Below are 144,179 nucleotides of genomic sequence, written 5' to 3'. Positions count from 1 at the left end.
GTTGCTCCTGGATTTAGATGTCTGTTTCCTTCCCCAGATTAGAAAAGTTTTCAGCTTTAACTTCCTCAAATAAACATTCTGCCCCTTTTCTCTCTCTTCTTCTAGGACTCCTGTGATTTTGATGAAGTCACTAAGTTCCCTAAGTCTACTTTCATGATTAAAATTTTTCTTTCTTGGGAACCTGGGTGGCTCAGTCAGTTGAGCATCTACCTTTGGCTCAGGTCATGATCCCAGGGTGCTGGGATCAATCCCGCATTGGGCTCCCTGCTCAGTGGGGAGTCTGCTTTACCCTCTCTCTCTCTGCCCTTCCCCCCGGGTCATACTCTCTCACTCACTCTCTCTCTCTCAAATAAATGAATAAAATCTTTTTAAAAAATAAAATAAAATTTTTCTTTCCTTTTTTTGTTCAGCTTCATTATTTTCATAATTCTATCTTCTATATCACTTATACATTCTTCTAATTCTTCCATTCTTGTGGTCATCACATCCAGTCAGTTTTTGTATCTTGGCTATTGTAGTTTTCATTTCAGCCTGATTGGTTTTTTAGCTCTTTTATCTCTGTGGTAAGGGTGTCCCTGATGTCTTCCATGCTTTCCTTAGGCTCAGCTAGTATCCTTATGATTGCTCCTTTAAATTCTGGGTCAGGCATATTATTTATATCTGATTTGATTAGATCCCTTGTCATGACCTTTTCTTCTTCTTTCTTTTGGAATGAATTCCTCCATCTCGGCATTTTGTCTAAGGTCTCTGTCTTCTTCTCTGTGTTAGGAAAGCCTGTTGTGTTTCCTGTTCCTGAGATAATGGCTTTATGAAGAAGAGGTCATATGATGTCCAGGGCCTGGTACTTCAGGAAGTGTCTCTGGTGTATGCTGTGTGCACTCTGCTGCTCTATTTTGGCTGCTCTATCCCTCAAGTCAGTTATCTGCAGAATTTCTCCTTACCTGCAGTGGGGAGTGTTTGGCCATTGGCCAGAGTGTGGCGAGTTTTAACTCGGTGTGCTCTGGTCTGCTTGCTAAGAGACCTGGTGCTATTTCTACTAGAACTAAAGTCTTGCAGAACTCTCTGGTCAGGAGATACGGTGTGGGCAGGGGTTTTTGTGGGTCTTCTGGGGAAGGGGCCCACTGTACGGGCAGTGAGGCAAACTTGACTGAGAAGGGCAGTACAGGCAGAGTGCCGCAGTGTGGAACTTTGTGTAAATAGGTTCAGCAGCCAGTGGAGGTGCTGTGCTGTTTCCTTCAGGTGGCTCTGTGTTTATGCTGAGAGGCAGGGAAGGGAAATTGTGCTGCTCCTTTGTTCCCAGAGAGAGGAGCCTGTGCTAGCTGCTCTCAGGGAAGCACTTTCAGAAGAGGAGTGAATAATTTCCCCTCATGAATCGCAGGTATCTTTTAGATCGCTGACTTCACACTGTCTGTCTCTGAGTCCCTTGCCTGCCTGGAGCAGCTCAGTGCACCCTGGGCTCTACCCTAGCCAGGCCAGCTGAATTTTAAAATTCCAAACTTCCGGGGCCTGGTGTGGTGGGGACCTGTGCTGGTCTTCTGGGAAAGGGTTTCTCTGCACTGGGACTAATGCAAGTTTGACCCAGAAGTTCAGTCACACCAGAATGCAGGGGCGTGGGATTTGGAGCAAGCAGACTAAACAGCCAGTGTCCTGGTTAGCTCCTCTCAGCAGGTGTCTCTGTGCCTATGCTGAGGGGAGGGGAAGGGAAATAGTCTCTGCTGGTTCTTTTGTCCCCAGAGAGGCAGTGCCACTTCTCACTTCTCACAGATGTGAAGAAAAGTAAAAAAGTCTCTCCCTGGGCTCTTTAAGCAATCCTCAGATGGTGCAGTCTGCCCCAGGGTTGTTTCCCTATGTTCTCTCCAAGAGTAGAGCAGTGCCCTCAGGGCTCTACCCCAGCCAGCCTTGGGGACCTCTAAAACTCTAATCTTTGAGATCCACTGGTTGCAAAAACTCATGAAATTCAGCCCCACCTCTTGCTTTCCCGGTCAGTGGCTTTGGGGAAGTGTTCTTGTGCATATTGCTGTGTGTTTCACTCTCCTTCCTTTCTTCATGAGCAGGGATCCCTCCCCTCTGCAGCACCCATGATCCATTTCTCCCCCAAACCGTGTCTCCACAGTTCCTACCTTCCTCAAAGTGGCCTCTTCTCTCTGTCTAGTTGTACCCTTTGTTCTATCAGTCCTCAGGTTGATTTCTTGAGTATTCAGGATAATTTGATAATTATCTAGCTGTGTTTGGGAGACAAGGCAAACCTTGGGTTCTCCTACTATGTAGCCATCTTAGTTACTCCTGTGTTGATTTTATTCTTGAGAATTTTATCTTCTTTGTTGCTATTTTAAATGTGTTCCTCTTCTTTGATATACTCTAATCAGTTATAGTTTGTATATATGAACACTTGATTTTTGTATATTTAATTTTATATCCTGATACTCTGAGGGTTTTTTTTTTTTTTTTTTGCTTGAGTTTGTTTTATCATCATTTGTCTAGGGTTTTCTAGGTACACTGTCATATTATCAACAAACATTGATAGTTTTACATCATCTCCCCCAATTCTTATGTCTAATTGTTTTCTCTTTCTACTTGCATTGGCTAAAGCCTCCATGACAATATTAAATAGTAGAGAAGGCATGAGGTTTTGTTTTTCCTTTGTTCTTGATCTTAGTAGAAATTACTTCAGTGTTTTCTCTTTTAGTAAAAACACTTGCTGTAGGAATGAGGGGTGTATACACACACACACACACATATATATAATTGAAGTGTACTTGACATATAATATTAGCTTTAGGTGTACAACATAGTGATTTGACAATTATATACGTTATAAAATACCACAATAAATGTATTTACCATCTATCATGATGGTTTCTTTTGTTTATTTCTTTAGATTCCATATATAAGTGAAATCATAGGATATTTCTCTTTCTCTGATTTATTTCACTTAGCAAAATACCTTCTGGGTTCATCCATGTTGTCATAAGTGGAAAGATTTCATTCTTTTTTTATAGCTCAGTAATATCCCATTGTGTATATATGCCACATCTTGATTATCCATTCAGCTATCAGTGAACACTTAGGTTGCTTCCATAGCTTGGCTATTGTAAATAATGCTGCAATAAATGTAAGAGTGCATGTATTTTTTAAATTAGGGTTTTTGTTTTCTTAGGGTAAATATCCAAAATTGAATTTGCTGGATCATATGGTAATTCTATTTGTGATATTTTTTTCTTTTTGAGGAAACTCTATACTGTTTTTCATAGTGGCTGTACCAACTCATATTCCCACCAACAATGCTCAAGAGTTCCCTTTTCTCACACACTCAACACTCTTTATCTCTTGTCTTTCTGATACTAGCCATTCTGTCTGGTATAACTTGATATCTCATTGTCTTGATTTGCATTTCTCTGATGATTATTGAAATTTAGCATCTTTTCATGTGTCTGTTGGCCATCTCTATGTCTTCTTGGAAACCTTTCTATTCAAATCCTCTGCCCATTTTTAATGAGATTATTTGAGTGTTTGTTTGTTTGTTTTGGTGTTGAGTTATAGAAGATTTTTTTTATACATTTTGGATATTAGCTCCTTATCAGATATATCATTTGCAAATACCTTCTTTCATTCTGTAAGTTTCCTTTTTGTTTTGTTGATAGTTTTCTTTGATGAACGAAAGCTTTTTAGCTTGATGTATTCCCAATAGTTTATCTTGGCTTTTGTTTCCTTTGCTAAGGGAGGCATATCCAGAAAAAATATTGGTAATGCTTATGACTACGAGTTTATTGCCTATATTTTGTTTGTTTTTTCTGCCTACATTTTATTTTAGGAGTTTTATGGGTTCTGGCTTTATAATTAAGCCTTTAATTCATTTTGAGTTTATTTTTATATGTGGTGTAAGGAAGTGACCCAGTTTCATTTTTTTGCATGTAGCTGTCCAGTATTCTCTGACACTATTTATTGAAGAGATGTTCTTTGCCTTATTGCACATTCTTACCTCCTGTGTTGTAGATTAATTGGCCATATAAGTGTGGGTTGATTTCTGGGATCTCTATTCTGTTCCATCAATCTATGTATCTATTTTTGTGCCAGTACCATACTGTTTTGATTATGATAGTTTTGTAGTATAGCATGGAATCTAGGACTTTGAAACCTTCACTTTGTTCTTTCTGAAGATAGCTTTGATTATTCCACCTCATTTGTGGCTCCATACAAATTTTAGAATTTTTTGTTCTAGTTCTGTGAAAAATACTATTGGTATTTTGATGGGGATTGCATTGGATCTGTAGATTGCTTTGGGCAATGTGGGGATTTTAACAATATTCTTCCAATCCAGGATGCCTGGGTGGCTCAGTCCATTAAACATCTGCCTTTGGCTCAGGTCATGATCCTAGGCATCCTAGGGTCCTGGGATCGAGTCCTGCATCGGGCTCTTTGCTCAACAGGGAGGCTGCTTCTCCCTCTGCCTGCCACTCCTCCTGTTCATGTTCTCTCCCTCTCTCATGTTCTCTCTCTCTTTAAATAAATCTTTAAAAAAATATTCTTCCAATCCATGAGCATGGTATGTCTTTCCATTTATCTGTGTCATCTTCAATTTCTTTCATCAATATCTTATAGTTTTCAGAGTAAGAGTCTTTTATCTCCTTGGATAAATTTATTCTTTGATATTTTATTCTTTTTGACACATTTATAAATGGGATTTAAAAAAATTTTCTATATCTGCCATTCATTATTAGTGCATAGAAATGAAATAGATTTCTGTATATTAACTTCATATCCTACAACTTTGCTGAATTTATTTATTAGTTCTAATAGTTTTGTTTGTTTGTTTGTTTGTTTTTGGTGGAGTAGTTAGGGCTTTCTATGTATAGTATCATGTTACCTGCAGATACTGAGTTTTATTACTTCCATACCAATTTGGGTGCCTTTTATTTCTTTCCTTGTCTGATTGTTATGGCTAGGACTTTCAGTACTGTGTTGAATAAAAGAGGTGAGAGTGGACATCCTTGTTTTGTTCCTGATGTTACAGAAAAAGCTTTAGGCTTTTCACGATTGAGCATGATGTTAGCTTTGGTTACATCATATATAGACTTTATTATGTTGATGTATGGTCCCTCTAAACCCACTCTGAGTTTTTATCGTGACTGGATGTTGAATTTTGTTAAATGTTTTTCTTTTTTTTTTAAATTTTCTGTTTGAGTATAGTTGACATACAATGTTACATTACTTTCAGGTATACAGCATAGTGATTCCACAACTCTATATATGCTATGCTCACCATGGTGTATCTATTATCTGTCACCATACAATACTGTTGTATGTATTGTATGTGTTCATACTATACCATTGACTATATTCTCTATGCTATATCTTTTATTTCCATGACTTATTCATTTCATAACTGGAAGCCTGTATCTCCCACTCCCCTTCACCCATTTTGCTCTTCTTTCCCCCATCTTAGCCCCTTCCCTCAGGCAGCTATCAATTTATTCTCTCCATTTATAGGTCTTATTCTACTTTTTGTTTATTCATTTGTTTTGTTTTTTAGATTCCACATATAAGTGAAATCACCAGGTATTTGTCTTGTCTTTCTGACTTATTTCACTTAACATAATACCCTCTAGGTCCATCCATGCTGTTGGAAATGGCAGGACTCCTCCCTTTTTATAGCTGTGTAATAATTATATATATGTACCAATTCTTCTTTATCTACTCATATATCAATAGTTGTTTCCTGTCTTGGTTATTGTAAATAATGCTACAGTAAAAATAAGGGTATATCTTTTCAAATTAGTGTTTGTTTTTTTTATTATTATGTTATGTTAATCACCATACATTACATTAGTTTTTGATGTCATGTTCCATGATTCATTGTTTGCATATAACACCCAGTGCTCCACGCAGAACGTGCCCTCTTTAATACCCATCACCCGGCTAACCCATTCTCCCGCCCCCCTCCCCTCTAGAACCCTCAGTTTGTTTTTCAGAGTCCATAGTCTCTCATGGTTTGTCTCCTCCTCTGATTCCCCCCCTTCATTTTTCCCTTCCTACTATCTTCTTTTTTTTTTTTTTAATATATACTGTATTATTTGTTTCAGAGGTACAGGCCTGTGATTCAACAGTCTTACACAATTCATAGTGCTCACCACAGCATGTACCCTCCCCAGTGTCTATCACCCAGTCATCCCATCCCTCCCACCCCCCACCACTCCAGCAACCCTCAGTTTGTTTCCTGAGATTAAAAATTCCTCGTATCAGTGAGATCATATGATACATGTCTTCTCTGATTGACTTATTTCGCTCAGCATAATACCCTCCAGTTCCATCCACGTCGTTGCAAATGGCAAGTTTTCATTCCTTTTGATGGCTGCATAGTATTCCATTGTGTGTGTGTGTGTATATATATATATATATATATATATACACTATATATATATATAGACTTTATTATGTTGATGTATGGTCCCTCTCTCTATATATATATATATACCACATCTTCTTTATCCATTCATCTGTCGATGGACATCTTGGCTCTTTCCACAGTTTGGTTATTGTGGACATTGCTGCTATAAACATCGGGGTGCACATACCCCTTCGGATCCCTACATTTGTATCTTTGGGGTAAATACCCAATAGTGCCATTGCTGGATTGTATGGTAGCTCTATTTTCAACTTTTTGAGGAACCTCCATACTGTTATCCAGAGTGGCTGCACCAGCTTGCATTCCCACCAACAGTGTAGGAGGGTTCCCCTTTCTCCACATCCCCGCCAACATCTGTTGTTTCCTGACTTGTTCATTTTAGCCATTCTGACTGGTGTCAGGTGATATCTCATTGAGGTTTTGATTTGGATTTCCCTGATGCCGAGCAATGTTGAGCACTTTTTCATGTGTCTGTTGGCCATTTGGAGGTCTTCCTTGGAGAAATGTCTGTTCATGTCTTCTGCCCACTTCTTGACTGGATTATTTGATTTTTGGTGTTGAGTTTGAGAAGTTCTTTATAGATCTTGGGTACGAGCACTTTATCTGATATGTCATTTGCAAGTATCTTCTCCCATTCCGTAGGTTGCCTTTTAGTTTTGTTGACTGTTTATATTGTTTCTTTTGTTATGCAGAAGTTTTTTATCTTGATGAAGTCCCAATAGTTCATTTTTGCTTTTGTTTTCCTTGCCTTTGGAGATGTGTCCAGAAGTTGCTGGGACCGAGGTTGGAGAGGTTGCTGTCTGTGTTCTCCTCTAGGATTTTGATGGATTCCTGTCTCATATTGAGGTCTTTCATCAATTTTGAGCTTATCTTTGTGTATGGTATAAGAAAATGGTCCAGTTTCATTCTTCTACATGTGGCTGTCCAATTTTCCCAACACCATTTGTTGAAGAGACTGACTTATTTCCATTGGATATTCTTCCCTGTTTTGTTGAAGATTCGTTGACCATAGAGTTGAGAGTCAATTTCCGGGTTCTCTGTTCTGTTCCATTGATCTCTGTGTCTGTTTTTTTTTGCCAGTACCATACTGTTTTGATGATTACAGCTTTGTGATAGAGCTTGAAGTCCAGCATTGTGATGCCACCAGCTTTGGTTTTCTTTTTCAACATTCCTTTAGCTATTCGGAGTCTTTTCTGGCTCCATACAAATTTTAGGATTATTTGTTCGAGCTCTGTGAAAAATGTTGAAGGTATTTTGATAGGGATTGCATTGAATGTGTAGATGCTCTAGGTAGCATAGATATTTTAACAATATTTATTCTTCTAATCCACGAGGATGGAATATTGATCCATTTCTTTGTGTCTTCTTCAGTTTCTTTCTTAAGTGTTCTATAGCTTTTGGAGTACAGATCCTTTACTTCTTTGGCTAGGTTTTTTCCCAGCTATCTTATGGTTTTGGGTGCAGTTGTAAATGGGATCAGTTCCTTGATTTCTCTTTCTTCTGTCTCATTGTTAGTATATAGAAATGCAACTGATTTCTGTGCATTGATTTTGTATCCTGCCACATTGCTGAATTCCTGTTTGAGTTCTAGCAATTTTGGGGTGGAGTCTTTTGGGTTTTCCACATAGGGTATCATGTCATCTGCAAAGAGTGAGAGTTTGACTACTTCCTTGCCAATTTGGAAGCCTTTTATTTCTTTTTGTTGTCTGCTGTGGCTAGGACTTCTAGTACTATGTTGAACAACAGTCGTGAGAGTGGGCATCTCTGTCGTGTTCCCGATCTTCGGGGGAAAGTTCTCCGTTTTTCCCCATTGAGAATGATATTTGCTATGGGCTTTTCATAGATGGCTTTTATGATATTGAGGTATGTGCCCTCTATCCTTGTACTCTGAAGAGTTTTGATCAAGAAAGGATGCTTTCTTGTCAAATGCTTTTTCTGCATCTACTGAGAGGATCATATGGTTCTTGTCCTTTCTTATATTAATATTATGTATCACATTGATTGATTTGCTAATGCTGAACCACCCTTGCAGCCCAGGAATAAATCTCACTTGGTCGTGGTGAATAATCCTGGTAATAATTTAATGTACTGTTGGATCCTACTGGCTAGTATCTTGGTGAGAATTTTTGCATCCATGTTCATAGGTGATATTGGTCTGTAATTCTCCTTTTTGGTGAGGTCTCTGTCTGGTGTAGGGGTCAAGGTAATGCTGGCCTCATAGAATGAGTTCGGAAGTTTTCCTTCCATTTCTATTTTCTGAAACAGCTTCAGAAGAATAGGTATTAGTTCTTCTTTAAATGTTTGGTAGAATTCTCCTGGGAAGCCATCTAGCCCTGGACTTTTGTGTGTTGAGAGCTTTTTATTATGGCTTCAATTTCCTTGCTGGTTATGGATCTGTTCAGATTTTCTATTTCTTCCTGTTTCAGTTTTGGTAGTTTATATGTTTCTAGGAATTTAGCCATTTCTTCCAGACTGCCTAATTTGTTGACATATACTTGCTCATAATATGTTTTAAAGTTGTTTATATTTCCTTGGTGTTGGTCATGATCTCTCCCTTTCATCATGATTTTGTTTATTTGAGTCATTTCTCTTTTCTTTTTGATAAGTCTGTATTACCTGTCAATCAATCTTATTAATTCTTTCAAAGAACCAGCTTCTGGTTTCATTGATCTGTTCTGTTCTTTTGGTTTGTATTTCATTGATTCTGCTCTAATCTTTATTATTTCTCTTCTCCTGCTGGTTTTGGGCTTTATTTGCTGTTCTTTCTCCAGCTCCTTTAGGTGTAAGGTTCAGTTGTGTATTTGGGACCTTTCTTGTTTCTTGAGAAAGCCTTGTATTGCTATATACTTCCCTCTTAGGACTGCCCTTTCTGCATGCCAAAGGGTCTGAACAGTTGTGTTTTCATTTTCATTTGTTTCCATGAATTTTTTAAATTCTTCTTTAATTTCCTGGTTGACCCATTCATTCTTTAGTAGGATGCTCTTTAACCTCTAAGTATTTGTGTTCCTTCCAAATTTCCTCTTTTGTGATTGAGTTCAGGTTTTAAAGCACTGTGGTCTGAAAATATGCAGGAAATGATCCCAATCTCTTGGTACCGATTGAGACCTGATTTGTGACCCAGTATGGGATCTATTCTAGGGAAAGTTCCTTGTGCACTCAAGATGAATGTGTATTCTGTTGCTTTAGGATGGAATGCTCTGTGAAGTTCAACTTGTCCAGTGTGTTATTCAAAGCCCTCATTTCCTTGTTGATCTCCTGCTTAGATGATCTGTCCATTGCTGTGAGTAGGGTGTTAAAGTCCCCTACTATTATTGTATTATCATCAATATGTTTCTTTAATTTTGTTATTAATTGGTTTATAAATTGGCTGCTCCCATGTTAGGAGAATATTTATAATTGTTAGATCTTGTTGGATAGACCCTTTTAGTATGATATAGTGTCCCTCTTCATCACTTACTACAGACTTTGGTTTGAAATCTAACTTGTCTCATATAAGGATTGTCACCCTAGCCTTCTTTTGATGTCCGTTAGCATGATAAATGGTTCTCCACCCCCTCACTTTCAATCTGGTGGTGTCCTTGAGTCTAATATGAGTCTCTTGTAGACAGCATATGGATGGGTCTTGCTTTTTTTTTTTTTTTTAATCTAATCTGATCCCTGTATCTTTTGATTGGAGCATTTAGCCCATTTATATACAGAGTAGCTATTGAAAGATATTATTTACTGTCATTGTATTACCTGTCAAGTCCATGTTTCTGTATATTGTCTGTTTCTTTCTGGTCTGTGTTACTTTTGGGCTCTCTCTTTGCTTAGAGGATCCCCTTTAATATTTCTTGCAGGGCTGGTTTAGTGATCACAAATTCTTTTAGTTTCTGTTTGTCCTGCAAGTTCTTTATCTCTCCTTCCATTCTGAATGACATCCTTGCTGGATAAAGTGTTCTAGGCTGCATGTTTTTCTCATTTAATACCCTGAATATATCATGCCAGCCCCTTCTGACTTGCCAGGTCTCTGTGGATAGGTCTGCTGCCAGTCTAATGTTCCTACCCTTGTACATTAAGGACTTCTTGTCTTGAGCTGCTTTCAGGTTTTTCTCTTTCTCAGAAATTTGCAAACTTCACCATTATATGTCAGGGTGTCGATCTCTTTTTATTGATTTTGAGGGGGGGTTCCCTGTACCTCCTGGACTTGAATGCCTGTTTCCTTCCCCAGATTAGGGAAGTTCTCAGGTATGATTTGTTCAAATATACCTTCTGTCCTTCTATTTCTTTCTTCTTCTTCTGGGACCCCAATAACATGAATATTTTTTCTCTTTATGGTATTGCTGATTTCTCAAAGCCTCCCCTCATGGACCATGGTTTTTCTCTCTTTACGTCAGCTGCCTTCCTTTGCATCATTTTGCCTTCTATGTCACTGACTCTCTCTTCTGCCTCATTTACTCTAGCTGTTAAAGCATCCATTTTAGACTGCATCTCAGTTAAAGCATTTTTAATTTCGGCCTGACTAGATTTTATTTCTGCACTCAGAGATTCTCTGGGGTCTATTATGCTTTTTTCAAGCCCAACTAGTAACTTTATAATCATTATTCTCAATTCTAGTTCTGACATTTTACTTACATCCATATCAATTAGATCTATGGCAGAGCATATTACCTTTGGTTCTTTCTTTTGCTGTGAATTTCTCCTTCTAGTGAATTTCTCTTTTTTCTTTTGCTGTGAATTTCTCCTTCTTTGTCCAGAGGAGAATAGAGAATGAGAGAACAAAATCAAAAATATCAACCATGACCCAGCGAAAAAACACACTAGACAAATCTGAAGAGGTCAGAAACCAAAAAAGAAAAGAAAAAGAGAGAGAGAGAGAGAGAGAGAGAGAGAACAGTTGAAAAGAGAAAAGAAAGAAAAAAAAATTTAAACTGAAAGTCTAAAGACTCATGAGAAAAAAACCCTTGAATTCTATATACTGTTTTCCCCTAACACAGGAGTTTTTCAGTTTTGAGTGTACCATAAACTTGGTATTTGACTGATGTTTCTGCTGGTCTTCTGGGGCAGGGGCCTGTTGCACTGATTCTCAGGTGTATTTGCCTGGGTGGAGTTGCACCACCACTTGCCAGGGGGCAAGGCTCAGTGTAAGCAGCATCAGGTTGCTCTATGGGGCATTTGTTCCCTGAAGGCTTTTTGTGTTGCTTTAGAGGATGGAAAAAAAAAAAGTAAAAATGGTGGTGCCCCAACCTCCAGCCCTAGAGCTAAACAAATGCTGCTCCCACTCTTCAGTGCACCCTCAGGGAGAAGTAGTCAATCCCTTTTGTGTATGCACAGACTCCAGTGCACACCCCTACCAATGGGAGGGGGTGGTCTCACCACGGGCCTGTGGCTCTCTGGGCCCCTGCTCAGGGAGTGGTTGCCTGATGGTTCAAACACCCATACCACTCCTCCCAGGGAAAAGAGCAGGGTCTCCCAGCAGTTGTCACTTGCTGGGCCCCTGCTTGGAGAGCAGTCACCCGATAATGCTGCTGCAGTTCGTGGTTTATGGCAACAGCTAGCTGAGAGGCCATTCTGGGGCTTGCTAATTATAGCCGGCCTTTCCAATCCAATGCTTGGGAACTCTGCTGTACTCAAGCACCCCCATTCTTTCTGTGACCCTGGGGATCCTGAGTCCACACTGTCCCACCTAAGATTCTGCCCCTTTTCACCACCTGACACCTTTCAGGCAGGGATGTCCCTCACAGGAGCAGACTTCTAAAAGTTCCTATTTTGCACTCTACTGCTATATCACTTTTGGATAGCCAGCTTACCGAGACTCCCTCCCCCCAGTTTATCTTCTGATATATCCCCTCAAATTCACATCTCTGCACCTCCTAACTTGCAAAAAGTGGTGGCTTTTCTATTTGTAGAATTGCAGCCATTCTTTTCTTAGATCTGAGGTTGAATTCACAGGGGTTCGGAATGATTTTATAGGTAACTAACTGAATTCAAGGGACCAGATGAAACATGGGTCTGCTATTCTTTCACCATCTTCCCTCCAATCCCAATTTCTGGGTATTTTGTATTCTATGCAACTTTACTGAATTTATTTATTAATCTTGTAGATTTTTAGTTGAGTCTTAAGGGTTTTCTATGTATAGTATCATGTCATCTGCAAATAGTAACGGTTCAACTTCCTTACTGATATGAATGCCTCTTATTTCTTTTTCTTGTCTGATTGCTATGGCTAGGACTTGCAGTACTATGTTGAATAAGTGGCAAGAGTGGACATCCTTTTCTTGTTCCTAATCTTAGAGGAAAAGATCTCAGTTTTTCACCATTGAGTATGACATTAGCTGTGGATTTGTCATATATGGCCTTTATTATGTTATGTTTCCTCTAAACCCACTTTGTTGAGTTTTTATCATAAATAAATGTTGAATTTTATCAATGCATTTTTTCCATATATTGAGACAATCATAGTTTTTATCCTTTATTTTTGTTAATGTGGTCTAACAATTTGATAGATCTGTGGGTACTGAACCATTCTTGCATCCCTTGAATAAATCCCAGTTGATCATGGTGAATGACCCTTTTAGGGTATGGTGGAATTTGGTTTGCTAATATTTTGTTAGGCATTTTTGCATCTATGTTCATCAGGGATATTAGGCTATAATTTTCTTGTGTGGTATGTTTGTTTGGTTTTGATATCAGCATAATACTGGTCTTGTAGAATGACTTTGGAAGTTTTCTTTCTCTTCTTCTTCTTTTTTTTTTTTTTTTTTTTTGGAATAGTTTGAGAGGACTAGTATGAACTCTTTTTTAAATGTTTGCTTAAATTCACCTATGAGACCATGTGGTCTTGGACTATTTTTTGTTGTGAGGTTTTGTTTTTTTTTTAAATCACTGATTCAATTTTATTACTTGTAATAGTCTGTTCAGATTTTTTATTTCTCCTTGATTCAGTCTTGGAAGATTTATGTTTTAGGAATTTATTCATTTTCTCTAAGTTATCCAATTTTTTTGGCCTATAGTTTTTCACTGTCATCTCATAATTCTTTTTATTTGTTGTATCAATTGTAACTTCTTTCATTTCTTATTTGAATTATTTTTCTCTTGATGCATTGGCTGAAGGTTTATCAATTTTGTCTACCTTTCCAAAGAACTAGCTCTTAGTTTTTATTTTTAATCTCTATTTCATTTATTTCCACTCTGATTTTTATTTCCTTTCTCCTCCTAACTTCTCCAGTGGTGGCGGTGGTGCAGTGGCAGCAGCTGCTGCTGCTTATTTCTTCTTTCTTCCTTTCTTCCCTCTTTCTTTCTTCTTCTTAACTTTGTCCTTTTTAAAATGCCTTTGGGGGGGCGGAGCAAGATGGCGGAGGAGTAGGAGACCTAGATTTTGTCTGGTCTCAGGAATTCAGCTGAATAGGGATCAAACCATTCTGAACACCTACGAACTCAACAGGAGATCAAAGAGGAGAGTAGCAACAACTATCTGAACAGAGAAGCGACCACTTACTGGAAGGTAGGACGTGCGGAGAAGTGAATCAGAGGCGATATTCGGGAGGATAGACGGCGGGGGAGGGGCCTCCGCTGGCCGCTTCTGGCAAGTGATAGAGCCGCGGAGCACAAAATCAGAACTGTTAGAAGTCGGCTCCGCTGAGGGATGTCGCTGCAGTGGCTAAGCAGGCGGTGGAATCCTCCCGGGACAGTGTGGTCTCAGGACCCTCGGGGTCACAGAAAGACCGGGGGTGCCTGAGTGCGCCAGAGCTCCCGGGTATCGGAGCAGGGAAGCCGGCTGCAGAGACGGAGCCGAGGCGCAGGCTCTCAGCTCGGGGTTGCCATAAACTGTGATCCGCGGCCCAGTCGGGCCACTGCTCCTCCAGCAGGGACGCAACAGGCGGCAGATCCAGGGAGACTCCCCTTCCTTCCCGGGGAGGAGCGGCGCGGGAACGCACCGCAGGGATCTGCTGGCTTTGGAGACTCCACACGGGGTCGGGTGCCACAGATAGCAACGCTCGTTTACAGGCCGGGTGAGCACGGAGAGCGGCCAGAGACCGGGGACAAGGGAGTGACTGCTTTTCTCTGTGGGCACACTGAGGAGCCGGGCCCCGAGTTCTCAGCTCCTCCGGGTGGAGATTGGGAGGCCACCATTTTTGCCCTGGTCCTCCAAGGCTGTACGGAGAGCTTGCAGGGAACAAAAGCTCCTGAGATCAAACCCGAGCAGCTTGCTTAGCCAGGACCGACAAGGGCGGGGCAATTCAGCCTCCGGCAAAGACATTTGGAAACCACAGCAACAGGCCCCTCCCCCAGAAGATCAGCCCGAACAGCCAGCAAGCCAAGACCAAGTTTACCAATCAAGGAGAATGGGAGAACTCCAGCGCTAGGGGAATACTGCACATAGAATTCATGGTTTTTTTTTTTTACCATGATTCATTAGTTCATCAAAGTTAATTTTTGTTAACTGTTTTTTTTTTCTTTTTCCCTTTTTCAACCAACATCTTATCAATCTCTTTAAAAAAAAAACAATTTTTATTTTTCATTTTTAGAGTCATATTTTATCCCTTCATATTAGTTACCCTTATTTTTGGCATATATATATAAGTTGTTCTCTCTTTAAAATTTTGAGATACAGTTTCTTCTAACAGATCAAAATATACCCTAAATCACTAGTGTATGGCTCTGTTCTAGTCTCCTGCCTGATCACATTCTCTCCCTTTTTTCTTTTTTTTTTTTTAAATCTTCTTTCTTTTTTCAAACAACTTCTTATCTTATCAAGTCCTTTTATAAAATCTTTTATAATTTTCATCTTTACAGTCATCTTCTATCCCTTCATTGTATCAACCCTTATTTTGTACATATATGTCTTTCTTCCTTTAAAATTTTAGGAGGCACTTTTTTCTAATAGACCAAAATACGCCCAAAATCTAGTGTGTGGCACTGATCTATGCACTAGCCTGATCATATTTGATCACATTCTGCTTTTTTTGTATTGTTCTGTTTTTGTTTTTATCTTTTTTTTTTTTTTTTCTTTTTCTCTTTCTTTTTTCTTTCTTTCCCTTTCTTTTCCCCTGGTTTCAGGTCTTTTCTGATTTGTATACAGTATATTTGCTGGGGATGTTGTAAACCTGTTAGCATTTTGTTCTCTCATTCATCTATTCTCCTCTGGACAAAATGACAAGACGAAAAAAATCACCTCAGCAAAAAGAACAAGAGGTAGTACCGTCAGCCAGGGACCTACTCAATACGGACATTAGTACGATGTCGGACCTAGAGTTCAGAATCATGACTTTAAAGATACTAGCTGGGCTTGAAAAAAGCGTGGAAGTTATTAGAGAAACCCTTTCTGGAGAAATAAAAGAACTAAAATCTAACCAAGTCGAAATCAAAAAGGCTATTGATGAGGTGCAATCAAAAATGGGGGCACTAACTGCTAGGATAAATGAGGCAGAAGAGAGAATCAGCGATATAGAAGACCAAATGATGGAAAATAAAGAGGCTGAGGAAAAGAGGGAGAAACAACTACAGGATCACGAGGGCAGAATTCGAGAGATAAGTGAAACGATAAGACGAAACAACATTAGAATAATTGGGATCCCAGAAGAAGAAGAAAGAGAGAGAGGGGCAGAAGGTATATTGGAGCAAATTATAGCAGAAAACTTCCCTAATGTGAGGAAGGAAACAGGCATCAAAATCCAGGAGGCACAGAGAACCCCTCTCAAAATCAATAATAATAGGTCAACACCCCGACATCTAGTAGTAAAACTTACGAGTCTCAGAGACAAAGAGAAAATCCTGAAAGCAGCTCGGGAGAAGAGATATGTAACCTACAATGGTAAAAATATTAGATTGGCAACAGACCTATCCACAGAGACCTGGCAGGCCAGAAAGGACTGGCAAGATATCTTCAGAGCACTAAACAAGAAAAATATGCAGCCAAGAATACTATATCCAGCTAGGCTGTCATTGAAAATAGAAGGAGAGATAAAAAGCTTCCAGAACAAACAAACACTAAAGGAATTTGCAAACACGAAACCAGCCCTCCAAGAAATATTGAAAGGGGTCCTCTAAGCAAAGAGAGAGCCTAAAAGAAGCAAAGATCAGAAAGGAACACAGACAACATACAGTAACAGTCACCTTACAGGCAATACAATGGCACTAAATTCCTACCTTTCAATAGTTACCCTGAATGTAAATGGGCTAAATGCCCCAATCAAAAGACACAGGCTATCAGATTGGATTAAAAAACAAGACCCATCAATATGCTGTCTGCAAGAGACTCATTTTAGACCCAAAGACACCCCCAGATTGAAAGTGAGGGGGTGGAAAACCATTTACCATGCTAATGGACACCAAAAGAAAGCTGGGGTGGCAATCCTTATATCAGACAAACTAGATTTTAAAACAAAGACTGTAATAAGAGATGAGGAAGGACACTATATCTATTCCTAGAGATGTATCAACTACCAAAACTGAACCAGAAAGAAATAGAAAACCTGAACAGACCTATAATCACTAAGGAAATTGAAGCAGTCATCAAAAATCTCCCAAGAAACAAAAGCCCAGGGCCAGATGGCTTCCCAGGGGAATTCTATCAGACTTTTAAAGAAGAATTAATACCTATTCTCCTGAAACTGTTCCAAAAAATAGAAATGGAAGGAAAACTTCCAAATTCATTTTATGAGGCCACCATTACCTTGATCCCAAAACCAGACAAAGACCCCATCAAAAAGGAGAAATTACAGACCAATATCCTTGATGAACATGGGTGCAAAAATTCTCACCAAAATACTAGCCAATAGGATCCAACAGTACATTAAAAGGATTATTCACCACGACCAAGTGGGATTTATCCCTGGGCTGCAAGGCTGGTTCAACATCCGCAAATCAATCAACGTGATATAATACATTAACGAAAGAAAGAACAAGAATCATATGATCCTCTCAATAGAAGCAGAAAAAGCATTTGACAAAGTACAGCATCCTTTCTTGATCAAAACTCTTCAGAGTATAGGGATAGAGGGTACATACCTCAATATCATAAAAGCCATCTACGAAAAACCTACAGCGAGTATCATTCTCAATGGGGAAAAGCTGATAGCTTTTCCCCTAAGGTCAGGAACGCGGCAGGGATGTCCACTCTCACCACTGCTATTCAACATAGTATTGGAAGTCCTAGCCACAGCAATCAGACAACAAAAAGAAATCAAAGGCATCCAAATCGGCAAAGAGGAAGTCAAACTCTCACTCTTTGCAGATGATATGATACTGTATGTGGAAAACCCAAAAGACTCCACCCCAAAACTGCTAGAACTCATACAGAAATTCAGTCAAGTAGCAGGCTATAAAATCAATGCACAGAAATCAGTGGCATTCCTATACACCAACAACAAGACAGAAGAGAGACAAATCAGGGAGTCGATCCCATTCACAATTGCACCCAAAACCATAAGATACCTAGGAATAAATTTAACCAAAGAGGCAAAGGATCTGTACTCAGAAAACTATAAAATACTCAGAAAAGAAATTGAAGAAGACACAAAGAAATGGAAAAACGTTCCATGCTCATGGATTGGAAGAACAAACATTGTGAAGATGTCAATGCTACCAAGAGCAATCTACACATTCAATGCAATCCCCATCAAAATACCATCCACTTTTTTCAAAGAAATGGAACAAATAATCCTAAAATGTGTATGGAACCAGAAGAGACCCCGAATAGCCAGAGGAATATTGAAAAAGAAAAGCAAAGCTGGCGGCATCACAATTCCGGACTTCCAGCTCTATTACAAAGCTGTCATCATCAAGACAGTATGGTACTGGCACAAAAACAGACACATAGATCAATGGAACAGAATCGAGAGCCCAGAAATGGACCCTCAACTCTATGGTCAACTTATCTTTGACAAAGCAGGAAAGAATGTCCAATGGAAAAAAGACAGTCTCTTTAACAAATGGTGTTGGGAAAATTGGACAGCCACATGCAGAAGAATGAAACTGGACCATTTCCTTACACCACACACAAAAATAGACTCCAAATGGTTGAAAGACCTAAACGTGAGACAGGAGTCCAACAAAATCCTAAAGGAGAACACAGGTAGCAACCTCTTCGACCTCAGCCGCAGCAACTTCTTCCTAGAAACATCACCAAAGGCACGGGAAGCCAGGGCAAAAATGAACTATTGGGATTTCATCAAGATAAAAAGCTTTTGCACAGCAAAAGAAACAGTCCACAAAACCAAAAGACAACCGACAGAATGGGAGAAAATATTTGCCAATGACATATCAGATAAAGGGCTAGTATCCAAAATCTATAAAGAACTTATCAAACTCAACACCCAAAGAACATATAATCCAATCAAGAAATGGGCAGAAGACATGAACAGACATTTTTCAAAGAAGACATCCAAATGGCCAAGAGGCACATGAAAAAGTGCTCAACATCGCTCGGCATCAGGGAAATCCAAATCAAAACCTCAATGAGATAGCACCTCACACCCGTCAGAATGGCTAAAATGAACAAGTCAGGGAACGACAGATGTTGGCGGGGATGTGGAGAAAGGGGAACCCTCCTACACTGTTGGTGGGAGTGCAAGCTGGTGCAACCCCTCTGGAAAACAGTATGGAGGTTCCTCAACCAGTTGAAATTAGAGCTACCATTCAATCCAGCCATTGCACTACTGGGTATTTACCACAAAGATACAAATGTAGGGACCCGAAGGGGTACGTGCACCCTAATGTTTATAGCAGCAATGTCCACAATAGCCAAACTGTGGAAAGAGCCAAGATGTCCATCGACAGATGAATGGATAAAGAAGAAGTGGTATATATACACAATGGAATATTATGCAGCCATCAAAAGGAATGAGATCTTGCCATTTGCAATGACGTGGATGGAACTGGAGGGTGTTATGCTGAGTGAAATAAGTCAATCAGAGAAAGACATGTATCATATGACCTCACTGATATGAGGAATTCTTAATCTCAGGAACAAACTGAGTGTTACTGGAGTGGTGGGGGGTGGGAGGGATGGGGTGGCTGGGTGATAGACATTGGGGAGGGTATGTGCTACGGTGAGCGCTGTGAATTGTGCAAGACTGTTGAATCACAGATCTGTACTTCTGAAACAAATAACGGAACATATGTTAAGAAAAAAGAAAAAGAAGAAGATAGCAGGAGAGGAAGAATGAAGGGGAGTAAGTCAGAGGGGGAGACGAACCAGGAGAGATGACGGACTCTGAAAAACAAATTGAGGGTTCTAGAGGGGAGGAGCGTAGGGGGATGGGGTAGCCTAGTGATGGGTATTAAAGAGGGCACATTCTGCATGGAGCACTGGGTGTTATGAACAAACAATGAATCATGGAACACTACACCAAAACAAATGATGTAATACATGGTGATTAACATAACAATAAAAAATTTTAAAAAAAATGCCTTTAGGTAGAAAGTTAGTTCAAGATTTTTCTTTTTTCTCGAAGTAGGCTTGTATCCCTATACTTCCCTCCCTTAAGACTGCTTTTGCTGTGTCTCAAAGATTTTAAACCATCGTATTTCCATTTTCATTGGTCTCCAGTTATCTTTTGATTTTTCTCTTTCATTTTTTTATGTTGATCCATTGGTTGTTTAGTAGCACGTTTTTTAGCTTTTGGGTTTGTGTTTTTTTCCAATTTTTCTTCTTGTAATTGCTTTCTAGTTTCACACAGTTGTCACTGAAAAAGATGTTTGAGATGACTTCAGCCTTAAAATTTATTGAGACTAATTTTGTGTCCTAACATGTGATCTGTCCTGGAGAATTCTTTCCATGTGCACTTAAAAAGAATGTGTATTCTGTGGTTTTTGAATGGACTGTTCTGTATATATCTGGTCTAATGTGTCATTCAAAGCCACTGTTCCCTGATTGATTTTCTGTCTGAATGATTTACCCATTGATATAAGTGGGGTGTTAAAGTTCCCTACATTTTTATTTTACTGTCAATTTCTCCCTTTATCCTTTATGTCTATAAATATTAGCTTTGTATATTTAGGTACTCCTAAATTGGGTGAATAGATATTGACAATTCTTGTATCTTCTTGTTGGACTGACCCCTTTACCATTATGTAGTGCCCTTCCTTGTTTCTTGTTACAGTCTTTGTTTAAAGTGTATTTTGTCTGATATAAGTATTGCTACCCCAGCTTTTTCACTTCCATTTGTAGGGAATATCACTTTTCATCCCTTTACTTTTAGTCTTTAGACTTTGGTCTGAACTGAGTCTCTTATAGGCAGATATAGATGGGTCTTGTTTGGGGAGTTTTTGTTTTGGTTTGGTTTGTTTTTTTAGTCCATTTAGTCACCCTGTGTCTTCTGATTGAAGCATTTAGTTTATTTACATTTAAAGTGATTATTGATATGTATGTACTTGTTGCCATTTTTACTAATTGTTTTCTGGTTGTTACTGTAGTTCTTCTGTTCCTTTTTCTCTTGCTTTCTTCCATTGTAATTTGATGACTTTCTTTAGTGTTGTGCTTGGATTCCTTTCTCTTTGCTTTTTGTGTATCTATTACAGGTCTTTGGTTTGTGGTTACCAAGAGGTTCAGCTATAACATCCTATGTATATAGCACTTTATATTAAGTTCATGGTCACATGTACTAAAAACACTACATTTTTTTCTCATTATGTTTTATATATGAGGTATTGTATTTTACATCATTTTATTTTTTGTATCCTCTGACTGGCTTTTGTTGGTATAATTGATTTTACTACTTTTGTGTTCTAACTGCTTTACCCCCTTTATAAGTGGTTGATCTCCTATTTTTACTATGTGTTTGCTTTTACCAGTGAAAATTTTTCCTTTCATAATTTTCTTCTAGTTGTGGCCTTTTCTTTTTCACTTGAAGAAGTCCCTTTCATGTTTCTTGTAAGGCCAATTCAGTGGTGATGAACAACTTTAATTTTTGTTTATCTTCAAAACTTTATTTCTCCAATTCTGAATGGTAATCTTGCCAGGTAAAGTATTCTTGTAGGTTTTTTCCTTTCAGCACTAGGGATGCTATACCACTCCCTTCTGGCCTGCTGAAAAATCACCTGATAGCCTAATGGGGTTACTTTTCTCTTGCTACTGTTTGCTTTTCTCTTGCTGCTTTTAAGACTCTGTCTTTATCTTTAATTTTTGCCATTTTATTTATTATGTGTCTTCGTGTGGACATCCTTGGGTTCATCTTGTTTGGGATTCTCGGAGCTTCCTGGATCTGGATGTTTGTTTCCCTCTCCAGGTTAAGGAAATTTTCAGTTATTACTTCTTCAAGTAAATTTTCTGCCCCTTTCTATCTTCTTCTTCTGGAATGTTTATAATGTGAATGTTAGTACACTTGATGTTATCAAGAGGTCTCTTAACCTAGTCTCATTTAAAACTTTTGTTTTTGTTTTTCAGCCTGGTTGTTTTCTACAACCCTGTCTTCCAGATTGCTGATCTATTCTTTTGCATCCTCTAATCTGCTGATTCCATATAGTGTATTTTTCATTTGCATTATTGTATTCTTCAGTTCTAATTTATTCTTTTTTATATTTTCTATCTGTTTGTTGATGTTTTCCCTGAGTTCATTGATTCTTTTTTTAAAGCCTGATGAGTATCTTTACGACCATTACTTTGAACTCCTTACCTATGTCTCCTCATTTTGTCATGCTCTCTGTTTGTTACTATGTTTTTGGTAGGTAAGTTATGTCTCCCGGTCTTGAAAGTGGTGGCCTTATATAGTGTGGTGCCCAGTAGCACAATATGCCCAGGTTAACAAAACCAGGTGCTCCAGGGATGTCCCCTGAGTAGCCTTGTGCAATTTTTGTTGTGTCTGGGCCATGAGCACTGCTGGCATGCTGATGGGTGGGGTAGCTCCTAATGTACCTAAGTTAGAGACTCAACTGTAGCTACTACCAGCACACTGGCGGGTGAAGCTCTTTCCCCCACTCCCAGGGCAACAGTTCTTCTGGGGAGAATACTGTTCCTGACTGAGGCTGCCCACTGGGTGTGGTAGGGTGGGAGTTGCTTTGGAGGGTTACCTGCTTGTGTAGATGGGTTAGGTGGGTAGGGTCTGCAGGGGGAACACCAGGCAGGGCAAGCAGTGTAGCAAGGTAGATGGAGAGTGTCAGAACTGGCTCTCACATGCCTCCAGCCCACTAGGCTGAAGGAAGGCAGAAAAATGGTGCCCACCAGCCTTTCCATTCCTGGAGAAAGCTCCTGAAGGTTCCTGCCTCTCAAGCACACACCCTAAAATTAGTAAGTCTTCTTCATGTATACCCCAGGCAATTTTTAAGCTGCTTCTGTGTGGTGTCTCATGCTGAATGATACAGTTCACTGGCCCTTTTAGAGTGAAGACTCAGTTTCCTACAGCCCTACACCTCTCCCAGAGCTAAGTCCCACCAGCTTCCAAATTCAGATATTATGGTTGTCTTCCGCATGAAGGTCACCAGAGCTGGGGATGCCCAGTGTGGGGCATGATCCCTTCACTCCTCCATTCGTGTGATGTCCCTCCCACTTGTGGGTCATTGCTCTAGGGATTTGGTTTCTGACCATGTCGCTGCCCTTCCTATCCTTCTCAGTGCTGCCTTCTCTTTATTTCTTTAGCACTGAAAGATCTGTTCTTCCAGTCTACAGGTTGTTTTTAGAGTGAGTTGTGTAACATATAGTTGTTGCCTTGGTATGTCTGTGGGAGAAGATGAACTCAGGATCTTCCTATTCTACCATCTTCCCCGGCTCTTATATTTTATCATGCTTAGGCTGTTTCCATCAATTCCCATTTGAGTATTTTTTTAAAATCACAATGATTATTGAAGTTAAAGGCTTTTTCAGCATCTGTGGTGATAAGCTTATAATTTCCCCCTTAGATATGTTAGAGAAAATTCCCTCAATTTCTCTCTCTCTCTCTCATACACACACACACACACACACACACACACACACACACACACACACACACATCAAGATCTATTGTAGGTATAAAAAAGTTGATAGTTATATTTCTCTTATACATTTTATCCATGTAAGGTATATTTCTTTGGTCCTTTGTTTTGAATTATATTTTGACTAAAATTAACATTTGCTAATCCCAATTTCTTGCTGTTAGCATTTCCTTGGCATATATTATTTTATTATAATAAAGTAATATCCCATCTAATACATTGTACAATTCTTTGGTAGCAACCCAAATATTAGTTGACTTCCTTCCAAGTATGTGTAAACTATATTATGCTTCTGGGATCAAATTTATGGGAGGGTCAGAAATTCCATTATTATACCTAGTATCTGCAAGTGTTAAAGTGAATTGGCTGTTTTCTTATTGTATTAGTAAGCTTTTACTGCATAACAAACAAACACAAAAATCTAAGTGGTATACAGCAATAAGCATTTATTTCTTCTACAAGCCTTCTGCTTTAAGGCTGAGGGAGACATGCCTCTCACTACAGTTCTGCTGGTCAGCTGGGGATAGCTCTGCTTTACATGTGTTGCTCTAAGGTATAGGCTAATGGGACAGCAGCTAATCAGTAGAACATCACACGGTGACTACATAGGGAAAGAGAGCAGCTATAGACAATTGAGGCCTGGGTGGCTCAGTTGTTAAGCATCTACCTTCCACTCAGGTCATGATTGCAGGGTCCTGGGATCAAGCCCCACATCGGGCTCCCTGCTCAGTGGGGAGCCTGCTTCTCCCTCTCCCTCTGCCTGCTGCTCCCCCTGCTTGTGCTCTCTTTCTGTCAAATAAATAAATAAAATCTTAAAAAAAAAAAACAAAAAACAAAAATTGAGGCCTTAAGATTGAAGGTTAGAATTGCAGACTATCACTTTAACCCACATTACATTGATCAGAGCAGGTCACATAGCCACCCAAAGTCCAGGAGTGTTGATGTGTATTCTCCCCATGATGAGGCCAGAGATAAGACGTGGATGCAGGGAAGGGTAAGAGTTGATGACAATTTAACCACTATAGTGACCTTGTACTTATGGTTTTGTTTTTTGTCAAGGATATTTTTTTCTTTGTTAAATCCACTTATCTCCATATGTCATTACAAAAATAAATTTTATATTCTGTTTAACTCTCTATGACCCATCTGTAGAGATAGCTGATCTATTTAATCTCCTCCCAGGTGATTTTTTTCCATTTCTTTAAAAAAAATTTTTTTTATATTTTTTTAACAGAATATTTTTTAATTTAGATTCAATTAACATATAATGTATTATTAGTTTCAGATGTAGAGTTCAGTGATTCATCAGTCTTATATAACACCCAGTGCTCATTACATCATGTGCCCTCCTTAATGTCCATCACCCAGTTACCCCATCTCCCCACCCCCGCCACTCCAGCAATCCTGTTTTTATCCTATGGTTAAGTTTGATTTGCTCTTGAATTCAGTTTGGTAATATCTTATTGAGGATTTTTTTTTCATCTGCATTCACTGGGGGGATATTGGCCTGTAATGTTCTTGTTCTTTTCTTGTCTGGTTTTGGTATCAGGGTAATACTGACCTTATAAAGATGAGTTTGGAAGTATTACGTTCCTCTTTTATTTTTCAATTAAAAAAAAAAAAAAAAAGCCTGACACAGGACTTGATCCCAGGACCTCGAAATCATGACCTAAGCTGAAGGCAGATGCTTAACTGACTGAACTACCCAGGTGCCCCAGATTGGTATTAATTCTTTTAAAATGTTTGGTAGAATTTATCAGTAAGACCATCAAGTCCTGGACTTATTTATTAGGAAGTTTTTGATCACTGATTCAATCTCCTTACTAGTAATTTGTCTATTCGAAATTTCTATTTTTTTATGATTCAGTTTATTTTTTTATGATTCTGTTTATTTCTTCATGATTCAGAAGTGCAACTGCTGGATCATAGGGTAGTTATTATTATTAATTATTAGAGACAGAAATGGGGGGGGCAGACGGAGAGAGAAAAATCTTAAGCAGGCTCTACATCCACTGAGGAGCCCAATGTGGGACTTGATCCCATGACCCTGAGATCACGATCTGAGCCAAAATCAAGAGTTGGACGACGCTTAACCAACTTAGCCATCCCGGCACCCCTAGTTTTAATTTTTCGAGGAACCTCCATACTGTCTTCCACAGTGCCTGCACCAGTTGGCCTTCCCACCAACAGTGCAGGAGGGCTCCTTTTTCTACATATCCTCACCAACATTTGTTTCTTGCGTTTCTCATTTAGCCATTCTGACAGGTGTGAGGTGATATCTCATTGTGGTTTAGATTTGCATTTCCCTGATGATGAGTGATGTTGAGCATCTTTTCATGTGTAGGTCTTCTTTGGAAAAATGTCTGTACATGTCTCCTGCCCATTTTTTAACTGGTTTTTTTGCCGGTGGTGGTGTTGTATACTTTCTTATATATATTTTGGATACTAACCCTTTATTAGATATGTCATTTGCAGTATCTTCCCCCATTCAGTAGGTTGTCTTTTAGTTTTGTTGGTTGTTTCCTTTGCTGTACAGAAGCTCTTTATTTTGATGAAGTTCCAATAGTTTATTTTTGCTTTTGTTTCCCTTGCCTCAGGAGACCTATCTAGAAAATGTTGTTATGGAGAAGCTTAGTCTCTTAATTGGCTACTTACTGTATTTGCATTTACTGATTAACTACATACTGATTTCCTTCTACCGGTTTACTTTTTTTATGTCAATCTGCCAGGGTTTTGTTGTGTTTTGTTTTGTTTTGAACGGAGTTGTTAAATTGGTATTTATATCTTCCCTCTAAATGAAGAGACCACTTCTTGGTTTTATCCCCAACATATCCTCCAATTCTCATCTGCAACAGCATATGCAAAAATACAACGAGGTACTATTTTTAAAGTACTAAAAGAAAGAACTTTGAAACAGATTTCATATCTAGCCCAAAAGTCATCCAAATGTGTATGAATAATAAAAAGATCCTCAGACAATCTTGCCATTTGCAACGACGTGGATGGAACTGGAGGGTGTTATGCTGAGTGAAACAAGTCAATCAGAGAAAAGACATGTATCCTATGACCTCACTGATATGAGGAATTCTTAATCTCAGGAAACAAACTGAGGGTTGCTGGAGTGGTGGGGGTGGGAGGGATGGGGTGGCTGGGTGATAGACATTGGGGAGGGTATGTGCTACGGTGAGCGCTGTGAATTGTGCAAGACTGTTGAATCACAGATCTGTACTTCTGAAACAAATAATGCAACATATGTTAAGAAAAAAAAAAAGAAGAAGATAGCAGGAGGGGAAGAATGAAGGGGAGTAAGTCAGAGGGGGAGATGAACCATGAGAGACGATGGACTCTGAAAAACAAACTGAGGGTTCTAGAGGGGAGGAGGGTGGGGGGATGGGTTAGCCTGGTGATGGGTATTAAGGAGGGCACATTCTGCATGGAGCACTGGGTGTTATGCACAAACAATGAACACTACATCAAAAACTAATGATGTAATATATGATGATTAACATAACAATAAAAAACCAAAAAAACAAAACAAAACAAACAAACAAAAAAATCCCCAGACATATTAAGTTCTTCAAGTGGAATGAGGGAAACATCTTAGCAAGGTAGTACATTGGCGAAGGCAGCCTCCGCTGGTTTTATTCCTCTTATTTGAATAATTCTGCCAAAAGTGTTCTTAAAATGGTTTTTGTGGTAAACTTTGAGGTTTTTGACATTATACTATAATGTGTCTAGCTGTTGGGGGGGGTTCTCATCTCATCTAAGGTGTTCTTATTGCTTTTGTTTTCTATGAACACTATCAATCTCAAGTAATTCATCTTTAATTATGAGAAATTTGTCATACACATATGTATGTGTATATATAATGTACTTTTACTTTTCTATTTATTCTTCCATTTCCTTTTGGAAAGTACTCAATCTTATTAATTTTTAACTCTAATTCATTCTTCTGAGAGATCTATTTATTCCGTTATTTACCCAATCTTTTGAATTTTTTCATGTTTTTCATATGTAATATTTCCATTTGATTCTTTTTTATAATTTTAATTTCATGTTGCTGGTATCTTCCTTTAGGTCTTTCAATACAGTTATTTTACATATTGGAAATTCTTAGTTTCTCTGTTCTAATTTTTTTTTTTTTTAATGTTAGCTTTTTCTTTTGAGACAATTTGAACCCTCAGGTATCTTCTTATATCACCCTGGGAATGTCTGACTAATCTATCTTTTAATGTGCATTGGAGAAGGGTAGACGTGTCCAGATTCAGCCCAGACATTCAGATCTCAGCCCTGGTGAGCTTTAGAACAGTGGAGGGGAATGAGCCCTTGGGCAGGGAGACTCAGGCACCACAGATCCACTGTCATTCATTTTGTTTCTCTATCTAGCAGTTCCTTAGATCTGAACTTCACCTTTGAACTCTCAAATGGAAAAACAATACTGGGGAGCGGGGCACTCCATAGATTGTTATCTACCAGCTCTGGGGATTTGAAAAGGGTGGAGGAGTAGGTGCTTGAGTCTGTTCATTCCCAATCTATTGGCCCCAAGGGTTTTTTCCTGCCCTGATTTTACCCTTGTGGGTACCTGGGCTCCTCTTGAATTTATCTACGGAGGTGGCAGGCAACAATGGATCCAAGGGAAAGTCGGGGTGGGGTGGTGGTGGCATGATCAGAACAGCTTTTCTTGAACAGCCTCCCAGAGCCACACCAGTCACCAACTATCCCTATAAACCAGTTTAAGTGTCCATCCACCCTGGGATTTTTTATGTTTGTATTATTTCTTAGATTCCACGCTGAGCCCAGGTTAATATGACATTCTGGTAGGAACTAGAATGTCCTCTCTCCAAACTGTTTAGAATATGCAGTCGATGGATGCAGAAAATAAGTCATACTAAGGATTTTTGTTTTCACCCTAAGAACAATGAGAAGCCACTGAAGGTTTTAAGATGAGTGATGACAGGATCTGACTTTATTATGAGAAGACGACTCTGGCTGCAATTTGGCAATCAGATTGGAAGGGAGCGAGAGTCAATATAGAGTTAGAAGGGCTTGCAGTTGTCCTGGTGAGATAATAATGATGATCAACACTAAGGTGATGGTGGGGATGAAGAAAAGTGAAAGAATTCAAGAGATACTTATGAAGCTAAATTGCTAGATCTTGATTATAGATTGAGTTTAAGGGAGACGAGAGATACATGAAAGATAACTTTTACACAGTGGACTTGCATAACTGAATGGATGTATTTGGGAGAACTGAAAGGGACTGAGTTAACTCAATTTTGGGTATGTAAATTTATGATCCCTTTAAAATATTCATTAGACATGTCAGGTAGGCAGCTGAGTATACAGGCTTGGAGTTCAGAAGAGACAGCTGAGCTAGCTATGAGATGACTCACACATTTATAAATGGATGAAATAACCTTGAGTTCAGGATGGAAGGAGAAAGGGACCTAGAAATGAACCTTCAGGAACTCCAACATTTAATGGCTAGGTGTTACTGGTTGAATTGTCCTCCAAAATTTGTATTTGAAGGCCTAGTACCTCAGATTGTGGACTGTATTTGCAGACACTGCCTTTAAAGAGGCAATTAAGTTAAAATAAGAATGGTAGGGTGGGGCCTAATCCAACCTGACTGGTGTCTCATAAGAAATTTGGACATACAGAGAAACACCAGGAGGGAGAGTACACAGAAGTAAAACCATGTGAGGACATAACAAGGAGGCAGCCATCTGCAAACCAAGGAGAGAGGCCTCAGGAGAAACTAAATCTGCTGACATCTTGATTTTTGTGCTTCAAAGCCACAAGAACTAAGAGAAAATTAATTCCCATTGTTCAATAGCCACCAAGACTGTGGTTTTGTTATGGCAGCTCTAGCAAAATAATACACTAGATTAAAAAAAAAAAAAAGTTGTGGGGGGAATATTGTACAAAGATGACAGAAGATAATTCCTGGAGATTACTTTGTCATAATAGAGTATTTTGTCACCAAAGTCAAGGCAAGAGTGTTTCAAGTGTGGGAAGCAGTCAACAGTGTTAAGCTTGGCTGACAGGTCAAGATGAAAACTAAAAATTGTTCTCTGGATTTAGTGAGTTGGAGTTTGATGGTATTCTTTGAGAGAGAGCACAAGCAGGCAGAGGGAAAAGGAGAAGCAGACTCCCCCCTGAGCAGGGAGCCTGACATGGGGCTTGATCCCAGGACCCTGAATCATGACCTGAGCAAAAGGCAGACACTTAACCGACTGAGCCATGCATGAGCCCTGAGTTTGATGATATTCTTAACACAGACTCTTGGTGGTGTAAAGTGCAGAAAGACAGAATGGTATGGGTTAAAGAGTGAGGTCAGGGAAGTGAAGAAATGACAGAAGATTATGGACAACTCTTGAGGTTTGATAGGGGAAGGGAATAGGGAATGAAGTTCTTTTTATTTTTTTTTTAAGATTTTATTTATTTATTTGAGAGAGAATGAAAGATAGAGAGCACGAGAGGGAAGAGGGTCAGAGGGAGCAGCAGACTCCCCGCCGAGCAGGGAGCCCAATGCGGGACTCGATCCCGGGACTCCAGGATCATGACCTGAGCCGAAAGCAGCCGCCCAACCAACTGAGCCACCCAGGCGCCCTGAAGTTGTTTTTAAATGGGAGAGACTTAACCTTTTTTCTCAATGAAGTTTTCAGTTTAAAGAAGAAATTGAATGTATAAACAAAGGAATTGGTAGAATAGCATTCTTGAGAACGGTGGAGGGGACAGTTTACAGCTGAGATGGGCTGACAAAGGCCATCAAAGGCCGTCAAAGACGGCCCTTTGTTAACAGGGAAAGAAGGGCTGGGAGCAGATGTGGACACCTTCAGAGTAACTCAGGGTATAAAGGGATGGTTGCTTATTTTCTGGTTGGTGAAGGTCCTTGGTTTTTAAGCCATCTTTAATTCCTAAAATGAAATCTCAGTTCAACTTTGCCCTTATAACTAGTGTCACTTCCTCTCATATTCTGGCATTTGATTGGTTGGTTGTCTATTTTCAGTGTGGTTGTGTCTTCACCTTAATGCCACTGGTATTTTAGTGAGAAGTTTTGAGAAGCTTCAAAGGGCAGTTGCTAGTTAGACACCATAAAGATGACAAGTTTCTGTCTTCTTGAGTTTTATGTTTAAATACTTAAGCCAGGGGCGCCTGGGTGGCTCAGTTGGTTAAGTGGCTGCCTTCGGCTCAGGTCATGATCCCAGGGTCCTGGGATTGAGCCCCACATCGGGCTCCTTGCTCCGCAGGAAGCCTGCTTCTCCCTCTCCCACTCTCCCTGCTTGTGTTCCCTCTCTCGCTGTGTCTCTGTCAAATAGATAAATAAAATCTTTAAAAAAGTTTTGAAAAAAAATACTTAAGCCATCTGGAATTTATAATATATGGGGGACGTCTGATACTTTTCCCAAATTGCTAGCCAGTTATCTCAATACCATTTCAACAAATATATGAGTGCCTACCAACCACTTTGTACAATATGAGAAATCATCTTTCTTAAAGACCTTAGTATTTCACCAAGCGTTAAGAGACCAATAAATATGAGCTACAACAAAGAAAGTGCTATAACATAATTATCATTAGCAGTTCATACACAGAGAGATTAAATTTTTATACAATTACAGGAAATGCCTTTTTCTAGATTCTTATAGAAAACCAGACCTGATAGGGGACAGTGGAGAGTTGGAGACAGGGGAAGGGGTTTACAGGAGTAAGGAAGTCCAGGGAGAGGAACTAGCATGATGAGCAAAAGCTGAAGTGAGAAACTGCAGGATGTCTTTGGGAAATAAGGTTAGATTATGGTGGAAGGTAAGCAGTGCTAAAGTTTATACTGTAGTTAGTAGACAGCAAAAAAACCCCACTGGCCTAGAGATGGTCTGGGGCTATAAAATGCTTTGAAGCTATACTTGAAGGTTAATTAACTTAGTACACACTTTAGATTGATTGGGGAAAAAAAAATTAAATCACAGGCTTGTTACAAAATGTAAAGGCAGTTTATTAAAAATCAAGAAAATATATCAGGTTGTACATATGGAAGAAGTTCAACAGACTTAAGATCCTCGTTATCTCAATAAGCAGGGTTTTCATACTTATGTAGAGGTACAAACTTTTCCACAGAAGCTCATCGGTGAATAAAACCTCGTATTGTCCTCATACCCCTGTCTTAGCCTCCTCAAGGGGTCAGGCTAGAGGGCATCAAGGATAAGTATAGAGGCTACTTTAAGGCAAACAGGCTTGAGTGATATAATATAGAAAGGGCTTTCAGTGACCCCCTGGCTGAATACAGACAGGCCCATCAGGCAACCCACCTGAAAATATCCATAGGCCCTAACTGACCAATGGGCTTACAACCAGGCACAGTTACCAAAAAAGGGAAAATTCCGTATGTTGCCATACCTCCTCACCTTCCCTCTTTGAAAACAGCCCCCACACGGTGCAAGGGTGGCTCAGTCCATTAAGCATCAGACTCTTGATTTCAGCTCAGGTCATAATCAAAGGGTCATGAGATTGAGTCCCATGTTGGGCTCCATGCTGGGCATGGAGAGAGAGAGAATCTCTCTCTCCCTCTGCCCCCACCTCCCCCTCTAAAAACAACAACCGAAAAAACAGCCACCACCACTGCCTCCTTACACCTCCAATCTCCAGGTGAATTCTTTTCACTGCCCGTGCTACCCACCAGCTTCCACCGAATCATTGCCCATTTGGGGCCCCCATCCAATCGAGAGAGACCCTACAATAAGCTGTGGAAGAAAGAGAATAAAACCCTTGGAATGAACAGAGTAGGTAGTTTTTCTCTTTCCCAGAGAATGACAGCCCTTTGGGAAAAGGGGAGGGATTATAAAAGCTAGGAAGGACTTATGGAGACATAAGGCAGTGTTGATGACTCTGAATTGCAGAGGTAGACAAGCAAAGCAGGGGACTGCCACTAACAAGTGACCCTGTGTAAGGGAGAATGTGCTATGTTGAGTTTTCTAAATCTTCTGTGTTATTTTGCCCAACTTATCATGAGACAGAGGTTCATGGCCCAGGACCTCCAACCAGAGGAAAAAGTTCACATGGCTGGAGCATGGGGGACAGAGTGCTGGGTGAAAACAAAGAACCTCTACACCCAGAACAACTGTGCCCCTGAAAGGTCAGCTGTGTTCTCTTTGAGAGTGAGTTCCCTGCTCTGATGCTTCTCTCAGATGTTCAGAAACATCCCGAGTTGGCCCTGTGCACGCTACCCTCAGAAGTGATCACAGCTTTCCAGGAGCGCATACAGCTTCTGCAAATCAAGTTTTCTTTGATTTTGCTAATACCTCACCAATTTGTACCGAGGCTGCTTCTGAAGGTCTGACAATTTACCTGTGCATTAGGTTAAGTTTCACTATCCTCCCTTTAAAGAGTTCCAATTCTGTGTTTAGTTACAGGAGAGACAAGATGCCAGTCAAGAGGTTAAAGTTATGATAATAACCTGTACGTCAAGGCCTAGCAGTAAGAGTAGGAGTTAAGAGGCAGCAAAAATGAAAGAAGTTTGGGCACCTGGGTGGCTCAGTCAGTTGAACTTCTGACTCTTGATTTTGGCTCAGGTTGTGATCTCAGGGTTGAAAACGAGCCCAGTATGGAGCCTGCTTTAGATTCTAAAAAAGGAAAGAAGTTTTAGGAGGAAAAAAAAAATGAAGGAATCATGAATTTAGGGTCTAAAAGGTCTTCGACACAGATGCTGAATTGTCGAGGGGTGAAAGTGCCAGGGAGGGAGTCAAACAGAAAAGCACAACCCAGGTGCTACAGACACCACCTTCCTTAGAAGGTCCTGGTCCTGGCTGGCTGCTCTGCCAGCCAGGGTTCCTTGAAATCAAGGGCCCAGGGCTGGGGCTTCTGAAGAGGTGTCTGCAGGACTCAGGGTGTTGAGGTCCTAAAAGCGGCAGAAGTCAGGCTGGTTGAGGACAGTCAGCCTCTTAAGACTGAGGCTTTATATACTAAAGTAGGAAAAGCCACAGTTTATACAGTGCCTCCCCCCAAGACTCATTCCCTTGGAGTTCTCAGCCCTGCCCTCCCTAATAACACTAGTCATCATTCTGTGCTTTGTGCCATTCCCACAATTCCCTTATTTCTTTAAGCTGAATTCAATTTGGTGGGAAGGGGAAAAGGTGATCCTCTGGTTTCTCTAAAGTCACATTTGACAGGCCTCTAGGCCAATGTTTTGTCTTCTAGAGCTTGATGCTGAGCAGTATGAAAAGAAGGGCAGGAAGGGCTCCACTCATCTGGATCAGGAATCTCACTTCTCAGTATCTGCCCTGCAGAGTCCTGTCTTCCCAAGGCATAAATGGGCTGAAGGTGCTTCCTTCTCCCACAGCAACCGGTTTCATTTCTCCTTAATCCACAGCCTAGTCCTCTGTAAAGAAATCAGACTGATGGAGGGGAAGAAAACTGGATTGAGGAGAAAGAAAGCAATGAAACCATTAGAGATAGAAAATTTATTATGCAAATAACTATGCAAACTGGAGCCCTGGCAAAGTGCCAGAGGACTTTCCCAATTAAGGTGCGCATCCCTGTATTTAGGTATCAAATCAGAGTAACACATCCTGGAGAACAAAATGAGAATTCAGAAAACACAGTTTCTCAGAGGCCCACCAGATCTGGACTCCTTTTTGAAACACTCTAATTCAGCAGCTCTGGGCAAATATTAACTGCTTGCTGAATGCTGACTGTGACACTGGCCAACTGTTAAGGCACCAGCTGTCCCGAGGAAGAAGAGGACTATGGATGAAGAAGAGCTGCCTGGCTTCTAGGAAAGTAATAGCTGATAAGGAGAGTCAAGGAAGATCTACTTCATCACTTTAAAATCAACTTTACTAGAACTGCTACTTCTCTAGTTTAGTAGTTATTGAAATATTCACTCTGAAAGTAGCATGCCTTAATTCCCTTTCACTGTATCATAAATTCTTCCAATACTGTTAGTACTCACTACTGCTATTGTTATCTCATTATTAAACTCTTTTGATACTGCTTGAATTGTACAAGCATACAAAACAGGACTTTTCTGCTAAGTTTTTACAGTATTTACATGTCTTGAAAAACAACACTGTATCAAAGTATCTAAGTAAAAAGATGGAGTTTCTATATGATTATAGCACTTGGGGGGGCAGTTCACCTTCTAGTTGATTTTTTTAGACTCAGTGTAATAGTTCAAACAATGCTAACTGATACAGTAAGGAGATCATTAGAAGAAAATACTAGTCTAGCAGTACTAGATTATATCCTAGTGGTCAAAAAGAATTTTACACTGCACCCTAAGAATACATTGAATGGGTTCAAAAGTAAAATAGTTCTCTCGTTTGTTTGTTTAATTGTTTACTTTAGTGAACAGAGCCTTGTCTACAGGCCTGAAGGATCTCTAGAGATCTAATGTGAAAAGAGTCAATGTTATCAAATGACAATTATTCAATGAACTCCCCCATATACAAATGACAATTATTCAGTGAACTCCCCCCCCATATACTCCTAGCTGCTGGAACCCAGAAATGCTTGGGTGTATTCCTCTCCTTGGATATGTACAAGTTACAAAGTACTTCTTTGTTTTTGTCTCACTGGTGAGGGGCAAAGTAAAAAATGTGGCAGAAGAAGGCTTGGCCTTGATTAGTGATACCAGAAAATCCAAGACCTTTTCTCTGAGCTGAGAGAACACACTAGTAAGATCACAAAAGGATACATGTAAGTTGGGATGCCTTTTGCAGCCAAGTGTTTCCGAATCAGTCGCTCAGTACCATACCAGTTAAAACCTTTTGTGGCATGTCCAATGCGTGGTAGATGAACACTTGCTGTTAAAGAGGAAACAAATAGATTATGATGTCTTCATTCATCAAAAACTTGATTCAGTATAAAATATACATAAAACTATACTCTTAGTCACTTTGTGGTTTCCAACAGACAAAATGTACATAATCATGGGGTATCCCACACAAAGCATAAAATTACAATGTTAAAAATATTCTGGGGTAGGACTATAATAGGAAAAATTAAGTAATTCTATTAAACACAAAGACCTACAGGCTCTGGAAATAAGCAGGTACAATGAAAATAGAATATGATCAATGTTGGAGATAAAAAAACCTTTTTTTTTTTTTTTTTTTAAGAGAGAGGGAGGAGGGAAGGGGAAGAGAGATAATCTGAAGGAGGCTCCATGCTCAGTGCAGAGCCGGAGGCGGGGCTCGATCTCACAACCCTGAGCTCATGACCTATGCTGAAATTAAGAGTCAGGCACTTAAAACTGACTGACCCACCCAGGCGCCCCAAAATAAACAGATTCTTTAACAAGTCAATCAGTTCAACAAATTCTGAGTTTTATTTGGAAATAAAACTTTTGGCAGAGAACTGTGGCTTGGGTGCGGCTATCCAAGAGGGGAAGGGTTAGGATAAACAGCATTCCCCAATTGCATCTGACCAGATTACTACATCTCTGGTCTTCTGCTTCCTCATCTGTAAAATCATGACACAAATACCCCAGTGCAGGGAGATGGTCCACAGAGATAATGAAAGTGATCTGGAAAGAAAAACAGGCTGATCAAGATGGTGTGGTCCACTTGTGTGGTCTCTCATATGGGGCCTTACCTTTACCATATATATTAACATTTCTCACCATCATGGAACACTACATCAAAAACTAATGATGTAATGTATGGTGATTAACATAACATTAAAAAAAAAACCCTATCACATGCCTGGAAACAGAAAGTCATCTCCTGAAAAGCTTACCTTTCTTTCTCTTTGCTGCTAAATAGATCTTCTTCAGGCCCTCTTCTAGGGCTGCCATCTTAATGCCAGACAGGACATTGGAGCGATCACGGTGCTGAGCCACAATCAAGGCCAACTAGGAGGAACAGCCATCACATGGTTGACATGACCTGAGAAGGCTGCACTGTCAACTAAGTGACCTGCCCACGGAGGGGCTTCGTCTCCATCTTCTTTGGAGGCTCTGCCTGGACCACGTCCTACCAAATTCATGACTTAATCTTCTATTGTAATTGTTTTATTTTGTGGTAACTTTATACACAAGCATTTCTTCTTCATTTTAAGGTATGTTAAAACCAGCGTCCAAAACATGCTGTCTTTCCTAAGTGCGCTCAATGGTAAAGAAAGCATTTTTCAGTCTTAGGAGCAGAAAGGACTTTACAGGTTCCTGTATCCCGCCCTCTGGCTGATGCTTGAGTCAGCTCCCAACCCCCATCCCATCTCTGTCCTAACCTAAGTAGGGGAGACTGGAGAGAGTGTCAAGGGAGCGTCTGGGACTGACATCCCTACCACCATATGGTAACCAGTTGTAAACAGTTTTCTTGAGTCACTGGATTCTGAGCATCTGTGCCATAACCACTGTGTTGTTTACATTTTTTAGCATTTTAGAAATGACTGAAAAAATGAGCAGGCAGAAGCCACTTTGCTGTCAGCCACACAGACTACCAACCTCAAGAAAATATGTCCCTTTCAGCCCAGTTTCTAAATTTCTAAGTCAGTAAGATTTGGCTCTAAATTGAATATGAATTCAGGCCCTTCAGAAAGTCAGGTTAAGTGTGGTTAATAAAACATCTTAGAGGAATTCTAGAGGACTGGTAAGTTAAGAGACACTTCAGATGCAAAAGGAGAATTTTTTTTTTTTTGAAAGAGAAAGCCTGAGTGGGGGGTGGGGCAGAGGGAGAGAATCTTAAGCAGGCTCCACGCTCAGCACAGAGCCCATTGCAGGGCTCAATCTCAGGACTCTTGAGATCATGACCTGAGCGGAAATCAAGCGTCGGATGCTTAACTGACTGAGCCACGCAGGTGCCCCAAAGGAGAACTTTATACAGGCAGAGGAACTATGGATCGGCTCCTTTCCTCTGCTTATGGCTGGCTACTAAACACAATCTTTTACACAACTTTTCACATAGTAAATGATGAAATGCTTGGAGTTCTGAGTAATGTTTTCTTATTCAGTGTTTCCTGAGCATTTTCTATAAGCTGGTACTGTGTGAGGTATTGAGGATAAAATGACAGGATGGAGGAGCCTGCCTAAGGTCTGTGCAGACAACAAGCAAGTTAGAGGACAGTGTTCCAGGGGCTGTGATGGACAGAAGCAAGGAGGATGGAGGGAGTGTGGTGGAGTGTGAGGCCCAACCTGCTTGTTATGGGTTGAATTGGGTCCTCTCAAATTCCTATGTTGAAGCCCTAACCCTCAGTACTTTAGAATGTGACTGTGTGTGCAGACAGGCCTTTTAAAGAAGAAAATAAATTAAAATGAGGCCATTAGGGTGGTGCCTGATCCAGTCTGACTTCTGTGCTTACAGGAAGAAATATGGACATAGACTGAGACACCAGTGATGCACACAGAGAGGAAAGACCGTGTGAGGAAACGTACAGGTGGCCACCCCTAAGCCAAGGAGAGAGGCTTCAGAGGAAATCAACCCTGCCGGCACCTTAATCTTGGACCAGTAGCTTCCAGAACTGTGAAGAAATTCATCTGTTTTCTAAGCCACCTAGTTGGTGGTGTTTTATAACCAACTATAGAAATGATCTCTGAAAGTATAGTGTTGGTGGTGTTTTATTATGACAGCCCAAGCAACTAGAGGCCAGCAGGAACAGGAGAGGTTTTAGGAGGAGGTGATGTGAGCCAAAATTTAGGTCTGATAAGAGGTGTTTTTTTACTTACCAAATCTTGCCCTTTGTTTCTTGACTCTTTATCGTCAATAGGAAATAAAAGGACGCCTCCCAAATTCAAGTCTGAGGTAAAATAAAAGAGCAACAGACAGAAGGTGAGGTTCACTCTGGACTGAGACCCCGAAGAGGGACTCTTGTGAATGCCCAATCCTTTCCTTTTTGGCCAATCAGGTTGCAATCTCATTTTTTTTCACTTAGCTTCAGTCACTGCCTTTGCCAGGCACTCACATGATCCACTCCTGAGGGGGTGATTTTGGCTCAAAAACTTTCATTTTTTTAATGTTTTATTGTGGTAAAATATACCTAACATAAAATTTACCATTGTAACCATTTTTAAGCTCACAGCTCAGTAGCATCAAGTACCATCACACTGCTATGCAATCAATCTCCACAACTCTCTTCACCTTGCAAAACTGACACTCCATACTCATTAAACATCTTCTCCCCATCTCCCTACAACCACCACTCTTACTTTCTACCTCTGTGAATCTACTGGAGTTACTTCGTCTAAGTGGGTTCACACAATACTTGTTTTTTTTTTTTTTTTGGTGACTGGCTTATTTTACTTGGCATAATGTCCCCAGGATTCATCCATGTTGTAGCATGTGTCAGAATTTCCTGGTTTCCAAAGCTGAATAATAGCTCACTGTGTACCGCACTGCTTATCTATCCATCCATCAGACACTGGGGTAGCTCCCACCTTTAGGCCATTGTGAATAATGCAGGATGGGTATACAAATATCTGTTTGAGTCCCTGCCTACAGTTCTTACAAGAGGGATTGATGGATTATGGTAACTTTTTCTTAATTTTTTCAGGAAACACCATACTGTTTTCCATAGCAGCTCCATCATTTTACATTCACACCATCATCACAAGTGTTCTAATTTCTCCACATCCTCACAAACATTTGTTATTGTCTATTTTTTTATTGAGGTTAACTGACATAACACTGTGTAAGTTTAAGGTGTACAGCACATTGATTTTCACATTTATACTGCAACACAGTCAACTCTGTAGCATGAGCTAACATCGCAATCACATCCCATAACTGTCACTCCTTCTAGTGCTGGGAACAATTAACGACCTAGTCTCTTAGCAATTTTAAGGTTTACAATAAAGTTCTGTTGTCTGTAGTCCCTGCACTGTGTACAGACCTCTAGGACTTATTTATCTCCTAAGTGCAATTATGTACCCTTAAACATTATCTCTACCATTTCTGCCACCCCAGCCCCTGGTAACCACCATTTCATTCTCGTTTTTTTTTTTTTTTTTTTTTTTAGTTTCAGATTCCACATTAAGGGACGTGTGTGTGTGTGTGTGTACACATCTTCTTCATCCATTCATTTGTTGACAGACACTTGTTTCTATATCTTGGCTCTTGTGAATAATGCAGAAATCAACAAGGGAGTGCAGATATCTCTTTGATAACCTGTTTTCATTTCCTTTGAATATATACCAAAAATGGGATTACTGGATCATATGATAGCTCTAATTGTAATTTTTTGAGGACCTCTATACTGTTTTCCATAGTGACTGCACTAGTTTGCATTCCCACCAACTGTGTATCACAGTTCTTCTCTCTACATCCTCATCAATACTTATTATCTCTTTTCTTCTTGATGATAATAACCATCCTGACAGGTGTGAGGTCATATTTCATTGTAGTTTTGATTGGCATTTCCTGATGATTACTGATGTTGAGCATCTTTTCATGTCCCAGTTGGCCATCTGTACATCTTCTTTGGAAGAATTAATCGGACTTTTTTTTCTGTTGAGTTGTCCAAGTTCTTTATAAATGTTGAACAGTAACCTCTTATCCAATATATGGTTTTCAAATATTCTCTTCCTTTCTGTAGGTTGCCTTTCCATTTTGTTTTTTCTTTTGAAGTGCAGAAGCTTTTAAGTTTGATGCTGTCCCACTTACTGATTTTTGTCCTTTACTTTTTTTTGGGGGGGGGGCTTCAGATTTATTTATTTTTATTATGCTATGTTAATCACCATACATTACATCATTAGTTTTTGATGTAGTGTTCCATGATTCACTGTTTGCGTATAACACCCAATGCTTCATTCAGTATGTGCCCTCTTTAATACCCATCACCAGGCTAACCCATCTCTCCACACTTCTCCTCTAGAACCCTCAGTTTGTTTCTCAGAGTCCATAGTCTCTCATGGTTCGTCTCCTCCTCCGATTTCCCCCCTTCATTTTTCCCTTCCTCCTATCTTCTTCTTTTTTTAACATATAATGTATTGTTTCAGGGGTACAGGTCTGTGACTCATCAGTCTTACACAATTCACAGTGCTCAGCATAGCACATACCCTACCCAATGTCTATCACCCAGCCACCCATCCCTCCCACCCCCCACCACTCCAGCAACCCTCAGTTTGTTTCCTGAGATTAAGAATTCTCATATCAGTGAGGTCATAGGATACATGTCTTTCTTGGTTTCTCTTCAGATCGCATAAATCTTTCACTTTTTTTCCTTTACTTTTGTTCTTTTGGTGTCCTCCCCAAAAAATTACCCCCAAAGCCAATCTCAAGGAATTTCTTCCCTCGTTTTCTTCTAGGAGTTTTATGGCATCAGGTCTTATGTTTAAGTCTTTGATCCACTTTGAGGTAATTTTTGTGAGTGGAGTAAGGTAGGGGTCCCAATTTCATTTTCCTGCATGTGGCTATCCAGTTTTCCCAACATCATTTGCCGAAAAGACTACATTTTCCCTATTGGGTGTTCCTGGCTCCTTTATCAAATATCAGTTGGCAATGTATGTAGAGGTTTAATTCTGGGGTCTTGTATTCTGTTCCACTGATCTACATGTTTTTTTTATGCTGGTACCATACAGTTTTAATTATTATCACTTTGTAGGATAGTTTGAAATCAGGAAGTGTGATGCCTCCTGCTTTGTTCTTCTTTCTAATGATTGCTTTGGCTATTCAAGGTCTTTTTTGGTTTCATTCAAATTTTAGGATTTATTCTATTGCTGTAGAAAATGCTACTGGACTTTTGATAGGGATTGCATTAAATCCAGAGATGGCTTTGTGGAGCATGACCATTTTAATGATATTTCACAATCACTGATCAGAAAAGTTAATATCTTTTCAATTGTTTATGTCTTCCTCAATTTCTTTAAACAAAGTCTTGTAATTTTGATTGTCTAAATCTTTTACTTCCTTGGTTAAACTAATTCTTAGATATTTTATTTGTGTTTGATGTTACAGTGAATGGATAGTTTTCTTCATTTCTTTTTCAGATGTTTCACTGCTAGTGCATAGAGAAGGAGGAACTGATTTCTGTATGTTGGTTTTAGATCCTGCAACTTTACTGAATTCATTGATTACATCCAATAGTTCTTTTTCCAATTGATTAAATCTGATATATTGAGAATTTGGGATTTTCAATATACAAGATCACATCATCTGCAAATAATGACAATTTTACTTTTTCCTCTCTGATTTGGATACCTTTTAATTTGTCTTGCCTGACTGCTCTAGCTAGGACTGCCGGTATTATGTTAAATAAGAAGGAGGAGAATAGGCAGGCACCCCTGTCTTGTTCCTGATTTTAGAGGAAAAGCTTTGATTTTTCTCTGTTGAATACAGTATTAACCATGGGTAACATATATGGCTTTTATTATGTTGATGTTATGTCCCTCCTACACTTATTCTATTGAGGGTTTTTATCATGAAAGGATGTTGTATTTTGTCAATGCTTTTACTTCATCTGTTGAGAAGTTTAATGATTTTTGTCTTTCATTCTATCACATTTGATTTGCAATGATGAACTATCCCTGCACCCCAGGGAGAAATCCCACTTGGTCATGGTGTGTAATCTTTTAATGAGTTCTTAGGTTTGGTTTGCTAATATTTTTTTGAGAATTTTTGCTTCTATATTCATCAGGATACTGGTCTACAGTTTTCTTTTAATATCCTTACCTGGCTTTGGTATCAGGGTAATACTGGCCTCACAGAATGAGTTTGAAAGTGTTCCCTCCCTTCAATTTTTCTGGAGGAGTTTGAGAAGGGTTGGCATTAATTCTTCTTAAAATGTTTGGTAAAACTCGTCCATGAAGCGATCTGGTCCTGGAAGGTTTTTAAAACTGAGTCAATCTCCTAACTCATAATCAGTCTGTTCAAACTTTTATATCTTCCTGGTTCAGTCTTTAGTAGGTTGTAGGACTATGAAATTTATCCATTTTTTTCCAGATTATCTAATTGTTGGTGTAAAATTGTTCATAGTGACTTATGATCTTAATGTTTTTCTGCAGTGACAGCTGTAATTTCTCCTCTTTCATTTCTAACTTTGAGTCTTTTTTTTCTTAGTCTTGTGAAAGGTTTGTCAATTTTATCTTTTCAAAAAACCAGTTTGTAAGAGTCACTGATCTCTATTGATTTATTTATTTCAGATCTCTTATTTATTTTAGATCTCATCTTTATTTCCTTCCTTCTGCTAACTTTGGGCTTACTTTGCTCTTCTTTTTTTAGTTTCTGTGGTATAAAGTTAGGCTGTTTATTTGAAATATCCTTTCTTAACATAAGCATTTATTGCTATCAACTTCCCTGTTGGAAATGCTTTTGCAGCATCCATCAGTGTTTTGGTATGTTGTGTTCCCATGTGTTTTGAGATATTCTTTGGTCTGCCTTTTGACTTCTTGACTCACTGGTTGTTCAGGAGTGTGCTGTTTAGTTTCCACATATTTGGAGATTTTCTAACTTTCCTCATTAAAAATTTCTACTTTCATACCACTGTGGTTGGAAAGGATACTTGGTATTATTTCAGTCTTATTTTGCTATGACCTGTTTTGTGTTTTATTCTTGAAAACGTTCGTGTACTTGAGAAAAATGTGTATTCTTCTGCTGTTGGATGAAATTTTCTATAGACGTCTATTAGGTCAATTTGATGTACTATTTGGTCCAAGTCTATCTCCTTGTTGCTTCTCTCTCTGCATGATCTGTGCATTGCTGAAAGTGATATATCAAAGTCCCTTACTATTATTGCATTGTTGTCTATTTCTCCCTTCATATCTATTTGTTTTAATATATTTAGGTGCTCTGATGTTGGGTGAATATATACTGTTGTTATACCTTCTTGATGCATTGATCCCTTTATCATTATATAATGACTTTGTCTCTTGCTACCGTTTAGGTTTAAAGTCTACTTTGTCTGATGCAAGGACAGCCACCCCCTCCCTTTCTTTAGTTCCCACCTGCATAGATTATCTTTCTTCATCCCTTCACTTTGAATCTATATGTGTTTTTAAGGCTCAAGTTGGTCTCTCAGAGGCAGCAAATAGCTGTGTCCTTTTTGTTTTTTCCATCAGCCACTGTGCTTTTTGCTTGGTGAATTCAGGCAAATTCCAATGTATTTCCATTGTTTCTTTTTCCCTCTGTTTCTGTCTACCTTCATAAACTGGTTATTTTCTGTGGTGGTATGCTCCATTTCCTCTGTCTCTTGTGGATCCACTCTAGGTTTTTGTTATGTTGTTACCATAAAACACCTTACAGATAAAACAGTCCATCTTAAGCTGACAGCAACTTGTGTTCAATCACCTATTAAGAGGCTCTCCCTTTTATTCCTTTTTACCTCTTTTTATGTTGTGTATTCATTAATGGTTCTTTTTACTGTTCTTTTCCTTTAACCGTCATACTGGAGTTGAGTGGTTAATGCACCATCCTAATATAGACTAGTTACCTAACTCTATCTTTCACCTTTACTAGTGTGTTGTGTACTTCCATGTTTTCATGATACCGATCAGTACCTTTTCATTTCGGCTTGAAGAACTCCTTTCAGCGTCTTGCAAGGCAGGTCTAGTGGTAGTGAAGTCCCTCAGCTTTTGTCTGGGGTATCTTATCTGCAAGATAACTTGGCCAGATACAGTATCCTCAGTTGGCAGTCCTTATCTTTCCCGACACCGAATACGTCGTTCCACTCTCTCCTGGCCTGTAGTTTCTGCTGAGAAGTCTGCTGTCAGCCTAATGAGGGTCCTTTCCAGGTTATGTTCTTTTCCTCCCTGGCTTCTTTTTCACTGATTTTTCAGTTTTATTATCATGTGCCTTGGGAAGGCCTTTCTCCATTGAGATAATGGGGTGATCTATTAGCTTTGTGGACTTACGTGTTCCAGTCTTTCCCCAGGTTTCGGCCATTCTCAGCTATCATTTCTTTAAATGAACTCTGCCCTCTTCTCCCTCTCTTTCTTTTCTAGAAGCCTACTTATTCTGATATTTGTCTTACTCTGATAGTTGTCTTTCTGATCCAATCCCACAGCTCTTCCTTAATCTCTATTCTTTCATCTCTTCTGTGTTATTTCAAAACTCTCATCCTCCAAGTCATTTATTCTTTCTTCCATATGGTCTGCCCTGCTACAGCTGCTCTCTATTGTAGTCTCCACCTCATTCATCAAATTCTTCAGCTCCAGAATTTGTTTGGTTCTCTTCTACAGAACAGAACTCATTCTGTTCATGTTTTACTCCTGATTTCAATGAAATTGCCTTTTAATAAAAGTTTTCCTGCAACTCATTGGGTTTATTCATAACTGCTATTCTGAATTCTTTATCAGATTGCAATATTCTGTGCCTCTGAGCTCGGTTGCTGGAGAACTGTCATTTTCTTTCTGTGATGCCATATGTCCTTGATTATTCACATTCCTCATAGTCATGCCCTGATGCTTTTGCATTTGAAGTAGGAGATACCTCCTTAGCTCTGTGCTCACTGCTTTCAGCAGACGGTTTTATGTTCTGTGGTACTGTCACTGAGTTATTCCTTGTGTTTTTGAGGTATACCTGCTCCACGCTTCTTGCTCTCTTGGGGCCAAATTTTTAAGCCTTTGTGTCATCTCTGGATGTTATAATTCACCAGGCTGCCTCTTGGAAACAGCATTCTAGAAGAGCTATATATAGCTCAGGTTTGTGGTTTTTTCCTTGACCGATGACCAAGGCCTGTTCTGAGTGTGCTCCCTGTCTACCAGAGCTCGCTCTCACACACACATTTGGGAGCCTGCACAAACAGGTGGCAGCAGAATCAGAGGATGTGGGGGTTTAGCACCAAGGGTTTTGTGGGAGCCTGTGGACCCAGTAGGGAGATCCTGGGTGTGGTACTCCCAGAGACTGTGGCTGAGCTTCCTGTTGAGCACAAACCCTCTGACACCATATGAAATTCGGATCTACCTCCTCCCAGTCACAGAACTCCCACCTTAGTACTGTGGGTGCTGGCAGAGGAAAATGGGTTTCTCCAGCTGTGTTCCATCTGCCTGGGACAGCCAGGAGTTTACTCACCACTTTCCTTTCCCCCCACAGGAGAGATCACCTCCACCAACTACATCAGTCCATTCAGTGTTTCCCTGGGGGAGAGGCAGCAGCAGGAGAGTTTCTCTTACCACCTCCACTGCGACCAACTCCTATTTTTGTTTTTCTCATCTTTCTTCTCCAGTGGTATCCTGAAGTCTTCCCGCAGGAAGGCTGGATTTCTGAGTTCTGTCTCATGCATGAGTACCTGCCTGGTGAGCACTCATCCGATTTTTCCCTGACAGTGGCAAGAGGGGGTCTAGGCAGTTGTGCTGGCTCCGTAGCCTGCATGGAGGTCTGTCTGTCTCTTATGGGTGGCAGTGGTGGGCAAGCCTCCTCTCAGGTCCTTTGGAGTAGGTGCTAGGTCCCAAAAGACCCACCAACATGCCTTTGTTTGTGTATGGATGTCTAATTCGATCAAAAGGGGGGGATAAAAAGGCAGAATGTCTTATACCACCAATGTTGCTGATGTCATCCTCTTCACTTCTGAAGTTTTATGATCTCCCAGTTCAATGTCCCTTACATATTACCTACAAAGTACTCCTGCAGGTACTAGAGAGTGAATGCAAACCCAGATCATCTGGGGATGGGAAGGGGAGGGCATTATGAACTTAAAATTCCTTCAGAAGTCTTAAGTTTGTTTTAAACCATTCAAACACTGCACTCTATCTGCATCTATTCGTACATTTTTCTAACTCATCCAAGTCAAACCAAACTAATGCTCTAGAAAAATGTGCTAAAATAATTATATGGCTTTACACACTTCAGTTTGAACCTTTTATTCCTCAGTCCATCCTACACACACCAATCTTTTAAGTCATTCTAAAATACTGGCTCTGTTAGGCCATTCTTCTATTCAAACTCCCAAATGACTAGCCATTACCCACTGGATAAGGTCCTGCTTAGAATGGCATCTCCCTGGACAAGCCACGTACAGTCTTCTATACCGTGGTCCATATCCCTCTCTTTAAAATCAAACTTTCCTCTATTCCTCAGCCTCAACCCTGTACTCTGGCCTGCCTGGCCTACACATCATTCCCTAAATACATTCCCTGTATGACTGCCTAGGTCATTCAACACCCTGTACTGGGAATGACAGAAGTTGAGGGAATACCAAAAAGCACGAGAGACAGTCATGGATCGTCTTCCATTTCTCACCACTCACTTAAATTCAACCCATCTTTCCAGGCCCAAGAGTACTTTCCCCGCCTCCATGAAGCCCTCCCTGGTAATTTCTAGCCCACACTTTCATCTATCCAGCTCTACCCTATTTCAGTTCTTCTTCAGAAGACTGCACACTCTCAGCCCTGTTTCCTTACTGACTACTCATAAGCCTTAACTAAGGTTTAGTCTTCACACTCTCCTCAAAGTACTCTAAAGTCATGCAAATCCAATGACCTTTTCCCAGTTCTCATCCTCACTTTGGTGCCTGACAATGCAGACCACTTCTTGACACCTTTTCCTCCTTTATACTTCAAAATATTATATTCTCAAGGTCCTCTTAGCTGACAATTCCTTGTCTACCCTTCTTGCTGCTGTTCCTAAGTGGAGGTGTTTTCCATGTTCTGTTTTCTGCCCTCTCATTTCCCCATCCTGCCTCCCTCACATTTTCAAACAAGGATCCAAACAGGCATTCCTCGGTCTTCATTTCTAGTTCTGACCTCTCCTGAATTCTCTGCTTTTCCAACCGCCCAATCAATAGCTAGATCTCAGTTATTTTAACCTGTTAAACCTTTCTGTCATTGATCTATCTTAGTAGAAAGAGTATTCCTTCTAAGTCCTTATATCCCTTTCCACCCTAGAGAACTAGGCAGAAGAGTTAGGGAAAAACCAATCTCTGAGGAATCTGAAGGGCCCTTCTCTATTGAACAAGGTCCCTTGGCCTCTCAAGTCCCCAGAAAATAATGACAATAATAATTTTACTCCTCTTGTTACTTTGTGATTTCTGCACGTAAAAGAAGGTGCCCTTTCTCCTTCTCCATGCCAAGGGAGGATACTTTCAGACTTCCAAGCTCCTTTGGCCCCAAGCACCTTTACTTCTGCCTCCAGGGAGTGCTGTATCTCAGCCTATGCTAACCTCATAAAAACAATCTCTTCCTCTTCAACACCCAACCTCAGCTCTTGTTAGCACTTTAATGGCAGGTCTGATTTCTCTCCCACAGGTCTCTGACATTTTCGAGAAATATTCCCTCATGAAGATGGGGTGAGTTGGTCGCGGTGGAGGTAAACAATGAAACGCTCTTCATGCCAATACTTAAACATGCACAGAGGGATTGACATTTATCAGAATACTTGCATTTCCACTATCCTCATTAGAGTCCCATGAGGTAGGTGGAATAAGTATTATTCACAAATTACAGATGAGAAAATAGGCACTGGGAGGGTAAGGGACTGCCTCAAAGTCACGTAACTAATTAAATGATGACAAAACTAGCTAATGAGACCCCCAACTAGCTCTAACTCCTTAATTAGTGCTTCATAACCCACGTGATACCTGTCCTAAGTGTCCTCTCCTCTTGTACTCCATCCTCACCCTTTTTCTCTGCTTTGCTTCTTACCTTTCATTTTCCCAGCCAGCTCATATATTTTTCTTGGCTCAGCAGATCGTGTTTCCAAAGCTGTGAATAAACCACCTCTGCCCCAGCGACCAGAGTCATCTGAGAGAAGAAAAAATTTTCATTTATAGGAGGCAAAGTCCAGCCCACAATTCGAAAACACAAAGGTATGCCAACTAGATTTGTAGAGGATGAATTTTCAAAGGGAAGAAACACCTATGTAGCCTCCCAGGAATATCATAGGTTGGACTTCTCAAAAATGTTTATGTTTTATGGAATATACATCGCTAACCTAATAGGAAAGGTGGAGAGTAGACATAACGTAACAAATAGCTCAAGCATATTAAAGAGGGCACATTCTGCATGGAGCACTGGGTGTTATACGCAAACAATGAATCATGGAACACTACATCAAAACTAATGATGTAATGTCTGGTGACTAATGTAACAATAAAAAAACAAAAAAACAAACAGCTCAAGCACTGGTAATACAACAGCATACAACTCCCATTTTACAGGTAAGGAAGAAAAAGGTTAAATGACTTATTTGAGCTGCTACTAACACGGCTGGTTAGTACCTTCTATTGACAGTCATGCACTCATTCTACAAATATTTGTTAGATGTATTACACGTCAGACACTGCTCTAGGCACCAGAGTCATAGCAGTGGACAACAACAAGAAATGGCTCCCATGAAGTTTATGAGACAATCACATAAACAAATACATACATAATACGTCAGGGTGGTGATACATGTAATAAAGTAAACTCAGGTAGGAAAAGGAGGAGAGAATAATAGAGGCATGGGGGTGGGGTCTGTTTTACATGAGGCACTCAGGGGAGACCTCTCTGAGATGCAGACACCTGAACAATGCTTAATGTGGCCATCTGTGGAAAGAGGGTTCCAGGCAGAGGAAGTAAAAAGTACGAAGATCGTGGAAGCAGGAGAGAACATGCTGGCAGTTTTGCTTTTTCTAAAAGCTTTGTCTTATATATGTTGCCTCCTTTCACCCTCTTAAAAAAACTTGTGCAGAGAATAGGGAATTACCCAATTATACACAAGCAGGTAAATGAGAGCACCAAGAGTCAAATCTGTATCTCTGGATTCTCAAATTTGCCTTTTTTTGACCACAGGACCGCGCTGGCTCATCAGTCATCCCTGGGTCAGACTTCTGCCTCCTCCCTAGTTCTTGGCATCATAAAGGACAAGGCACCCACCCTGGGCCAGTACCACTCCTCCTACCTACGCAGTGCACGATGACAGCATCCTCTGCCCCAGCCTGTGGGTGGGTGACATCACCGCTAACATACTTGATGGCACTTGAATCTGAATCTTCATAATCCAGCTGGGCAGAGCTCTCCTCTTCCCTGTCCTCTAGGTCCTCCGGTTCGCTCTCCTCAGAAGGCAGGCAGAAGGACTGGTAATTGTTGGACTCCCACCAGGCCATCCTTCAACAGGCCAGAGAGAACAGGAAATTAACCTGGCCTATCACAATTTCTCTTGGCGCGCACTTCATCCTGCTATTCACAAATAGCAAGTGCCCAGTGGAAGTGCAATTAGACACTCACCCTGATTGCAGTTTTCTGCCTATTTGTAAATCAACAAGAAGTCTTACTGATGAGTCTAGCTGCCTCCTGACTCTACTTTAATAATGAGCAGCCATCGGATGTCCCTGTTTTTAAGAACAAGATTAAGGTACTGTTCAAGTGAACTAACTCTGTCAGGCAGCGACAATAAAACCTTAACATTTTCCTGCTTCAGCTGAATGAGTCTCTCTACCTTAGGCATTCAGGACTTTTTACAAAAGTACGCTGTTAGGGTTAAAGCTCAATCTTTAAAAAAAAACATTCTCTTACCAGAAGGAGCTACCAGTTTTATAGAAGTTTTCTGCAATTTTAAAGCGTTCAACTGTGGACGCAGTATACAATAGTGATTCCTTTAAACGTGACCCTCATCAGCTTTATAATAATACAATCAACTAAGACACACATACTTTTTCTCGTGTTCTGCTTCTTCGTTTTTCCTCTTCTTCTCCTCCATTAGTCTCTTTCTCTTGGCTGCTGCTTCTTGTCTCTTCTTCCTTCTGTCCTCCAGTTCCTCTGGGCTCAGAATCCACTTCCTCTTGGTAGACCCTTCCGCAAGGCCTGGGAGGAGAACCTTTAGGAAGAACAAGATCTATAACCACGAAGGTTGGGGGCTGCCTGTCCCTTCATGAGTTTCATTCATCCTTAAAACACATTCTGTGTGGGGCACCTGGGTGGCTCAGTCGTTAAGCGTCTGCCTTCGGCTCAGGTCATGGTCTCAGGGTCCTGGGATGGAGGCCTGCATCGGGCTCCCTGCTCGGCGGGAAGCCTGCTTCTCCCTCTCCCACTCCCCCTGCTGGTGTTCCCTCTCTCGCTGTGTCTGTCAAATAAGTCAATAAAATCTTTAAAAACAAAACAAAACAAAACACATTCTGTGTGAAAGCAACACACTTAATATTTCACAAAACTGCATCTCCCTGCCCCCTTGTGTGGTGGGAAGTGGTGGCAAGACACTTCAATTTACTGTTCACATTACACATCGTCACTGGCCTGGTGATCAGGATATTGTGTGTGCTCTAAGCTCAACCAAACTCAACTCATGGCTGGTAGAGCAGTACATCATCTGATTAATTTCAATAGGATCAGATACTTCAGAAAAGTAATTTTTTTTAAGAGAAAGCATACCCTCCAAGAGCCCATTTTAGGTTTAACCATTTTTATTTTTTATTTTTTTAAAAGATTTTATTTATTTATTTGTCAGAGTGAGAGAGAGAGAGAGAGCACAAGCAGGGGGAGAGGCAGAGGCAGAGAGAGAAGCAGACTCCCCGCTGAGCAGGCAGCCCGATGCAGGACTCGATCCCAAGACCCTGGGATCATGATGTGAGCCAAAGGCAGATGCTTACCTGACTGAGCCACGCAGGGGCCCCAGTTTAACCATTTTTAAAGCAAATCCTCCTACAATGTATTATATAATTCCTTCTCAAACAGAGTATTTCACCATCATGATTATCTTAACAATAGCTAGCATTTAACGAGCACATACTAAGTGCCAAATACCAAGAACATTATATACATCGTTCATGACTGCCACCCTCTGTTAGTGACACAGGGTCAAATTACCAGGAGCAGGGTGTGGTATTTTGGTGATCCCTTCTGGGATGGCTAAGATGGACAGGGCTGCTTTCACCTGCATTTAGTGGTAAAATACACTCTTCCTGTTAATGTTATTTATGCCAACTTTTACACAGATTTCATACTAGAGTACAGTTAATTTACTTATATTTCAACAAATGTCTACATACTTATTTCTCAATAAATCACTCCCAGCATCATTTTTTGTTCTCTTAGGATGCAAATTTGGGAGAATTTATTCTCTTACACAAATTAATAGTCCTTACACTGCTTTTATTTCGGAGTAACCGGCCCTCTTGCGTAGTTTTCTCCAAAAGGGTTTTCTGAAGGTTCACCAGTTGCTCAAAGGATTTTCTATCTTCTTTACTAGGCTCCTTGGAATAATCTTTACCCTCAAATAAGTACATATGGTTTTCTAAAAACATAAAACACAAAAGAGAAATGTCAGATACTAGAGAAAAATGGATTAATTCTATTCAAAGCGATAAGGGCAAAGAGAACAGTTTATATTCCAAATGGGCTAAGGCTAGCTTGTGATGAAGGTACTGATTCTGGATTCCACGAACACTGATAGGTGGGAATCTCACACATTTACTGTTTAAAGGAGAGGGCGTGGCTAATGCCCTCTGGTCCACCTCTAGCTGGTCTGCAAGTCTCGGCTGGATACCTCCACCCTGTTGAATCTTGGGATCACTCATCACCGATTCCACACTACTAGTCTCACTGATATTAAGATCACTTAATAAAAGATACCTGAGAACATAATTTTTTTATTCTGCACATACTTAATACTCAACTCTCACCCCCCTTTTCTGTAATATATATTAAAGGAACAAGGGGCGCCTGGGTGGCTCAGATGGTTGGGCGTCTGCCTTCGGCTCAGGTCATGATCCCGGGGTCCTGGGATCGAGTCCCGCATCGGGCTCCCTGCTCCTTGGGAGCCTGCTTCTCCCTCTGCTTCTCTCTCTCCCTCTCTTTCTCTCCTCCTCTGTCTCTCATGAATGGATGAATAAAATCTTTAAAAAAAAAAAAAAAAAGGAACAAGTGGCAAATCTATGAGAAAATGGAGAATCACAAAAATAATTCCTGTGATTTATAATATTCTTTTCAGATCTCATGAAGTATCTTTATGAGCCTCCCCACAATCCTGGTATAACTAACCCCACTGAAGAAAGGGAGAAATGAGGCTCAGACAGGGGATTAAGGGACTCCCCAGTTCTCACTGCTAATAAATGAAGGCAGGATTTTGACTCAAAAGCCTGCATGCTCTTTTCAGAGCATTCCTGTGTCTGTAGAAGGATGGAGAGTGAACAGACCAGCACATACTAATTATGGTAATAATAATAATGATAATAATGTAATCTTGATAGTATTTTATGCTATCGGAACACTTTCACATCTATTATCACATTTAATTTTTCAACTATTTAAAAGAGTAAAGCAGACATTAACAGCACGATTTTATAGATGAGGACACAAAGGCTGAAAGGTTGGGTGATGTGCCAAGATCATGAATCAGTGGTAAAGAGAAGTCATGACAAGCCAAGATCAACAACCACAGAGAGGTGACATAATGATTCTAAAGTGAAGCGTATTTAATAGCACACACTACCAAAGAATGTATTTTCACAGCATTATGAAATCAGCTTTAAGTATGTTTTCTCTAGAGAGTATGAAAGCAAAACATTTTCATTCTCAAGAGATCAATTGCTTCACACTTGTACCCAAATCCAGCCAGCTGTAATTCTAATTGGCATTTGCTAATTAAATCAGCAGGGGCTTTCAATGAGGTGCTCTATCAACAAGTGGAAAAAAAAATAAAGAGCTGAGAAGTGTCAAATATGATCAACATATGTAGCTTCATATTGCATGCAATTCTCAACTTACAAACACGCTTTTTAAAAAAACCCTGACGTTCCAGATAAAGCAACCCTGTTTTTTATTTGTTTTGATCAAAATTGCTTTAACTACTGGTCTTTCATATTCATTTATATTACTTTTAATCATGCTCCCTGTCCTCACTCTGCAGCCAAGAGGAGGCTGGAGACCACAGGCCTAGACCCTCATCTATGTCCTGCTAGTAGAACCATCTACCACAGAGTGAACATGTACTCATTGATCCAAGACAAGATTCCAAATTTTTTTTTAAAGATTTTAAAGTTTATTTATTTGAGAGAGAGAGATGAGAGAGAGAGTACATGAGAGGGGGGAGGGTCAGAGGGAGAAGCAGACTCCCTGCTGAGGAGGTAGCCCGATGCGGGACTCGATCCTAGGACTCTAGGATCATGACCTGAGCCGAAGGCAGTTGCTTAACCAACTGAGCCACCCAGGCACCCAAGATTCCAAATTTTAATACAAGTAGGAAATCTTTTCTGGCAGCACTGACTGAGGAATATAATTATCTTTCTAGAAAACAGCAAAATCTTATTTTGTTCTAATAACATTAGGAAAATAAGCTGAAATTAATCTAGATGAGTGCAGAAATGGGTGCAAGCTTTAGTATTTCATATCCAAGTATAACTTCAAAATAGGGTCACATGCATCCATTTCTTCTCCCACCTAAAACCACTAAATGGCAGTAAAGGGATTTTGAAAAGATATGAGACAATAGTGGATGGAAAGTTTAATAACTCTTGGAAAACATAAAGTGGCTGAAACAATGAGAACAGATTAAGAAAAACCAAAGAGGCCAAACACAGGAGCCTAGTCAAGGGGTGATTTTGAGAATAGAGACCCTTTCAATCCTTCAAAGGATGGACAAGGACAAGGTGCTGGAGAGTGGGGGATCTGTGAGAAATTGTGTACACCCAATAACAGGAGCACCATGAATCCTTGTCATCCACTGTCTCTTCAATTTGAGCAAACAGGTTTATTCAAACCCAAGAAAGATACTAAAGGATTCATCTCTGGAGAAACTAAGTTGCCCAAAGAAAAGACTTCAAATATAGACATCTGGGAAAGCCTCCTCAATGCAGAAGCCGGCTCCCCAACCAGTAATGCTGGAATAAAGACTAAAGACTAAGACTCCACATACCTGCTCGGCTTTGGGCTGCCTATCAGCTTGGGCACTTCACTGGTACATTTCAGTGAACACTGTTTTCAGACAGCCAGAGAAGACCAGTTATTTCAAGAAAACTCAAGACAAAAACAAGAGGTTCTAAAGCAAATTTTGAAAAAGCAGCAAAAGCAGCAATCGGAGGAAAGACAAAAAATGCAGGGGGCCAAAGAATACTTTTTAAAAAGCTATATAATAGGGGCACCTGGGTGGCTCAGTTGGCTAAGCATCTGCCTTTGGCTCAGGTCATGATCCTGGGGTCCTGGGATCGAGTCCCACATTGGGCTCCCTGCTCAGCGGGGAGCCTGCTTCTCCTTCTCCCTCTGCCTCTCCCCCTGCTCGTGCTTTCTCTGTCTCTCTAATAAATAAAATCTAAAAAAATAAAATAAAATAAAAGCTATAATAAATGTCTCAAGGGAGGACATTATTATCTGTAAAACGAAAACAGGATGAGATTAAAACCGAGAACAAGAATACTTGAGGAATAAAGATGGGATACTAATATTAATAAACTTAAAAGATAAAAACATGAGAAAAGTCAAAGAGCTGTGTCCTATAGAACAATACTAGCTGCCTAAATTCCAATCTCTCCATATACCCTATAAAACCACCCCTAATCCATGTGTACTATAAAACGAGGAGTCAGAGAACATTACAAACTTCCATTTGCAGGTAAGTAGAGAAATAAACATCCAAACGCCAACAGAGCCCACTCCCAAGTCCACACTAGAGAGTGAGGCAGAGAATGGCAGTGTTGGACACAGCCCCTCAAAGAGTGCCACACCCTACATGTGAAAATAATAAGGACAAGTCTCTGACTCGGTAGATCAGAGCACGGGCTACTAAGGAATTTAAAGGACGGGACCAGAAAGTGCATGCAGCCAGGAGTTTGGGAAGGCACTGCTTCTGGAGAAAGAGACATCCTTTGGCAGTTTTGTGGCAAAAAAAGGAAGCAAGTGATGGAAATTGGGAATCCTACAGAAACAAAGAAAATCACAAAACCAGAAGTCATGCCAACCCCACTCCCCACCAAAAAAGAAGGCATCATCTAGTAAAAAAGCTACATGTCTGCATATCTGTGGAATAAGGTACTCTTGAATTAAGAAGTCTAGAGTAAGACCCTCAAACCTCACCCCATATCCACACTGAATCCCTGCTGCCACTGATGCATGACAAAAATAAGTATAAGACAGCAGGGAAAATCCTTACAAAGCTCTATGTAAAAAACACTTCAAGTCAGAAATTCAAATACTCAGAACTGAAAAAAAAAGACAAATGCTGACCAAATTCAGAAAAGACAAAATCCTCTCATAATTTACATGTATTGTTTCACTAAAAAATTAGCAGTACCTACACCTTTATGGAGCACGTGAAGATTAAATGAAAAAACGGGTATAAAGTACATGATGCAGTACACACTTTTGTTCAAGCACAAAGTAAACGTTCAACCAATGTAAAAAAACAAATCATTCTACTATTCAGAAAAGGAAAATGTGGAGGGTGCCATACTAAGGACAGTGGGCTTCACTAACAAAGGAGAAGATGCTTGCAATCAAGGCAGAAATGGTACAAATTAAAATCTTTAAGATATACTACAAGCATTGATATCATTGAGTGGGTTCAAAGTTCAGCTACAAAGGAATAGTCAGACAATTTCCAGTCAGTCTAGGAAGAGTTCTTGGAGCAAAGAAGTCTTAAACAGTGTGCCCAAGATAAGAATAGGGCTGGGTAGGAAAAGATGCCCCAGGGAGCACTCACTATCCAGGACTTTCTATGAGGACCAATCTCACTCATGTCTAACTTGGGCGGCTGTGCCATTTGCTCTACTCTCAACCCCAACTTACTGCCTTCCTCCTGCTCGCTGACTCCTCCTTCTGTTTTAGGCAAGGCATCAGAGATCCACTGGCCCTCTTCTGTTTCTCCCAGGATCGTCTCCAGCTCTATTTCATCCACGGTGCTCCCTCAGATGAAAGCAATTTATCCAAACCGAATTTGAGTATCTCACTCAACTTGGAGAAAATGAAAAAGTCCAGTTAGTTCTCATGAAAATAAGCATTGGGATGTCAGTGATGTGCTACATGGCTTAATGACACAAGGTGAATCCCTTCCCTGTTGGTCAGCCATTCTTCTCTCCCCATGAGGATGACACCAACAGGGCCATTTAATAGGTGGATGGACGACAGCCAAGCAGAGAGGCAATGAATACTGATCAGTGATGTTGACTTTGACAATTCTCCACCACCACAAGAAAAATTAGCCAATATTTTCCTAAAGAACAGTAATATCCTGCATTATCTATAGCACTTCTCAGAGTCCTTCTCACGGGCACTTCCAGCAGCCACATGAGAAATCAGAGACCCAGTCAGTCTCTCTCCCACTGACAAATTTCAAAGAAGGCTACACTGGGTACTTTCCCTCTACCATTAACTAACTGACTTCTTTCCTTCGGCAATCTGGTTTCCTACCACAGCGCCCTATGGAAACATCTTCGCAAAGACCAGTAATAACTGATAGCCAGACCTGAAGGCCATTTCTCAATTCTAATCTTCCTGGATATTTCTCTGGCACTGCACTATCCTGCCTCTCTTCCCTTATCTTAAAGGGCACCCTTAGCCTATTCCGTAGGGATACAGGAACCACCCAAACAGTTCAAATAATTTCCCTGGCTTTAGCTTCCTACTTCCACTTTGCAACTCCTTAAGCATTAACTCTCTGAGGTTCCAAATCAAGGCAGACTCACATCGTGGCTTCTAGTTCATATCTTACCCTTTTAGACTGGGTCAGTTATCTCTAGATGGTCTAGTATTTGTAAGCCAAATACTGATGGGAACGTAAACTGTTCCCAACACCAGCTGTTTGAGAGGGCTCCGTCGGACTTCTTGCCCAGCTCAAGGACACCAGAAGGTTACGTTCCGGCTCTGAAGTCTGCTTTTGGGGCGCCTGGGTGGCTCAGTCATTAAGTGTCTGCCTTCGGCTCAGGTCATGATCCCAGGGTCCTGGGATCAAGCCCCGCATCGGGCTCCCTGCTCAGCGGGAGGCCTGCTTCTCCCTCTCCCACTCCCCTGCTTGTGTTCCCTCTCTTGCTGTCTATCAAACAAATAAATAAATCTTTAAAAAAAAAAAGTCTGCTTTCTCCCTCCCCTCCAGACTACACTAGTTATCTCTTTGGTTGCCAAAAAAAGGTGACAACCCAATGACCTTGTCTCAGATGAAAGCAGTTTGTTCATTGTTTTAAAATAATCCAGTAATAAAACATGGGGTTGTGGTTTATTAAATCTAAGAGATACAGCATTCTCAAGTCCTGGGAGGGAAGCAGGTCATTACCCTACAAAGAGGCAGATGTAGTGAACATTTATTGAATGCTTACTGTGGGCTAAGTATCATCTGAAGTGCTTCTGTTTCAGTGAACATGATCCTGGGCCAAAATGGAAGAACCTACGATATATTATAATATGGGTTCTAATTTTAACCCAGGGGCTACTACAGAATAACTCAAAGCCCTCTTCCAGAAGAGAAAATCTTCAAGTCAGCATTTGTTTCCTATCCAATATTCCCATCTTCAAGCAATTTATTCTTTCATCCATTTCTCCGGAAGTCTAATTTTGAATTCCTGATCTCATCTACCCTCCTCTGACTATGAAGGTCACTCACTGATCAAAGGGTCTGGGGTGAAGATGAGGTATGGGATTAATTATCATTTATTAAGCGGAGTTCTTTATCTAATTTTTTTAACAGTCCTCGGAGGTAACTTGCAGTATTCTCATTTTCTGAAATGCAAACAGAGCACATCTGAGAGGTGAAGATACCTGCTCAAAGCTACATAAGCCATAAGGGACAAGGCTTAGATCTGAATCCAAGTGAGGGGGGTCTAAAGCCCATTCCTGTTATTCCATATTCCACTACATTTATATATCATTTTCATTTCTAGTCCTTGCTTGCATGCAGGAGATACCATGGCAGGTATGTCTGGCCAGGGAACAAATGGGTAGTTGGGGAGAGTGAGTATTAATACCAGTTCTTTGTGTTAACTTTCTCACCCACAAGAAAGTACTGACAGGGGCGCCTGGGTGGCTCAGTCATTAAGCGTCTGCCTTCGGCTCGGGTCATGGTCCCAGGGTCCTGGGATCGAGCCCCGCATCGAGCTCCTGCTCAGAGGGGAGCCTGCTTCTCCCTCTCCCACTCCCCTGCTTGTGTTCCCTCTCTCGCTGTGTCTCTCTCTGTCAAATAAATAAATAAAAATCTAAACAAAAAAGTACTGACAATATGACACTTTTTTTTTTTGGTTTTTAGTTTTATTTACAAAAATTCAGCTAAGTAAAGGCACAGTAAGTGTGGTCAACTAATTACTAGCAGTTCGTAGAAAATTCAGTGTTTCTTTTGATTCAAATATTTGGAAAGCTTTAACAGATGTAAATTATTTTTGTTTTATATAGTCAATGTTAATTAAGCATGCTAATATCTTTTCTTCTTAATCATTTTGGAATATATAATTGGCTAATTATTTTTATTAAAGAGATAGCTTTATAATATTTGCTATGATAAAGCCATCATTAAGTAGACACCACCATCTTTCCTTTGCAGATGGCCTTAGTTTTACAATCTCCTCAAATAGCGTCACCTCACTAATTTTGATGCCAGCCTGGCCAGTATGAAGCCATTCAGGATTTTTTTTTTTAATTATATTTTATCATGTTATGTTAATCACCATACAGTACATTAGTTTTTGATGTAGTTCGTGATTCACTGTTCGCGTATAACACCCAGTGCTCCGTTCAGTACGTGCCCTCTTTAATACACATCACCAGGCTAACCCCACCCACACCCTCTCCCTCTAGAACCTATGGACTCTGAGAAATATGACACATTCTTAAGGGAAGAACAAACATATGATACCTGGAGGTCAGCATCCGCTGCAGGTTTCTGGGCCCCAGAGTAAATGGCCCCCCTCTATGATAGTGTTGGTAAGCTGCAGTTTGGAGGCTGCTTTCCTACAGACTATTTCCTCCACAGTGTCTCGGCCAATCAGCCGAATAACTTTAACAGACCTGTACAGAGTCAAAGGAGAGGGTGTGCTGCAGAGATGAACACAGGCATACAAGGTTGATATACCTAAAGGAAACAAACCCAAAATGCTACGTTCAGGGTACAACTAAAGGGAGACTGGACTATGCGGATCTGAGCAATTGTTAGAGAGATCTGGCCCACAGAAGCTTTCCAAGAGAGTCAAGGAAGGGATAAGAGAGGGTCATAAATTAGGGTTTCTGATGGGAACAGGAGGAAAACCTCTGGTAGATCTCAATTATCCTCTGGTCAAAGGGTAAGGCCCATCTCCTTAGCTTTTTAATAACACAAGTCTGGAATGAGAATGAGTGCTGGCCAGCAGCAAGCTGGGCTAAAACCAGAGCTCTCTGGCCTCCAGTTGGGACGCCACAGGACCAGTTTTCCTTCCTTCCCCACGCAACTGCTGAGGAGCCCCAGATGTGGAAGAACGTGGTGCTGAACTCTCTCACTTGTTCTGGCCAAGCGATGAGCCCTGGCAGCTGCCTGCAAGTCATTCTGCGGATTGAATCACTGTCGACAAAAATAACGGTATCTGCAGCCGTTAAGTTCATGCCAACTCTCCTGAAAACAATGCAAAAGGAACGTGATCAGCAGCACTCGGTAGGGCTAGACGAGAAAGACACAAGGCTACAGCAGTGTGACTGGTAAATTGATCAGTCAAAACAGTTGGCCTCACCCTTCAAACTGACACTCCATCCCAACCCCAGGACTTGGAGTGGTTACAGTGTACCTGGGCTCATATTGCCTGACTTGGGAAAATTTAACGACCAAAAGTAACAGAATGAGAGAAGCAAGGGCAAGGAGCAAAGTGCAAGCTGAAGTTAGTGCAGGAAGCATTTTAAATGGTTTTGATTGGTTTGTTTAGAATGCTCTAAGAGCATGCATGCTCTTTCAAAAGAAAACAGTCTTAAATATGCAAGAGGCCTTCTGCTGTGGGCGCTGTTAAGAGAGGAGTTAACATCCACTGCAGGTTACAACTAAGGCAAGGTCCCTGATAGAGGCTAATGTGAACAGAGGATGACATTTATTTATTACACTCTAGCAGAGCAGGAAACTACCTCCCTCTGACAGGAGAAAACTTAGAAAGCCTTTTCTGTATTTGTTTCCACATGAATCAAGAGAAGCTAACGAAACCAACCATAGGACAAGAACACTCCATGGGACAACTTTCTGATCTTCTTCAGTGTAGCAGAAGGGCTGAGGAGGCTCTTTGGATGATGAGAATTAATTAAGAGAACCATGAAAGCAAATTACAGCCTTGTCTTTGATTAATGTGGAAACAAGTACAAAAGGGACTTCCTCTTGCCAGGGTCGTTACAGCTCATTGCTGAGACAAGCGAGCTTGAAAGGGCTTGTTTCAAGAGCCTGAATTAAGGACTAACTTTTGAGATGGGCTACTGACTCTAAGCTGGCTCTCAAGAAAAGTCAGGCAGGAATATTCTAATTAAAGACTTCATATAAAATTAAAGTTGGAATAAAGAGACAATAAAGACTGATCACTGAGAGGTGCTAAATTATACCTGACAATAATGCTGTGCTGTGTTACTCCGTGCAGGCACTGTTCTACACATTTCACATATATCGACCCTTGAATCTACAACAACCGTTATGAGTAGTTTGTTATTATTATTTGCATTTTATAGATAGAAGAACAGAGAAGCCAAAGGATTATTAGAGATCACACAGCTAGAAAGTGAAAGAGCAGGAGTCAGTCCCACATTGTCTGGCTCAGAGACTCTGCTTTTACCCACTACGCCATAATTACTCCAGGTATTATTTCATTAAAGTGTGCTCCATAAAAATTATCATCTTCTTCTTGGGTTAATGTCTCAGTTCAGCTCTTCTTCATTAAGGGGTGATGTTTACAAATAAGCTATTCTCCTGTCTTGTTTGGGAAATATCGTGAGCTATCACTGCCACCTGGTGGCAATATGCTTCAATCACAGAAATACTTGAAAGTTGGAGGGAAACCTGTTAAATGAAATGATAGTACTACTAATTTACAGCTAAAAAGTAAGGCAAACATGACATTAGTGTTTGGAAAAGGCTCATGTCCAGGACTGCTTCAGTTCTCAAAAGATTACCCTGTGCTGATTCTGCTTCTGAGTACTCCAAGGGGCTAACTCTTTCTTCTGATTTTAGACCTTTCAAAATCACGCTACTCTTGAAGATGATGAAATCAGTAACGCATAAATAGAGCTGTTTTCCAACACCGAAGATGCATTTGCCTGATCCTTCCAGTGTCTCCTAAAACCATCGAGACAAGAAAGAACGTGAATAAATGGCTGATTCAGGGTTGCAGTCTATGATAATGGAAGCAAGTGAAGCCAAATCAATTGGATTATACCTTTGTAATATGGAGATGAGACATAACAGGTGAAACAATTCCCTATGGTCAAGGATTCTACCTACACATCTTTTATGTACCCTTACAGTATGGGACACTTAATAAATGCTTTCTAAGATGGAACTTTCTCTTTATACAAATATTGATCTCTCCAATAGAGGATACAAATTTAGTGTTTGCTCTATTGCATCAAAATTAGGTCTACAGGGCACCTGGGTGGCTCAATCAGTTAAGTGTCTGCCTTGGCTCAAGTCATGATCTCAGGGTCTGGGATGGAGCCGTATCGGGCTCCCTGTCAGCAGGGAGTCTGCTTCTCCTTCTCCTCTGCCTCCCCCTGTTTGTGCTCTCTCTTGCTCACACTCTGTCTCAAATAAATAAAAATCTTAAAAAAAAAAAAAAGATTAGGTCTACAAAAAGTAAGATAATGAAACTAAGATTCTAGAAGTCCAAAACTAATTTAAGGTCAGCTTGCTCCATGATAAGAATAATTTCATCTCTGAGAACTGATTTCAAATGACTAAAGCGTCTATAAAAGCAGTCTTTGGTAAAGCATTATAAATATCACAGAAATATTTAGGACTTAACTCATCAAGATAATGTTAAAAATAATTCTAAAGAGCTGGCAATTTCATTATAATCGCAACTTTTTAAAAAGAGATTTTTATTAAGCATTTACAGCACTATTCCAGAGCTACTTGTGGAGGAGAGCTAAGTAGCAGACAGGTTGTTATCTTACTTCCCAAATTCACGGCTGGGAAGGAGAGTGTTCTCTACTGAATGTGAGTAAAACTTTCCATGAGATTACAAACATCTTCCGGGACAAGCCCAGGTCAGTGGTCAAAGCAGAATCAAATTCCCTTCCCACAGCCCTGCTTTCAGCCTTCCTTCTCTGAGCTGGCAGCTTAGATAACGTGGGTGGGGAACAACCCCATGCTAGGAGTCCAATACTTCGATTAACTTACGGCAACTTCTCAATTGCCCTTTTTTAATGTTCCTTGGTAATGACCTCACCTTTCAGAGAATTAGGGGAAAGCATACTAGTGGGGGATGTAAAAGTACTGTATCCCCCTTATTTGTCTGCTTTGGCCAATGCCTATGTGGCCTACCTGCCTGGTACTCAGGAGAAAAATAAAAACGGGCTGCTGTCCGAAGTTCTTAATGGCAGGTGTCTCTCCTCTCCTCTCACAGACCCATCACACGCTCGTAGCTGTACCTTCACACGGACAAAGAAAACACAGAGAAACGTTTTCACATACGCTTCGGGGGAATAAAACTCTGTCGGCTCAAAACCAAATGTTAATTTTGTCCCTTTTTGTACACAGGTATGCCTCTACTTGAAGCAAATCCCGTGGGAAAAATCTAAATTTAGGTGACATTTCATTGTTACACAAGCACTCAACGTAATATACCTCTCTGGGATTTTTAAATATGTGCAGTTGACGTATTTGGCGTTTGAGGAGTTAACAGTCAATTCTGACTATTCCAGAAAGCACACTGTGAACACACTGTGTGGTAGTTTCCAATTCTGCCACGACAGAATTCTTACTAATGCAAGCAATAAGACAAGCACCGAGGAGCTGGTGAGTGAGCCTGCCCAATGGCCCAGCAGCTGCCTTTCAATGAAGCTTCAGGTTCACCCATCACCTCAGACCCTGCTGGGAAAGGGAATTATATGCTCAAGGCCTGTTTGTGAATCTGGGGATCCCCCAACATGCCAATGGCATTTCCTACGAGTGTCCAATGGACCAGGTACTGTACTGTAGTACTTAGGGGCCATCAAGTGGCTCTGAGAGACCTACTCTGAATTCATATTTTAAGGTCTGAAGCTGATGCTCCTCACCACTGATTTCAAGATCAGTCAGTGTTACAGCCTTTTCCCATCATCCCACATACATTTTATTATATTTAAACAGAATCCCCTGGTAATAACTTACATTCCCTATTGTTTATAAAGAAAAAAAAATTCCTTTCCCTTGGTTGATACATGGGATCTCTATAATTTCATCTTTTCTACTGATCCTGAGTAAGTGCTTGCTCAACAGTAGAACTGAATGTTGCAAGACACCGGAAGCTCTGTTTTTAGCAAACATTTTCAAAAACACTCAACATTTCTGCAACTCGGATTTTTTTTTCCAGTATCCACAATTTTAAATCACATCACCAGTGGGAATATGTGTGTTTATTTCTGCCCAAGTGTCTCCACCCGGCTGTCAATCCTTGTGTAACACACCTCTCTCCTTACTTTCAATCTTCCTTTGGTTCAGAATAATGTTCTTTCACTGCTTTCCTCTGTAACACCCCCACCCCCAGATTACTCTTCATGGACCTACTAGACTCTTAAGTCTAAAAAAAGGCTCAGGCAACATAGTGGCCAAGGAACATCACCTCTATAGTCCATGTAGTCTTGGAGAATATCCAACATCTGGGTCATCTGGGAGAAAAGTAAAACTCGATGGCCCCTGGCAAGAAAGAGAAAAGGAAAGGCTACCAACTCTTAAGTTTCCCTGAGGGAAACTTACCAAAGAATACAAGTTTATAAATAAATGAAATACTGAAGCAGAAATATAAATACTATCATAATCATTTACAGAGACTTCCTCAGAAATGCTAAACGTTCCACATGAATCACCCCACATGTAGCCGTATTCTGCAGAGCCGAAGTTCTCAAACTACAGATACTCCCAGGAGCAAATGCACCAGGGGGTACAGAAAGCCCCAGGATAACCAAAGCATGTCTTTCTGGAATGTCAATTTACATTCCAATTTAATGGAAAGAAATATACGCTTTCATTCGAACGGCTAAATAAATAAAGGTATGTGAAGAATAAAATGTAAAAGTCAAACGCACAAAACCCAACTGGAAATCCTGAAGAATTTGTGATCAGCCACCTGTAGCCATTCTCTGCTTGCAGGTGTCAAACCACTATCCTCTCATCTACAGCTGTTATTGGTGGAAAAGTCTGACAAGTATCACTTTAGAGAAGGGGCAGGTGGCATCTCATATCCCATAGAACACATTAAAAAACTTATGTATAGCAAGAGGAAGGGAAAGGAGGAGGCAAAATGAATTAAGTCAAGAATGAAGATGAGCCTACAGTCCCATGTTATCAGTATTATTTTAAGTTTTCACAAAGAAAAATATGACACTGTCAAAACAAGAGTCTCGTTAGGAAAACTAATTTAGGGCGCCTGGGTGGCTCAGTTGGTTGAGCAACTGCCTTCGGCTTGGGTCATGATCCCGGAGTCCCAGGACAGAGTCCCACATCAGGATCCCTGCTCAGTGGGGAGTCTGCTTCTCCCTCTGACCCTCTCTCCTCTCATGCTCTCTCTCACTCTCTCTCTTAAATAAAAAAAAAATTAAAAAAAAATCTTTAAAAAAAAAAAAGGAAAACTAATTTAATCTGAGCTTGCGATGTGTGTAAAGAAACAATTATGAAGAACTCCTTCAAGACTAGTCCCAAACGTGTGGAAAAGGCATTGACCTTGAGGACCTCAATTCTAATCCCATCTCTGTCATTTGCTGGCTGTGTGACTTTAGACAGGTCACATGACCACTCTGGGCCTGTTTCATCACCTGTGAAATGAAAATGTTGGACAGAAGATGTTTAGGGGTCCTCCTCCATCTCTAACACACTTATACTAGATATATCAGAGCCAATAAAATACATGAAGACATGCAATTATTTGGTTTGCACATTCCTAATGTTGGGTGGTTTGCCAAACCTGAGGTTTTATGGTTAGTTCAGGCTCACTTGGGACAGCTGTCCCAAAGGGACAACTCTGAAACTCTTAGAAAGCTGGGTTTTTTCTAGACTTCTCTGTCCCTCTGGGGTCCAGGAGGATCAGGTAGAGGCTGGATACCAGGCCACTGAACACTTAGCTGAACCTTTTTAAGGCTCCAAGAGTGACTTGGTCTTCAGCTACGCAGCCCATGTCTCCGGGAAAGAGTCCTGCAAGTTCTCTCTGAACCAAACCCTACAGGGGTTAACAAAGGTGCATATTTACTAAGCCCTCATTAGGTGCCAATTCTCAAGGTACAGCAGGCAATAAAAAAGAAATGTTTGATGAGATCTCTGTGAAACTAAATACAGCTGGAGTAGTAAGATTACTGCACATCAATTAAACAGAGCAGATTAAGGCAGTGCATTGCCAAGTGCTGGATTAGGATCCTAGGTGCTGTAGGAATTCGGGAAAAGGAAGGATGATTATGGAGGGGATGGGGTGGGATGTGATGCAGTGTAGGTGTAGTTGCAGAGAAACTGGAACCAGAATCAGGGTCTTGAACAAAAAAAAAATTGGAATTAGTCTCAAGAAATCAGTGAATTGGGGCGCCTGTGTGACTCAGTCGGTTAAGCATCTGCCTTTGGCTCAGGTCATGATCCTGGAGTCCTGGGATCGAGCCCCGCATTGGGCTCCCTGCTCAGGGAGGAACCTGCTTCTCCCTCTCCCCAACCCCCACCCCCACCCGCTCGTGCTCTCTGTCTCAAATAAATAAATAAAATCTTAAAAAAAGAAAGAAAGAAAGAAATCAGTGAATCATCTGGTTTTAAAAATTACCAACTCAGAGCAGAAAATGTGAACTGACCACCTACCTGGAATACAGGAATGCAAGCAGCTTATCCAGTAGATGAAGTTTCCCACTGGCCTCAATCAGGTGGTCTCCAATTTCAAAAGGCTCTGGTTCCACACCTGAAAAAAAAGGAACCTATTCCCAATGAAGTGTCCCCTGGTCATGGCAGACTTCTTAAGTAGAGAAGCTGATAGTGAGGCTACAGCAAGAGGCCAAGCTCCTTCTAACTGAAAATGGGCCCAAGTCTCATCTCTCTTTGAGACATTTTATAATTGTTTGTATGATAATCTTGGTGCTGCTTAACATCAATCACAGAGCCTAACACCCCCAACATGCTTAATAAATGTCCATCCAAGGAACAAGCCCACTCTTTAGGAAAGGGAGGCACAAGGACATGCTAAAGGCCAGAGAATTGAAAATTTGAGACTCTCACTCAGGAAAACAAATCAAGAAATAACGCTTAGATGTATAAACGAGTAATTCTCAAGGGGGGAATGGCAGTCAGAATAACCTAGAGGGCTTCTTTCAAAATCTCCATGTTCCTAATGCCCCCTGCATTAACAAAAGATTCTGAAATGTATCTGATTAATATTCTGTGACACTTAAAACAATTCATAGTGCTACTTGCAAATACTCCCTTAAAATGACTCCAGCAAACCCTCCACACTGATCCTACCCATTCCAGTGCCCCCATGGCCACATAAGTCCTAGAAGTGTCCCAAAGGCTACCTATCAGAGTGAATCAAAAAAGCCCTTGTTTGAATTAAAATGAAAATAGTGCATACTGAAATGTGCGGTATTTAGCTAAAGCAGCACTTAGAGGGAAATTTGCAGACATCCCTAAGATGGAGGGGAAGCGGCAAAGGAAGCTGAGAAAGAGCAGAGGTAGGGAAATGGGAGATGCAAGAGAAAGCGCTGTTCCAGAAGCCAAAGGAAGAAAGTGTTTCAAGAAAGACGTGATCAACTGTGTCAAAGGTTTTGAGAGGTTAATTAAAATGTGAACTGACAACCACTGGAGATCACTGGTAAACTTGCAAAGTTAAAGGGTGGTAATGAAAGGCCAACAGCGGAATGGGCTTAAGACAATGGGACATCTAGGATGGCTCAGTCAAGGTTGAGCATCTGACTCTTGATCTCAGCTCAGGTCTTGATCTCAGGGTCGTGAGTTCAAGCCCTACCTCTGGGCTCCATACCCAGCCCAGCGTGGAGCCCACTTAAAAAAAAAAAAAAAAAAGACAATGGGACATCTAATCACAAAGAAATGATCCCTAAATCCACATTATGAGACAACCCATAAAACAACCAGCCCTGAGATTCTTCAAAACTGTAATTTCAGGCAAGACCAAAAAAAAAAAACAACAAAAAAGCTGAGGAATGTTTCTGGATTATAGGAGAACAAAGAGACAGACAAATATAATTCAGATCTATGACTCGATTTTGAATTTTAAAGAAGAAAGTCAAAGCCATAAGGGACATTAAGGGGACAACTGAAAAAAGCTGAATATGAACAATATATTAGATTATATCAACAGGAAAAATAACAAGAGAAATGGAAGAAAAACTAGACAGTGAATACAGGCAATTCTTTTGAAGAATTTTGCAATGATGTTGGCCACAGAAATGTTCATGAAAAGCAATGTGAGAAAAAAGGGCACTGTCTCACCATCAAACAGATATGGGTGATCCACACACTTTCGAAGCTGGGACAAGACGTTCTGAAGTTTAACTTTCTTTGCCATCTCATTTTCAAATGCATCTGAAAACAGCAACAGAGAGAGACAGAGAGAGAGAGAGATGGACTACTGAACAACAAAAAAAACAAACAAAAACTCTTAAGTTAACTTATTTATTCAGTAATATATCTCTCAAACCTATATTAACCTCCTAAATTTCACTGAATTGCATTAAGAATTAACAGCATATCCACATGAAGTTTTCCTAACTATCACTTTGTTTTAAGGAAACCTAACTATAAAATGAACTCAGGAGTATGTTATTACTTTTGCACAATTCTAAATTCCCTTCTTAACAGTAGTTAAACTACTGTTGTGGAGCCAAGGGATAAAATAACACAAGTGACAGACTGTTCTACTCCTCTTTCTCTCTGTTCCCACTCCCAATTCCTCTCAGTGAATCTGGTCCAAAAAAAAGTTTTGCAATGTGTTAAATATCTGATGCGGTGTAAAGATGAAAGGCATGACTGGCATACCTAGAAGTGTTTGCTTACCTAACTTCTATGCAGTAAGGACAACTGGTGGGGGGGGGGGAGAGAAAAGGAAATTTCACAAGTGCAACAACCAATAAGTCTGCATTATAGTAAAGATACCCCGCATGGTTTCATTGTGGCTGACCTAAACATTATTCAGAATACAAAATTCCATCCCATATTACTATACAAAGCAAGTGTGATAATATGATATCTACTCACCTAGTACACGTATACCCACTAGTAGGCATGCCTAGCATTTATTTTGAACAATCATCCTGGGATAATAATAAAATCACATCCTCATTTAGTTTCTAAGCAGTCAAGTGCCTCTGATTACCTAGGTCTTTCATCAAAATGGCCTTGTATTTTTTCTGCAATGCTGACATGCCGTGGTATATCACTACCTCTGTCTTCTTGGGAAGTTCTGTAGCTACCTCAGCTTTCACCCGCCTCAACAGAAATGGCTGCAAGAGTCTGTGTAGTTCGCTTGCTGTGTAAGGAAAAAAAAACCCAACAACACAAGAAGAGCAGGATGAAATTTTCATGCCAATTCCACATGCCAGACCAGTATGGGGAAACAGACTCTTTCTACTTCTTCCAAAAATGATCCATTAAGTCCTATTGTAGAATCGTGTAACAAATAAGAATCACGAATAGCAGACAACTGGGAACAACTTGAGGGATCTAGCATCACCTCAGCTTTGTGTGGCTCTTTATCTCCCTAGAAGGTGCCCTCCCGTTATCAATTCTCTTTCTTTTCTACCTAGAAACCCATATCTGTTATACACTAGGGAAGTTTCTGGGCCCAGACTTCTTGGCATGATTTCAAGGAAGGGAACTTGCCTGACTCAGACTCCTTCTCAACATCCTGGTAATGCTGAACAAATTCTCCCACCTGCTCCTTGGGAAAGAGATCAGGCTCCACAAAACTGAGGAGAGAGTAGAGCTCTTGGAGGCTGTTCTGGATGGGAGTTCCGGTCAACAGGAGATTGAAGACTACTGAGAACTCAAATACATAAATAAGTCAAGTAAAAAATCTATAACCTTGGAAATCAAGACCAAGTTCCCCATCACAACCTTTACCTGTACAAAGAGAGGCATAATTTTTTAAAGATTTTATTTATTTATTTGAGAGAGAGAATGAGAGACAGAGAGCACGAGAGGGAAGAGGGTCAGAGGGAGAAGCAGACCCCCCGCTGAGCAGGGAGCCCGATGCGGGACTCGATCCCGGGACTCCAGGATCATGACCTGAGCCGAAGGCAGTCGCTTAACCAACTGAGCCACCCAGGTACCCAAGAGAGGCATAATTTAATGGGATGACCACGAGGACATGAAACCAGAAGACTCGGTTCAAGCTGTATACTAGAGATTTGATGTAGGAAATAATATCTCTTCAGTTGTAAGAAGGGGACAAATATCCTATGAAGGACAAATATCCTGTTACAAGGAGGTGAGTAAAATCACTGTGTGAACTCTGAAGGACTACATGAGTATTCGATATGGTTATTGTTACTCAATCTTAGTGGGGATTCAAGCTGTATTTTATTACCCACATGGGTGAGTCTACTGAGGCATCAGAGGCACATGGTACCTACTTAAGCAGTTTGAAAAAGCTATAGCATCAGCCCCACACTACAAGCAAGAAGCAAGAAGATCTATGCTAAAAGAATGTCCTTCTGTACAACTTTAGGGTGCATCACACCCAAAACATCAAGACTTCTGGATGTTTCTGGGCCTTATACAGCCCAAAATGAAAGAAATTCTTTAAATTTTGAGCAACAAGAACAAGAAGAATAAGAGACTAATGAAATAAAAGGTTAGGAAAGACAATAACAGGTATTAGGTTAAGCAAAGGACAACCTCTAAGAGGTCTAAACTGACATTAAGAAGAACTTACGCCATTTGAGTTAAATAATGCAGCAAAAACGGAAAGCCATATCCCGTGTATGTTATTTTAAATACTGAAATACAATATGATATACACACATATGTATACATACACACACCTTATTTTAAATATAAAAATGCACTATTTTGGTTTCTAAAATAATATATACGCATATTTATGTGTTTGGGTGTTCACCCGCACAGCAAAGGATATGGCAGCAGATATACCAAATGTTAATGTATGCACGGGAATAAGATTATTAATGGTTTTTATGTTTATTCTTGTGTTTCTATATTTTGATTTGGAGGGAGTCATAAGAAGATACTGATTTTGTAGTCAGAAAAGGTAACAGATGCAATAACACAATCAAAACTGATTTGAAAATGATTTATTACTATTTTTTTGAAATCTCCTTTTTTGTTTTCTTTTAAATTGTTTAATCAATGTCCACCCACTCATGCCTGCTCTGATAGGGCAATGTTTTCATAGAATTTAAGTACGGGAACTGGTCAGAAATAAATGCTTTCAACAACCAAGTGACCTTTTTACAATGTGTTCACCAAGCAAAGAGCTGGGGTGACCAAAGAATATGAAGTCAAAAAGATAACCAGGATTGTTGGTCGCTACAGTCAACTTATACTGTCATATGAGCTAATGTATTTACTCACAGTAGTGTCCATTCAGTATCAAAACTTCTAACTGGGTGAAAAAAAAATCAAGAGACTATCTCTTTGTATACAGTATTTTTAAAACTTCTCTTTGTGTACGATACTGTGCAAACATTTCCCATGTTGTTAAATATTCTTCTACATAATTTTTCATGGCAGCCTTACTTTGTCAAGGTACTATACTTTGTGAATTGTATAACCGACTCCTTATGTTTCACTACAAATTGCTTCCAACTTTTACAAACAAGCTGAAAACAATATTATAAAGGGGGAAAAGGGTACTACCCTTTTCCCCACTTCTATCAATAAATACATTTCTTTCCAACCAACAAGTTGTCTGCAATTCAAACCCCCCTTCATGCTTAGATGACACAGAAATTCCTCACATAATCCCTCTGAGACTTAGTTTCCTTATGAATAACAAGGATAGACTCTGGGACCCGCAACAGAACTTAGCCACTCCAAACCCTGGGGTCCATTTACTACACCTGCTTCTCTTCTCCCATTATCCATTAGTAAACTGGCATGGTAGTTTAGGGTTAGGTGCCAGAATATGACAACCTCTTGGGAAAAGATACTGTTAAGAATCCCTAAAAGAAGGCAAAAGACATCATAGAGCAGAGGGGACCCTCCAGGGTAGAGCACCCTTTGAGACTGGACTAATAACAGTCAGTGACCACGTCTGCATTAAAATGCTAAAAACTACAACTTTTAGCCAGTAAATAGAGAATTCAGACCTAAGACTTTCCTGCAAATCACCTCTAAATTTATTAACTCATTTGTTACAGGACATGATGTTATAGGACAGGGACCAAACTTCAGTGATGGCCACAGGAATTCGCATATGTGGTCTTATTTGTAAGGTCAGCAAGGAGAAGGGCACTTCTTACTCACAAGCTGTTCCGCTGGCTCCTCAGAAAAGAGGGCAAATCTAGGGCTACACTGACATTTCTCATTTCTCACTGTGCCACAATGGTGCCAGAGATCAAGAGAAGGGAATGAGATCAAGGGTATCACACTCAAAAGTATGACAAAGACAAGAGAGACTACAGCTAATAGTCAATGGCATGCAACGGGGTCTCTTCATTACTCCATGGGACCTATCAGATCCTTAAAAAAGGTAAATGGGGGGGAAGGGTAAAATATGTCAGATGTAACTGCTATTACAGACAAAAGAGTTATAATAAGATTATTTTTAAAGAATTACCCCTCTGAAGATCAAAAGAGAGTTGAAACATTCCAAAAATACAATGTATTTTATTGAGGTAGTGTCTTATTATTTGATACCCAGATTTCAGTAAATGGTATCTTCTATGTCAAAGTCGAGAGGAAGAAGTTAGGCCATATTTAGTACTACCTCTGTCACTCACAAAATGTTTATTTAGCCCTATAGAAATCTGACTAAAAAAAATGTTTCAACTTAACTCCATACAGGACCAAGATAGTATTTTTTTAAAGGAACTTGTACAAAAACTAAGACTATCCTGTGAGTTTACCTCTGAAAGTGTCTTATGCAGCAAGGAGTTTTGGTTTTTCAACCTGTGAGCTTCGTCCACAACAAGAACACTCCAAGGGAAGCTGTGAGAAAAAAAGCCAAGCTTTCAGTTTTGTGTAACCCAAGCATGTATCTCATAGCCAAAAAGTCTTACCATACAACTGGCACTCGTGTTGGAAAGACTAATATTAAGCCCATTCTATTAGAAACACACTCAAACTGCCTTTTTTTCTTAAGATTTATTTATTTACTTGAGAGAGCGCACACGCATGAGTGGAGGTAGGGGCAGAGAGAAAGAATCTCAAGCAGACTCCCCACAGCATGGAGCCCCACACAGAGCTAGATCTCACAACCCTGAGATCAAGACCCAAACCAAAATCAAGAGTCGGATGCAAGCCAGGCACCCCTCAAATTACCTTCTTATCTGAAAGCCTGCCATGTACATAAGACAACATCTGGATAAGGTAGTAAATTTAAGGGAATTTGTTTTCCAAGATGGGAAAGATCTGTGCAGAAAGGAAGGAGCTAGAGACAAAAAGCAAAAGGAAACATTTATGACCACCTACTATGTGCCAGATCCTGTGCTTGGTTGGGGCTTTGTGTCTGTTATTTAATCCAAGAGAACATGGTGAGTAGACATTATTCTGCTCATTTTACCACCAAGGAGACTAAAGCTCAGAAAGATTAGGTGACTGGGTCACGGTCATAAAGCTAGAATGAGGTAGAGCTGAGATTTAAACCCAGAACAAAAATCAAGAGAAAACGGTGTCACAGTGCTTAAAAAGTGTTTTAGATTTAAAAATGGGAAAGCACTGAGTAAGATCAAATGTTATTGATGTTCGGGAAGATATATCCTTTGGATATACCATGGAAGTCATTGGTGGCTGTTGCTAGAGCACAAAAAAAAATTCAAAATATGGAAAAATATGTTCTGTATGAATATGTTCCAAGCTGCATTTAAAGTAGCAAAAAGCTGAAAATAAATAAGCCCAATTATACATGATGTAATATATTATTATTCAGCATTTTAAATACTATGATTATCTTATAATAAAAAGGCCCATAACTAAAAAATATATCATTATTATGTATCATCTCACAAATGAGAAACCATGCAAGAGATAACAAAGTGAAAGTTATAAGATTTTTTAAATTTCTATTTTGAAGTTTTTTTTTTTTAATTTATTTATTTGACAGAGAAAGAGAGATAGCAAGAGCAGGAACACAAGCAGAGGGAGTGGGAGAGGGAGAAGCAGGCTTCCCACTGAGCAGGGAGCCTGATGCGGGGCTTGATCCCAGGATGCTGGGATCATGACCTGAGCCAAAGGCAGACACTTAATGACTGAGCCACCCAGGAGCCCTTCAATTTTTATTTTGTTTGCAAACATTCTGTAATCTCATTATATTGTTTTTTTTTTCTTAAGATTTATTTGAGAGAGAGAGAGAGAGCATGAGAGGGAAGGGAGAAAGTGGGAGAAGCAGACTCTCCACTGAGCAGAGAGCCTGATGTGGGGCTCGATCCCAGGACCCTGAGACCATGCTGAGCCGAAGGCAGACACTTAACCAACTGAACCACCTAGGTGCTTATTGCATTGTTCTTATACTTAAAAAACTAAATGTATATACAAGGAAGACAAAACACTGGAAAGATAGTGGGTAGGGAAATAAAAATCACTCAAAAATTAGAGAAAGATCTTGAGCAGATGTTGGTCTTACAAGGAAGATGCCCTCTTCCTCTGAGGCTACAGAGAAAATCCAGAAAACAGGTGCAGAAACCTAGTACCATCTACCTATTGAGAGCGATGCAGATGGAGGGAGAACTGGGGGTCCAAAGAGAGTAGGAACTGGGATCATTCCTGCTGGTAGCATTTGAAGGAGATGCATTTAAGGATTACAAGGAGTAAGTGTCCAACTGCTGTTGGACAGTGGTCATGAGATAAGGTGGCTAAGTGGCCATAAAATAGCACCTGGCCTGTTCGAATCAGCACTCAAAACAATTTAGGTCCTATTTCCTTGTGAAGAACTGGGTATGAAAGTCTTACAAAGAGCAAGCACGCGGTAAAAGCTTATCAGTGAAGCAGCCTACAGGGAGATGGATGTGGGCTCAGTGAAAGGAAGGAGGTCAAATCACTCATCAAAGAATACCCAAGTACATCAAAGGATGCCCCCTGGAGGGGAAGAGGTGGAGTGAATTTCAGCATTGAATGGAGAGTGGGATGAGGGAACTTCTAACCCTCTCGACCCGAAGATTTCATGGGTCTATTATCAAAAAAAAATTTTCATATTTTTCATATTGGCATGTACACCATCTTAATTCCCCACAAAACCTCCTGAGGACAGATATTACATTACACTTTCTGGCTCTTCTCAGTGTGTGATCTAGTCATACACAAAATAACCTTGTCAAGTCTACCAAAAAAATAAATCTGTGCCCCTGGGGTTCATACTGTTAGCCAATATTATAAATGCCCCCTTATTACTTAGGTTCTTAAATTCACATGGGATGGATTGAAGATGGATGATTTAATATAAAAAGATTGTATTTCTGATGAATAATGTGAAACTCCAGTGCACTTGATAATCTGAGAAGCTATCCCTGGGGTTTGTTTTGTTTTGTTTTTTCTGGAATCAGTATCAGATGTATGTTTGTTTGTTTGTTTGTTTATTGAGAAGCTCTCTTAAAGTCTCCACAGCACTGCGTGCTGCATTTGGATATCTGCTTCGCCATTATTAGCAATGTAGCCTTGGCTGGGTTACCTAATCTCTTACTTTCCTCCTCTATAATATGAACAATAAATAATATCTGCCTACTAGGGTTTTCATGAAGATTACGTAGGATAATTTAAGTACCCAAAAACATTTATGTCCCAATCTTCTAGCCTTTTGAGACTTCCCACATCCTGCCTTGTATTACGGATATCCAAATACTTCCTCTCCCTCTACTGGAGTCTACGTCCTCTTAGGGAGCTCTAGAGTTTACTTTCCTGGCACTGCTGGTAACTCCCAAACAGTGTTTTTCCAAAGAAAAGATCTTCAACAAGTATTAGTTGGATACTACTAATAAAAAAAGATAGAGGGAAAGCATATTTTCTTAAGAATAAGATAACGTGCTCACTTAAATGAAACTAAGTGAACCACAAAATATGGGATGGAAGTCGTGAAATTTATGTCTGGGCCTTTACTATCTCAAAATAAGATGAAAATAGAAATCCAACTCAGAAGACCCTGGATGAGAAATAACATGTAAAATACCGATAAAGCACTATGAAAACAAGTTTCTGAATATTAAAGATGCCCACCTAACCACATCATAACTATGTATTCTATGGAGAATGAAATCCTGTCAACACATCTTTTCTTATGTACCTAAAGCCTGGCTAATGTTTAATTTACATTATAAACGTAGTCTCAACCCTATACTGTACGTATCACCCCTAGTATCAGGTAGTATGAAGAATTACATTTAAGTTTCCTATACTTCATGAGCTGATATGAAAGCCTGAAAGCTAACTACTTAAAAGTATATTTAAAACTCCCTTCCTAAAAAGTGAATTTTATAGCACTGACTAGTACTTTAGGATATTTCTAGGAAAAGGCTCGAATAATTCACCTCCCATATTATTGTAAAATCTCCAAACAGCAGTCCTGAAAGATATCTGTGCAATTTGCAATGAAAAGAATCTAATATTTATTAACCACCCATCATGTACACCTTATTTAATCTTCACAACAGCCATCCAAAGCGAGATTTAATTATCCTCATTTCACAGCTGAGGTTCACTAAGGTTAAGTAACCCAAGGACACAGAGCTAATGAGCAACGGGCTATAGTGCAGGCCTCCCGCTATGCGACCTGTCTGTAAATAAGACTCATGGAAAACATACCAGGAAGATGTACCAGACACATGATGAAAGAGACAAAGTACTAAAATGTAAAGACATGACTCTCATGACATATTCAACTGCTTCTGAAGCAGGGCAACAGACTCACGATTTTAGAAATGATGAATCTTTCAAGCAAATCTGAAAAGAAAAAAGACACATTATAACTAGTATTAACATAACTGATATTATAAACTACTTTCTTATTAGCTAAATCCTGTAGTTTAAGAAAGTTAAGTCTCATTCATTCACTAAGTAAAAAAAGTTCTTTGCATAATTTTTAAGTAGCACTATCCCAAAGAAAAAACGTAGGCACGAGTAAGTGGAAGGTCTTGCTTCCAGTGCCTGAGTCTTCACTTAAAGAATAGGAACTTAAAATGAAACTGGACCTGCCCCCCACCTCCCCACCAAGCATGGTGATGGGTATTAAGGAGGGCACGTATTGCATGGGTATTAGGAGGGCACGTTTGGATGTTATACGCAAACAATGAATCATGGAACACTACATCAAAAACTAATGATGTACTGTATGGTGACTAACATAATAAAAAAATTTTTTTTAAATAATTAAAAAAAAGGAAACTGGATCTTAGTGTCCTCCACTCCCATCCTGCCAGTAATAGACAATGCTTCAGCCCACAAAACCCTTTCTCCTACCTGCCTGCCTCCTCCTATTCACCGGCCAAGTGCAACCTCCCCAGGGAACCTTCACCCTTGATGCACCAGGAAAGAGGGAGAGATAGCCAACTAATTTAGAACACAGTGGTCCTTCACTTCCTTTGGTCATGGTCCCTCTCTGAGAATCTAATGGAAGTAGACTTTTCTCCCAGAAAAATGTATGCTCTCAAAAAAAGTTAAATTTAATTCCAGCGGATTCTACAACTTCTACAGTCCCAGGTTAAGAGAAATAAATGGATACCTCATAGGTAGTTAGCAGCACATGAAAATGTGACTCTTGTTTTAGATTTTGCTGTAGATGGGCTCTCCTCCTTGTCACCTGCATACGTTATACAGGAAAGACCTGGAGCAAATCTGAATCCAAGAAAAGAGGTAGATGAACACCAATGCAGAGCTAAAGGGAAGGGTGTACATATCTGGAAAATTACATTTCATGGAAGATCAAGGACATGAAGACTTCATGATGTCCTGCAACCAGAAAGAGTCCTGGGCCTCTGGAATCTTATCTAGAATAAAGGTAAAACTATAAACAAGTTCCTGTGTGAAAAGGCAGAAGGGCTGGATGAATATCTACAAGGGCACTGTACTAATTCTAAAGAGAAAACTATTTTTTCCATGTTAGTTACTTCCTATGTCACTGTGAAAATGATGGTTTCTCCTTTAGCTCAGCAAAATTTACTGAGTACTGATCTTCAAACTGCCAAATAGTAACAATAACATCCATTGAACCTTACCCCCATCAGATTCTTTCTCCTACCTACATCGCCTCAGGTCAGAGTTGTCTGGAAGAAATAAAATCACTGACCGGGACAATATGTTGCTTTATCATATTTCACATACCACCCAGAAAAAAAGTCTTAATCAATGTAAAAAACAAAATTGCAGCTACATCTGCTCTATACCTCTCCATCTCTTCTCTCCAGTTGCTCAAAACGGACAAGGGGCATAGAATCAGAAATGGTCCTTCATCATTTAATCTTCCTGCCAAGTAAATGAAGAGAGCAATAGTCTGGAACACACAAAAAGAAGGCAGGTTTTATCACATTTCCACATGAGAAACAACCACAAAGTTGCCATGACCTTGGAGGAAGCACAAACAAAAAAATAACGTACAATCTTCCACACATCTGGAGAGTCACCCATTCCTAAAGTGAAATCATGTAAGCCTAAATATAATTGCCAAAAGAAATTTATGGTACTCAATTACATCAATAGTTAATAAGCACTGGTGCTCAGTATTTATGTATTGAACCCTGTGATGCAAAGGGAAAAAATCAGGAAAGATAACAGAAATAAATGAAAACAGTGCAAATAATGCACAAGATCAAGAAAACTCTGAAAACATAAGGCAAGAACATCCAAGATGTGACTACAGATGACCTACTACGTGGTGGTCTCTGCTGCTTGCCACACTCTCCGGAGGGAGGATGTTTTCCTTCCTAATTTCCTCCCTCATTTCCTTAGTGTTTTCCTTCCTTCTGCCTGCATTTATAGAGTGCCTTCTATTTTGCTAAGCACTGGTCTAAGAACAAGTATATCATAGTGAATAAAACAGACAAAACTCCTAGCTCTCCTGGAGCATACATTCTAGTGAAGAAAACAAACAATAAATAACACCTCGTAAGCATATAAAACAAAAATCTTTGTAAAGCCAAACAGGCATATTTTAGGACATGGCTGTACATACTTTTGACTAGAAAAGTTTCTTTAAAAGATTTCTGTGATAGAGAAAATCGCACTCTTTCATAAAACGTTTGAGGAGCCCCCATCCCCAAATGCTGAACCATTCTGAGAAAATCTATCCTAAAGATACAACCCAAAATCCTGAAAAAGCTATATGCCCAAGGATGTTCACATGGAGGTTAATACAGCACAAAAAGAGGGGACACCTGGCCATTCCTCATCTGCAGAATATTTACGTTATGATGAATTCTCTTGATGGAATATTATGTAGCGAGCAGAAGATGACTGTGAAGGATATAATAAAATGGATAATTACAATAACAAAGTCAGATCAATAAAATACAAAATACATGTGCGCTATAATGTCAACCATTTAAAACACGCTGCTATTCATTGCTTATGGTTAGAGTGTTGTGGCTATTAGGGTGGCAATTATTTTTTAACTGAGATTACATTAATTTTATAATGGAAATAATTTCCTTTAAAAAAAATAATTTCCTTTTTTAACTATCCATCACTTCCCAGCCCAGATTGTACCAGAGCAATCACCCAATAAGTACATACTGGAACAAAATCATTCTATTTAGCTTTTGCTGAGGATACTATTGAGAGAAAAATTTATCTTTTGTTACAGTAAACCACATGTATCTACAAAATTGATTTGGATTTACTACTGAATTCTATCAAACATTTACAGAAGAAACAATCCCAATTTTACACAAACTCTTTTAGAAAACCAAAGGGGACAAAAACTTCTCAATTCATTCTATGAGTCCATCTTTAACACAAAACCAAAACCAAAGACATTTTAAGAAAAGAAAACTACAGATAAGTATCTTTCATGAACACAGATGCAAAAATTCTAAACAAAAGTTTAGCAACATGGAATTTGGAGGTATAACAGTTTTAGGACACTGAAGGTAGAACTATATGAACACTCTGGAGAAAGACTAAGGACAAGTGGAATTTGCTGGCTCTGAATGAAGTCAGGGGGATTCCAATGTGCAAAAGCAAAGGAGACTGCAGGGAGGGCTCTGTACATGATACAAGTATCTCTTAGCCTGGCTCCCAGAGAGATCCAGAAAACTTACCTTTGTTCTAGTTCCATAGTTCTCAGTTCATTCCCATAGTTCTCAGTTCAGGAATGAACTGAGAACCCGATTTATTTGCCTGAGAAACCTGAAGGTGACAAATGAGGTCCTTGAGGGTACCATACTCAGAGATCATTTTGTATTCTGAATAACCCCCAGATCAATGAGGTATGTGTGACTTATATAAAGTAGTCTCCAACACGTGGTCAGATAGAACGTGTAGAACTATGTGCAGAACTGCCCCAACTGGATGTTTATGTATGTCAGGTCAGGATTGCAGGGGGCAGTCGAGCCTCTAAAGGGATCAATGAGACCTTCACTCATTCTGTCTGTTCACTGGTAAAAACCTTTTTGGTATGGGGAAACTTATATGTCCATGGTTTCTGATCAAGTGGCCTCTGCTATATATCCTGACTGCACTGACTTTCTTTAGTACCTTATAGATGAATAAACCTTGTGTGACTAACCCAAGGGGTGTCTGTGTCTGGACTTTCAATCGATCCAAGCCTACCACTGACATCTGACAACACAGGGCTGTGTTGGTGATCCTCCTGCCAGAATAATCCAGCTCAATGCCCAAGGAGGTCACATCTGATTCTCAGGTCTCTAGATTGGGTGCTCCGACTAGGTGACCAAGGCATTCTGGAAGACAGGATTCTTCCTCTGCACTTCTCTAGCATGGCACAGAAATAAGCAGCCCTACCATCCACTAGGAAGAGAGATAAATAGATCCAGTTAACTGAACAGAAGTATCGCTAAGGAGGGCAGAGTCCATTTGATCCCGGGGCAGGGGGGGCAGGGAGACAGATATATTTACAGAGAGAAAAACTCGGCCCATTAATTGCAATCCTATGTCAAGTGACACAGTTCAAAACCATCCCCATAACTAGGAAAATAAATTGCAAGGTCATAATCTCTTCACAAAGGTTCAGGCATTTCACCTCCTAGTATAAAAACCCACACTAGTAGCGAGCAGCTGAAGATACTGAGGGGCTATGAGGAGGTATTTCAGCGGAGGTGAACAGCGGTCCCTCCACAGTAACATACCTGGCAGGTCTTACCCAGGCCCATCTCATCTCCCAGGATGCAGCCATTCTGACCATGGAAGCACTCGGCGAGCCAGTTGACTCCCTCCAGTTGGTAAGAGTGTAGATGAATCCCTAGGAATAAAAAATACAGCAAGTCTGAAAAGCAGCCATTTCAGCACACACAAGCTATCTTCTAAGACTTCAACTAAAGAACACCACAGCTAGGAAGTTACAGAAATGTACACATGTGCTGACTTCCAAATAACTTTTTTCCTCTTCTCAAATGACTTTTTGAGCAGACTTAGTCACCATTATATCTCAAGCCCTAAAACAGCCTTTCCATGTCACGGAATCCACTTGACAGATAAGAAAGGCAAGCTAGGATCTGCCTCTATACTGCCTGGCTCTCGTGCCAGTGTCCGTTCTAGGAATGAGGCATCACTAACGCAACATAACCACAAGCAACAACACTTGGACGGTACATGTGTGTGCAACCTTAACTGCAACCATTTACGTTTGCCATTGGTGGTAAAGGAAAAAAATCAAGCCAAGACTAGATTAAATTGAGCTTCAACAGAGGAGCAGCACCATTAAGAACTGAAATGATGTTGCATAGAGAATGTTTACAGCAGAAAACATCTGAAATCCACAAGGAGTTTCTGCTGTCTCTCTTTTCTCCTCCCTTGGGAGGGGGAAATCCAATTTCAGAGAATAAGTACATCTGGGGGAAAGGGAAGACCCTAAACATACTTTAACAAAAATATAACTTCCTGGTTTGAACACATGACCTTTAAAAAGAAACTAGATGGTATATAATAATTGTAGAACATTAAAAAAATGAACAAGTTATTTTTATTAAGCACTTCCTAAATACCAGGAAGAGCAGCAAACACTTTATCACAATCTCAGGTACTAGGTATTCTCCCCGTTTGTAGGTTAGAAAATTCAGACAACTGAGGTTCTAGTTCAAGATGGCAGTGTGGGGGCGGTGGGGAGGGGATGGGCAAAATGGGTGAAGGAAAAGTGGGAGATACAGGCTTCCAGTTTTGGACAACACAGGAATATGGTCCATGATATTTTAATAGTGTTAAGTGGTGCCAGATGGTAACTACAGTTGCAATGAGCATAACATATAGAGAAGCTGAATCACTATGTTGTACACCTGAAACTAATGTAACATCATGTGACCAACTATACTCAAATAAATTGAAAGTAAACAAATACATAACATTAAGAGTTAAAATAAATGAGGTTTCAAAAATATGGAAATGTAGGAAGATCCTGACCACACCTCCTCCCACAGATAAACCTATCTATAGCTACATATGGAACAATTTCCTCTGGAAAAAAACTTAAAAACTGGGTTGGGGGATAGGGAAAAAAAAAGAAACTTAAAAACCGGCAGAGCGACCTCTTCACCTTGGGCAAAAGAAGGAAACAACACTGCAGAGGGCAGGAAAGGCTGAGACACAGTCTTGCCATATAACCCACAATCAGGAGAGGGTGAAGGGTTCGCACCCCACACTGAGCACCCAACTCTTAAGACCAGCACCTGAGAGTGGGGCGCCTGGGTGCCTCAGTCAGCCGAGTGGCCGACTCTTGATTTCAGTTCAGGTCATGATCTCAGGGTCATGAGATCCAGCCCTGCATTGGGACCCTGCTCAGCGGGGTGTCTGTTTCTCTCCTTCTCCCTCTGCCCCCCCCCAGCCCCCCGCTCATGCACTCGAGCACACACGCTGTCCTCTCTCAAGTAATAAATCTTAAAAAAAAAAAAAGACCAGCACCTGAGAGGAGCCCCCACAACATCTAGCTTTGAAGACCAACGGGGGATGGCATCCACAAGACCTACAGGGCTGTGGTAAACTGAGGAACAACTCTAAAAGGACCTGTGCACAGACTCACCACTCAGGGCCCAGCCCAGAAGCAGCCCTCTGAAAGGTGCTCAGACTTTACGTGAAAAAGACTCACTTTCTAACTGTAGAGGATTCTCTGAGGGGCAGGGGTCTGCTGGGGTCTGCTGGGGTCCTCTCCAGGGATGGAGGGTGGAGGTACCACCTTCCTACTCTCGCTGCCTTGCTAAAGCAGACAGATGCCGTCTCTTTTTTTTCCTTTTCTTTCTCTCCTTTTCTCCCCTTACCTTTTTTTGTTTTCCGTCTTTCTTCAGTGGGTACCATCTTTACATTATCCCTCTACATACTCCAGAACACCAGTATGTCCCAGAGGGGAGCTTCTGCACACATTTGGTGCCCCCGTTTTTACCTTTGGTGACCTGGTTTCTACAACTGCTACCCAGAGGATGCTCCTTGAGTGACTGGCTTCGGAGGCTAGGAGGGCTTGTGCTGTTGGGTCCCACAGGGCAGTAACAACTGGAGATTCTGTTCTTGGCCGACGACCACCCCCAGGGCACTGAACAGATAACAGACAAAAACACACCCCCAGTTTTTTTTGAGAAAGAGGCCTATTTGCTTGTCCATGAGCTTTGACCTGAGCGACAGGCTTCTGGTTTGGCACACTTACAGGGGCCTACGCAGTTGTTCTCAGGGAATAGAAGGTGGTGGATGAATTCTTTGCACTTTCCCTCAGCCTCACTCCAATTCACCAGTATTTTCCAGAAAGATTATATCCTTTTCTGGTGAGCCCTGATTTTTGCAGCTGCTGCTGGGGCACACCTCTGTGTGGCCTGGCGCCGGCAGCCGGCTGAGCTTAAAGTCACAGATTACAGGACTCTAACCAATGAAGAAAGCATTCTTAAACAGCGCCCAGCCCCAAGGGACAGCAAGAGGCAACAGGCCCAAGGGCTCAATCTTTTATGAAAGAGGCCTCTTAGCTTATTATTTCTGTAGCCTGATGGGTTGGCTTCAAATCAGGCTGACTTGTAAACCTTTCCTGAGACCTTGGAAGGTGCACACTACCTCCACACTCTCCCTCTGCCACACTCCAGAACACCAGCATCTCTCCAGGGGAGCTCTTATACATGTCTGGTGCCCAGTTTTTACGTCTGCTGCCCCGGTTTTTGTGACTGCCGCCCAACGGCTTTCCCGTGATTACCCGGCTCTGGTGGCTAGGGGGGTTGCGTTCCTGGGTCCCACAGGACTGTAACAATGGCATGCTGCCACCCCAGAGCCCTAAACAGACAGCAAACTGAAACTAAGGAAAAGTCCTACTTGCTAGTCCTAGAACTTCAGCCTCGGCGCAGGCTTCCCCTTTGGCAGGATCTAGAGGCTACAAAAGTCTCTCAAAGAATATCGGCTGGAGTGTGCCATCATTGCACTCTCTCCGCCTCCTTGCTACAGCTCACCAGAATCTCCCAGAAAAGTGCTTCTATACTTGTCTGTAGCCCCCATTTTGTCACTGCTGCCCAAAGGACATCTTAAAATTGCCTGGCTCTGAGGGCAGTGGGGCTTCTACTTGCAGTCCAACAGGACTGTATGTATTTGCACTCTTTTTTAAAAGATTTTATTTACTTGAGAGAGAGTGAGAGAGCATGAGCATGTGCATGCACCAGTGGGGAGAGGGGCAGAGAGACAACCAGACTCCTCACCGAGCACAGAGCCTGATGTGGGGCTCGACCCCAGGACTCTGACATCACGACTTGAGCTGAAGTCAGACGCTTAACTGACTGAGCCACCCAGGCGCCCCAGGACTGTATGTATCTGTATTCTTTAAAAGCTGCGAGGGTTTGGCTTCCAAACAGTCTGAATGCAACTGCTGACTGAGATCCTCCCCTTTGTGAAACTGACTGGTCTTGGCACACCCTAAACTACTGGGAGCTATTAAAACTAAAATAGGCTGGGGTGCCTGGGTGACTCAGTCGGTTAAGCATTTGCTTTTGGCTCAGGTCATGATCTCAGGGTCCTGGAATCAAGCCCCGTGTCAGGCTCTCTGCTTAGTGGGGAGCCTGCTTCTCTGCCTATTTTGCTCCCTGGCTCTGTGTCAAATAAATAAATAAAATCTTAAAAAATAAATAAATAAATAAAAGTAAAAGAGGCTGCCTGGAAAATCACAAAGATTTAAAGACAACCAAGAGGGCGCCTGGGTGGCTCAGTCGTTAAGCGTCTGCCTTCGGCTCAGGTGATGATCCCCGGGTCCTGGGATCGAGTCCCACATCAGGCTCCCTGCTCAGCAGGAAGCCTGCTTCTCCCTCTCCCACTCCCCCTGCTTGTGTTCCTGCTCTATCTCTCTCTCTCTCTGTCAAATAAATAAAACATTAAAAAAAAATAATAAAATAAAATAAAATAAAAGACAAACAAGAGCTTAACAGGGCTGAATGGTAAGTTTTATCACCTACTTAACATCCTACACAAAACCAACCCTTCAAGACTGGGAGAGGTGTTTGTTTCATCTTATGCGTAGAAACCCACAGGAGAGACAAGCACAATGAGCAAACATATGAATATGTTCTAAACAAAAGAACAGATAAACCCTTGGGAAAAAACTTCAAAGAAACTGAGTTAAATAATTTACCTGATGAAGAGTGCAAAGTAACAGTCATAAAGATGCTCATCTCATTCGGGACAAGAATGAATGAACTACATGAGAACTTCAAAGAGACAGAAAATATGAGTTCCACACAGTTCGGAGAACTGAACAACACAATAACTGAACTGAAAAACAAACAAAATACAAAACAAAACCCCCAACAACAGAAGGATTCGACAGCAGACTAAATGAAACAAAAGATCTGTGAACCTGAAGACAGAGCAGCAGAACTCACCTAAATGCACCAGCACAAAGAACAAAGAATTTTTTAAAAATGAAGATAGCTTAAAGGGACCTCTGGGACAACATCAAGAACACTAACATTCACACTACAGGAGTCCCAGAAGGAGAAGTGAGAGAAAGGGGGGAGAAAACTTATTTGAAGAAATAATGGCAGTTTTTCAAGGAAGATGGCAGAGAAGTAGGGGACCCTAGTTTCGTCTGGTCCATGGAATTCAGCTAGATAGCTATCAAATCATTCTGAACACCTGCTAACTCAATCAGAAATCTAAGAAAAGAATTGCTGCATTCTATAAATGGAAAAGCCTCTGAAACAAATACATTATATGTTAAAAAAAAAAAAGATAGTAGGAAGGGAAAAATGAAGAGGGAGAAATCGGAGGGGGACACGAACCATGAGAGACTATGGACTCTGAGAAACAAACTGAGGGTTCTAGAGGGGAGGGGGTGGGGGGTGGGTTAGCCTGGTGATGGGTATTAAAGAGGGCATGTATTGAATGGAGCACTGGGTGTTATACGCAAACAATGAATCAGGGAACACTACATCAAAAACTAATGATGTATGTATGGTAATTAACATAATAAAATAAAATAAAATAAAAAAGACAAAAAAAAGAAAGAAAGAAAAGCCACGATTTTTTGCAAGGTAGGAGATATGAAGAAGTAAATCTGAGAACACATATCAGAAGATAAACCCCAGGGGGAGGGAGCCTCCATAAGCCGATACCAAAAAGTGATAAAGCAGCAGAGCACAAGATCCCAAAAAGTGATACAGCAGCAGAGCACAAGATCGGAACTTGCAGAAGTCTGCTCTGGTGGGGGATTTCCCTGCCTGAAAGGTGCTCAGGTAGCTAAGCAAGGCAGAATCCTAGGTGGGACAGCATGGTCTCAGGATCCCAGGGGTCACAGAAAGATTGGGGTTTCCTGAGTGCAGCAGAGTTCCCAAGCATCAGAGCAGGGAAGCCGGCCACAAAGAGGGAGCCCAGGAGTGGGCTTTCTGCTCAGTGTTGCCATAAACTTCAAACCATGACACGACAGGGTGACTGCTCTCCAAGCAGGGCCCCAGCAAGTGGCAGAACCACGGTGAGACCCTCCTCCCTCTCCCTCCCCAGGAGCAGCAAGGGTGAGCACCGCAGAACTCTATAAAGTTCACAGAGTTGAAACAGGGTTGCATGCCTGAGATAAAAATGTTTGGTCACAAGCTGGATGAACCAGAGTGCAGACAGAAACCAGGGAGACAAGAGTGACTGACTGCTTTTCTGTGATGGTTCACTGAAGAATAGGGGGCATAAACTTTCAGCTCCAGGGCTGGACACTGGGGCAACACCATTTTCATTTTCATCCCCCACAGTGGAACGGAAAGCCTTCAGAGAACAAAAGCCACACAGAGCAATCTGGAGCTGCTTACGCTGAGCCCGGCCCCCTGGAAGGGGGCATGCAATTCTGCCCTGGAAAAGACAGCTGAGAATCACACAACAGGCCCCTCTTCCAGAAGACCACAGAAACACCCAGCTAATACCAAGTTTACCAATCACACAGAACTGCAAAACTCCAGTGCTGGGGGGAAACAGTATACAGAATTCATGGTTTCTTCTCATGATTCTTTAGTCTTTCAGTTTTAATTTTTTTCTCATTTTCAACTAATTTTGTATTTTATCAACTGTTTTTTAAGTCTTCGTTAATTTTCATTTTTACATTTTATACTTTTTTTTCATTTTTGGCTTCCTTTCATCGTATTCAATTTTATTTTTGGCTATATATAAGTTTTTCTTCCTTTACAATTTTGGGATCTAGTTTCTTCTAACAAACAAACCAAAATACACCAAGGATCTAGTATACTGCTCTGTTCTGTTCACCTGTTTGATTATATTTTTTCTCTCTTTACTTTCCTTTTCTCTTTTTTGGTTTCTGATGGGTTCTGATTTGTTAGTGTATATTTTGGGGGGGGTCATTGTTGCTATTTTTGTATCTTGTTCTCATTAACGTATACTTTTCTGGACGGAATGACAAGATGGAAGAACTCACCCAAAAAAAACAGAACAAGAGAAAGTACTCACTGCCAGGGACTTAATCAATATGGATGTAAGTAAAATGGCAGAACTAGAATTCAGAATAATGATTATAAAGATACTACCTCGGCTTGAAAAAAGCATAGAAGACACTAAAGAAATCCTTTCTGGAGAAATAAAAGAACTAAAATATAACCAGGTCAAAGTCAAAAAGGCTATTACTGAGATGCAATTAAAAATGGAGGCCCTACCTGCTAAGATAAATGAGGCAGAAGAGATAATCAGTGATACAGAAGACTAAATGATGGGGAAAAGGGGTGCCTGGGTGGCTCAGTCGGTTAAGTGTCTGCCTTTGGCTCAGGTCATGATCCCAGGGTCCTGGAATCGAGCCCCACATTGGGCTCCCTGCTCAGTGGGGAGTATGCTTGTCCCTCTCCTTCTGCCTGCCACTCCCCCTGCTTGTGTGCACATGCTCTCTCTCTGTCAAATAAATAAATAAAATCATAAAAAAAATGATGGAGAATAAAGAAATCGAGAAAAAGAGAGATAAACAACTATTGGATCACAAGGGGAGAATTCGAGAGATAAGTAATACCATAGAGCAAATTACCAGAATAATTGGGGTCCCAGAGGAAGAGGAAAGAGAGAGGGGGCAGCAGGTATACTGGAGCAAATTATAGCTGAGAACTTCCCTAATCTGGGGAAGGAAACAGGCATTAAGGTTCAGGAGGAACAGAGAACCCCACTCAAAATCAATAAAAAGACGTGAGAACCTCCATAAAATAGTGAAGCTTGCAAATTTCAGAGACATAGTGGAAATCCTGAAAGCAGCTGCAGACAAGAGGACCTTTACCTACAAGGAAAGAAACATAAAGATGGCAGCAGACCTATCCATAGAGACTTGGCAGGCTAGAAAGGACCAGCATGATATATTCAAAGTGCTAAATGAGAAAAATATGCAGCCAAGAATACTTTATCCAAAAAGGATGTCATTCAGAATGGAAGGAGAGATAAAGAGTTTCCAGACAAACAGAAACTAAAAGAATTTATGATCCTAAACCAGCCCTGAAAGAAATATTAAAGGGGATCCTGTAAGCAAAGACAGAGCCCAAAAGTGACATAGACCAAAAATGAACAGTGACAATATGCAGAAACAGTGATATTGCAGGTAATGCAATGGCATGAAATTCATACCTTTTCAATACTTCTTCTGAATGTAAATGTGCTAAATGCTCTAATCAAAAGACAGAGGGTATCATATTGGATAAAAAAGCAAGACACATTGATGTGCTATTTACAATAGACTCATTTTAGACCCAAAGACACCTCCAGATTGAAAGTGAGAGGGCAGAGAACCATTTATCATGCTAAAGAAAGCTGGGGTGGCAATCCTTATATTAGACAAATTAGATTTTAAACCAAAGACTGCAATAAGAGATGAAAAAGGACACTATATAATTAAGGGTCTATCCAACAAGGAAATCTAACAATTGTAAATATTTATGCCCCTAACATGGGAGCAGCCAATTATATAAGCCAATTAATAACAAAATTAAAGAGACACATTGATAATAATACAATAATAGTAGGGGACATTAACACCCCACTCAAACCAATGGACAGATCATCTATGCAGAAGATTAACAAGGAGACAAGGGCTTTGAATGACACACTGACCCAGATGGACTTCACAGATATATACAGAGCATTCCATCCTACAGCAACAGAATACACATTCTTCTGGAGTGCACATGGGACATTCTCTAGAATAGATTCCATACTGGGTCACAAATCAGGTCTCAATTGGTACCAAAAGATTGGGATCATTCCCTGCATATTTTCAAACCACAGTGCTTTAATACTTGAACTCAATCACAAGAGGAAATTTGGAAGGAACACAAATACTTGGAGGTTAAAGAGCATCCTACTAAAGAATGAATGGATCAACCAGGAAATTAAAGAAGAATTTAAAAAATTCATGGAAACAAATGAAAATGAAAACACAACTGTTCAAACCCTTTGGCATGCAGCAAAGGCAGTCCTAAGAGGGAAGTATATAGCAATATGAGGCTTTCTCAAAAAACAAGAAAGGTCTCAAATACACAATTGAACCTTACACCTAAAGGAGCTGGAGAAACAACAGCAAATAAAGCCCAAAACCATCAAGAGAAGAGAAATAATAAAGAAATAATAAAGAGCAGAAATCAATGAAACAGAAACTAAAGAACAGTAGAACAGATCAACAAAACTAGGAGCTGGTTCTTTGAAAGAATTAAAAGATCAATAAACCCCTGGCCAGACTTATCAAAAAGAAAAGAGAAAGGACCCAAAGAGATAAAATCACGATGAAAGAGGAGAGATCACGACCAACACCAAAGATATACAAACAATTTTAAGAACATATTATGAGCAAGTATATGCCAACAAATTAGGCAATCTGGAAAAAATGGATGCATTCCTAGAAACATATAAATTACCAATACTGAAACACGAAGAAATAGAAAACCTGAACAAACCCATAACCAGCAAAGAAATTGAAACAGTAAGCAAAACTCCCAACAAACAAGAATCCAGGGGCGCCTGGGTGGCTCAGTCGTTGGGCATCTGCCTTCGGCTCAGGTCGTGATCCCAGGGTCCTGGGATCAAGCCCTGCATCGGGCTCCCTGCTCTGCGAGAGGCCTGCTTCTCCCTCTCCCACTCCCTGTGCTTGTGTTCCCTCTCTCGCTGTGTCTCTCTCTGTCAAATAGATAAATAAAATCTTAAAAAAAAAACCAAGAATCCAGGGCCAGATGGCTTCCCAGGGGAACTCTACCAAACATTTAAAGAAGATTTCATACCTATTCTTCTGAAGCTATTTCAAAAAATAGAAATGGAAGAAAAACTTCCAAACTTGTTCTCTGAGGCCAGCATTACGTTGATCCCAGCACCAAAGAGCCCACCAAAAAAGGAAAATTACAGACCAGTATCCCTGATGAACATGGATGCAAAAATTCTCACCAAGATACTAGCCAATAGGATCCAACAGTACATTAAAAGGATTATTCACCACAACCATGTGGGATTTATTCCCTGGCTGCAAGGGTGGTTCAACATCCACAAATCAATGTGATACACTACATGAATTAAAGAAAGGACAAGAAGCATATGATCCTCTTAATAGATGTAGAAAAACCATTTGACAAAGCACAGCACACTTTCTTGATTAAAACTCTTCCCAGTGTAGGGCTAGAAGGAATGTACCTCAATATCATAAAAGCCACATAAGGAAAGCCTGCAGCGAATATCATTCTCAATGGGGAAAAACTGTGAGATTTTCCCCTAAGGTCAGGAACATGACAGGGATGTCCACTCTCACCACTGTTGTTCAGCATAGTACTAGAAGTCCTAGCCTCAGCAATCAGACAAAAAGAAGTAAAAGGCATCCAAATTGGCAAAGAAATAGTCAAAGTCTCACTCTTTGCATATGACATGATACTCTATGTGGAAAGCCCAAACGACTCCACCCCAAAATTGCTAGAACTCACACAGGAATTCAGCAAAGTGGCAGGACAGAAAAATCAATGCACAGAAATCAATTGCATTTCTAAACACTAACAATGAGACAGAAAAAAGAGAAATCAAGGAATCAATCCCACTTACAATTACTCCCAAAACTGTAAGATATTTAGGAATAAACCTAACCAGAGAAGTAAAGGATTTGTACTCTGAAAACTATAGTACACCCATGAAAGAAATTGAGGAAGACACAGAGAAATGGAAAAATGTTCCATGATCAGGGACTGGAAGAACAAATATTGTTAAAATATCTATGCTACCTAAAGCAATCTATACATTTAATGCAATCCCTATCAAAATACCATCAACATTTTTCACAGAGCTGGAACAAATAATCCTAAAATTTGTATGGAATCAGAAAAGGCCCTGAATAGCAAAGGACTGTTGAAAAAGAAAACCAAAGCTGGTGGCATCACAATGCCGGACTTCAAGCTGTATCACAAAGCTGTAATCATCGAGATGGTATGGTACTGGCACAAAAACAGACACATAGATCAATGGAACAGAATAGAGGACCCAGAAATCGACTCTCAACTCCATGGCCAACTAATCTTGTACAAAACAGGAAAGAATATTCAATGGAACAAAGACAGTCTCTTCAACAAATGGTACTGGGAAAATTGGACAGCCACATGTAGAAGAATGAAACTGGACCATTTTCCTATACCATATACAAAAATAAATAATAAATGGATGAAAGACCTAAATGTGAGACAGGATACCATCAATATCCTAGAGGAGAACACTGGCAACAACCTTTTTGACCTTGGCTGCAGCAACTTCTTGCTAGACACGTCTCCAAAGGCAAGGGAAACAGACAAAAAGGAACTACTGCAACTTCATCAAGATAAAAGGCTTTTGCACAACCAAAGAAACAGTCTACAAAACCAAAAGACAACCGACAGAATGGGAGAAGATATTTGCAAATGTCTCATCAGATCAAGGGGTAGTATCCAAAATCTATAAAGAACTTATCAAACTCAACACCCAAAAAACAAATAATCCAATCAAGAAATGGGCAGAAGACCTGAGAAGACATTTCTCCAAAGACATACAAATCGCCAAAAGACACATGAAAAAATGCTCAACATCACGCAGCATCAGGGAAATACAAATCAAAAGCACAATGAGATACCATTTAACACCAGTCAGAGTGGCTAAAATTAACAAGCCAGGAAACAAATGTTGGTGAGGACGTGGAAAAAGGGGAACCTTCTTACACTGCTGGTAGAATGCAAGCTGGTACAGCCACTCTGGAAAACAGTATGGACTCAAAAAGTTAAAAATAGAGCTACCTTATGACCCAGCAATTGCACTACTAGGTATTTACTCCAAAGATGCAAATGTAGTGATCCAAAGGGGCACCTGCACCCCAATGTTTACAGCAGCAATGTCCACAATAGCCAAACTATGGAAAGAGCCCAGATGTCCATCGACAGATGAATGGGTAAGAAAGGTGTGATACATATATATATATAAAACGCAGTATTACACATCCATCAGAAATACCAAAATCTTGCCATTTGTAATGACATGGATGGAACTACAGAGCATCATGTTAAGTGAAATAAGTCAATCTGAGAAAGACAGCTATCATATGATTTCACTCATATGTGGAATTTAAGAAGCAAATCAGAGGAGCATAGGGGAAGGGAGGAAAAATAAAATAAGACGAAACCAGAGAGGGAGACAAACCGCAAGAGACTCTTAACCACAGGATATAAACTGCGGGTTGCTGGGCGGGGGTGGGGGGGGGGCGGGCAATGGGGTAACTGCGTGACCGGCATTAAGGAGGGCATGTGATGTAGTGAGCACTGAGTGTTATAGACAACTGATGAACCACTGAATTCTACCTCTGAAACTAATAATACAATATATACTAATTGAATTTAAATAAAATAAAATTAAATTTAAAACAAAAGAAGAAATAATGGCTGAAAACTTCCTCAACTTAGGAAAGGGAAAGAAAAAAAAATTCATATCCAGGAGGTCCAGAGAGTTCCAAGTAAGATGAATCCAAAGAGACCCACAAGTACATTATGATATGAATGTCAAAAGTTAAAGACAGAGAGAAAATATTAAAGGCAGCAAGAGAAATACAACTTGATATGTATATGGGACCTCCTATAAGACAACAGATTTATCGGCACAAACCCTGCAGGCCAGAAAAGTGGCACAATATATTCAAAGTACTGAAAGAAAAAAATTTCCAACCAAGAGTACTCTACCCAGCAATGTTATCATTCAAAATTGAAGAAAAAACAGTTTTCCAGACAAGCAAAAGCTAAAGGATTTCATCACCTCTAAACCAGCCTTATGAGAAATGTTAAAGGGATCCCTTTGGGTGAAAAGAAAGGCACTAATTAGTAACAAGAAAACATATAAAAGTATAAATCTTACTGGTAAAGGTAAATATATACTAAAGGGAGTGGATTAATCACTTATAAAAAATAGTATAAAGGTTAAAAGACAAAAGTAGCATAAATAACCATAACCATAATAACTAAATAAGGTACACAAAAGATTAAAAGCTGTAAAATGTGACATCAAAAACATAAAACATGCTGGTGGGGGAAGAGTAAAAATGTAAAGCTTTACAATGAGTTCAAAATTAAGTTATTATCAACTTAAAATAGACAGCTATAGACACGAGTTGTTATATGTAAACCTCACAGTAACCACAAAGCAAAAACCTATAGTTGATACACAAAAGATAGTAAGAAAGGAATCCAAGCATACTTCTATAGAAAATCATCAAACCACAAAAGAAAGCAAGAGAGATAACAAAAGAACTACAAAACCATCAGAAAACAATTAACAAAATGGCAATGAGTACATACTATAATAATCCCTTTAGATGTTCATGGACTAAATTCTCTAGTCAAAAGACAGAATGGCTAAGTGAATTAAAAAAAAAAAAAAAAAAGGACCCCACCTACACGCTGCCTACAAGCAACTCACATCAGAAATAAGGATATAAAGTAAAAGGATGGAAAAAGATATACCATGCAAATGGAAACCAAAAGAAATCGGGGGTAGCTATACTTATTTAAGACAAAATAGGTTTTGAAACAAAGACTGTAATAGACAAAGAAGAGCATTACATAATAAAGGGGTCAATCCAACAAGAGAATATACCATGTGTAAAAATTTATGCACTCAAAATAGGAACACCTACATATATAAAGCAAATGTTAATAGACATAAAAGAATACAATAGTGAGAAGTACAATACTAGTAACAGACAGAAACAGAGTAATAGTAAGAGATTCTAATACCCCAATTTACATCAATGGTTAGATCATCCAGAAAAAAATCAGTAAGAAAACATCAGCCTTAAATGACACATTAGACCAGATGGACTTAACAGATGTATATAGAACATTCCATCCAAAAGCAGCAGAATACACAGTCTTCTCAAGTGCTCATGGAACCTTCTCCAGGATCGATCATGTTAGGCCACAAAAACAAGCCTTAAATTAAGAATGAAATCATATCAAGCATCTTTTCTGATGACAATGGTGTGAAACTAGAAAGCAATTACAAAAAGAAACCTGGATTATGTGATTAAACATGCTACTGAACAAATAATAGGTCGATGAAAAAATCAAAAGCAAAATAAAAAAACACCTTGAGACAAATGAAAATGTAAATACAACATATCAAAACTTATGGGATGCAGCAAAAGCAGTTTTAAGAGGGAAGCTCACAGAGATAAATGCCTACCTCAAGAAACAAAAATCTCACACTAACAACCTAACTTTACACGACAAGGAACTAGAAAAAGAAGAAGAAATAAAGCCCATGTTAGTAGATGGAACGAAATAACAAAGATCAGAGCAGAAATAAATGAAAAAGAGACTGAAAAGACAACAGAAAAGATAAATGAAACCAAGAGCAGGTTCTTTGAAGAGAGAAACAATACTGGCAACCCTTTGGTTAGACCCACCAAGAAAAAAAAGGGATTCAAATAAATACAATCAGAAATGAAAGGGGAGAGGCGCCTGGGTGGCTCAGTTGGTTAAGCATCCAACTCTTGGCCTTGGCTCAGGTCATGATCTCAGGGTCATGAGATCAAGCCCCGCATCCGGCTCCATGTTCAGCATGGAGTCTGCTTGAGATTCTCCCCCTCTCCTCTGCTCACTCCCTCTCTCTCTCTCTCTCTCTCTCTCTCTCAAATACATAAAATCTTTTAAAAAAATGAAAGAGGAAACGTTACAACACCACAGAAATACAAATGAGCACAAGAGACTACTATGAACAATTACATACCAATAAACTGAACAACCTAAAAGAAATCAATACATTTTTAGAAACATATAACCCTCCAAGGCTGACTCTTGAAGAAATAGAAAATCTGAACACAGAGCGCCTGGGTGGCTCAGTCGTTAAGCTTCTGCCTTCGGCTCAGGTCATGATCCCAGGGTCCTGGGATCGAGCCCTGAGTTGGGCTCCCTGCTCGGCGGGAAGCCTGCTTCTCAACCTCTCCCACTCCCCTTGCTTGTGTTCCCTCTCTCGCTGTCTTTCTCTCTCTCTGTCAAAATAAATAAATAAAATCTTTAAAAAAAAGAAAAGAAAAAAAGAAAATCTGAACACACCTATTACTAGTAAAGAGATTGAATCAGTAATCAAAAACCTCCCAAAAAACAAAAGTCCAGAATCAGATGACTTCACTGATAAACTCTACTAAACATTCAAAGTCTTCTTTGAATTATTTTCAAAGTCTGCTTAAAAAAAAAAAAAAAAGAAGGGGGGTAACACTTCCAAATTGTTTTTACAAGTTCAATAATACCTTGATACCAAAACTGGACAAGGACACCACAAGAAAATTATAGGTCAATGTCCCTGAAGAACATAGATGCAAAAACCTCAACAACGTATTAGAAAACTCCACTTTCTATTAAAAGGGGGCGCCTGGGTGGCTCAGTTGGTTGGGCAACTGCCTTCGGCTCAGGTCATGATCCTGGAGTCCCGGGATCGAGTCCCGCATCGGGCTCCCTGCTCAGCAGGGAGTCTGCTTCTCCCTCTGACCCACCCCCTCTCACATGCTCTCTCTCTCTCACGCTTGCTCTCTCAAATAAAATCTTTAAAAAAAAATTTTAAAAATACATTAAAAGGGGGAGCCTGGGTGGCTCAGCCGTTAAGCGTCTGCCTTCAGCTCAGGTCATGATCCCAGCATCCTGGGATCGAGCCCCACATCGGGCTCCCTGCTCTGCGGGAAGCCTGCTTCCCCCTCTCCCACTCTCCCTGCTTGTGTTGCCTCTCTCGCTGTCTCTCTGTTAAAAAATAAATGAAATCTTTAAAAAAAAAAAACAAAAAACAATTATTTGGGCGCCTGGGTGGCTCAGTTGGTTAAGCAACTGCCTTCGGCTCAGGTCATGATCCTGGAGTCCCGGGATCGAGTCCCACATCGGGCTCCCTGCTCAGCAGGGAGTCTGCTTCTCCCTCTGACCCTCTTCCCTCTCGTGCTCTCTATCTCTCATTCTCTCTCTAATAAATAAATAAAATCTTTAAAAAAATAAAAAAAATCTTTAAAAAAATACATTAAAAGGATCACATACCATGATCAAGTGGGATAAAAGGATAAACATCTACAAATCAATCAATTTGATATACCACATTAACAAAATGAAAGATAAAAATGTGATCGTCTCATAGATGCAGAAAAAGCATGGGACAAAAATCAATATCCATTTATGATAAAAATTCTACACAAAGTGGGTGTAGAGGGAATATACCTCAACATAATAAAGGCCATATATGACAAGTTCACAGCAAACATCATATTCAATGGTGAAAAGCTAAAAGCTTTTCCTCTAAGATCAGGAAGAAGACAAAGATTCCCATTTTTGTCACTTTTATTCAACATAGTATTGGAAGTCCTAGCCACAGCAATTAGGGAAGAAAAAAAAGGGCATCCAAATCAGAAAGGAAGAAGTAAAACTGTCACTATTTGCAGAAGACATATTATATACAGAGAACCCTAAAGATGCACCAAAAAAACTATTAGAATAAACTAATTCAGTAAAGTTGCAGGATACAAAATCAATACACAGAAATCTGTTGCATTTCTATATACTTATAACAAGCTATTAGAGATATTAAGAAAACAATCCCATGGTTCGTCTCCCCTACTATCTTTTTTTTAACATATAATGTATTATTTGTTTCAGAGGTACAGGTCTGTGATTCAACAGTCTTACACAATTCACAGCGCTCACCATAGCACATAACCTCCCCAGTATCTATCACCCAGCCACCTCATCCCTCCCACCCCCCACCACTCCAGCAACCCTCAGTTTGTTTCCTGAGATTAAGAATTCCTCATATCAGTGAAATCATATGATACATGTCTCTGATTGACTTATTTCGCTCAGCATAATACCCTCCAATTCCATCCATGTCATTGTATGATAAAAGGAAAAAAAAAAAAACAATCCCATTTTATCCTCTCCAAACCCTGTACTTCTTGGATTTTTAATGGAAGCTTCATCATGTAGGCATCATCAAACATTAATTTCATTTGCAGCCCTTTTCCCATCTCAATAGAATGGGGAATGGAGCTGAAAATTCCAAGCTCTAATTATGGCTTGTCCTTTCTTGCGACCAGCCCCCACCCAAGAGCCATCCAGGTACATACCCAGCATCACCTCATTAAAACAAAAGATACTTCTGTCACCCAGGAGATTACAAGGGTTTGAAGAACCCTATTCTGGGAACCAGGGGGCAGAGCCAATATGTATTTTCCATTATCTCACAAGACCATTAGTCCAACTGTCAGCTCTAGGACCCTACCCACCTCAGGACAATCCATGCCAGTAAAATGGATGCTCAGTATTCACTTAACCTCCCTGAAGTTAGGACTAGTCTCCAAGAGAAATGCAGAAAACCCAAGTCCCTCCCAGACTGTGGCTTCTCCCACATTTTCCCCTTCCAAATCTCCCAGTCATCATGTACAAAAGAACTAGAAGGGAGTCTGCGAAACGTAGTCTTTTGCTTTATAGTCTTGAGGATGTAATAAGGCAGGCCTGGGGGTTGGAAGAAATAAATGTGAGGGTGCCCACCAGCTATATCCATCATAGAGTTGTTTGAATTCTCTTGCCCACCTCTCAGGACAGTGAGGAGTACAGGCATACCTCATTTGATTGTGCTTCACTTTACCGCCCTTCACAGACACAGTGTTGTGTTTGTTTTTGTTTTGTTTTGTTTTTACAAATTAAAGGTCTGTGGCAACTCTGAGTTAAATGAGTCTATAATCACCATTTTTCCAACAGCATGTGCTCACTTTTTATCTCTGTATCACATTTTAGTAATTCTCACAATATTTCCAACTTTCTCATTATTCCTGTATTCGTTATGGTGATGTGTGATTACAACTTATTGAAAGCTCAGATGATGGGTTAGCATTTTTCAGCAATAAAGTATTTTTTAATTAAGGTATGTACATTGGGGGTTTTTTGACATGATGCTATTGCCTACTTAATAGACCACAGTATAGTGGGATGCCTGGGTGGCTCAGTCGGTTAAGCGTCTGCCTTCAGCTCAGGTCATGATCCCAGGATCCTGGGATCGAGTCCCGCAACAGGCTCCCTGCTCTGCGGGGAGCCTGCTTCTCCCTCTGCCTCTTGCCTCTCTCTCTCTCTGTCTCTCATGAATGAATAAATAAAATCTTAAAAAAAAATAGACCACAGTATATATAAACAACATTTATATGCACTGGAAAACAAAAAAATTCACTTGACTAGCTTTATTGCAATATTCATTTATTGCAGTGGACTTTAACCAAACGAACCTGCAGTATCTCTGAGGTATTCCTGTCGTGGAAAAGCAGGCAAAAACAGCACAAGCAATAGGTCTGCATGTTCCAAAAACAAAGTGGTCCTAACACGCCTTTATGATCCAATGTATTTTGGGTTTCTGAAGTTCACTGGTAAGCATGGACTGTATCTGCAACACTATTCAGGGGAGGAAGATCAACTAAAAGTTTTTTTGGGTTTTTTTTTTTAAGATTTTATTTAATTATTTATTTGAGAGAGAGAAGAGAGAGAGAGAGAGAGAGAAAGAGAGAGAGCACAAGCAGGGAAGCAGAGGAGAGGGAGAAGCAGGCTCTCCGATAAGCAGGGAGCCCAACACAGGGCTCAATCCCAGGACCCCAGGATCATGACCTGAGCCAAAGGCAGACACTTAACCAACTGAGCCACCCAGGTGCCCCCAACTAAAAGTTTTTTAATCACTGGGAAGAATACCGCAGAACAAAATACTTGTTTCATCAGTTTTCAAGAAGTGGCAATTCATTACATATTTGAGAGAAAAAAAGACAGTCAAGTTCCTCCCTAATAAACTTAAAACTGTACTAGAAGAAAAATATTAAGCCAAAGCCCCCACCTAAGCAAAATACTAAAGGCAAAAATAATTTAGAAAAAGGCTGAGGATCTGACTACAAAGAATTTTTAAACACCACTGAAATACACACACACACACACACACACACACACACACACTCTCTCTCTCTCTCTCACCTCAAAATCAAAAGACAAACGAGAAAACATATTCCCAATACATGTGGCAAATATTTAATATCAATGCAAGAAAGAACAAAGCAAGAGTTAAAAAATGGGCAAGGAGCATAAATACAGAAGGAACAAAAAGAAGACAAATATCCAAGTGTCCATCAATACCAGAAAACAAACATTAAATAACAAAAGAACATTTTTTTATTTATTGTTTTTAATTAACATATAATGTATTATTTGTTTCAGGGGTACAGGTCTTTGATTCATCAGTCTTACACAATTCACAGGGCTCACCATAACTTCTCAAATCAGAAAATACCAGTATTGGTGAGAATGTGGAGAAATGAGCAAAAATGTCACAAACTCTTTGGCCTAGAAATGCTGACTTGGAAGAATTAATTTATGAATGTAATAAATATTTGGTTACAAGGACATTTATTAGTATTATTTATAACCACAAAAAAAGTAAGAACCTAAATACCCACATATTTGGCTGGTTAAACTACTGTACATCCATACATCGAAAGATCTATACCCACTAAATATGATATTGAAGAATGACTAAAAAGACTAAAAGATAATAGAAGAAAAAACTGTTTCCAAAAAGTAGGCATATGCAACCCCATTTTTGCTCCTCTCCCTAGCTCCACCCCCTGCCTCAGAGAAGAAAAAAAAGAAATTATATGTACCACACAGATCAAGGACTGGCAGGATAAATGAGAACATATTAACAGTAAAAGGATTAAGGCAATTAAATTTTTTATGCAAAGAGTATTGCTCTAAATGTTTTACAGAGAACATGTACTACTTCTGTAATAAGAAAAAAAAACAATGAGGATTTTTAACCAACTCTCAAAAAATTATTTTGCAAAATATAAATTCTAGTAAATAGAAATAAGAGTCTCAAGCTGTAATATTCAGTGGTTGTTATTTTGCATATACCTGTTTTCTATTTTTTTCTTTCCTTCCACTACCAACTTATCGTTCCCATCACTAAGTTTCCACACTGTCTACTTCCTTCTTAACTAATGCAGCCAAACAAAGGTGCGGCGTCTTATGTATGTCTTCTCGGTTTTACTAAAATAACACGCACCCAGATGTATTATCTGCGGTCTGTAACAATGAGCACACGTCCTCTAGCCTTCTCCCACAAATATTCTCAAAGCATCACACCTAAAACACAGGCAAGGAATAGGCCATAAAAATATGTAAGATATCCACATAAACACCAGTCCATAAATTTCTTTTTAGGTTGGATACACACTCCTTACAGACACAGACGCACTCATTCCCATAGCCTCAAAGACACAGGAAAGGAGAGATTTTTCTCTTTCGTGTCTGTATCCTACCCATTCGTCTTCATTCCTCTTCTAAGCGGATACAGAACTGCATCTTTGGTTCATTCTGAGAATCAACAAAAACTCACTTCCTTGGCATTTACTACATAACAGGAGTTCAATAAATATTAGTTTATACTTTTGGAAGCACGCACAGTCCCCACCGTAGAAACACTGGTAGGGCAAGGCCCTATTTTGTTTTGCGCATCACCGTACCTAACCACTCATACTATGCGGCTCTCAGTAGCACTCAATAAATAATGAATTAAGGACTACACCATTAATTATTATTGATCCAAGTTTCTATTATACAGTTAAAGCATGCACTGCATTCCCCATTTTATGATTCAAAAAATCGAGGGCTGGAGAGCTTAGGTGGTGAGTCAAGCGTAGCCAGGCCAGGAAATAAGAAAATAGGCCTGAGTTTTTCCATCCACAGCAGATGGTGTCACCCTTGCTGTCCGTAAAGCTTCGAGCTTCAGAGACTCCAGGGAAGGACTGGTATAAATAAAATACATTTATGCGTGGTAAGGACTAATAAACTTTGCTTAGCTGCCTATTTTTTTTTAAAGATTATATTCATTTACTTGCGGGGGGGGTTGCAGGGGGGAGAGCGCGCACATAAGCAGGGGGAGCGGCAGGCACAGGGAGAGGCAGTCTCCCCGCTCAACTGGGAGTCCGATGAGGGACTCCGTGATCATGACCTGAGCCGAAGGCAGCCAGCCGCTTAACCAACTGGCGTCCCCAGCTGCTTATTTTATTTTATTTTTTAAACTAAATTTAAGATTTTATTTATTTATCTGAGAGAGAAAGAATGTGATAGAGAGCACGAAAGGGAAGAGGGTCAGAAGGAGAAGCCGACTCCCCGCCGAGCAGGGAGCCCGAAGTGGAACTCGATCCCAGGACTCCAGGATCATGACCCGAGCCAAAGGCAGTCGCTTAACCAACTGAGCCACTTAGGCGCCCCCCTAGCTGTGTATTTTAAAACTGAGCATTGCCGCGGTGGCTCACCCATTGGGCTTCTGCCTTCCGCTCAGGTCATGATCCCAGGGTCCTGGAATCGAGCCCCGCATTGGGCTCCCTGCTCCGCGGGAGGCCTGCTTCTCCCTCTCCCCCTGCTTGTGTTCCCTCTCTCGTTGTGTCTCTGTCAAATAAATGAATAAAATCGTTTTTAAAAAAATAAAAAATAAAATAGAGCATTGCGGGAGAATTAACCAATGGGAAATTATCAAACAACGGCCCGTGCACGGTAAACGAAGACAGCTGAAGCAAGTAGACGAGTTCTGATAGTTTTACAGGAGCAACTCATGAAATCCGCAGGCTGGGCCTCCAAACCGACCGGAACAGAAACTTTAAACACACATTCCTGGAGCGCCAGCACGTCCTCTGCATCTTCAGAAAGAAAGGTCTTAGCTTCAGCACAGCGGCCTCACCGAGTTCCTCCGCCATGGGGCCAGTGTGCCGGGCCGCGGACGCGCCCCGCTTCCCCTCCCGGTATCTCATTCATTCCGCGCCCGCCAACCCCGCGCTGCGCAGGCAGGGGTAACGGCCGCCTGGCCCCTGGCCCGGGTCCTGTGCCCGGCCCCACCGCAGGGGCGGGAAGGAAAGACCCTGAAGCCCGCAAATAAAAACAAACAAACAAAAAACCCACAGGACGGCCCACCCGCGGCGCCGAAGGCCCGTTCCTGGCGCGGGGTGCCCCCGCCCGCCAAAGGCGAGTGCCAACGAGTTGGCCGGCCCGGGAGGAAGCTGGGCCGGGGCCACTGACCTGTCAGGCCCCACTGCCTTAGGTCCTGCTCCTGCACCCGTGCCCGCGCCGCCTCGCCTCGGCTCCGGGTCTGAAGGGCACGTAGGAAGCCGGGCGCGTGGCCCCCACACGCCGCGGGACCCGCGCTCTCCATGCGGCCCAGAGACGCGCCCCGCGGCGCCCGCGCGCTTCCTGCCCGACGCGCCCCGGCCGGCCCCAGCGCGCAGCCGCCGCCAGAGGACGCGTCCTGCGCCGACTTCCGGGCGCAAAGCGGTGCTCGGAGTCCGCTTTCAGGCTCTCATTTTCGCTCTTTCCGGTTGTGCTCGGCCTGCTCTCGGCTCGTCCGGAGGTCAGACTATGCTCACCATTGGTTTATTAGCAATACTGACTATGCGCCAGGTACATGCATACTCTGCTGGGCTCTGGGGTTATGGAATTCAGTAAGACATGGTCCCTGTCCTCCAGCGATTCCCAGCAAGAATGGAAAGCATGGTGTGCTCGGTTCCGTTTGCACCAGTGATAAATTGGTTTCCGCCCTGAAATCCTCTTACTTAATCCCTGTTGGCCATAGACCAAAGTTAGGAACTTCTGAATGGTAGGAAATTAAAATCATGAAAATTGTCATTACCACAATGGATTTCTCACGTGAATTATGGGGAACAAATTGAAGCAATGTGTTAGATTAGGGGTCACCGTGTCAACATCAGCTTTAAGTGGATTTATGAGGTAGTAATTTATAATTAGGAGTGTACCACTGACATAAAATCGTAGTAACCAAATAACTGCAGTTAATGATGCACTTAGAGGTGCTGCCCTGAGGGTTTTACATGTATTTATTTTCTCATTTAACCCTCCCAGTAACCCTATAAATAGGTACCAGAATTGTCCTCACATTAGATGACGTAAACTAGAATAGGAAGCATATTACTCTCTGGGTAATGTCATCAGAATACTAGTCCCATTAGGTTAACCTTGAAGCTTCTACCTTCAGTAAACTCAGATTAAAGTTGCATGCCCCTCCCCCCAGTCCCATCTACCCCTAAAATAAAAGGGAGAAATTAGTTCTGAGCTACAAAAGAAATGTCTTTGGGTTGATTTATTCATAAAAACCCAAAGCACTGTTTTGAGCACCTACCACGTGTCAAGCACTCTTGGTACTGAAGACAAAGGCCACTAGTCTCATTTGCAAAACATGCAAATAAAATATACTTATATTAGACTTATATTTTAAATTAAGTGTATATTTTAAAAGGAAAAGACAGGCAGTAAGCAAATAAAAATCGGGTAGTTACCAATGTTAAGGTGAAAGAGAAACAGTCACATAATGGGGCTAACTGATTTCCTACTTGATGTTCTTTCAAAACCATAAATGAGATTTGTATCCTTTCCTGGCTTCTCTGCGGGGCTTCTGCCCCTTGTGGTTGCTCATGAGTGATTTTTGCATGCTGATCTCCGTGTTTGACTTTTTTGCTCCCCTCCAGGTTCTGTAGGTAGACTTATTCACTAAAGCAGCAATATCAACCACCTGCCACTCAAATAAAAGAGCCTTTATTATTTTTAACTTAAAGTGCATTTGTTTTAGCATAATAGCAGCAACAGGGTCCTAGCTTTAAGCTAGAATTTCTCTTGGTAGATTTGAGTCTGACGTCGAAAATACAGCTAGGAAAGGTAGCTGAGAAACTCCAAAGTCAGCTGCTAGTAAGATAATACCTATAAAAGTTTTACTCTAGATGGTGCATGAAAGGAGTCAATGGAAGGGGGTAGAGTGGTAGTAGAGTGACCAGTTAGGAGACCGTTGCAAGCGAGAATAGTTGTTGGGCCAGCAGGGTGGCAGTGGAATGGTGAGTACTGGTCAGACACTAGATACACTGAAAAGGTAGAGTCTATAAGGTACACGGATTGAGCATCTGAGAAAAGTCCAGGAATAAAGGATGATTTCAGGGATTTGGCCTGAGCAAATGGTAGAGTGGAGTTTCCACTTATGGAGGGGTAAGACTAAGAAGGAGGAGGTTTGAGGAACATCCAGAATTCACTTTTAATGTCAACTATACTTCAGTCTATAAAAGGTGATCCAGTGATTGTTTCTGTTGTTTAAGTGAAATAAGAAGCAAGGTCATCAGATGAGCTTGAGGACGGGGAAGGGGATTCTGGATTTTGGAGGTCTTAGGAGGGAAATGTGTGAAATCGTTGTCTGGGATGTGGGATAGTGAATTGACTAGAGAAATATGGTAGTATTGCCAAGCAGCAGCAAGGTTTATGGTCATGAGACCAGCCAGCATGGTGTGTGTTGAGTGCAGGTAGGGAATAGTTAGAGAATTGGAGTTTACTGGGGTTGGACTTTTGCCAGATGAGAGCAATACAGAATGATATACTGGCCGTATCCCCGGTGTCCAGAACAGGGGTGAACAAGGCAGAGAAAGTCTCCGCACTTATGAAGCTTAGATTCTAGTGATGGAGAAAAACAAAACGGTGGGGAGGGTACCAATAAGTTATCAGGTAGTATTGGTGGTAACAAGATAGTAAAAGACAGTAATGAGATGTAAAAGAGGGTAATGAGATTAAGAGTAGGGCTGGGAAGCAGCTCCGAATAGGGTGGATTGAAGAGCATGTCATCAAGAAGATGACATTTGAGCTAAGATCTGAATGATGAGCCCACTGTGTGAAGTCAGGAAGAAGACTGTTCAAGACAGAGAGACCACAGGGCAAAGGCACTGAGGCAAGGTTAGCAAAGGAGTAATAGATTCTTGAGATTGGTGAGGGTAGACTGGCCGGGACTTGGTCATTGATTGGATAGAGGGCTGATGAAGAAGGAAATATTGATATTGACTCCAGGGACTTCTGCCTTGGATAACTAGGTGGATGTTGCTGCCAGCACTGAGATAGAGAACACAGGAGACAACAGCTGGTTTGAGGAAGGGAAGATAAGGATTTCACTTTAAGGATTTGTTGAATCTGTACCTAGAACAGTGCCTGGCACATATATGCACTCAATAAATAGTATTGCGGAATGTTTGAATGAGGTGCCCGTAGAATGATTCTAAAGTCCGGGAGCCGTGATTGTCATAAACCCGAAGCACAGAGAAGACATTTCCCAGATGGGCAAACTTAGTCAACATTGTTTTCTAGGAAGTCTGTGCTAACTGCCAGAATAAAATCTAAGCCCAATTCCTTTATAATTCGTTACTTAGGCTATGTAATCATGGTTTCATATTAATTTGTCGTCGTCCTCTACAGAGAAGGTAAATCCTCTGGCAATAGCAACTCGGTAAGATTAATGGTAACCGGATCACGCTAGTGATGGGTCTTAGCATCTGCCCACCCTATGAAAACAAGCGTGATCACGCACAGGTTAGCAAACAAATTGTTTGTTGGCCATTACGTCCCTGTTGGGTAACAGTAGGATACCGGCTGGCAGCATCCAGTAAATCAGTTGTAGAGCCCGAATAAAAGCTGTGACCATGGATGAAAATTTGTACAAACCTCTTCTTAGGTACATGGACTTAGACCTTTGGGCTCAGGTTAGGCCTAGGTCAGGGCCCTCAAATGGAGAGATCATTCTACGGGGATTAAAAAAAGAGTTTTCTTTCTCTCAAGAAAGGAGAAAATTTCATTTTGACTCTTGATATTGTTATACATCTTTTGCATCAAATAACATAATAAATTTAAAGCCTAGAAATTCAGAGGAAATGTACTATAGAGAGTGAACATTTGCGTATATCAACAACGTGGATCTGGTTTACAGGACTCTTGCTGAGTCAGTTTAGAAAGTTGCCACTACTCTTTAATACCAAAGGTGAGGGCATAATACTGGAATAATACCACATAAATCTCTGAGGACAAAATACAAAGATTGTAAACTGGCCACAAGTCAAAATTTGCCCGCCGGTCTTTTGGATTACAGCGCTGTGTGTTCTCCTTTTTATTTGAATAACTTTTTACTGTCATGTCTTGCCTGGAATTAAGCACATGCAGTTTCACACTCTTTTCTTTCATCTAGAAGTGTGTTGTTGTGTAATCCACACAGCTAATCACAGAAGGCTTTTGAGTTTGCCAACTCTGGAATTGAACTTTTGTGACGTATTTCCGCAGAAGGAAAAGGACATCTCCATAATAACCATGAAGCAAAATGTTTCTCATGACTCAGGCTACATTAAAATATTTTTTTTGTTGCCAAGGGTGCCTGGGTGGCTCAGTTGGTTAAGCAGCTGGCTCTTGATTTCGGCTCAGGTTTTGATCTCAGGGTTGTGAGATCGAGCCCTGCATCAGGCTCTGTGTGCTTAGTCGGAGTCTGCTGGAAATTCTCTCCTCTCCCTCTGTCCCACCCCGTGCTTGTGCACGCTCTCCCTCTCTAAAATAAATAAGTAAAATCTTTTTACAACATATCTTTTGACAGTGTGATCTTGCTACTAGAGGCTAGAATGCAAGGAATTCTCTCCTGCTCTGGTTGACGAGTGCCCAAAGCCATAACCCCATAAAGCCTGGGTCTTGGGTTTAAAAACTGAGCACAGCTGTTGCACACATACCTGTATTCCTGAGGCATTGTTGTAACTTTGATGCCAGGGAGTTCTCCCACTTCCGTCCCCCAAAACTGCTCAAAACCGGCATGTAAGATTAATCTTCATAATCAGAGTTTTAACAATCAGAGAGTGCTTCTGGAAGGCCTAGATACATATTAATTTATAATGAGGATAATAACAGCTACCCTATAATGATGTTGTAAAAGTTAAATGAAATAATTTTTTATAAGGAGCTAACTAAACACAAATTTGAATGTCCAGGGTATTGTGAAGGACCAAAAAACTTAAGTTGGGAATGAACCTGGTGATCACCCAAGTATCTACATCTCACTGATGGAGACTCAAGAAATGAGGAATTATCCCTCATTGTTGAGGTCCCATCATAACCTCATTTGCTTGGGGAATCCACCAAAAATTGTTCCAGAGTGTTTTTCTCATAAGCATGGCCCACAGATACAGGTTCTGAAAGTAAACAGAACACACACAGACACACACATATATACAATGTGGGCTACCTACTCAGTGGTGGGGTCATGGATAGACAGCTCTGGTAGATTGTATTACTGTTCCCAACTGTTCACTTTCTCCCTGTAAGTGACTATTCATATCCTATAAAATGATTATACATCTATGCCTTTGTCCATTTGTCTTCAGTGCCTTCCAACAGGCTGACTCTGTATTAACTTGCTTTGGCCGCTGGAATGCAAGTGGTTGTGAGGTGATCTAGTACAGGAGCTGAAGCTTTAAATGTGCTAATGAGATTGTTCTAATATATAAATATGTAATATTTAATATATATAATAAGTTATTTCAATCCATGAAAAAGCTTCTTTGCCATCGGCACATCTTTGGTGAGCTTTTTTCTTTTTCGGGTGTCTTGGCTAAGATTTTAAAATCAGCCTCGCACATGTGCGCGCGCACGCACACACACACACACACACTCGCCTATGTGTTGAGATTTTGATTGGCATTGCATTGAATTTGAGGACTAAATTGCAGTAAACGGACATTTTACAATATTGACTCTCATAAACATGGTACCTCACTCCATTAATTTAGGTTTCCTTCATTTTCTCCAATATATTCCCCCACTTTGTGCATAGAGGACCTGTACATCTTTCGTTTGGTTTATCGCCAGTGATTTGATATTTTGATGTGATATAAATGGTGTTTTTACAATTTTCATTTCAAACTCTTTTAAAAAGACTATCTGCCATGTAAAACAACAATACTGTCAACGTATTAGGGGCTTCCTAACATGTAGAAGTAAAATGTATGACCATAATACAAAATTCAGGGAGATGAAATTAGAAGAATCCTCTTGTAAGACTCTTACATTGTGGAGCAGTTAAATAATAATTCAAGATAGTGATAAAGTAAGGATGCATATTATAATCATTAAAACAACCATGAAAAATATAAGAAGTGGATCTAAAAAGATAATAACAGAGGAAAAATGAAGAACTAAAACATAACTTGATTAAACTGAAGGAAAGCAGGAAAGGAGGAACACACAAAGAAGAGGTGTAAAATTTAAAAATAAATCAATTTTTCAGTAACCACATCAGTAATCACAATAAATTTAAAAGGACTAATTAACCTTTAAAAGAAAGAGATTGTTGGGGTGCCTGGCTGGCTTGTTGGTAGAGCATGCAGCTCTTGATCTTGGGGTCATGAGTTTAAGGCCCACACTGGGTGTAGAGCTTACTTAAAAAATTAAATAAATAAGTAAATCTTTCAAAAGAAAGAAAAGGATTGTCAAACTATTAAAAAAAAAGACCCAACAATATCCTGCCTACAAAAAACATACTTTAAATATGTTATTGATTTAAACATAAGTAATTGGAAATCAAATAATGAGAAAAGATATTCCATGCAAACAGGAACCGTACGAAAATTGATGAGGCTATATTAATAAGTACATTTTAAGGAAGAAGTGAAAGAAAAAAGAAGGAAATTTATAATAACTAGAAGATCAATTCCATAGGAAGAAGACATAATCCTGAACATATATGCACCTAATAATATAACTTCAAAATTTATGAAGCCAACAATTGACAAAACTGTATGGGAAAGACAAATTTAGAATTATATATGGAAATTTTAACATACCTCCTCAATAATTAATAGAACAAATAGACAAAACATTGGTAATGCTATAGAACATTTGAGCAACACTCCTAAACAACTTAACCTAACGGACACTTGCAGAACACTATACTTAACGGCTACAGGTTACACAATCTTCTCAAATGTATACGAAACACTGAACACAATATCCCATATGCTAAGCAATAAAAACTATATTCTCTAATTCTATGATTATATAGAACAATATATATTTATATTCTATAAATAAAATTATATTCTCTAATGACAAAATTAAACTAGAAATCAAGAACAAAATATCTAGAAAATCCCATATTATTTGAAAATGAGGTAACTTCTAAATAATCCATTCATCAAAGATGAAATCACAGTAGAAGTTTGAAAATATTTTGAAAGGAACACTAATGAAAATACAACATATGAAAATTTCTGGGATGCCGCTATAGTAGTTCTCAGATGGAGATTTGATGAATTAAGTAAATATCTCTACAAGCTAGGAAAAAGCAAAGGTAGAAAGAAGGAAATAAGAAACACAAAATCAGAAATTAATGAAATAGAAAAAAGACATAAAATAGGGAATGTCAAAGGAGCCAAAAGACAATTCTTTAAAAAGATTAAAAATTGACATAATTGATCAAGGAAAAAGAAGAATGAGAAAAACAAATAACTAATATTAGGAATGGCAGAAGCAATATCACTCTAGATGCTACACATTTTAAAAGAATAATATGAGGGGGGTGCCTGGGTGGCTCAGTCGGTTAAGGGTCCAGCTCTTGATTTGGCTCAGGTCTTAATCTCAGGGTCATGAGATCGAACCCTGTGTCAGCTCTGTGGAGCCTACTTAAGATTCTCTCTCCCTCTCCCCCTGCCCCTCCCCACCTGCCTCCCACGCACGCACACAGTCTCTCTCTCTCTCTCTAAAAACAAAAAAAGAGGATATCATGAATAACTTTATGCCAAGTCATTTGACGACCTAGATGAAATGGGCAACTTTCTAGAAAAACACAACTTACAAAAATGGACACAAGAAGAGAATTTGAATACTCCTCTTTTAATGAAATTAAATCCATAATTTAAAACATTCCAACAATCAAAACACCTGATCCAGACGGCGACACTGGTAAATGCTACCAAACTTTTAAGGAAAAAGATCAACAATTCTACACAAAATCTTTCAGATAGGCCAGCATACCCTTGATACGAAAACCTATCAAGGACATTACCAAAAAAAAAATTAGAGCAATATCCCTTTAATGGAAAAAAATTCCAAGTGGAATTTTAACAAATCAAATACAATGTTCCATAAAACTATACTCATCATGGTTATGTGAGTTTATTCTAGAAAGACATAGTTTGCTTAACATTAAAAAATCATTCAAGGGGCACATGGGTGGCTCAGTTGGTTAAGCGTCTGCCTTTGGCTCGGATCATGATCCCAGAGTCCTGGGATCAAGCCCCACATTGGGCTCCCTGTTCAGCAGAGAGTCTGCTTCTCCCTCTCTCCCTCTGCCCTTCCCCCACTCCCCCTGCTCGTTCTGTCTCTCAAATAAAATCTTTAAAGAAATAAAATAAAAAATTATTCAATATAATTTCAACAATAGGATCATCTTAATCGATACAGAAGAAGTAGTTTATAAAATTCAACCCCCATTCATAATAAAAAGTCCTAGCTACCTAAGAATAGAAACTTCTTCAATTTGATAAGATTATTTTCCTAAAACATACAAATCACATCACACTTAATGATAAAATAGTGACCATTTCTCCCTAACAAGACAAGTGTGTCTGTTATTACTGCTTCTGTTCAATACCGTATTAGAGGTCCTAACCAGCGCAATAAGGAGAGAAAAAAAATTAAAAATTGGAAAGAGAACGGTAACGGGTTATTCATAAATGACATGATTGTAGACTATCCAAGGAATCTACAAACTACTGGAAGTAATAAGTGAATTTAGCAAAGCCACGTGCTAAATTCAATACACAAACATAAGTTGTATTTCTTCATACTTGCAACAAATAAATGGAAGATGAAAATGTAAAAACAACACCATTTACAATAGGATTTTAAAAATAAAATACACAGGACTAAATCAAATGTGCAAGATTCCACACTGAAAATTATGACACAACACAGAGAAATCAAAAAAGACCTTTTAAAAGACAAAAATAGTCTATTTTACAGATTAGAAGATTCAATTCTTAGGATGTCTGTTCTCCCCAAGTTGGTCTGTACATTCAATGTAATCCTAGTCAAAATCCCAGGAGGTGTCTTTGATAGAAATTGATAGGCTAATTTTAAAATTTATATGGAATTGAAAAAAATGAGAATAGTCAAAATCATCTCTAAAATAAGCACAAAGATGGAAGATATGTATATAACCAGTTTTCAAATTTTAGATTAAAGTAATTAAGACCATATGGTATAGGTGTAAGGATAAACAAATAGGCCAGTGAGACAGAAGAGAGTCCAGATACAGGTTCACACATATATGACCAATGACCAAGACACCGACGCAATTCAAGGGGAAAGAAAGGTCCTAGAATAAATGCTGCTGGAAGACCATATCATCCAGATAGGGGAAAAAAAAAGTCACCGCTGTGATGATGATGGGCAAATGTTCAACCGGAAGGTCCTAGGCTGCTGTGGCCCTTGGGGAAGAGTGCTCCGTCCGTGCACTCGGTCTCTCTGATTTGGAACTCTCCACTTTGTATATAGTCCTCTGGTCTATTTCATGAAACCTTTCCTTTGACCTATTTTCTAAATGTATATTGAGGAAAAATAAAGCTATTAATTTTTCTTAAAAAAATTCACCTTGACCTTTACACTTAGACCATTCATATTAATTTAAAATGGATCATAGATCTAAATTTAAAATCTAAACTTATAAATCTTCTAGCTGGAAACACAGGAAGCTATATGAGCTTGGGATGTGCAAAGGTTTCTTAAATAGGAGCAAAATGTACTAATCATAAAAGAAAAACTGTTAAATAGATTTCATCAATATTTAAAACTTCTCATCAAAAGACAATTAAAAAAGTGAAAAGTTATGTCCCAGTCCAGTGCTAATCAAGCAGCTTTCCTTGGCAGTTCTTCAAATAAGATCTACGCTAAGCTCCTTCTATCTTCTATAGCTGCCATCTTAAAAGAAGTGGCCTCCAAAGGACAATATTGAATGAATGTAAAATGCAAAATGCAGACTTAACAGAAAGAATTAGGACACGGGAGAACATCTGAGTAGAAGTGACGCTAAACTATTCAAAAGCTCCTCCTCGGTTAGACCTTTGCAGAAACTCCTCTGTACAATTACATATGTACGCACATGCACACACACACACACTCTCCTCCAAAAGCCTCATATATATTACCTTGGAATTACTCACTGTTATCTATTGTATCTGTCATTTGTGCTATTGCTCTTTCCTAATAGCATGAGTGAGTAATTGTGTTGAACCTGTCCATTAGTTTGCATATATTGTTACAGCCCAGTGAAGAAATTGACTCACTTGCAAATGGCAGTTAGACTAAATGAGGAAATTTGAGTCAAGGTTTAAAACATTTTACAAGTAATTTAAAAACAACACAAAACAGGGGCGCCTGGGTGGCTCAGTCGTTAAGCGTCTGCCTTCGGCTCGGGTCGTGATCCTAGGGTCCTGGGATCGAGCCCCACGTCAGGCTCCCCGCTCCGCGGGAAGCCTGCCTCTCCCTCTCCCGCTCCCCCTGCTTGTGTTCCCCCTCTCGCTGTGTCTGTTTCTGTCAAATAAATAAATAAATAAAATCTTTAAAAAAAAAAAAAACACAAAACAGGGGCGCCTGGGTGGCTCCGTTGATTAACTGACTGCCTTGGCTCGGGGCATGATCCCGGTGGAGCCCCACATCCAGTTCATTCTGCTCAGCGGGGACCTGCTTCTCCCTCTCCCTCTGCTGGCCGCACCCTCTGCTTGTGCTCTCTCTCTTTCTGTCAAATGAATAAATAAAATCTTTTAAAAAAACCCCACACAAAACATAGTTGCCAAATTTAAAAGTAATTAATTGTAAAACACAAAGTAGTAGAGAATTAAAATAAAATTACATTTTACAATATTAAGTTTTAAAAGTGATTCTTGCATTGTTCTGAAATTGTGAAATTGATTCAGTAAGGGAGAGGTTAATATTCAATTTATAAAAGTATTTACCTGTTTTCTTCTATCTAGGCATCTCTAGTACATTCAAAATTTTCCAGTTTACGAATAACTCATTTATAAGTTAAACTGCCTGGTTTGCATCCCTGCCTTTCCACTTACTGGGAGGATGGGGGTGATGATAGTACTTGCCTCATTGGGTTGCTGAGAGATTACATGGGTTCATTCCCATCCGGTTTTTTGAACGGTACAAGGTGAGCCCTTGAGAAATGATCATTACTGGCCCATGAAGGATACTTTGGAAACCCGGGACTGACATTACTGACATCAAACCATCATGAGCCAAGTTGGCTAAGGAAGTAAGTAGAAGGTAAACAAATAGATGGCATCAGCCACTGCTTAGTTCTCCAAAAACTCCTCACATATGTCAAAACAGACTGGTGGGTTGGATGGGCCCTGATTCTGACTCGGTGTGTGATATCCTACATCCGTTGCACTGGCCTCTTCTGCATGATCTTATATTTGAAAAAATTAAGTTCCATTTTTAAAGTGGACATTTTATGTTTTTAATTACTGATGTAACTGTGTGAGAGAAAGCACTTAAAAAAAAAAAAGATTTGAGAGAGAAAGAGAGCAAGACAGCGCGCAGGGAGGGGCAGAGGGAGAGGGAGAGAAGCAACTCCCTAAACCTGAGCCCTAGCGGGGCTGAATTTCCCGGGCCTGAGATCCTGACCCCAGCCAAAATGGAGACCCCACACTTAAGCAGCTGAGCCACCCAGGTGCCCTGAGAAAACACTTTAAAAAAAAAAAAATTTACTTATTTGACTAAAAGAGAGCACACACAGGGGCCGAGGGAGAAGCAGACTGCCCTACTGAGCAGAAAACCCAATGCAGGGCTGCAACCGAGGATCTTGAGATGCTGATTTGCCCCAAAGGCAGATGCTTAACAACTCAGCCAACCAGGTAGAAGCTCCTTTAGGTGGGAAACGTGATCCATTTCTCACTGAACTGCAGCGGCCCGTTTAGTGCACAGGTATTTTAAGTAAATTTCTACCAGCAACCTGGAACCAAAGAGCCCATCTGTGAAGTGGGAGTGGGGTGGTGAGGAGGGATGAGGCTCCGGGATCTGTTTTAACACATCCTGAAAGGTAGGTGTTCTCCACTGAAGCTTTTAGAGCAAGACTTGCTTTGAGGTTGTTGCTAGTTTCCCTTTCACCAGGAGGAGTTTGTCACTTTAAGGCAGATACAAGGAAGTTAAAAGTGGATGTGGAGAGGGCTGGGATGGAAACACAGGGTTGCTGTGTCTCTATAGAGACAGTGGTTGAGCCTCTGGGCAACTACAATCCAAAACAGAGGTCGTCGGATTTATTTTCGGCTCAAAGCAGGTTTGGCCCACGTAATATTCTCCCTGGAGGAGGGAGTGAGTGCCCCTGAGCTGCAGGGCTTTGGCTGGAAGGAGGTGGAGAGGAATAATTACTCCCCATTGGCTGTTGGCTGTTTGCACTTTGTTGGTTTATCTTTCTTCCTCAACAGCCGAAAGTGCAGTGCAGGCTCTGGATGGCAGCTGAAGGATTCCCCAGGCAATACAGGAAAGGCAGTGAGTTAGGCTGCCACATCAGGGCTCTCAGCTTGAGGTCTTGTGGACGCAGGGCTCCCATATCCCTTTCAGAGCAATTCCCTATGCCCCGGGAGACAGCAGAATCTGGCTTCTCCTAAAGCACCTGTTGTCGCAGCATTTATTGGGAGGATGCCATGGCCAAGATCTTTCTTCCCTGAAATGTGTTCACTGAGGTGTGCTTTGTGTCTTTTGTTTGTTTGTTTGTTTGTTTTGGACAGGTTACATTGATCTAGCCTGGTAAAGATATCCGGAGACCATGACCAAGAAAAGCATTGCAGTGATTGGGGGAGGTGTGAGTGGGCTCTCCTCTATCAAGTGCTGCCTGGAAGAAGGCCTGGAGCCAGTCTGCTTTGAAAGGACTGATGACATTGGAGGGCTCTGGAGGTTCCAGGTAAGTCTCCTGGTTCTTCAGTACTTGGAACCCGCACTGAAACTGGGTGCCCAGCAGTGTTAGTTTGCAACCTCAGGAGCATCCCAGGTGTAATCTGAAACTGGTCCCCTTCATGGAGGGCAGAGAGAGACCCAAGAAAGAGGTGGGCCACTGCAGGGTGGCAGATGGCAAGTTTAAATAAGCAAGGGAACTTACATATGTGGCGTGTCCTGGGCAGCAGCAAGACAAGTACATCTCCACACCTGTATATGTTAACTGGATTCAATCAGTACCACGCACATGGTCTCAGCACCACATCACTAGCAAGGCCAGCAAGATGTACATGCCAAGAAGTCTCTGAAGGTCCAGCTCCTGGGTAACGTGTGGGCACAGCCTCTTGATGACTTCCCCCCAGTATGCCACCTCTCCTGACCAGCTTTTACAATGTCACACAGCCCCCTCTTCTATGCTGTCCCCTGAGGGGTCAGCAAGGGGGTTCGCTATCATGCAGGTGGCCCATTTGGTGTCTTTCTGTCTGCATGGGAGGTAGATACCACGGTAAAAGTGTAGGCACATGCAAAAGAAAACACAGACTAAGGTAATGATTTCCAAAACAATTTTTTTTCCCCACCGCGGACCCCAGGCTCCGAACCACTGATTGATTAAATTCCCTGTCTGGGGGGTTGGCTCACTCACGGTGTTCACTTATGTTCTCATGTGATTTAGTATAGGTGATACATAGGCAGACTCATCAGGTATGAACACGCAGCATTCTGTTTGGATAATGGCACAGGTGCCTCTTTCTGAGGCAAAAATAATGTCCAAAGCCATTCTATTTTGGAGGACAGCTCTTCCCACTAGAGCTATTGCAGTATTCAGTAAGGACAAGGTTTGTTGGTTATCATTTAATGCTTGCTGGGTGAATTTAGTAAGGACTTCTATATGTACTGTAACATCCACCGGGCCAATGGAGGAAACGAAGACAGCGGCTGTAGTCCGTGTCAGTGAAAACACAGCGTGTCCATCTAGCCTTGAGGTGAGGGAAATTGGCAAGTCTTGTTTCCACGGGTGTGGGGAACTCTCCCCTATGCCCAGGGAAAACTCAGGGTGCAGTGGTCCAACCACCCAGGTGGGAACCGTGGCCAAAATTTTGTTCCACACAACCAGTAGGCCCCTTTCCGGGCTACCCGATAAATACCTGGGTGGTGCAACCAGTTAGTACCAAACTGGTCACTCTCCTTTAATATGGCAGAGTGACTGACCACACAGTTCCAGTGACATCCCTCCTGTATTCCCAGTAGAGTTGTGTTGGTTCTGTTTCGAATGACTTTTCTCTCCTCCCAACGTAGGGGTGCCTGGGTGTTCAAATATCCATAAACCCATCCCAAATCTGGCTCGACGGTGGTATTTCTAGGACCCTTCCAGTGAGCAGATTAATGGGCTGCCTGTGTAGTCTGACAGACAGGAAAAGAAGACCCATGCCCAGTGTTATTGGTACTGTGTGCCCCAGGCCAGGTTTCTGGATCAGTGTTGGTAAGATCAGATGAACCAAGAATGCTAGTCCTAATTTGTTCTTCTTTAATGTACGGCTTTAGGGCCTCTCAGTGTTTTTCTTGGAGGGGTGATTCTCACCATGGCAATCCTGAGGAGCTAGAGACGGGCAGCTTCCCACATAGCCATCAGTTGGATTGATTTCTTTGTTGGACATACGGGTGAGCCCACCATAGAAAGGAATTTCTGTCAGGTGCCCATCGTGTAACTGGACACCAAAGGAGCAGCAGAGTCTCAGGTCAAACAGATATTTAGTAGGAACTTGTATGGGGAGATGTTCCTCTGTTACAAGAATGACAAGGCCTGATCTTTAGACATTAGGGTGGTTGCAGTTTTAGGAATTGGACCAGGTCACGTATACCGTCCAGGTTGGCCAGGTGAGGCAGCACTGTCAGGTGTGAGATGGACTGGGGTGGGATATGCCTGACCAGGACCCCCATCCTCTCCCCCTCTCTCGATGGTACATATTCCATTGCAGGTATAGTATGTTTCAACAAGTCTAGCTTGTAGCAGGACAATGGGATCCCAGTGCGAAGTAACTCACCCATCCCAGCAGAATTTACCATTGCAAATCCCAGTAGATAATGCCCTTCTCAGGGTCTGGTGTTCTCAACAGCACAGCATGCTCATCTTGGTGAGAGCTGGGGCAATGGCTGGGTTCCACAACTTCCACACCTTTACAGTATCGAGGGCCTTAGGAGGAGTCCCCAGTCTGGCATATGGGGTATTTAGGACTTATTGGTTGATCATGCAAATGTGTTAAAGTCTGGGACAGTACTTTCGTCTACTTGGCCAAAATGGATTCACCTGTTAGTAATTTCATTTCCTTTTATTTCCTTTCTACCAACCCTGCTACTTGAGGGACTCTAGGGGAGCTGGAGCCTCCATTCACTATCATGACTGTTGCCCAGTCTTGCACATCATGACCTTTGAAATGGGACCACCCCGTCATGTCTACTGATGAGGGTATCCATACATGGTACTCAGCTTCTATAACCCCCTAACGGTGGCAGCCTGGTTTGCACATTCACAGAGAAAGCTTGGGTTAGGCCAGGTGCTGTGTCTACACAAACCAGGGTATACGTATAACCTTCACTCGGGGAGACTGAGGCAATAGAATCAATTTGCCAATCCCTCCCTGGTTGAGAACACCAGATTCCTTTGGTAGTCGCCTTTGCATTGGTTATAACACACAGGACATGCTGTTACTGAGTTAACTTGAGTCCCTATAGTTCAAGGGTGACACGAGCTAAGGTATCCCCTATTTGATTGCCGGGGGATGTCAGTGCTTTATGAGTAGGGACCTAGAAAACAGTGAGTTCTACTTCAGGCTCTTATAGGGGAACCCAAATGTCTTTCCACATATCCTGATACTCACAAGGGCTCATTCACGATCAAGCACCCCTTGGCTTCCCAATGTCCAAGCCGTAGGTTTCATCCCTTTAGAACGGCCCAATTGTCAATGCAAAAGGTTAACAAAGGAGTAACAGCCAGAACTCATGAATCACCAGCCAAGCTGTTCTGAGTTCAGCCCACTGGTTAGTGTACTCTGTTCCTGTTTCCAGCCCAGATGGGGTAAATTTTGGGCAAAATAGTGACTGTAGTCCTCTTGAAGGGATTGCCCTGACTAGACCCAGGTGTATACTGGGCGTCAGCTAGAATTTCCCCACTCCCTCCCTACAGGCTACAGGGACACAGCAGGTATAGGGGCAGGGGCATCTGGAGGATCTACATCCTCCACAGGTCCTAGCAGCACCTGCATTTCTAGTAGACTGGTGGACCGGGAGCACCTCTGCTGCAAATAGGCATGTCACTTAATCACCGTGGAAATTTGAGCTATGGCAGAGGTGGGTAAATGGAACGTATTCTCATCCCATCTCTTGATGGGCAGGGAAGTTCTTACCACAGTGTGCTCTGTTCTTTACTGACAGGCTTAATCTGGAAGGGTGCTCTATGCGGGTGAGGCAGGTTCTTGCTCTCTTGCCAGAGCTGAGACCAAAATCCTAGGAGTACTCTCTCCTTCTCTTATTTCAGGTACTGCGGCCCAGCCCATATATTCAGAGTCACAGACCCATCTAATTCAAATGGTAGTCCTGCTTGGGAGATGCCCAGAACTATAACCTGCTTTACTAGTATTTTGGCCTTTTCAGAGGCAGCTTGCTGCTCTGATCCCCAGTCCTACATGTGCCCTTTCTTTACCAGGTGGTATAAGGAATGGGGACACTGTGCCAGGTGGGAAATAAGAGTCCTCGTAAGTCCCTAAATCCTTGCAAAGCCTGCATTTCATTCACATTCTTAGGGATTGGGTAGCCTTGCACCTTATCAAACACAGCTTCTGGGACAACACAAGTCTCATCTGACCAGACAGCTCCCTTGACCCTGAGTTTTTTGTGGGTTCACTGCCCATCCTCTCTCTCACACAGGCTCCAGCAAAGCCTCTGGGTTTGCCTCCAGCAGAGGCAAATCTTCCCATGTTAACATATCATCAATGTAATGGACCCATTTTAGTGATGTGGGCAAGGAAAACAGGGCAGGTCTCAGGCTACCATCCCATGAAATATTTTGGGGCTGTGCACGGCGCCTTAGGGAATCACTCGAAAGACCCAGGTGCCTCTCCCTTGTCAATGCAAACTGGTCTTGTGACTCAGTGGTCAGGGATATACTGAAAAAAGGCATTTGCTAAGTCCAGCACAGCACAGCACACTCCTAGGACTCTGGCCAAGGTATCTAAGATGGTGGCAATGTTGGGCACAGCTGCATGGATTGGGAAGAGACTACCTTGTTCAGTTCTCGGTAGTGTGCTGTCATCCACCATGAGGGATCTGACGTTTTTACTGGACATTCAGTGCAGTTTTGGACTGCTTATCTTATGCCCTCCAAGCAATTTATATTGACAGTTACCACTGTACAGGGATGACAGGCTTACTGATTCCCAGTTAATGTTTGCCCTCAGTACTGATTTGGTTACCCAGAGGTGGAATTCACCAATGGAGATTTGCCCAGGGGCAGGGGAAGGGGTGAGGAGCCTCCAATTGCCTGAGTGCAGTCAACCGGTGGTCATGTCCTCTTGATGACCTCCTCCAGCAATGAGACATTTTATCTTGTGTCAGGAAATATGATGGGCTTAACAGTGATTAAACTTGCTAGAATCCAGCCTGCTGCCCTCTTCTCAGCAGCCGTCACCTCAGGTTCTATTCAGGTTCTTCCTCACGCTCTCCTCCCCCCACCACAGGCTAGGAGCAAAATAGGACACAGGTATCACTTGTTTGTACTTTACTGATGTCTGTGGAAATAAAAATGGCACAGAGATCATTTTCACTTAATGAGTTTTGTGGCTATCTGAAAGAGGGTAAACAATCTTGGTGGGGGGGCACAGTGAGGGTAGAGTGTAACAAGATAACAAACTTAAGAAAATGTAATGTGGTTAGGAAATTTAAAGTGGTTGCTCCCGGTCTGCATTAATGAGTACGTGATCTAGAACACTTGCTTACAACTCCTTCCAGGGATCCCCTTTTCAGTCCTCTCTGACCTTACCGTCTTTTCTTTCCTTTTTCCTCCCACCCTCCCTCCCTTCTCTCTTTTCTTCCTTTCTTTTACTTTCTTTTCTTTTCTTTTCTTTACTTTCTTTATCTTTCTTTCTCTTTCCTTTCTTTTTTCTTTCTTTCTTTCTTCTCTTTGAATTCCAGTTCAATTTAAATAATTCTCTAATAATCTAGTCCTCAAATAGAATATAAATTCTGGCGCTTTTCTTTCTTTTCAACTTTTCTTTCACTTGAAAAATCAAATTTAGTTCAAAGGCCTGTCTTCAGAAGAGGGCAGAGGGCACCTGCAACTTGTATTTCTTACCCTTGCATTGTATTCAGGTTTTTAAATTGAGTTATTTATATGTACATCCAGCCCTGCAACTTGTCACTAAGTTTAGTTATCATCTACTTAAAAGATAATTAAGCTACTTACATGCCAAAGAATATCAACCTCCTTTACTCATCTTCAAAGAGGCAGGCATTCACTGGGTTTGCTTTTAAACTCACTTCCTAAACCAGTGAATGGTATTAAGGTGTCCAGGTGTGTCTCATATTTCCTACACACAAACACAGTGTTGATCGGTCACTTACAAATGGCTTCATAGTAGGGCACCTGGATGGTTCAATTGGTCGAGCGTCTGACTCTTAATTTCAGCTCAGGTCATGTTCTCAGGGTCGTGAGATGGAGCCCCACCTTGGGCTCTGTGCTCAGCATGGAGTCTGCTTGAGATTCTCTTTCCCTCTCCCTCTGCTCCTCCCACTCAGGCACTCACTCTTTCTCTAAAATACATACACACGTACATACACACACACACACACATACATACATACATACACACATGGCTTCATAGCATTCCTTAGTTGAAAAACACTGCAGTCCTTTTGTGCCTTGGCTCTGTCTTGGGGAACTAACTCTTATTTGACAATAGTTCTTACTCAGACCTAGAGTGACTATCCTCTGGTGGAACCCCCATGCCTCAGTCTTGGGCATGAACTGAAAAGGCTGTTAATTAGTGTTTGGTAATTAAGAGAAAATTATGCTTTTGAATCCAGCCACAACATAGTATATAAGTTTTTTGTTTTTTTAAAGATTTTATTTATTTATTTGTCAGAGAGAGAGACAGCGAGAGAGGGAACACAGGCACGGGAGGGGAGAGGGAGAAACAGGCTTCCCGCGGAGCAGGGAGCCCGATGCGGGGCGCGATCCCACGATCTGAGCGGGAGGCAGAAGCTGAACCGACTGAGCCACCCAGGTGCCCCTTGATGGTTTTTGTGGACATAAGAAAACACTTTGCTGTGTTAGTGACATGAAAAAGAATATAAATATATGAGTTTTGTCACAGGGGTAGGATCTGTGATGCATTTAGCTCTGTGAGCCCGACTGACCTGCTCTAGAAAGCATGGTTCTACTCCTTATACTAAACTTAGAATTAGTATTTTTGTATTCTTTGGGCAAATACCTCGTAGTGCAATTGCTGGGTCATAGGGTAGTTCTATTTTGAACCTTTGGGGAACCTCCATACTATTTTCCCCAAATAGCCAAAGCAACCTTGAAAATGAAAAGCAAAGCTGGAGGCATCACAATTCCAGATTTCAAGTTATATTACAAAGCTGTAGTAATCAAAACAGTGTGGTCCTGGCACAACAAATAGACACAGAGATCAATAGAACAGAATAGAAAACCCAGAAAGGGACCCACAACTATATGGGCAATTAATCTTCGACAAAGCAGGAAAGGATATCCAATGGAAAAAAGTCTCGTCAACAACTGGTGTTGGGAAAACTGGACAGCAACATGTAAAAGAATGAAACTGGACCAGTTTCTTACAGTACACCTAAAAATAAATTAAAAATGGAATAAAGACCTAAACGTGAGACATGAAACCATAAAAATCCCAGAGGAGAACACAGGCAGCAACCTCTTTGACATAGGCCATAGCAATTTCTTTCTAGATACGTCTCCTAAGGCAAAGGAAACAAGAGCAAAAATAGACTATGGGGACTTCATCAAAATAAAAAGCTTCTGCACAGCAAAGGAAACAATCAATAAAACTAAAAGGCAGCCTATGGAATGGGAGAAGATATTTGCAAATGATATATCTGATAAAGGGTTAGTATCCCAAACCTATAAAGAACTTATCAAACTCAACACCCAAAAAACAAATAATCCAATGAAAAAGTGGGCTGAAGACATGCATAGACATTTTTCCAAAGAAGACCTATAGATGGAACAGACACATGAAAAGATGCTCAACATGACTGATCATCAGGGAAATACAGATCAAAACTGTAATGAGATATCACCTCACACCTGTCAGAATGGCTAAAACCAACAACACAAGAAATAACAGGTATTAGCCAGGATGTGGACAAAGGGGAACCCTCTTGCACTGTTGGTGGGAATGCAGTCTGGTACAGCCACTATTCCTTTTCTTGTCTTATTACATCAACTAGGATTTCTAGTACAGTGTTGAACAGGAATGGTGAGAGAGGACATCTTTGCCTTGTTCCCAATTTTAAGGGGGAAACTGTCCATTTTCTCACATTAAGTTATGATGTTAGCTGTGGGTATTTTGTAGATTTTTTTTAATCAAATTGAAGAATTTTTTTTCTATTCTTAGTTTGCTGAAGCTTTTTCTTTTTTAAATCATGAAGGGGTGTTGTATAAACAACATTTGAACAAGAACAAAAGAAAAATACTACCTCATTAATAAATCAATTTGTTTTTCCTATTTTCAAGTTCTATTGGCTTAAAATAAATAAAATATACTCAGAGAGAACCATCTGACGGGGGAGAGGTTATACAATGCACAATTACGTAAACATGGGTAAATATAGGTAGTATACTATTGCCCCATGCTGACGTAATTTTATATATTTGATGGTGAGAATGTGAATTTGATTTTGTAACATTAATTTTTTTTTTTTACCAAAAGGTATATTATAGGTCATTTTCAATGTTCCTACATAGATTTGAAAATTACAGTTTAGGTGTCTCCAAACTCATTCTCCATAATTCAGTCATTAATTCATTTCAAAGCACTTATTGAACATCCACTCTATATCAGGCACTGTGTTGATGATAGAGACACAAAGAAGAATAAGATATACATCCTATTCTCAGGTACCTCACGGTCATAGAAACATATACAGGATAATACAGTGTTAAGTTTAAGTTGCCTTTGAGAGCTTGGATATGAATGGGACATCTAACTCTGTGGGGAAAACAAAAGTCTTCTTCAAAGAAGTGCCATTTGATGTGACTCTTGAATGATAGGAAATTTCCAAATGGAGAAGCAGTAATATGTACTTTTAAAGTTGTGAAAGGGCCGCCCACTTGCACCCCACTTCAGATACCAGTCACAAATCCAGGTTATTACTGATACAACTGACCAACTGCCTATAAATCAGAGGTTCCCATGACCCCCTCTTTGGGTTTGATTAATTTGCTATAGTGGCTCACAGAACTCAGGAAACCCATTTACTCACTAGATTACCAGTTTATTATAAAAGGATATAACTTATAACAGCCAAATGGAAGAAATGCATAGGACAAGGTATGGGGACAAGACACAGAGCTTCTGTGCTCTTTCTGAGTGCTCTAACTAACTCTCCCCATATTTCCTCAGCTTCAGCAGTCTGGAAGCTCCCCAAACCCCATCCTTGTGCGTTTTTATGGTAGCTTCATTATGTAGGCATGGTTGATGAAATTATTAAATCATGGCCATTGCAATTTATTCAACTTCCAGCCTCTCTCCCCTCCCCAAAGGTCGGTGGTGGGGGTGGGGGTGGGACTGAAAGTTCCAGCCCTCTAATCACTTCGTTGACTCCTTTTTTTTTTTTTTTTTTAATTGAGAGAGAGAGGGAGAGTGTGTGGTGGTGGTGGTGGGGTGGGGGGAGGCAGAAGGAGAGGGAGAGAAGAATCTCAAGCAGACTCTCTGCTCAGCAGGGGTGTCCAACATGGGGCTCAATCTCACAACCCTGAGATCACTACCTGAGCCAAAATCAAGAGTGGAATGCTTAACTGACTGAGCCACCCAGGCTCCCCTTAGTTGGCTCCTTTGGCAATCAGCCCCTATCCTTAAGTGGTTTCCCAAAGTCCCTTCATTAACACAACAAAAGACATCTTTATCATTCTTAACACTTAGGAAATTCCCAGGGTTTGGGGAGCTATGAGTCAGGAACTGTAGGCAAGTCCACATATATATGCAAAATATATACAAAGACCAAATACATACGAGAGATATTTTTTTGGTCGTCTGAATGACCAAACATGTATTTCTTATAAGTCACAGTATCACAGGCACTTAGCTTATTTCTTTTCTATAAATAACGCTATCATTAACATCATTTAATGTAACTTTGTCTACTACGCTGAATATTTCTTAAAAAGCTAAGTAAGTTTCAAGGGTTTTCATATACTTGCCACATTGCTCTCGAGAAAACATTCTACTAACTTCACTCTCTCCAGCATAAGTTCCCATTTCATAAGTTTCTGTTTGTGCTAACACCGAGTAAGTCTTTTAAATGAGTAAAAAATATTGTATGGTGACTACCATAACATCATAAAATTAAAAAAATAAAAAATAAATGAGTAAAAAAATGAGGTCATAGGGGAACATATGCGGGACAGAACAGAAGTTAGTACAATGTTTCCTGGAGCGCAGTCTTGCCAGAGTACAACAACCCTTGAAACTCATCTAGGCTTTGAAATATATAAAATATTTATAAGACTATTATTCAGATGAGCAGTTCTCACTTGGGAGTCTCATGTCATTGCAATTAGGTGACAACTGAAACTGTATATCTGCTGTGGTCTCTTTGTTCACATGTTTAGAACTTCAGCTGGGATAAACCAAATTTCTGGGGGCTGGCTACACATCTCTGTATCCCAGACATTCTCTTCACGTGTCTGACTTGGGCTTACTCACAGAATGGTGACTTAAGGTAGTTGGACTTCTTACATTTCTGCTGACTTCCACCAGATCAAGCTTTCTAAGAGACAGAGGGCAGAAACTGCAAGACTACTTAGGACTGACTTGGAAGTTACCCAGGTATCATGGCAACTGCATGCTGTTGGTCTAAAGCAAGTCACAAAGACAACTCAGATTCAAAGGGAAGAGACTACACAAGGGCACAAATACTGGGAGACGTGGAGGGGTGTGTGTGTCTATATAACTTTTTTTAATTGGCATTTCTTTCAGAAAACTTTTTCAAATGTTTACTGACTGTTAATAAACCATGTAGTTAATTCTCAAGTTGCTATGAATGGTTCTTATTTAATGCAGGAAAATCCTGAAGAAGGAAGGGCCAGTATTTACAAATCAGTGATCATCAACACATCTAAGGAGATGATGTGCTTCAGTGACTATCCCATCCCAGATCATTATCCTAACTTCATGCCCAACTCCCAGGTCCTCAAGTATTTCCGGATGTATGCCAAAGAATTTGATCTTCTAAAGTATATTCGCTTTAAGGTAGGGAATTTTCTGGGTGTCTCTGTGTTTGAAGTTGTTTGTAAAATAAATGAAGAATGTGGCTTAATTTACCCGTGCCTATGTGTAAAGACTGGCTTAATATGCCCATGTATCTATCCTATCCAGAAAAAGACTCCATTCTTTTGTCTTCTCTGTGCCTGTCTCTGTCCATGGAAAGGTCCTTTTTCTATATATTTTGGCTGCAGATCCTAGAAGCCACCTGCCAGAATGTTTTCATTCCTTCACTTTATGCTATTTGATTGCAATAAAACAAATGAGGGCAAGTGTTTTCCCGGTTACGGAGGGGAACTGACGGGTATGGAAACTTCTGGGTCCATCACAGCTTATCTGCTGCTGCTTAGCCCTTTTATACTTTCTGAAGTACTTGCCAGTGCATTTTTTTTAATTTAAATTCAATCAGCCAACATATCCTTAGTCTCAGGTGTAGTGTTCAACAATTTATCCGTTGCGTGTAACACCCATTGCTCATCAGATCACACCAATGCATTATTTTTATGTGATCACAAACAACCTAGTGAAGCAGTTATTGGGAAGTTATTGAGGAAGCCAAGAAATTAACTCTGGTGTAGAGGGAAGAACACTAATTGGGGAACAAAAACTTGAGTTCTACTCTTTGCTCTACCACTAATCAACTTGTGGCTTCAGACAAGTAAGTTCCTCAACTTTGACGTCTCTTGTTCTCTTGTTTGTAAAAATTTTCTTGTTGGTAAAACAAGATGATTATATCAGATCAGTTCAATGGTTCCTTCCTGTTGTTAAGTCTTCCTTGATTTTTCTATCATCTTTTTTTTCAAAGATTTTACTTTATTTATTCATGAGAGACAGAGAGAGAGGGAGAAGCAGGCTCCCCATGGAACAGGGAGCCCGATGCAGGACTTGTTCCCAGGACCCCGGGATCACAACCTGAGCCAAAGGTAGACGCTTAACCGACTGAGCCACCTAGGAGCCCGATTTTTCTATCATCTTTAACCATGGCCATAGAAGAACACCTATTTCTGACAGCGGGCAAAAAGCCTAAATATTCTACATTCCTTTTTCCCCTTGTGATGAGAACTATTCGGATCTACTCTCTTAACAACTTTCAAATATGCCATACAGCAGTATTGTCAATAGTCGTCACGTTGTACATTATTATGTCCGCAGTGCTTATTTATCTTATAACTGGAATTTTGTACCTCTTGACCATCTGCATCCAATTCCCCACTCCCACCTCCCTTCTGCCTTCTGATCGTTCTGCTAAATCATCACTTTCTCTATTTAACAAGGATAATAAACTGGTAATATCCAGTGACAACTTCCAAAGTAAGTCTTTTATAGTTCAGTGACTTCCCTTGTTGTTAAACACATTTAACAAGTTTGTTGCCATACTAATCGGTGGAGACACAAAGACCGAAAGAAGCCAATGATTTCATAGCCTAGTTAAGAAGATATAAGAATGAAGAAAAAAATTTCTATAAATTTAATGAAAGTAAAGAGTTACAGGGTAATAAATGCCTTAGAGATTTATATATTGTGAGCTCAGAGGAAGGGTGCGTAACCCATCAGGGCATGAGACAATAGGCACCAGGGAAGTTTTTTTAGAGGAGATAATATGTAAGCTAAATGTTGAAAGGTAAGTAGGAATCTGCCAAATGAAGAAATAAAAGATGACCCATGCAGAGGCACAAGCCTGTGTTAGAGCAAGAACCTTAAAGAGAAGAACTCTAAATAGCGCAGGATGGCTAGGTTCTACCGATACGGTATCGCTAGGAGTCCACCAAGACATTGCGGTCCGAGACCCTAGAACCACATAGGAATACACTCTTAATGTTTCCTTAGGCTGGATAGAAAAACCCATTTTTTTAAACCTAAAAATCATACCACTGACTATCCCATCTTGCAGCCTCTTTCTTTATAATCACTTGTAAAATTGGCATTTATGGGAGCCAAAGAGAGGATCATTGACTCAGTCACGAGTTTAAGCCTAGACAGTGAGAACAGGACTTGGGATAAAAAGATACCAGAGGGTCCCAGGATGTCTGGGGGTCAGGAGAGGAGTAGGCATTTAGTGCATGGAGTGCCTTAGAAGCACAGGAGAAACCTACGTTCTGTTCACGCGTCTCATGACATCTTAGGGCATGGTCTAAGAGAACGAGTAATTTGCACTTTTCTAGAAGCAGAGGAGAGTGCACCATTAACCTGCCAACTATTTTATTTAGCCTGTCTCATGGGAGTTTTCTCACTCTGACCACAGCCCCGGACAAAGAAGTTCTTATGTGTGGAATATGAAAATCAAATACCGCTGCATGAGCTCTATTATGTGATATTAGCCCTTTGTGTAACACTCTGCAAGGAGAGTCATGTCAGGGAAGATGTCCACTCTATTGGCTGTGGTTAGTCTCCTGGAGCTATCACTTTTCTTTTCAGACCACTGTGTGCAGTGTGAAGAAGCGGCCTGATTTCTCCACTTCAGGCCAATGGGAGGTAGTCACAGAATCTGAAGGGGAAAAGGAGGTACATGTCTTTGATGGAGTCATGGTTTGCACTGGCCATCACACCAATGCTCACTTACCCTTGGAAAGCTTTCCTGGTGAGTAGCCTACAAGGAAGGAAACCCTTGAGCCATGCCTGTGAGCTGATCTCTGAGGAAATGGGAGGATTGTGGCCTGAGTGATTCCTACCTAAGGATGAGAAGAAGTTTATCCTAATTCTGCATGTTTCCCTGAAAGATGTTGGGGCAACTTTGATTACTGCCATTTGGGAGGTAACAATAACATTAATTTTGGAGACTAGAGAAGAATAAGAGGGCTCTATCTTTGGTTTCCCAACAACCTTAGTTTTTCTAAGGAGCAAAAGAAAGAACATGGAGTTGATCCGTATTAGGTTGAATAAAGACTTTTTCAGCAATCAAGGAAACAAACAAATACTGAGTTTCTAAGGAGGAAATGAAAACTCAAGGAATTCAATTATAGATTTTGACCTGGATTTTCATTTTGAAAAAAACAACACAAAAAAAAGCACTCTAGTATACTCTAGAGTATATGAAACCATATGTACTCCAATTGAAAGGGGAGTAGGTATTTAAATATGAAAAGACAAAAGAGAAAGGAGGTTTTCTGCAGCAGTTTGGATTTGGGAGTCTACAAGTCCAAAATACAAGCAGATCCTGAGTTAAGCAGACTATCCGTGGTAAGGAAGTCACAAGGTTCTGCTCTGAGACTGTGAGAAAAGAAAATAGACAAAAATATTCAGAAAGGCAAGCATGCAGCTGAGTAAAGGGAGAACAGATGGAGGTGTGTGCTTAAACTCTACCCACTGCCAGCAAAGTGAATGCTTTGGCAAATGATAGCAGATAAGCCTCATCCGATAATTCTTTTCCCTTCTCTTGCAGGAATTGAGAAGTTCAAAGGACAGTACTTCCATAGCCGAGACTATAAGAATCCAGATATTTTCACTGGAAAGAGAGTCATTATAATTGGCATTGGGAATTCTGGAGGGGATCTGGCTGTGGAAATTTCCCACACAGCCAAGCAGGTTTGAATCAGTAAATTATTTACTTTGCTTCATCAAGGAAGCAGTATGTAGACCCAACATGGAGTATGAATGCCTCTGCACATAGCCCATCCGTGCCAATGGCAAACACAGGGCTTGGCTCCGTTGCCTCAGTTGGCAACATTATGACGATGATATGATGGAGCCAGTGTTCCCTGTTAGATTCCCATCATTCCTGTTGACCTCACACTAAAGAATCCCAATTATCTCAATCAGCTGTCTCTTCTGAGTATGCCTCTGACTTTGAAGACCAAGCAGTTGCCCGGGGAGCTTGGTCAAATGCAGCAGTCAGAGTATGGCTCCTGTTTAGGCTAGCGGAAAGTGCCACACTCTCATATGAAGGAAAGCACACTGGTTCAGCAGAAGGCTTTGCACTCAGAGGATGTTGGGGGAATTTTCCTCTTCACTCCCCAAATGGAAAATAGAAACAGTCTAATCTTTCCAAAGACAACGTGGATATTGGTATGAAAAGCATCCATGCTGTAGCATGTGCAAGGAGTTCACCCCAGCCTTTGCATACAGTTAGGTATCAGAATGACATTCACTCTAAAGCAATTTCTGTGTCCTAGAGTTTTTTGTTTTGTTTTGTTTTTTGGGTTCCAGATTTGCACTCCAGTGTTAAAAAAAAAAAAAAAAAGACCTGAGCTGTTTTGGTTTTTGTAGCACAGATTTTGTGCTGGAAAGAAAATGACTTCATTATAAACTCCTAGAAAAAGACATGTCATTTTATATCTTGTTATTCATGTCTGTATTGAATAACTTTGTTGGCAATAGGTAAGTGTCTGGCATTTTCCAGTAACTTTAATTAAGCTGTGTTTAGCAGCTTAATTAAACATTTAACAAATATGTTTCATCTTTTTAAAATAGAAGTTTAATGTCACGACTTTGTTAAGTGACCTTTACCCAGAAAATCCATTCAGTAACACTTCTCAGTATTATCCCCATCTATTGCCACAAAAGTAATTTCATATGTTGCCCTATAAATTAGTTCAACAAGCTTGATCAGGAAATAGGTATATAAACAAAAAAGGTAAAAATTTTTATAGGTGTTATGATGAAAGAGTGTGTAAAGTATATGATGGGGACCCAAAGCATGAGTCTTCTTTAGTATCACTGGCTTATCACATGGTCAGTTATAAGGGAGCTGGGCCTTCCATACACTGAGGAACTGCAGATTGCCAAAGGAAACATCCAGAGTGGATGGAGATAAGGTGGCTGTGTCTGAGAAGGCCTGGGGACAACACACTGTACAACCATGTCTGCACGGCAGGGCTGACACCAGCACACCCATTCTGTGAAGAGAAAACACCCATTTCTTATAAAACAACGTTACTTACATTTTTTTCATATAAATCCAGGCTTGTAAATACGGTGTTTGCTTTAAACAAGGTATACATGGAAAACTGAAATGAGAAGTATGATGAAAGCCATTAAGCATTTATTGAATGTTTACTATATGCCCCACCCTTTGCAGGTGGTGCACTATTCTCACAACAGCCTTGGGATGTATTCTTTTCACTACTTTATACACAGGGAATCTGTTAATTGAGACGCTGAGCATTTACTCACATACTTATATAACAAAAGTGATACAGACTTGCACACAAAGCTGTGTGATTCCTAAGACCGTGCATGCTCTTCCAACTGTGCTTAATCATCAGACTGTGTAAGGTTACCATCAGTGAGAATGTAGGAGTGAAGTACATTATTATCCCTCTGTAGCCTGGTCACCTTTTTATATGAGAGTTTATAGACAAAAGACCATGGAGCGGGTACTTATTATGTACCTTACAATTCTGGAAACTATCTCCAGAGAGTTTTGTAGAGAAAGTGATACTTTCACCAGGTAATTGAATGTCAAAACTTTATCAGCTCTGAACACGGACCGTAGCGAGCAGAGAACACCTAAAGACTGACCAGCTTCCTGTTGTTCTACTAGTGATCTGTAGTTTTTCCATTAAATAATCAATGAAACACTTCTTCAAGGACAGGCTTTGGGGTCATCAGACCTGGGTTGGAAATTCAACTCTACCACTTAATAACTGTATGATTTCAGGCAAGCTATTCATTTTCTCCATGCCTCTCATCCGTAAAATGGGGATAATAATACCCAGTTCAAGAGGCTGTTGTATTGATTAAGTAAGAATATAGATTAAAGGACCTGGCACAGTGAGTTACAGGTCACAATTCTCAATAAATAGAAGCAATGATGATGTGTTGGGGAGACTGAAAGATATCTATGCTGTACCTCCCAGCCTGGAGGAAAAGGTTTTGCAGAGACAGAAGTGTAAAAAATTTAATATCAGTAGAAATGATAAATAACAGGGGTTTTTGGTAATAATGCAAATAATGTCAAAGGCAAAAGAGACTGAGGATTATAGATTAAATGGTGTCCAATTGCTTTCAGTTCTACTGCTCCCCGATTTTAAAAGAGTTGGGCAGGTTAAGTGCTAGAGAAGTTCAAAGCAGGGAGAAAAATTATCAGGCAGAATGGTCAGTGGCGTCTTATGGAGGAAGGCACACTTATCTGGATCTTAACAATAAATAGGCTTTGGAGAATTAAGAAAATAAGTGGCTTTTCAAGGAGGCATAATGACATTAAACAGAAATGCAGTGGTGACTGAGAGAAAGACACGTTCTTGGTCAGTGAGTGTACTACTTTCATTGTATTCTTAGTGTTTAAAAAGGTAAATTGCAGGAAATAAAAAAAAAATTGCGCAGGGACTAAAAAGACCGACAAATGAGTTTGAACTTAGTCTTGAAGAGAGTGGGGTGCTATTAAAGGATTATGAGCAGAGAATGAGAAATGCAAACAATTTTTCCCCCATGCCCCAGGTTTTCCTCAGCACCAGGAGAGGGTCTTGGATCCTGAATCGTGTATCCGACTATGGATATCCTTTTGATGTGTTATTCTCTTCTCGATATAAACGTTTTCTTTCGAAGATTTGTGGTCAGTCATTAGTAAACAGTTTTTTGGAGAAAAAGATGAACCAAAGGTTTGACCACGAGATGTTTGGCCTAAAGCCTAAACACAGGTATGTTACCACGATGGGAGTGGGGCAGTGATGCCCAAGGCGCAGGAATAAGGACTGTTCACACAGGCTAACCATAGAGCTACTTCTACCCATACATTAAGAAAATCCACCGATCTGAGATCAGATTTCTACCTTGCGCCTTATAGAAGTCCAAGATCTACTGTAATCTGTAATCTTCAGCCTATGATTCTCCTTGGCATTAACCATTTGATCATTTCCTCAGATATAAGTTCTTTTTACACACTACCCAGTAACAACCAAATGGTAGCAGATGGCAGTGTATAATATAATTCACTCATTCATCCCACAAACACTGAGCACCAGTTATGAGCCAAGCATTATGCTGCGCATGAGAATACAGAGACTAAAGACCTAATAGTAATATTAGTACAAATAATAACACCTTACTTTTCTGAGGACTTCTTATAAGACAAGCACGTTGCTAAATGAGTTCCATGTATGAACTCATTTAATGCTCACAACAACCCTATAGGTTAGAAGTATTTTTTTTAACCTCTATTTTGCAGATATAAAAACTGACACCTAGAGAAACTAATTCGTCTGAGGTCACACAAGAAATAAATGTCAGACTCGAGAAATGGATCTTACCTTAAGTACTCTAAGGAGAAGACAGGCAAGAGAGCATGATAAATGCATGGAGTGTTCTGGGGGTATGAACTATGGGAGACCTCACACAGTCAAGGAGACAGACTGTGAAAGCATTTCTAGAGGCTGATTTTAAATGCTTTTTTCCAACTCTTTTTTTTTAAACGTTCAGATTTACTTACTCCAAAATAGTAAGTACAATGAGTACCCATGTACCTTTCACTTAGATTCACCTATCAACAGTTTGCTACATTTGCCTTCTCTCTCTCCCTCTCTCTGAAAATAGATAAATCCCCACATATACAGCATCCATCCATCCATAAATGCATACGTACATATTTTTCCTGAACCATTTGAGAGTAAGTCACAGTCACTAAGACACTTTGCCCTACATTCTAGGCATTCTCCCACATAAACGTAACAGAGCGCCCACACAGGAAATTCAGCATTGATAAAATAGTTTTATACATACAATCTAATATATCACATATTCAAATTTTCTAAATTTTCCCCAAAATATTATTTACAGCTCTCTTATTTTTAAATCTAGGATCCTTTCAGGTATTACCCAATGGCATTTAATTGTCAGGTCTCTTTAGTCTCTCTTCATCCGAAAGAATTTACCATTTTTTGACATAGGCTTTTTTGAAAGAATTGAGCCAACTGTTTTATAGAAAATCTCTAAATTTGGACTCACATACTTGTCCTACCTTTATTATAATCTGGTTAAGCATTTTGGCAGAAATACTCATAGGTTATGTTGTACCTTCTTGTTGGATGACACCAGCATCCACATCATATTAATTTCTCCCGTATTAATGAGGTTAAATTTGATCACTTGGATAAGGTGGCACCTACCAGGTTTCTCCTCTGTAAAGCTGTTTTCCCTTTGATCAGTGGGGTGATACTTTGAGACTGTGTTCTTTCACTCATTAATTTCACCCAGTTATGGAAACCGTAGCATCCATAACTTTGGTGGTTACAAAATTAATTGAGGCTTTATGGAATAATAGGAGCTAGCCAAGTAAGGAGGGAAAGGAAGTTGCATTCTAATTCTAACTACAAGGTCTTAGAATAGTGAAAAATACATTTTGCTCTGGGACTTGCATGTCGTCTGGTTTGGTCAGACTGTAATAAAATGGCAAAGGTGAAAGAGTGATTGAGCACATCTACAGCCTCACCAGACAGGTATATTAAAACCTCTGTGGGGCGCCTGGGTGGCTCAGTCGTTAAGCGTCTGCCTTCGGCTCAGGTCATGATCCCAGGGTCCGGGATCGTGCCCCGCATCGGGCTCCCTGCTCGGCGGGAAGCCCGCTTCTCCCTCTCCCACTCCGCCTGCTTGTGTTCCCTCTCTCGCTGTGTCTCTCTCTGTCAAATAAATACATAAAACATTTAGAAAAAGAGAAAAAAAAAAAAACCTTTGTATACTCTGCTAACTAAAACATTTGGAATCAAGAGTCCAGAGGCATTGAAAGATTTCAAGCAAGTGAGTGACCTAATAATAAATACATTTTGGAACAACCACTCCAAAAATGATGTAGGAGATAGACTGAAGGGGGATGGAGCAGGAGGCCCTACAGACAATTGTAATGGTCTAGGTAAGATAGAAAACAGAAAAAACTATTCTGGAGATACTAAGTAGAGAAAGGGAAAATCCCGTGTGACCAGACAGAAGACTCAAGTTTTGTGACTTAGGCAACTACGTAGATGGTGGTACTGTTTGTGAAAAGCAGTAAGCTCAGAGAGAAAGATGAAATCATGAGGTCAGAATAAGAACACAACCTGTACCTAAACTCTAAAGGTTAGAGTCAAAGCGTAACTAAATGCAACAGACCAGTAACAGTAATGCCATGTTCCTGAGGCTTGGCCATCTCTGTCTGAACATGATGTGCTGAGAATTCCCAGAGCCTATTAACCCAAGGGCCCAGGGATCCAGACTGATTTTTAGAGAGGTCCAAGACACTAGAAACCCTAATTTTTTTTTGTGGGGGGGACAGTCTTTATCCTATGCCTTCTCTACGAAAATAGTACTTAGGAGGCCCAGAGGCTCCCAAGGAATTCATGGAAAACCATTTTGACATACATTCTAAAATCCTAGTCTGTGTAACCTTGGGCAAGCCACTTCTGTAGGCCTCAATCTCCTCATCTCTAAACTTGGATAATGACACCTGTCCTGCCTCCTTCATTGGGTTTGTGTGAGACTCCAATAAGTGAATGTATAGAGAATCAATTTATAACTATAAATCCCTATATACAGGTCATTTGAAAATGATGGTTTAATTCTAGCTCTTGGGCCTTTGAAACTAGAAATGAGACTCAATAGAATGCAGATAGTGCAGTTCTCCAGACCTACTGATCTGTGGATAGAATCTATGGGCCTGTGGCCTTATCATATCACTGAGGATATTACTACTATTCCTTGAGAAACCATATATACACTCTTCAAATAAGACCATTCTTCTTTTACTTCTCCAATGTCTTCTTTCTTTTTATTTTATTTTATTTTATTTATTAGAGAGAGAGAGAGAGCATAAGCAGCGGAGGAGCAGAGGGAGAAGCAGAACCCCCACTGGCAGGGAGCCCGATGCGGGGCTCATTCCCAGGACCCTGGGATCATGACCGGAGCCGAAGGCAGATGCTTAACCGACTGAGCCACCCAGGCGCCCCCGTCTTCTCTTTCAATGCCATCCAGGTCCCAACTTCTGCTCTGAGATCCTAATCTGTGCCAAGCTGGTATACGTTAGAGCTTTCCCAAATTTCATGGATAGACCAGAGAGAGACCATTACCATATTGTTTAACCACCTCCATCAAAGTGGAATTTTACTGACATGTTACCGATACCCCTTTTTGTTTTCCGCATTTTTCTTTCTTCTGATCTCACGACTTACAGAGCTCTGAGTCAACATCCAACGCTGAATGATGACCTGCCAAATCGTATAATATCTGGCTTGGTGAAGGTGAAAGGAAACGTGAAGGAATTCACAGAAACGGCTGCCATATTTGAAGATGGCTCCAGGGAGGACAACATGGATGCTGTCATCTTTGCCACAGGCTATACTTTCGCCTTCCCTTTTCTTGAAGATTCTGTCCAAGTAGTCAAAAACAAGATTTCCCTATATAAAAACGTCTTCCCTCCAAACCTGGAAAAGCCAACTCTTGCAATCATAGGCTTGATCCAGCCCTTGGGTGCCATTATGCCCATTTCAGAGATGCAAGGACGCTGGGTCACTCAAGTATTTAAAGGTAAGTGACCGTGCAAGTTGACTCCCTAACTACTTAGTGGTATGTTGAGTTATGTTCATGTTCTTGCTTTTAAATAGCTAAACAGTGTGTAGGACTGTAACAGTGCCTGGCATGAAATCAGTGCTCAAAAATTATTTTTGAGTGAGCATAGGGTAATAACTTAGAACTGTGGACATATATTGGAATCTCCTGGGAAATTTTCCACAAATACGTATGCTTTGCCTGGTGGTGTTTCTTTGATAAATCTAAGTGGGGCAGGCATACAATCTCTGGGAAAATATTCCTCCATTGATGCCAATAGTAGAATCCACTCATCTAGATTTTAGACAACTGATACCTATTTGTGAAGCGAAAGAATGTAATCTTTCATTATAGGGAAAAGCAAATATAGAAATGGTGTGATTTGATTTCAGCCAAAAATTAAGACCTGGCTAAAGACTAGTCCAGAATGTGTAAGATTCAACCTCTCAAATTCCTCCTTTCCCCCCTTTTATATCCCCTCTTTCAGTTTTGGCTAGGAGAACACGAGAAAAAACTTTGGCGTTTGGGATAATAGGCTAAATACGAGTCAGGAGAATGATATAGCTTCTAAAAGGCTTAATCATCTCTAGCAGCATTAAAGAATTATAATGTCATAGAACTTACAGTTGCTCTTCTCTAAGAACTTAAATTGTTCTTGTTTAAACTGGTCAGCACATACCCAAAGACCTATTTCATTTTATTTTACTTTTCCCAAAGACCTATTTTAAAAGTGAAACTGGGGTGCATCAAAAGGAGAGAGAGAAGAATGGTTAAGGGATTTGAAAACGACATTGGAAATACAACTGAAGGAGCCAGAGGGGTTTACCTAGAGAAGATCAGATTCAGGGGCAATATGAGCGTTCCCTTCAAAGGTTTGTAGAATGTCCCATGGCAGAAGGATCTGATTTGCTCAGTATCACTTCCAAGGGTTGAACCAGAACCAAGGAGTGAAACTTTGAGGGTTGCACAAAATCAGCTTAACATTAAAAACAAACACACCAACCTTTTTTTTTTTTGGTCAGCTATTGCCATAGCAAGACGGAATGGGCTGCCTCTGAAATTGTGAAGAATCCAAGCAGAATAGGAAAAAGCTTATCTTTATAGGACTTTAGGCATAAAATGGGATCAAGAATTTTTCCTTCTTTCCCTGTGGGATAAAGCCTATTTGTTACAAAGAGTACAAATGTGGGCGTGGTTCCCCCCACTCTGCCCTTTTACTTCTTTCTTTATTTTTCATATACTTTTGGGACCATTTATTATTTCCTCTTGTCCATTATTTAATTTCCCAACTAGGAAGATGATGTTAGGGAGGACGAAGGCATTGGTTAGAAGCCAGAATAGGAGAAGTATCTTCCAAAGACAAAGTAGACTAGAGTAAGTTACTGTTGTTAATGTCATATTGTGGTGATGATGGGGTAAGGTGAATTATAACCTCCTTGGGTACAGAAAATTATCCTGTATTTCTTTTGAGTTCTGCATGGCATAGTGATTGTTAATAGATTGTTATTCCCAGTGAGGTAATTTTACACTTAAAATTTTGATTTTCCTCTTTAGGGCTAAAGACATTGCCCTCACAAAGTGAAATGAAAGCAGAAATAACTAAGGCTCAAGAGGAAATTGCTAAAAGGTAAGAAATTCTCCCAGGAGGTATGTGGTTAATTTTTTACTTAGTTTTTTTTTTTTTTAAGATTTTATTTACTTTTTGACAGCGAGAGAGGGAACACAAGCAGGGGGAGCGGGAGAGGGAGAAGCAGGCTTCCCGCCGAGCAGGGAGCCCGATGCGGGGCTCCATCCCAGGACCCTGAGACCATGACCTGAGCCGAAGGCGGATGCCTTACGACTGAGCCACCCAGGTGCCCCAACTTAGTTCTTAATTAGAGTGATGTTATACTATATTTATTAATTTTTTTAAAGCTTTCTTTATATGAGAGAGAGCGAGCGAGCAAGCGAGCACGCAGCAGGGAGGGGCAAAGTGAGAGGGGGAGAGTCTCAAGCAGACTCCACCCTGCGGGTGGAGCCCAACTCAGGGCTCGGTCTCATGACCCGGAGATCAGACCTGAGCCAAAACCAAGAGTCAGATGCTCAACCAACTGAGTCACCCAGGCGCCCTTATTGTATTATATTTAATCTTCCTTGTGTTATTTTAAGGATTTAGATAATATTTATTATTGCTTTTCTGGCAGTAAACTATCCTATTTCAACTTTCCTCCTGTCTTTCCTTTGACCCATTCTTGTCTAACTACCTTCTGACTGTGAGCAGTCTCCAGTAACCTCTATTGAGGGTCATCTATGTACACAAAGTGTTTTATGTGCACGAGTTTATTTAATCCTTGCAACAACCTACAAGGCTCGGGTGAATCCCTTTGGTGAAACCATGAATACTCAGCTCTTGCCTCCCTACTAGAGGATAAATGCATGCCTCCAGACCCTTAAGCCAACATAATATCCATAAGGGGAAGCTCTCAAAATTCTTTCCTGTCTAGTCCCATTTCTATAAAATTAGTCCCATTTCAATAAATTCCAATTGGACCATCTGTTAGTTCCTCTAGAATTCCATCTCACCAATTCCACCTCAGATTTCTGTCATTTGTTCCTGTCCTCGTTTTGGCTTCCTCAAGTTATCCCATCTAATCTCAATTAATTTGACTTGGCTTTCCTCTTCCTTTCTGTCCTACTGTTATTTTATTTTCCTTACAGGAAGTAAGAAGTTACCAGTTAGCTCTCTAAATCCCACTCCTCCCACAAGTATCTGTTACCACATTTTCCCCCTAAAAAGTTCTAGCTCTTCACATCTGTACTTAGTATTATCACTCCACCTGATTCTGTTTGGAGGGCCACTTCCTCTAGTGGGATGCGTCCTCCTCCCCCTCCTTTCAATATTCCAAATTAGCACTGGCCCTGGGAAGGCCTGCTCTGTGGAGCCCACTACCACTGCCCTCATAAACAATTGAAGATCCCAAACTTGAGCATTTTTGTGGGGAGTTCTCTCATAACATCAGAGTCCTCTGTATCTGGATGTGCTCCATTTGTCTCTCTCTGTCCACCCTTGTTTTCCACAACGTGCCTCCTCTACTGTAGGTAGCACCCGTAGATATTCCATGCTCATATTCCATACTCATTCCTGCTTTGCTCCTTCATTCTACTGCTCCCCTGACTTGTAACACTTCGCTGTTTGCTATCAGATATCTCCTCCACATCCTTCCAGGACTAATTGCTCTATCTTAACTACCCTCTTCTAACATTTATATTTAGCAATCTAAAACTACACAGTATACCCAAACTCTTATATTCTTTTCTGCTTCATGTGTATCTGTCTTCTATCCTCCAGTAGATTATATAAGGTCCTTAAGGTGGGAGATAATGTCTTGTCTTTCTTCTCTGTTTTCTACAGCTCCCAGCCGAACAGGGAGCCAATAATAGGCACTCAGAAGCATTGATTGATTGATTGATTGATTGATTGATTGTTGATAGGCCATGGCTTTTGTCTTCTCTGCTTCAGGTACGTGGAGAGCCAACGCCATACCATTCAGGTAGACTACATAGATACCATGGAAGAGCTTGCTGATCTGGTGGGCGTCAGGCCCAATCTGCTGGCTCTGGCCTTCACTGACCCCAAATTGGCAGTACAGCTATTTTGGGGACCCTGCACTCCAATCCAGTATCGTCTTCAAGGCCCTGGAAAATGGGATGGAGCCCGAAAAGCTATCCTCACCACAGAAGATCGTATCAGGAAGCCAATGATGACTAGAGTGATTGAAAGCAGTAAATCCACGACTTCAGCAATAACAATGGCCAGGTTTATGCTGGCTGTTGTTTTCTTTGCTGTAATTATGACCTACTTTTAGCTGTCCCATTTGTCATTGCCCTAGTTTTCTTTGGAAAACCGGATCTACAGATGCCTGAAGAATCTGATGAGATTGAACCACTCTCAGCTTCACATTGCCCAGGAATCTACTTTCATTGCTTTTACCAAAGCATTAATCCTCTGTCCCCTTTTCCCTAGAGTGAGATGCTAGCTTTTCATTCATATTGATTTCCCTCCCTTCCTTCTATGACCCATCACTTGCTCCTTTTAGTATCCCCTGAACTGTGAGCTCAGGTATTCTTTTAGCCATCTTTGTCTGTCCTTGGCGGACTTCTTGACATGTGGTATGTGCTTAATAAATGTTTGTTTTCATTTATCAGATATTACGGTGGGGAGCGTAAGTCACTATCTGTGTAAGAAGTGGGTGACTCCGTGTAATTCTGTAGCTGATAAGATATGCTGTTCTATTAGAAGCGCAATCTTTTGTTTGTTTTTAATACTGTAACTAAATGTGTATCTCCTGACAGATAAGAGAAATAACGGTCTTGTATACATAACACTCAACCATTTTATTTCACTAGCTACTCACTAGTATGTGTGATACCCGGTTCTTTCTACTCTTTTCCCGTAAGCAGCATGTCTTTGTTTTTCAATGAGAAAACTTTCTTCAGCTTTCTAGGCTCATGGGTCATTCTAATAATCTAGCATCTGCCAATAGGTTCAACTTGGTTGAAAACTTTGGGATTTCAAGTTAGCTGTCCTATCTTCTTTTGATCTCTTAGTTCCCATATAAGGATCCAATACGACTTTTCTTAGATCCGTAGCTGCCAACTTTGGTAGTTGGCCTATGTATGTGATTTGATTTGTCATCCTTTACTCCTACTTTCTCCTCTCTACTCCCTCACACACACAGAGTCTAAGTAGTACTTATTCAAAGAGGTCATTTATGTATTAAGACAGGATTAAGGGGCGCCTGGGTGGCTCAGTCGTTAAGCGTCTGCCTTCAGCTCAGGTCATGGTCCCAGGGTCCTGGGATGGAGCCCCGTGTCAGGCTCCCTGCTCAGCGGGAAGCCTGCTTCTCCCTCTCCCATTCCCCCTGCTTGTGTTCCCTCTCTCACTGTCTCTCTCTCTGTCAAATAAATAAATAAATACATACATACATACATACATACATACAATCTTAAAAAAAAAAAAACCAAACAGGATTGAGGGATGCCTGGGTGGCTCAGCTGGTTGAGCGTCCGCGTCCGGTCATGATCTCAGGGTTGTGAGATCCTGCAGCAGGCTCAGATGCTGGGTGTGAAGTCTGCTTAAGATTCTCCTTCTCCCTCTCTCATTCCCCCTTCCCCTCTCTAAAAAATAAATTATAAATAAATAAATAGGTTTGATGTTAACTAAATAGAGGGACGTTCTGCTTATAACAGTTCTTTTAATGTCATGCAATGTAGTTCTGAAAAACAGAGCAAATGAAATGAAAAGCAGAGACTTCCATTTATGGCCTAGGACTGCCGTTGATTCCTTTTTCTCATTTGCAGAAGCTTTGTTCTGTTTTTGTCCCACAAAGTTAAGCAAGTGTTAACTGTTAGGCACACCGAATTTCATCAGGAATGATACTGCATGTACCAGCCCGTCTTATATTCATAAATAAACTGTTCTGCAATACATTTTGCATTGCTGCCTATTATTTAACAAAAGGATAAATGTGAACAAGGAACAACATTAGAAAGTATTATCTTTCCCAGGGTGAATACACATAGGAGAACCAGAAATGTGAGAGCTACAACGTCCTCCTCATCATTGAACTCTGTACACAGTTCCATGCCATTTGGCCTAATTTACCTGTGGAAATTCCTTTGGAGAATTAGAGAACTGAGAAATGGTATTACTTCTTAGGTCTTTTTCCTTCCCTAAAACTTGTGATACTGATGATTTATCATCTATAAAAATAGACCCAGTATCTTAAAATCTGCAGATTATTCTAGTTCAAAAGTAAATGAACGTTGCTTGCTTCTTTTTCATTTTCTTCTTTTAACATATAAATTTGCCTCTTTTAACGGGTAAGCTTATTGAGTGAACAATCCTTTGATAATACAGTATCAGTAAGTATCCCAGTGTCCTCTTTTAAGTAAAAAGTATGTCATTCTAAATTCATTGACTCTCTCATTTTACTTACACTATGCAAGGTTACCGAAAAAAGAAAAAAATCATTGGTTAACTTCTAAACCAAGCCAAAAGTGAGAAATGAACAGGAAACTGAACTAAAAACAACTCAAGATACAAAGCCCTAGTTGCTGATGATTGTGTACTAATCTTCATTAATTTAACATACCTTGCTTTTCTAATTATGTTGAAAGGTTGTATCACTTTCCCATTATATATCATTTCCCATTATATTACACACACACACACACACATTCTTGTTGTGCCAGAAACTAAGAAAGCGCTCAAAAAGCAAAGTGACAGGGGTATTTCAAAGGGATACAGAAGCCAACCGAAAGTGGTCGCAATGGCCAAGGGCAAAACAATCTGAGCAACAAAATAAATGACCTAATGTGATGTATCCTGGATAGGAACTGGAACATAAGAGGAAATTTAAGTAACAGTTAAATAGGTGGGTGAGTGTGTTCTGGGGGTGCGGCCGCTGCTGCCACCACCGTGCAGAACCAGAGCAGGAGCCACGGCTGTGGGGGGCGGGGAGGATAGAGTCCCAGAAGTGGGATAACTGGATCAGAGGGTGGTTATCCCGGATATAACAGTGTGCGTCTCACTGCACCTTCAGTAGCACTGAGCAGACCGTCAGTATTTAAACAGACCGCATGATGCATGAGTACAAGCTAGTGGCCCTTGGTTTATAGGACGCATGGGAGGTCTGCTCTGACAGTTCAGTTTGTTCCTGGAATTTTTGTTGAAAAATATGACCCAACGATAGAAGATTCCTACAGAAGGCAAGTTGAAGTAGATTGCCAAAAGTGAATGCTCGAAATCCTGGACCCAGCAGGACAGAGAAATTTACAGTGATGGGGGATTTGTATATGAAGACTGGCCAAGGATTTGCACAAGCATATTCTACTACAGCTCAGCCCACGTTTAATGACTTAGAGGACCATTTGATGGGTAAAGGGCACAGAAGATGTTTCAGTGATTTTGGCTGGCAATAAACGCGACCTGGAAGATGAGGGAATAGCTGGCAAAGAACAGGTCAGAATTTAGCATGACAATGGCGTGACTGTGCCTTTTGAGAATCTTCTGCAAAGTCAAAGATCAACATTAATGAGATATTTTATGACCTGGTCAAAAGAGATAAATAGGAAAACACCAGTGAAAAAGAAGAAGCCTAAAAAGAAGTCGAGTCTGCTGCTTTAGACCCGCAGTAAGCAGTAATCCTGGGCCAGATTACAGGAATGAACTGGTGCGTAACTGGGAAGCGCCAGCATTCCAGACTTCAAAAATTAAATCTGAAGAGGCTTCTCCTGTTTTATACATTTTGTGAATAACTGAAATCTTCTATTGGTTTCCACAAATTCTCTGGAGAAAAAAAAACAAATGCTCTATGTATAGCTCTTGAATATAAGACCAATAGTATTTCTCCCTTTTGAAATAGCAGTTATAACAGATGTGAAAATAAATATACTTAACTCTAATATGATCATACAAAAGACACGGATGCATTTTAAATGCCGGATAGTGCTAGTATAATCAAATGATTCCATACTGACCTTTTTTCCTAAAGATTTATTTATTTCTTTTAGAGAGAGAGAGCCTGCTGAGGGGGGGGAGGGGCCGAGGGAGAGGGAAAGAGAGAATCCCCAGCCAACTCCATGCTGAGCGCGGAGCCCTTCGCAGGGCTTGATCTCATCACCTCAAGATTATGACCTGAGCCAAAACCAAGAATCAAGACGCCCAACCAAGTTACCTAGGCACCTCGCATATTGGCCTTTTTGTCATGATTTCTCCCTGTCAAACACTAAAAAGTTGAACCATTATACTTACATCTATAATTCTATAGATTATGAAATTTCCCCTCAAACTCATTGTAGCAGACAACTTTTTGTCATTGGCTTCATTGTATATTTTAAAAATTATGAAATATCATTCTGTCTTTATAGTCTACTTAAAATTGTGCATAATGCTTTGAAAAATGGGTCTTTT

General features: G+C 40.6%; 2 protein-coding genes and 1 pseudogene across 4 annotated transcripts; 2 read left to right on the top strand and 1 right to left on the bottom strand.

Annotated features, from left to right (window-relative positions):
- Positions 1 to 31,277: 31,277 nt before the first annotated feature.
- CHD1L (chromodomain helicase DNA binding protein 1 like) lies at positions 31,278 to 102,703 on the bottom strand. Its single transcript, XM_035727131.1, is given in 30 exon segments — positions 31,278 to 34,076; positions 34,986 to 35,094; positions 36,029 to 36,143; positions 37,953 to 38,023; positions 47,796 to 47,894; positions 49,036 to 49,241; positions 49,787 to 49,950; positions 51,215 to 51,363; positions 55,848 to 55,961; positions 55,964 to 56,012; positions 58,897 to 58,933; positions 58,935 to 59,052; positions 59,517 to 59,573; positions 59,576 to 59,620; positions 60,120 to 60,126; positions 62,518 to 62,576; positions 62,579 to 62,611; positions 63,475 to 63,484; positions 63,792 to 63,870; positions 66,004 to 66,100; positions 67,645 to 67,737; positions 68,528 to 68,680; positions 69,034 to 69,196; positions 72,243 to 72,324; positions 76,232 to 76,263; positions 77,042 to 77,108; positions 77,110 to 77,154; positions 77,703 to 77,809; positions 80,622 to 80,734; positions 102,504 to 102,703. Coding segments are annotated over 30 exon segments (2,682 nt in total). The 5' UTR covers positions 102,637 to 102,703; the 3' UTR covers positions 31,278 to 34,000.
- A 55-nt stretch (positions 102,704 to 102,758) lies between these two features.
- On the top strand, positions 102,759 to 141,114 carry FMO5 (flavin containing dimethylaniline monoxygenase 5). Of its 3 annotated transcripts, none has more exons than XM_035727130.1 (9): positions 102,759 to 102,881; positions 115,064 to 115,236; positions 125,579 to 125,767; positions 128,195 to 128,357; positions 129,159 to 129,301; positions 132,155 to 132,354; positions 135,852 to 136,204; positions 137,780 to 137,852; positions 139,725 to 141,114. In XM_035727130.1, the coding sequence occupies exons 2-9, from the start codon at positions 115,102 to 115,104 to the stop codon at positions 140,068 to 140,070; spliced, it is 1,602 nt and encodes a 533-aa protein (XP_035583023.1). In that variant the 5' UTR covers positions 102,759 to 102,881; positions 115,064 to 115,101; the 3' UTR covers positions 140,071 to 141,114. The 3 variants fall into 3 exon arrangements, with proteins under 3 accessions (XP_035583023.1, XP_035583022.1, XP_035583021.1); XM_035727129.1 differs by lacking the exon at positions 102,759 to 102,881 and adding an exon at positions 114,053 to 114,612; XM_035727128.1 differs by lacking the exon at positions 102,759 to 102,881 and adding an exon at positions 114,647 to 114,824.
- A 1,732-nt stretch (positions 141,115 to 142,846) lies between these two features.
- Positions 142,847 to 143,766, top strand: LOC113936887 (annotated as a pseudogene).
- The last annotated feature ends 413 nt before the right edge of the window (positions 143,767 to 144,179 follow it).

Source organism: Zalophus californianus, chromosome 4 (assembly GCF_009762305.2).
Source record: "Zalophus californianus isolate mZalCal1 chromosome 4, mZalCal1.pri.v2, whole genome shotgun sequence".
Classification (NCBI taxonomy): Eukaryota; Metazoa; Chordata; class Mammalia; order Carnivora; family Otariidae; genus Zalophus; species Zalophus californianus.
The sequence above is the reverse complement of the archived record's forward strand: the minus strand, read 5'-3'. Positions and strand labels throughout refer to the sequence as shown.

Coding starts and splice junctions, on each gene's coding strand:
- FMO5 (XM_035727130.1), top strand. CDS start 115,102: ATGACCAAGAAAAGCATTGCAGTGATTGGGGGAGGTGTGAGTGGGCTC. Junction 132,355..135,851: donor GGCCTAAAGCCTAAACACAG/GTATGTTACCAC, acceptor CACGACTTACAG/AGCTCTGAGTCAACATCCAA. Junction 136,205..137,779: donor GGTCACTCAAGTATTTAAAG/GTAAGTGACCGT, acceptor TTTCCTCTTTAG/GGCTAAAGACATTGCCCTCA.